The sequence below is a fragment of the Leptodactylus fuscus genome, chromosome 2 (assembly GCF_031893055.1).
Source record: "Leptodactylus fuscus isolate aLepFus1 chromosome 2, aLepFus1.hap2, whole genome shotgun sequence".
Taxonomy (NCBI): domain Eukaryota; kingdom Metazoa; phylum Chordata; class Amphibia; order Anura; family Leptodactylidae; genus Leptodactylus; species Leptodactylus fuscus.
In genome coordinates this window covers 111,425,731-111,552,797 of record NC_134266.1, presented here as the reverse complement: position 1 = coordinate 111,552,797, position 127,067 = coordinate 111,425,731, and the positions used below count along the sequence as shown (strand labels likewise).

Genomic DNA, 127,067 nt, shown 5'->3' with positions numbered 1-127,067 from the left:
GCCTTTTTTCCACGATGTCTTGAACAGAAGATGGAGTTCACTTTACAAAGTGTCCAATAATAGACCACCGAGTAAAAAAAAAAATCATAAATAAATTCAGCAAAAAGATGAAAAAGGGAACTGATTGTCGTCTGCTTTATTCTAATCCACTTACTGCATGACAACGTGAGGATGCAAACAAATATAGAATTATAGATTTATAAATGTATATGGAGTGAAACTTTCTATGTGTGAATGGAATAAGGATATATGTATGCGATAATTATATTAGCACGCATGGACACGTTTATTAGGGAAAAACTGTACAATTGAAAAATAATACAAAATGAGGTACAGTTGGGCATGAAGACATTCGGGTTCCTGTGGCACATTTAAACCAGAGATGTTTCAGATGGGCCTGTAGATCAGGGGAGCGTAAGGGTAAGTTCACACGGAGTAACATGACACGTGATGTGGCACGTATACGGCGTGTGAGACTTTGCGCGTCGTAAAAGCTCCCATTGATTTCAATGGGAGCCTGGATCGTATACACGGCGTCATTTTGCAAAATAACGCGGCGTATACGATCCAGGCTCCCATTAAAATCAATGGGAGCGTATACGGCGCGCAAAGTCTCACACGCTGTATACGTGCCACATTATGCGGCACGTTACTCCGTATGAACTTACCCTAATGAAGGTACCAACTGTAGCTGGATGGCGGACACGGATACTGTGTGAGCTGCTCGTGCTTTTCAGCGGATCACACAATCCTCTCCACTGTTGGTCTATCTGAGCCTTTTGCAGCCAATGTGTAGTTCTCTCACATAACCACTGATCTCCTAACAGTCTTGGCAAGAGTCTGCCAACTGAGCAAAACGTCTTCGAATGCATTGCTGTGGAATGTATGGCAGTCATTGATCTCTCACCAAGCTGTACACTACCCAAAAGTAGCCTCTAAGAGTCTGTTTATAGGGCAGGGGGAGAAGCACTTTTATGCCCTCTTGTGGCAAGACGCATTGTATAATCAGGACACACCTGTAATTTACATATATTCTTGAGACATAACTGCATGCAGAGTTGTGCAGTAATCTGATATTTCTATGTTGGTGCATTATTCTACTTTTCATATTGACAGCATATAGCCCATAAAGGAAATTATATGTCGGAACATAATTTTTTTTTTGGCGTTGTCATAGGTAAAAGGGGCATTAGTTTTATCAAAGTTATCAGGTATCATACTTTCAGACATGCAAAGTAATGATTATTGACTTTCAGTCCATGGATAGCGGTAATTCTGAAGCAGCGCGATTTGTGAACTGCTTGTGTGCTGCTGTGGTGAAAGTGTATCGTGAATATACAAATAGCACTGATGTGTAACCTATAGAATACCGTGTGCCACTGATGTGAGAGGTGAATGTCGGTCATGAAGGTGCGCCATAGTGTCACCCACTCAGTATCATGCCCCAAACAGAATAATACCTTATTATATTGTATGAAGGCACCAATAGTACATTATTCTTAAGGGTTAGCTAATAACCTCTTTAACTTCCCTTGTGTACCAGGTAGTACCATTAACTCCTCTACTTTGTTTGAACCCCAGGAAAGGTTACATTAACCCCTTCCAGTCGATGGCACTTTTTGACTTCCTGACCAAGCTCGATTTTGCAAAACTGACGTGTCACTTTATGTGGCAATAACTTTGGAACGCTTTAACTTACCAAAAGTGATTTTGAGATTGTTTTTTTCGTAACACATTATACTTCATGTTAGTGGTAAATTTTGGTTGAGATGTTTTGTGTTTAATTATGAAAAAATAGGAAATTTGGTGGAAATTATGAAAAATATGCATTTTATAAAGTTTGAAATGATGTGCATTACATACAGATAGTCAGACCGCCAAAATTATATCATAAATCTCATGTCCCAGATCTCTGCTTTATGTCGGCATCAAACTTTAGTCACCCTTTTATTTTTTACGGACATTATATAAACAACAATATTGAAAATTTTCAAGAAATTTCCAAAACCCATTTTTTAAGGGACTAATCCAGTTATGAAGGGGTTTTGAAAGACCCTTGTATTAAAGCCCCCCATAAATCACCCCATTTTCAAAACTGCACCCCTTAAGTAAGCCAAAACAACATATACCTAGTATTTTAACCCTATAAGTACTTAACACATTTGATTTTTATTTTACTAATATTTTCGTTTAGCCCTAGAATTTGCACATTCACAAGGGGTTAAAGGAGAAAATGCATGCCACAATTTGTTAAACAAGTTCTCCGGACTACCATAGTACCCCACTAGGGCAGACCTGGCTGTGATCAGTTTCAGGCACCATGTCGCATTTTTAAAGCCCTTGAAAACCAGTGGAAACCTCTAGAAAGTGACCCCATTTTGAAAACCGCACGCCATCAAGTGATGTAGTGAGCATTAGTAACCCCGACGTGAATATGTAAGCTGTGCGGAGTAAATTGCGTAACCAAATCACATTCTATTTTCCCACTAGCTCCTATGACACGGATGGGGAAGAGGGGCATTCTGGGGGATCAGCACTGGTGTATTCGCTCTCATAAGCTCTAAATATGGGGTGTCCCCTGAAAACGCTCGCACAGCTTACACATTTCCTTCTAGTCGCAGTCACTTATGTCCTAATGATTTGGCGACTTTTGGGGTTTTTGTCTTCACATTGTACAAGCTAGATTTTTATTTTTATTTTTTGGCAATGTGGCCATATGAGGGCTTGGTGTTTGCGGTATTAGATGTGCTTTTCAATGCCACCATTTTGGGGTGTACTTATGATACGGTCGGTATGGTTACAGTGATACCTCATTTATATTATTTTTTAATGCGTTGCTCTTTGTGCAGAATAAAATTCAATTTAGGGAAAAAAATCAATTATTTTTGCATCTTCTGAAAGGCATAACATTTTTATTTTTCGGTAGACAGAGCTGGTTGAGGGCTTATTTTTTGCGGGATGACCTCTGCTTTTTATTGGTACCATTTTGGTTTTCATCTGACCATTTGATTACTTTTTATTGAACATTTTGTAAGGGAAAGGTGGTGAAGAATAATTATTTTGTGCGTTTTTCTACGTTTTTTTTTTTTAATGATGTTCGTTAAATAATGTTTTAATTTTATTGTTCAGGTTAGTACGGACGCAGTGATACCAAATATGTAATTTTTTTTTCTATTTTTCTTTATTTTACATAATAAAACATTTTATATGGGGAAAAAGGGATTTTTGGGGCTTTATTTATTTCTAATTTATTTTAAACTTATTTAAACTTTTTTAATTTAACTTTTTTATAACTTTTTTTTTCTGTCCCCATGGGGGATTGAAGCAGTGATCGGCTGATCACTGCTTCATTAGATATACGATGTAATATTGCAGAGTAGAAGAAGCTGTCAGCCTGTGTAGACGCACGGGGCTGACAGCTTCCTTTTTGGCAGGATCAACCAGGTACGTGGAGGGGACGGCATGGGGCAGACTCGGGATCACTGATCAGACCCCGGGCTGCCCATTACCAACACTGGGACCCCCGAACCGCCGCAGGAGGTGCTGATCGGCACCATAATATACAGAAACCCCTGAGATGCCGGCGGTCATGTTTGAACGCCGGCATCTCAGGGGTTAACACTTGCGATCGGACCCGGTTACGACCGCGGATGTTACAGGGCAATGTCAGCCGTATGTCACCCGTAGGGCATGGTGCGCACACAGGTTCTGTGTGCGCACCATGCAGCCGCCGTAGTAGTACGGCGGTTTGCGGGAAGTCCTTCCTGGCAGCGCTGTACTATTACGGCAGATGTCGGGAAGGGTTAATATTTAAATATTTTTTTCTTGTCTATACCTGGGATGTGTCTAATAGTCAGATGTGTCATATTGTCCAAAAATATGATAATCAGAATCTTTGTTGGCATATTGAAGGCCTTTAGCCTACTGGCACCACGTTACTGGGGTAGCCGCGGTAGCAGCTGCCATAGTGTATGGGACATTAGAGGGTCCAGCAGGCCCCTGGTGTGTGTGTGTGGTTTTTTATTTATTTATTTATTTATTTATTTTTTGTTTGTTTGTTTTTGTAATTAGGTTGTTACCTGTTGGAGTAACCCCAGCAGATAATGGGCCCTATTTACTTACTGCTCCCCGCTCCTGCTTATGGGCGCCTGTGCTTCCCCTTCTGCGGAAGTGGAGGCGGCTGTGATCCGGAGTGGCGATCAGTAAGTGAGGCCACGGGCCCGTGAACGCCAACACACACTGCTATCATTATACTCTGGGGTCTTTTCAGATTTCTGAGTATAATGATCGGAGGGCTAGGGGAAGTGAGGGAATATAAGAAAGTGTTCCTTACCTCTCCTGCACTTCGGCAGTCTGTTGATCTGTTTGGTGACATTCCAGACGTCACATGAGCCAAGCAGACGCCATTATGCATCGCGAAGCAGTACTGGCTCTCGTGAGGTCTGGTCCAACATTGATGATGGCCAAAAGTAGTGTGGAATGCGCTGGAGCCAGGAAGAGGTAAATGACTTTGTTTTTTTATGTTTTTATCCTGCTCTGGGTCTCCATTCATTATATGCTGGGGTCTTTTTATATATATATATATATATATATATATATATATATATATATATTATAATTGTTCATGGGTGGTCCTCAATGGGCCATAATACTGTGTGAAGGGGTCACTATGGGGCATAATAGTGCGCACAGGAATGTGGTTTGTGCGGCGGACGAGAGGAGGAGGTTCAGGGTTGGGGGGGCCCCATGTCAAATGTTCGCCGTGAGGCCCACCCATTCCTAGTTACACCACTGTACAGATACTCTTATGGTCCTGTTTATATTAGATTTCTGGTGTTACAGGCATGGCAGCAAACGTGTAGGAGTCATAGTCTGCTCATTGGGGTGTGCTACAATACAATCATTACAAGCTTAGCTGAAGATTAGACGCATGGTTGTGAGATGAGTAAACGTTAATGAACCTGTTGCACATAATACAAGGTCTTAATTATCAGCAATGACTACAGAGTAGAGATGAGCGAACATTAAAATGTTCGGGGTTCGAAATCCGATTCGAACAGCCGCACACTGTTCTACTGTTCGAACGGGTTTCGAACCCCATTATAGTCTATGGGGGGAAATGCTCATTTCAGGGGTACGCAACATTCGATCAAATTCTACTTACCAAGTCCATGAGTGAGGGTCCGGCTGGATTCTTCTCCCTACGCAGCATCCCCGCGTGCTCTTCCGGCCATAAATTCACTCTGCTAGGCATCGGGCCTGGGCAGAGCCGACAGCACATGCCCGCACTACAAGCGGACATGCTCAGTCGGTTCTGCCTAGGCCCGATGCCTGGCAGAGTGAATTCAGAGCTGGAAGAGGACGCGGGGACGCTGCGCAGGGACTTCTAAAGGTAAACAAAGAACCAGAATTGATTGGCAATGTATAGCATTCTGCCAATCAATGCTGGTTCTGCATCGAATCTTAACTTCGAACAGCTAGTAGTACTCGATCGAGTACGAGTATTTCGAATACTGTAGTATTCGATCGAATACCTACTTGATCGAGTGCTACTCGCTCATCTCTACTACAGAGTTATTGGGAATTAGCTTTGAAATGAAAAATAGAATTACATATTGCACTGAGTTCCTCTCTGCAGGAAACTATGCTAAATATAATTCACAATCATTTAAAATCGCCTTTCAGACCAGTAGTTAGATGTAGCTGGATGTTATCCATGTAGTGTATATATATAAAAGCGGCACTCACAGATCTATTAGAAGTTAGTGTCCATTTTTGTTTTCCTCTTGCATGGTATAGAAACATTAGAGGGAACTGATACGAGACCTTATCCCATCCTGTCTGTGGGAGCAGTTTTGGTATCTTGTGCAGGTTAGTCTGAAACCAGCATTCAGGGCCGCCGATAGGCCAGTACTACTGCTACTGGCGTCAGGGGCCCGGCCAAATTGAAAAATGGGGGGGGCCCGGTTTTGGCCCGCCACCGTGTGCCGACCCCTGGCGCCCGCAGCAGTCGTATGTCCTATTTCAACTCAGATCTGCGTCCAGAGGACACAGATCTGAGTTGATCACATACGCGGCTGAAGCAAGGAGCTGACACAGGTCAGATCCTTGCTTCGCGCGCGAACGCCGCTTGCTGGCAGTGTAGACACGATGTGATGACGTCACATCGCGTCTACAACTGTGTGCCAGTAAGAGAGAGAGGCGCGCAGAGAGCAGCGGGGGAACGAAGGAGAAGGTAAGTGTAATGTGGAACGTGAAACTGGGGGCAGATGAAGGAGAGGATGGCATGACACTGGGGGCAGAGATGGAGAGGACGGCATGACACTGGAGGCAGAGATGGAGAGGACGGCATGACACTGGGGGCAGAGATGGAGAGGACGGCATGACACTGGGGGCAGAGATGGGGGGCATGAATCTTGGGGTAGAGATGGGGGACATGAAACTGTGGGCAGAAATGGGGGACATGAATCTGGGGACAGAGATGGAGGGGGGACATGAATTTGGGGGCAGAGATGGAGGGGGAGACATGAAACTGGGGGCAGATGAAGGGTGTATATGAAGCTGGGGGAGAGATAGAGGGGGGACATATAATTTACGGGTGACTGTAGGAGGATTATACAGTGTGCGGGCACATGAAAAATTAATGAGTGGGTGGAGTCAACATAACAGTGGGTGTGGCTAAATTTCCTGCAGCGCGCAAAGCACATTTTGTCCCTCTTTTGGTTCTTCAAAAGTTAGGAGGTATGGGTGCAAGGGGCAAGGGAAAGATGTTAGAGAGGGGGGATTGTTGGGACATCGGGTGTGCGGCACTGCGGAGAGGGAACTGGGGCAATAATATATAATATATAAGTTTTTAGCTGCAGAATAATAATGATGTAGGCAGCTATGCTACTAGTATAGCAGCCTGTTTGGGGGTGGGACTTTCACTTTAAAGGAGTGTTCACATTGTGTTTTTGGCCTCCCTTGCCGGGATACGTTGGTAACCAACTTGACAAAAAAGGCCGCATACAAAAATACAAGTAGTCAATATATATATAAAAAAAATATATCAAAACATTTTATTATTCAGAAATTACATATAAATATATATATATTTGTGATCAGCAGAATGGATGGAACAATAGTGAATACACAGATAAAGACCATGAGGGGATAGCTATTATTGCTTATATTCTTACTATATTGATATATATTATAGGGTACATATCATCTGGCCCTTTCAACCCCTCTTTTCATCATCTTTTTCATTATTTTTGATATGTTTGGTCTGTTTGCTACCTTGGTCTTTATCTGTGTATTCACTATTGTTCCATCCATTCTGCTGATCACAAATATATATATTTTTATATGTAATTTCTGAATAATAAAATGTATTGATATATTTTTTATATATATATTGACTACTAGTATTTTTGTATGCGGCCTTTTTTGTCGAGTTGGTTTCTGCCTATTGTTGGCTTGCTGTTTCGAATTGAGGAAATCTTTGTGTGTTGAGTTATACGTTGGTAACCAGTCACAATCAGCTACCCACTTATCCCTGCATGGAGAACTGCAGGCCCCCCCTTTTTTTTAATGGCCAGTTCTTTGTGCAGGGATAAGTTGACAGCTGATTCTGACTGGTTACCAACATATCCCGGCAAGTGAGGCCAAAACCACAATGTGAATAAGCCCTGAGGATTTATTAAGAGGGCTCTTATAGATGGTGTTCACACGTAGCAGATTTTACCTGCAAACAGAATCTGATTAAGCCTTGGAATGCTGCTAAATAAAGGGAAATGTAATACATATTTGGTATGTCGCAAAATAAGACACTTAGGCTGTATGGGGTCCCAAAATTCCTGATGGCGGCCCTGCCAGCATCCATTAGAGGACCAGAACAGAAACCATTAAACTGCCAGATTGACACAATTTCCATCTATGTCTGTCATCATAGACAGGAATATTAAAATAAAGGAATGCCCCTTCTCCTGGATTTCCTTTTTTTCTTTATTAAGAGAAACACGCTGTGTTCCCTTTATGTCTATCAGTCTGCCAGTTTGATGTTCGTTTGACCCTTTCATAGTATCAACCCATCCTTATGATGCCGGAACTCATCCTGTGGCAGACAGAAAACTGCTGCATGTAGTTCTTTTGTGTCATCTTTATACATAAAACAATCATCTGGTCACAGCTCATACCTGCAAAGCCTACTGAATGTTAACTGGAAGAGTGGGTTTCATAGCTTTAACCCTTTCCCTACATTTCACATGTATATACGGTATATCAGAAAAGAGTTCACACATAATGCTGTATGTGTACATGATAATTGTAAGACCCCCAGCTCGTACTGCTGTAATAACATATCGTTCTGATCTCAGTTATTTAACCCCTTAGATGCAGTGGTCTATACGAACTGTGGAATTAAAGTGGTTTACTGGAAGATTGAGCCCCCTCTGTGACTTTGAAAGTGGCCCTGGATAAAAAAAAATAATGTATAGTGGCCCCATTTTATAGGCGGGTTCTTCAGACCCCAGAATATAATGATCAGAGGTCCTAGGGAGATGATGAAACATAATAAGCAGTGTTACTGACTTCTCATGGCGATGCCTGCCATCTTTATGTCTTTGAGACGTTATGAATGACGCTGATGTAATGTGACGTGGGTCACAGCAGCTTCATTTTGTGTCATGATGGCCTGTCATAGGGCTTCAACAGTCTCTGACGTCATTCGTGACATGTCTAAAGCCAGAAGAGACTAAAAGACCTGAATCGCAGCCTAGAAAGGTGAGTAACACTGTTTATTGTGTTTGTCACCTCCCCTGGGCCTCAGCATATTATACTCTGGGGTCTGAACAGACCAAAGAGTATACTGGCCGTTTCAGGTCAGGAGCTGTCCGGCCCGAAGGAACTCTCAGTACCGCTCAGCAGCCTCTACTCTGAGCAGCATCAGTCATGGCAAGGCCTGGCCTAAGAACCAGTAGTTTGCCAGCCCACTGGCCCATATCCCAGAAAATTTATATACATATACATGTATTGATAAAATTGATATACATGGCCAATCCGCCCCTATTGCTATTGCAGCCAGAAGACAAAAAAGCAAAACCTAGAAAACCCCTTCAGCCTGAAACCCCACGTTGTGAAAACACAGTTTTACAGTACCTGCAAAGGGGATGGGATTCTAGCTAATTCCATGCACACATTGCAGAAAAAAAAATCTGCAGCAGAAAAGCTGTGTTTTCAAAAATGCTTATGTTTTTGAAAATTGCAATATGCCGATTATACCTGTGGAAATGCTGATGTTTTCTGGGAAAAAGTCCACAAAGGAAAAATGCTGTGTGTTTTTTCAACATTGTATTTTCACTGTGCTTTGTTATGTGAGGGCATTAGCCTTAGGCCCTATTCCCACGGAGTAACACGCCGCTCATTCTGACACATAAACACGTGTCAGAGTGAGCGCTGTAAAACAGAATCCCATTGACTTCAATGGGTGCCGTCTTACGCGCGCTACACATTGAAATCAATGGGAGGCTTTATGTGTCAGAATGAGTGGCACGTTACTCCATGGAAACGGGGCCTTAGAGTATAACAAGAAACCAATAATGGCAATTTTACAATTTTTTTTTTCTAAAGTAGTCCAAGACAGGCTGCTCTGAAAACAAAACTGAGTGGACCTGTACTGGGATGGCTTACACCTCCATGTATTAGCGCAGGCAGCGATGATAAGATGTCATCCCCAGCAGGTAGAGGCTTATTTCCCTACCTCTGCTCCTGCTCATGACTGCCTCTCTCCTGGATCCGATGTTACTCCTAGCAAGCTTCGGGCCTTTATGGTGATGTCCCAGACGTCACGTGGATGGTACACATGACATCTGGCCCAAAGCCTGTGCTAGGAGTAACACTGGATCCAGCTGAGGTGAGTTAGTAACAGTGTTTTTTATGTTTCTTCACCTCCCCCTAAGTCTTTGATTATTATTCTCTGGGGTCTGAAAAGATCCCAGAGTATAATAATAGTTCATGGGGGGCTACTATGGGGCATAATAGAGGTTGAGTGGGCAACTGTGGGGCGTAATAGAGGTTGCAGGGGCCACTGTGTGGCATAATAGAGGTTGGGGGGCCCCTGTCGGGCATTATAGAGGTTGCAGGGGCCACAGTAGCACAGTCTATACTGTGGGGCATAATAGAAATTGCAGGGGCTGCCGTGGGGCATAATTCCACGTGGAGTACAAAGAAACTATGGAAGCTGCTTGTTTCCACTTATAAACGGTTCCAGTTTATAAGTGGAAACAAGTCCTTCCTCCCTTCTGGTAAGCATCCTCTCCATTTTAAACATTTTAGGAGGATTCGCTGCAGTATATCCGTAGCTCCCTAGCTTAGCTCTCAAAGAAACAGTGCACGGAAAGACGCTCTCTTTCATTGCCCTCCATGGAAAGGTTCCATGTAGAGGATGACCCTATGGGTTCGGATGAAGTGGAATCCGTAGTTTCCAGCAGACCTATCTTCTATTGGGATAAAACACCTAGGCTGCTGAAGTCCATCCGGTCAAGAGGGGACCTGGATGTTGAAGGGATAGCCTCCGCGCCTGCCTCTGGGAGGCGTAAGGCCTTCCATGCAGACGCCGCTCTGACTGTGGTCATGGAGCAGGAATGTAAACAACCCGAAAGGGCTCATTTGGCCACTAGAGTTTTTAAAAACCTTTTTCCAATAATTCCATCACAGTTGGATCTGTGGGGACCTCCCCCGAAGGTGGACCTAGCGGTAGCAAAGATGTCTCGCAAGACTGTTGTTCCCATGGAGGATGGCTCTGATCTGGCAGATCCTCTGGACTGAAGAACTGATTCCACCTTGAAAAAGATGTATTCTTCCTCTTCGGCTCAAGCATCAGTCGCCATCACGTCTGCTGAAGTGGCTGACGACTTACGGGCCCGTATTTCCCAGCTGGAAAGAGACATCGATACCGGGGTTCCTCGGGCTGATATCTTAGCCTCCTTTGAGCCCATTAAGTTGGTGGTGGACTTCCTGGGAGAATCTTCCAGACAACAATTACGTCTTGCCTCTAAAGCCATGGCACAATCTACAGCAGCCAGAAGACCACTCTGGCTAAGACCATGGAGGGCCGATGTCGCCTCTAAATACGCCTTGTGCGCAGTTCCCTTTGAACCTGGGAAGATTTTCGGCCAAGGGCTGGACGTTCTAATGGAAGGACTGGCAGAAGGGAAAGGTAGGTCCCTGCCACAAGCTTCCCAGGGTAGACGTGCTCCCCCTTCCAGGGGTAGAGGTTCCTCCATGCAAACTAGACCCCAGCCTTAGAGGTGTTCTAGATATAACTCCAGAGAAGACCCTAAAAGAAGACCTAGTTTTTGAAGGCGCGCTGCTCTCTGTGGCCCAAGGCCCTGTGGGAGGATGTCTCTCCCACTTTTCCATCATGTGGAACCATCTAATAAAAGATCCCTAAGTGTTGTGGGTGATCGAATATGGGTATCCCATAGAATTCATCCAGCCTCCCTACAACCGTTTTGTACTTATGGTCCATACAGGAGATATCTCAGGATCGCTATCCAGATGTCTGGCCACAGAGAGCACTTTCATTTTGCCGCACTCCCATTCGGCATCTCTTCCGCCCCATACATCTTCACCAAGGTGGTCGCACCTGTCGCCGCCGCCCTCAGATTGCAAGACCTATTTATAGTTCCCTATATGGACGACTGGTTGATAAAGGCACAGTCTATCCCGGTACTCCAACGTCATCTCCAGATAGCCACTTCCTTCCTACAGAAGCTAGGTTGGCTCATCAATTGGGAGAAATCACAAGTAGTGCCATCCACCCAGAGAACGTTCCTGGGCTTTACCTTAGATTCAGTAAACATGCAGATCTCTCTCACCAGCCCAAGAAGACTACGGATAGACGCGGCCGCCCATTATCTCTTCAGAACCCGGTGAGTTACCATCCGCACCTCCATGAGAGTCCTCGGCCTTTATGGCATTTGCGTCCCCTCCAGACGGAAGTGTTGAGCGCTTGGAACAGGTCTCTGCACAAGAGAATTTGCCTTTCTCCCAGTACTCGTCTTTCCCTCAGATGGTGGATACACCTGAAAGACGGAAGGTCCTTGGTCCCACCAGCATGGACCTTGTTGATGACAGATGCATCCCATTGGGGATTGGGAGCCCACTTGGAAGACAGGACTGTTCAAGGGCGTTGGAGAAGACCGGAGGAGGGAACTTCCAATCTGAAGGAGCTCAGGGCAGTGTACCTTGCTTTGTGGCACTTCTCCCTTCTCCTCAGAGGGAAAGCAGTCAAAATCCGGTCAGACAACATGACCATGGTGATCTACATCAACAAGCAAGGAGGTACCAGGTCTCCAGCCCTACTAAGAGAGGCGAATCAGATTTTCTCCTGGGCAGAGAAGAACCTGTCCCACTTATCCGCTGTTCACATCAAGGACTCCCTGAACATAGTAGCGGATCAGTTGAGTCGGGGTATTGCTGTATCAGGAGAATGGTCTCTCCATCCAGACGTGTTTCAACGTGTTTCATCCAACAATGGGGGTTCCCGGAGGTCGATCTTATTGCAACCCGACTCAACGCCAAGGTGGGAACCTTCTGTTCATTTTACCAGGAGGACAATCCCTTGGTAGTACATTCATGGCCAAAAGTTTTGAGAATGACACAAATATTATATTTTCACATGATCTGCTGCCCTCTGGTTTTTATGTGTGTTTGTCACATGTTTTTATCACATACAGAAATATAATTGCAATCATATTATGAGTAACAAAAGCTTATATTGACAGTTAGAATGAGTTAATGCAGCAAGTCAATATTTGCAGTGTTGACCCTTCTTTTTCAGGACCTCTGTAATTCTCCCTGGCATGCTCTCAATCAACTTCTGGACCAAATCCTGACTGATAGCAGTCCATTCTTGCACAATCAATGCTTGCATTTTGTCAGAATTTGTAGGTTTTTGTTTGTCCACCTGTCTCTTCATGATTGACCACAAGTTCTCAATGGGATTAAGATCTGGGGAGTTTCCAGGCCATGGACCCAAAATCTCTATGTTTTGTTCCCTGAGGCATTTAGTTATCACCTTTGCTTTATGGCAAGGTGCTCCATCATGCTGGAAAAGGCATTGTTGATCGCCAAACTGCTCTTGGACGGTTGGGAGAAGTTGATCTTGGAGGACATTCTGGTACCATTCTTTATTCATGGCTGTGTTTTTAGGCAAGACTGTGAGAGAGCCGATTCCCTTGGCTGAGAAGCAACCCCACACATGAATGGTTTCAGGATGCTTTACAGTTGGCATGAGACAAGACTGGTGGTAGTGCTCACCTCGTCTTCTCCGAATAAGCTGTTTTCCAGATGTCCCAAATAATCAAAAAGGGGATTCATCAGAGAAAATGACTTTACCCCAGTCCTCAGCAGTCCACTCCCTGTACCTTTTGCAGAATATCAGTCTATTCCTGATGTTTTTTCTGTAGAGAAGTGGCTTCTTTGCTGCCCTCCTTGAGACCAGGCCTTGCTCCAAGAGTCTCCGCCTCACAGTGCGTGCAGATGCACTCACACATGCCTGCTGCCATTGCTGAGCAAGCTCTGCACTGCTGGTAGCCCGATCCCGCAGCTGAAACACTTTTAAGAGACGGTCCTGGCGCTTGCTGGTCTTTCTTGGGGGCCCTGGAGCCTTTTTGCCAACAATGGAACCTCTGTCCTTGAAGTTCTTGATGATGCGATAGATTGTTGACTGAGGTGCAATCTTTCTAGTTGCGATACTCTTCCCTGTTAGGCCATTTTTGTGCAGTGCAATGGTGACTGCACGTGTTTCTTTAGAGATAACCATTGTTAACAGAAGAGAAACAATGATGCCAAGCACCAGCCTCCTTTTAAAGTGTCCAGTGGTGTCATTCTTACTTAATCATGACAGATTGATCTCCAGCCCTGTCCTCATCAACACCCACACCTGTGTTAATGGAGCAATCACTGAAACAATGTTAGCTGCTCCTTTTAAGGCAGGGCTGCAATGATGTTGAAATGTGTTTTGGGGGATAAAGTTTATTTTCTGGGCAAATATTGACTTTGCAAGTAATTGCTGTTAAGCTGATCACTCTTTATAACATTCTGGAGCATATGCAAATTGCCATTAGAAAAACTGAAGCAGTAGACTTTGTAAAAATTAATATTTGTATCATTCTCAAAACTTTTGGCCATGACTGTAGATGCCCTGTACATCCCGTGGAGGTTCAGGCTGGTATACATCTTCCCTCCAGTTCCCATCATACACAGGGTATTGATGAAGATAAGACAGGACCAAGTATTGCCATAATCCCGTTCTGGCCAAAGAGGACTTGGTTTGCTGAACTCATAAGGATGAGTCGAGGCGTATACTGGAGGCTACCCAACCTCCCAGACCTGGTGACCCAAGGAGAGCTGAGCTGCCAGGATCTGAGGAGACTCAAACTGAAAGCCTGGAGGTTGACCAGTCAGAATAGACTGGAGGAATAGAGGACTGTCGAGCTGTCCTGAGAATTCTTGCTTGTTCCCGTGCAGAATCCACCAACAGGAATTACCTTAGAATCTGTAACATCTTCAACTCCTGGTGCCAGGAACATGATATGGACCATTCCGAACCCCCAGTGGTGTCGATCTTGGATTTTCTTCAGGACGGTCTCGACAAAGGGCTCTCTGTTTCCACCCTTAAGGTTCATGTAGCCGTTTTTTCCGCCTATCTGGGGAGGCATCTGTCTCAGGAGCCTTTAGTTAGCACCTTTTAAAAGGGGCAACTAGACTGAGACCAGCGGTTGCTGCTCCTGTCCACCAATGGGACCTCGGTACAGTCCTAACGGCACTCTGTTCTTCACCATTCGAGCCTCTAGAAGAAGCAGATCTAAAATTTCTCACCTAAAAAGTTGTATTCCTTTTGGCAATCACATCTGCCAAAAGGGTAGGGGAATTACAGGCTCTCTCCTCTGAAGACCCATACATTGTATTCTTCGAGGACAGAGTCCAGCTTCGTTTTCTACCGGGATTTCGGCCTAAAGTGCCGTCACTCTCCAACATTAGCCAGTTAATTTTGTTACCTGTATTTTATCCCTCTCCTTCCTCTCCGGAGGAATCCAGATTGCACACTTTAGATCTGGCCAGATGCCTCAAATTTTATTTGAGGCGTACGAGCGGGTTTAGTAGATCCAAAAACCTCCTGATCAATTTTATCGGTCAACACAAAGGCCTTAATGCCTCAAAACCATCCATATCCCGGTGGGTAAAGTAAGCTATTAAGGTGGCTTTCTCAATACAGGACTTACCTCCTCCTGCTTTTCTCACAGCGCACTCCACTAAATCGGTCTCTACCTCCTGGGCGGAGAAGAAGGCCTTACCGCTGGAGTCCACATTTGTCAGGCACTATCGTATTTGTGCTCGTGCCACAGAGGCCACAGTCTTTGGGCGTACCGTACTTGCCTCTGCGGAGTAAGTGTCCCTTCCTAGGGGATTGCTTGCTATCTCTTGATATTATGCTGCTGGTGGGATGACAGGGAATGGTTGATTATGTAGATAATCTGTTTTCCCTTAGTCCCAACAGCGGCACAAGGCTTCCCTCCCTATTTTTTTTCTACCATTGTTGTAAAATATGTTGTTTGTATTACTCTTGTATTTACACACAAGGGGGAGGTCCCTGTACCCTCTTATAGGGCTGAAGCCAGGTATGTTAATTTGGCTGATTAAAATTCCTCCTGTCCTACCAGCACACAGGGGCAGAAATACCCCCCATATTGTGCCGCTGTTGGGACTAAGGAAAAACAGATTATCTACATAATCAACCAATGCTCACCAAGACTTAGACTACCCAGAAGTAGCCCTTCAGAGCCTTTTTACAGGGCAGAGAAACAACTTTTTCACCCTCTTGTGGCAAGACCCAGTGTCTAATGAGAACACACCTGTAATAATTTACATATGTGTCTGAGACATATTTGTATACTGAATTTTGCTGCAATACACGCATTTCTATTTTTTATTATCCGTGATTGCAGAATTGTGGGATGTATCTTTCACATCACTCACGGAGGTTCAGACTTCATAATAGATGTGTCTGCTGAATTTCACAGATTATTATAACAAGCTTGTGGAAAGAATGAAGTAACAGAGTTGGCAACTATCAAGTACTATCAAGAAGCTGGATTAAGGCAATTTACTCCTATGAATATAATCCCAAAGCCAACCCAATGTAGGTCGGACTCCTTTCCTGGAATGTAACTGAATGCATAATTTGTATATAGCCAAACAAATAATTAGAATAGCAGCGAAGAACTGTATATTATATAGGTATTCCAGCGTCAATACCTCACACATCATCATAGGTGTGTCTGCACAAACATTACATATGTAACCTGTTTCACCACATTCTGAAGCTTCTTCGCAACAAACGTCATCCAGCCAGTAGAAATCTAAATCACATACTGTCAGGGTAAATACTTTACCATGACACGTCCACATATAAGTGTCACTATCAGGTTAGAAACCTTTTGTCATAGAAACATGTGAAAAGTCCTAAATCCTGAATCCCCAAAACAGATTGTACATCACTCCAGCATAGTTGCGATGACTGTCCGACACTCTTGGCACAACTTCTTAAGTGGCTTATTTAATTTAGATCATATGTGAGTTAAACTGGTTACGTTTCAATGTGCCATTATGAATATATTTCTATGTTGACTGATAGTTTTTGGAAGTGTTTTATGGGCAGTCAAAAGATGGTAAAATGTATATCATGGTGAGAGGGATGACATTCTTTTATATGTGTTGTATTTATGTATGTGTATGTATGCTATGCGTGTATTTTCAGACCTTTATAAGATATACAAAGTATCAGGTACTGGATAAGCATGACATGGCATCTCAGGACAACAAGGAAGCTGAACTTACATGACCTTCACATTTCTGGAAGTATATTGCACGTGTTGCACAAAATAAGGACTGCTCTACAACTATAGTATTGGAAATATAGTTGTATCTGCAATAGAAGTTGAGATAAAGTTAAGCCCTCTATTTTTGGGGGGATTGGGGAAATTCACTAAGTTGCCAATGAATAGCACAGGCTCAATAATGAATAAAGCATCCATCATTTTCAAGGATTTCTTTATATAAGACACAATGAATAACTTAAAGAGTTTTTTGGGCTAAAATATTGATAACCTATTCTAAGTATAGGTATTCAATATCAGACTGGTGGGAACTTGACACCCCACACCCCCATTTTTCTCAGCAACTTATACCCAAATAATGGGAAACCCACAAATGCTTTGTCAATAGTATCTTGATCGAGCATAATACTTCTGTTAAACTAGAATACATTCCTGAGTATACCCTATATCTTTCAGGCATGTGAACAACTATGTTCTGTAAGACTAAAGCAATTTAGATACAAACCAGGAAACTATTGTCTAAGTTGTCCTTTAGCATTCACAATTCAACTTGCTTATGAGAATCTGCATTTCATTGAAGAGGATAACTAGGTCACTATTGCAGGAATAGTACTGGTGCTAGTGCCAGCGGGCCTCGGCGTGTCAGGAGATATCTGTGTATCACACCAAAGGGACAGGCAAGGACATGGAGACGAAATGGTGTAGATAGCTCTACCTGGATAACATACTCTACTTGACCACTGGACTGAGGATGGTCCACAGTAGAAAACCTGCAGAGTAAAGATGGTTAGTTCATGAACATTAGATCAAAACAAATTGAACTTCAAAGTGAACTAAGTCATCTAGTCATATTCCTGGCAAAGATGGGTTCAAGAAGTAAAGCAAGTCTTGAGTGGAGTCAGACAGTGAGTGATACAGTAGAGCTGCTCTATCAGGCAGACTACCAATATAGCTCACTCGCTGGCACACTACCAATATAGCTCACTTGCTGGCACACTACCAATATAGCTCACTTGCTGGCACACTGCCAATATAGCTCACTCGCTGGCACACTACCAATATAGCTCACTCGCTGGCACACTACCAATATAGCTCACTCACTGGCACACTGCCAATAAAGCTCACTCACTGGCACACTACCAATATAGCTCACTCGCTGGCACACTGCCAATATAGCTCACTCGCTGGCACACTGCCAATATAGCTCACTCGCTGGCACACTACCAATATAGCTCACTCGCTGGCACACTGCCAATATAGCTCACTTGCTGGCACACTGCCAATATAGCTCACTCACTGGCACACTGCCAATAAAGCTCACTCACTGGCACACTACCAATATAGCTCACTCGCTGGCACACTGCCAATATAGCTCACTTGCTGGCACACTACCAATATAGCTCACCTTATATATGAAACTCCCCAATGTTATTAAATTGACACTGCTTAGTTTGTGGTATAAGTGATCGTCCTTTTAAAACTTCAAAGGGGTGCTCTGAGACATCTTTTATTATTTACAGTGCTGCTAGTGGGCTTATGATTATAACAAATTATTACTCACCTCTCCTTGGGCTCCTGTCTCCAGTGGCGGCCACCCATTTCATTTGTATACAGGTCCCTGCTGCAGTCAACCACAGGTCTCAGCGGTCACCTCTTCATAAAGCGCACATCACAGCAGTCACATGCTATTTGTTGTCACTAGTGATGTCTGAAGGGGACTTGTATACAGCAGAATGGAGATGCTGTCATTGGAAGAGGAGGTCTGGAGAGGAGTAAGTAAACATTTGTTAAGTTTATAGGCCTACTAGCAGCACTTTTAAGTAATAAATAGATGTGTTGGAACACCCCTTTAATGATGACCAGATGTCTTAAATATGTCTGATCATTTCATCCAAGGAACTAGTAGTGATGTTGTGTAACAGGCTAGATCCCTGTTCTCACAGCCATAGAAAAAAATCAACTAAATGTAAACTTTGTGAACTAATCTTATCCATTAACTATATCATTGGAACCGAGAACACTCTTAGGCTGAGTTCACACTGAGTTTTTGGTCAGGATTTTGAGGCCGAATTCGCCTCAAAATCCTGACCAAAAACATGGCTCCCATTGACTTTAATGGGAAGCGGTCGTTTTTTTTTTCCGGGAGCGGTTTGTTCCGGTTCCTGGAAAAAAGAATGGACATGCTGATTCCTCAGGCGGATTGCGCCTCGTGAATCCTCCTGAAGACACTCCTGATTAAGCCAATTCATTTGGGCCCAATCCGGATCACAGTTCCCCTCGAATGTGTTCCACGTTTTTTTCTTAACACTTTATACAGTTATGGGTTAACAGGATGTTGTTGTTTTTTTTACCTTTGTCGGACATTTGGTGCTTATTCATTATATTCTCTTATAACTCCCCCCCTTCCTTTTTTTGTCATCTTAGTCAGATGAATGGACTTAATCCCAAAATGTTGCAATTCTGGCACTTATGGATAATTCAAGTGTACACCGTTGTCTGATGTGACTATTTTTAATAAAAACATTTGACAGATATTGCTTTGGAGGGTCGTCACAAAAACCCTTTTCCGAGTATACATTTTTGGGAGTTTGAACCGATCCCTTGGTGAACGTACACCCATGCTGAGTTGTACTAGTCAGGTTGTGCCCTGTAGAACCCCTTTGCTAATTGGTGACTACCTAAGGGTCCTTTCTTTAGGCCGCTGTGATCACTGATTGGCCTTAACGGAAGGGACCTAAAAACGTCAAAGACGGCAATGAATTCCACTGCAAGAAGACAGCTGGGCAACAGGTCTGGACTGCACTGGGAGGACACTAGACCACTGTGGACAGGTGAATATGTTTTTAATATTTCAGCCTGGGCAACCTCTTTAAGGAAGTTAAATTCTGATACTCTGTCTGTGGAGAGGCCACAAGCTTGGTACTGCATTTGTAATGAAATTCTGCCCTGTTCTGTTAGATGAAGGAATAATGCAAATATGAGCACTTGGATAACGATGGGGAAAATCTTCTGTATTCTGATATATATATTGACAGATAACTATTTTATCCACAACTTTTAATGCAAAAACATTGCTGTATTTAGAATCTGAACATATCACAAGGTTTCAATGTAAACATATTCTTTATCAAGCAGATGTAAATAAGATTGGTAGAAGGAAATAAAAGTCACATGATCAAGAGTAGCAGATAATGTGACTTTTCAAAAAATCAAAATACACAATAAAGTGACCTAAGCATTTTCTTAAGGGGTCAACATATGTAAGATTCCACCCAGGTTCCATGTCCCATTGTCTTCAATCGCAACAGAGATCGCCGCAGAATGTTGAAAAAATAAACGTCCTGCTTGATCCTGCCGCCAATGCTGTGGCTGATTTAGCCATGTAGTCCTCAGCTCGAGACTCTCCATTGACTTAGCTCATTCATCTGGGCCTAACCAGCAGCAGAAAGCCATTACAGAATGCCGAAAAAAGGAAGAAGAATTCCTCTTCGTTTTCCGCTATGTGAACGGTGGCGCATGGACACCACCATGTTGATGATCCATTGCTAAGACACCCAAGAACCTATTGAAAGCTTCCAGGCTTGTCATTTGTATAGGTCTATTACAGGCTATTACAGACCCTTAAAGAGGTCTAAAATTTTATGTTAAAAAAATATGAAAATATATAAAAAACCTAAAAGTTCAACTCAACCCCCTTTTCCTTACATCAGGCATAAATAAAGATAATTGTATCACAATGTGCAAAAATGGCCAATCTACATATAAATGGCCAATCTACATATGAATAAAAATGTGGCGCAAATGTTTCTCTCAGATTCCAACCCGTTATTTTTTTTCCAGCTTTCAGTACATCGTATGGAATATTAAATGGTACAGTTACAAAGTACAATTTTTCATTATTAAGCCCTCATGTGGCTCTGTGAATAGAAAAAATAAAGAAGTTTTAAGGGGAGTAAAAAAATAAAAATGAAAAAATTTGTGTTGCAGAAAGGGTTGATGTCTGTTGTCCTGATTCTATTACAGGTCAGAATAACAGAAATTAAAGATAGTGATGTGAAAGTAGCCTTAGATTTGTGATAAAGGACAGGATAAGCAGATATATAATACACCAAGCATCTACTGATACATAATACTACAAGGAGTGCCCTCTAGTGGTCATAATAGGAAATACAGATACACAGCGGTCTTACGTTAGAGATACACACATAGAAATTCATGTGAATGAAGTATGTGTCTATGTGCTCGGACTGATTTCAACTGTATTTCTCCTCTTTAGCTAATAAAGTTACCATTATTGCAATGTTTTTGTTTTTTTCTGTTTTTCTATTTTGGCCCTCATGCTATACTGTTTAAGCCGAAACTAGAAAGTATTATTAAAAAGTCCAAAACTAAGTAAAATATCCTGCATATCCTGGTATATGGATATAATTTATCTGATTATGTACACAGGCTGATAGTTTTTATTGTTCTTGCATTAGGGTGCTTTTACGTAAGAGGTAATTTTTACATGATTCAGATTTCATCATCACTTCCCTGTGCTCCTTGTAATCCTATCAGTTAGGCAGCCCATTACAATGGAGTCATCAGAGAATTATATGAAGGACGCATGGGCCGCACAAGGTCAGATGGACATTACTCTAGTCTGACTAGTTGGGTCCTGTTTGTGGGTTAGTCAGAGATCCATGTCACTAATTGGACGAAAGTTACACAGGTCACTACACCCTGTATTCTTCGAAACTGGGATCAGCCATGAAGTTTTCCAGATATCAGGTACTCGTTGTGCCTGTGTCCTTCTCAATTTAGGTGCAATCCTGTCAGGTCTTAACTTAAAGGGGCTCTATCATTGGGAAAAGTCATTTTTAGCTAAGCACATACTTGCATAGCCTTTAGAAAGGATATTCCACACACACCTTTTGTATGTAAATCGCCTCAGTGGTTTTTGAATGAGCCCATTTTTATTCATATGCTAATTAGCCTTCTCCGTGCACCCTGGAAGTCTCAGTGAGTACTGTGTGCTATTCTCTATGTGTGTGTGTGTGAGAGCAGGGGGATGAGCCAGCAGCAGCCTCTCTACTCTCACACACATAGAGAATAGCAGATAGTGCTCACAGACACTTCCAGAGTGCACGGTGGAGGCTAATTAGCTAATAAGTTTCAGAGGCCAGTAAGGCATGTACCTCTTTTGCTGAATACCTTCTTTGGGACATTTGGGAGCTTTGGGGCATTTTATGTATAGAAAATTTAACGAATCTTGAAAGTGTAGGGTGTATGTTGAAAATTGTTAAATTTTAACTATAGATAGATCTATCTATCTATCTATCTATCTATCTATCTATCTATCTATCTATCTATCTATCTATCTATCTATCTAATCATCTATCTATCTATCTATCTATCTATCTATCTATCTATCTATCTATCTACCCACAGCAACTGAATTTCAAATACTAGAAAAGAAAAACCGCTTGTAATGATTTTAGCTAATATATATATATATATATATATATATATATATATATATATATATATATAGCTCAAGACTTCTATCTATATACAGCAACTGATTTGGTTGGCTTCTATGTATGGATTTTTATGGTTTGCGAATATAACGATGGCTCACTGCTGCGCTTGGACTAAATACTGCTATTGTTAAAGCCCTGGAAATAACTTGCTTATTTTTGGTAACTTTAACAAACATCACTTAATGCAGCATTAATAATGAGCATTCAATAGCTAGTCTGAACCAGCAAATCCAAATATGAATCAAACCTTGATACATTTGCTTAATGCTTTTTCAAACCAAAATTGATCTTCTACTACATATATGTATATATTCAAACATAATGTGTAGATGTAAAGCAAGCTTGTCTTGATTTATATTTTTCACATGGTTCATTTGTATAATGTACTTCACAATGTGGTGAACTTCTAGGTATATTCTGCACTGCGCCATCCCAGTTGTTATGATGGTGACACTGCACCTGAAAGAAAGACAAAAATACATATCTTATCAGGGGAAAACGTACAGAAATTGGTTAATTTACTAGACTGATTTTAGAACAAACAAATGTTCGTACAAGTTCTCTTTTTCCTATATCAGTATGTCTTTGGAGTGCGGGAGGAAGTTCATGCAAACATGGGCTGAACATACAAACTCCTTGCAGATGTTGCCTTAGGCAGGATTCAAATCCAGGACTCCAGCGCTGCAAGGCTACAGTGCTAACCAATGAGACACCGTGCTGCCACAAGTTCTACTTTTCTGTCTCTGAATTTCATCAAAACAAGAATCTAAGTTAATGTAGAGCACTGAAGAAGAGAACTTTGTAGGATTTTCCACCTAGCACAACAAACAACAGACAGAAGGATGACTGAAGTAGAAGACAGTCAATATGAACATGAATATCAACCTTATAATGCAGTGATAAAATAGGATAGACAGGCCTATACACAAAAAAAGATGATTCAGTTGTGGCTTCAGCAAATGTGGCCTTAGCCTTAATAAAGCCCAAATGACAGCTTAATTAAATTAATTGCCTCCTTATATTATGCCCCTGATTCATCCTGACATAAATACTGTGACCTAATGACCCTTTATATAAGTGACCACCCCGGTATGTTTATAATTCCCACCAAATGACACTTTATATAAATGATGGCCCCTTTAATAACTTTCCCCTTGTATTCATAATGCCCTCTAATAACTCTTATATAAATGACCCCCCCTATCATCCTAGTGCTCCTAATCAATCCTCCCTTATACTTATAACTCCCCCTCCTAATTACCCCTTATACTATTAAAATACTAACAACTGTGCTAAATAAAAACAAAAAATAAAAGTTATACTCACCTACCAACGATCCTGATGAACGAAGCCTCCTGTTCTTCACCTGCGCTCTCTGAGCAGTGTCCACGCACAGGAAGGATGGCTAAGCAGAGACCTGAGCAAACCCGACAACAACAACAGCCAACCACCAAACCAAAAACACCAACAGATGATAACCAAGGCCGAAATGAAGGCAACCACAGAGGCAAACAGAGAGCGGTACATCAAAGAAAGGAGAAACTAAATAAATAACTCCAAGAAACTCACCATGTACCAATCCCTACAAAGGGACTACACCATGGCCACCTACCTGGAGAGAATACGCCACCCCAAACACAGACAGACCCTGAGCCGGTACAGACTGAGCGCCCACAACCTGGAGATTGAAATGGGGCGGCACAGGCAGACGTACAAACCACAGGAGAACAGACTGTGCCAGCACTGCGACCTACTACACTGCACCAAATACTCAGCTGTGAGTACCATCTACTTCCAAAGACTCTCTGCCCACATCCCAGACTTCATATCTGCAGACGAGAAGAGGAAACTCTACATCCTACTGGGAGAAGAAGAGGCCACTGTGGAGATCGCTGCCCAATACGTGTCCAGCTGTCACCAAACAAGAGGAAGATGAGACACATGAACTATCAAAGCCCCCCACCCCCCATGGACTATTAAACCCTCCACCCACCACCCAAAAGACCCCACAGACTACACACTGTACAATTTTACTAGATATAGACTAAATCCTATATGCGATCAATCTGACTTCTGAGTGATGTCATTCAAGAAAGCCCATTAGTATTTCTTTAATTCACTTTATCCTCTACGTGTTTCGCCAAAAAGTGGCTCCTCAGGAGAATATCTAATACAGGCCCTATCATGGGGTCTATATCATACAGTGTTGGCCAAAAGTATTGGCACCCCTGCAATTCTGTCAGATAATACTCATTTTCTTCCAGAAAATGATTGCAATCACAAATTCTTGCTAAATTATCTTCATTTAGTTTATCTTCAATGGAAAACCACAAAAAGAACTGTCAAAAAGCCAAATTGGATATAATTCCACACCAAAATAAAAAAGGGGGTGGACAAAAGTATTGGCACTTTTTGAAAAATCACGTGATGCTTCTCTAATTTGTGTAATTAACAGCACCTGTTACTTACCTGAGGCACCTAACAGGTGGTGGCAATAACTAAATCACACTTACAGCCAGTTGAAATGGATTAAAGTTCACTCAACGTCTGTCCTGTGTCCTTGTGTGTACCACATTGAGCATGGAGAAAAGAAAGAAGACCAAAGAACTGTCTGAGGACTTGAGAAGCAAAATTGTGAGGAAGCATGAGCAATCTCAAGGCTACAAGTCCATCTCCAAAGACCTGAATGTTCCTGTGTCTACCGTGCGCAGTGTCATCAAGAAGTTTAAAGCCCATGGCACTGTGGCTAACCTCCCTAGATGTGGACGGAAAAGAAAAATTGACGAGAGATTTCAACGCAAGATTGTGCGGATGGTGGATAATGAACCTTGACTAACATCCAAACAAGTTCAAGCTGCCCTGCAGTCCGAAGGTATAACAGTGTCCACCCGTACTATCCGTCAGCATCTGAATGAAAAGGGACTGTATAGTAGGATACCCAGGAAGACCCCACTTTTTACCCAGAGACATAAAAAAGCCAGGCTGGCGTTTGCCAAAACTTACCTGAGAAAGCCAAAAATGTTTCGGAAGAATGTTCTCTGGTCAGATGAGACAAAAGTAGAGCTTTTTGGGAAAAGGCATCAACATAGAGTTTACAGGAAAAAAAAGAGGCCTTCAAAGAACAGAACACGGTCCCTACAGTCAAACATGGCGGAGGTTCCCTGATGTTTTGGGGTTGCTTTGCTGCCTCTGACACTGGACTGCTTGACCGTGTGCATGGCATTATGAAGTCTGAAGACTGCCAACAAATTTTGCAGCATAATGTAGGGCCCAGTGTGAGAAAGCTGGGTCTCCCTCAGAGGTCATGGGTCTTCCAGCAGGACAATGACCTAAAACACACTTCAAAATGCATTAGAAAATGGTTTGAGAGAAAGCACTGGAGACTTCTAAAGTGGCCAGCAATGAGTCCAGACCTGAATCCCATAGATCACCTGTGGAGAGATCTCTTGATGGCAGTTTGGAGGAGGCACCCTTCAAATCTCAGGGACCTGGAGCAGTTTGCCAAAGAAGAATGGTCTAAAATTCCAGCAGAGCATTGTAAGAAACTCATTGATGGTTACCGGAAGCGGTTGTTCGCAGTTATTTTGTCTAAAGGTTGTGCTACCAAGTATTAGGCTGAGGGTGCCAATACTTTTGTCCGGCCCATTTTGGAGTTTTGTGTAAAATGATCAATGATTTGACTTTTTTTTTCATTCTCTTTTGTGTTTTTTCTTTGCAAGCAAAATAAATGAAGATATTAATACCAAAGAGTTTGTGCTTGCAATCATTTTCTGGAAGAAACTGAGTATTATCTGACAGAATTGCAGGGGAGCCAATACTTTTGGCCATCACTGTATAGGACAGCTATAGGACACATATAAGATCTGCTCCATAATTTGCAGCTCTTCAATTTTGGCCCAGACACATGGCTGAAAAAACAAAGGCTTTGTTTACGGGAGCATTAAAATATAATAGTCCACAATATTATCCACAATTGTGGATAAAAAGTCTGGTCATGTGTATTACAGTTTAGTAATGCCATGTGCCTCATAGTAATAGCAGTTAACCCCCTCATGTCCCTCGTATTAACCCCTGTGTGACATGGGAAGAATATGCAAATCTGACTTACATGATGTAATTAAGAAGTCAGTGTCTCAGTCATGCACACCAATACAGAGCGCTCACTGAGGATGTGCAGAGTCTGTCTTCCATGATGTAATTAGAAAGACAGAGCCTCAGTCAAGCAGCCCAATAGAGGGCGCTCCGTTTAACATCATGCCAGACTTTCTCAGAGGCCTTTGTTTGCAGTGATGTTGGGATTTTACCAGGTAGTCTCCAAGGACAGCTGTTTTGATGTTATTGCATCTCGTCAGCTTGGCGCAGAGACGACTGACCTGACTTCATTTAGATCTTTATTTAGATTGGTTTATAATTGGGGGCAACAGCAAGATGAGGAATTTAGGTAAGTGATATGTGGGTTGGGTGCCTGGAAAAATGAAACTTTACAGAGACAAGTCATGGCTGGAAGAAGTGGTCTTGATGGTCCATATTTGATAGATGGGAAATATGAATGATTACAGTCAGAAATATCAATGCCAAGTCACTACAGTTTTCCTGTATTGTACTAGTATAGTAATGGTAATATTGCTATACCTGGGTAGGGGGCACACTAAGAAACTTCTCCCTAAAACGGAATAATTTTTGGAATGCTTGTTAAAAACCATGTGCCTATAAACATCAGCAGGCGTCTGACACTGAAAATGAATAATTTTTTTGCAGATTTTTTTTATGTTAAAAAATATAAAAAGCTGACAGATAAACACACGGCTGAGTCTCATGCTATACATGTTCTTGTTTATATTTCTATTTTTCACACCTCCTTGTTCTTAGATGTATTATGTTATTTGATTTGTTCTTCTAGAAAACTCCCACTAACCATTACTGCAAACCAAAAGGCCCACATGCCTGTAACCTGTGGGTCAATAAATGGACAAGCCATAGGCCATATTCTAGACTTCACCTTTCTAAGCTCAACCAATTTTATTCTAGTTGCTGGAACCATTTACATGTGGCCTTGACAATGAAAGAGTTAACGTTTTATAGACAAGTCACGCTGTTTAATGACACTGTTTTCAATGACACACATCAATGACAGATCATGTTGTTAGCATGGAAACATACTTTGCAACCTACCTCATAAAGATATCTTCTACCAACAACAGAAAGTGAAGGATCCTCAAATGCAGGACAAGGCTTTTGCAAAGGTGGCAATACTATGCTTTTAAAAAAATAAAATAAAAAATTAACATTAACAGCATTAACAGGTAGTCATATAACAATACTTACTGCAGCTTATTCTTCAAAGTACATTAGTGTAACATTATGGGCGCACCTCATGAGATTTGTAAGGTTTGGCTCCCTGGTTCATTTCAGGCCAAAGCTGGCTGAAATTAATCAGAAGTGTTATTATTATACTCTTCAGACCCCAAAGTATGATCAAAAACTTATACTCACCTCTCCTGGGAATCCTTGTGGTGGTCACCAATCGTCTTCCGGCCTCTGGCTGACATCACACTACAGGGGTAAATGCTGACCTGGTATCATAACATTGCTGCACCCCAGGTGACTGCTGAGGCCCAATCATATTCCCCAGCTGTGACCCCAGGGGTTATGATTAGAGATGAGCGAACACTAAAATGTTCGAGGTTCGAAATTCGATTCGAACAGCCGCTCACTGTTCGAGTGTTCGAATGGGTTTCGAACCCCATTATAGTCTATGGGGAACATAAACTCGTTAAGGGGGAAACCCAAATTCGTGTCTGGAGGGTCATCAAGTCCACTATGACACCCCAGGAAATGATACCAACACCCTGGAATGACACTGGGACAGCAGGGGAAGCATGTCTGGGGGCATAAAAGTCACTTTATTTCATGGAAATCCCTGTCAGTTTGCGATTTTCGCAAGCTAACTTTTCCCCATAGAAATGCATTGGCCAGTGCTGATTGGCCAGAGTACGGAACTCGACCAATCAGCGCTGGCTCTGCTGGAGGAGGCGGAGTCTAAGATCGCTCCACACCAGTCTCCATTCAGGTCCGACCTTAGACTCCGCCTCCTCCGGCAGAGCCAGCGCTGATTGGCCGAAGGCTGGCCAATGCATTCCTATGCGAATGCAGAGACTTAGCAGTGCTGAGTCAGTTTTGCTCAACTACACATCTGATGCACACTCGGCACTGCTACATCAGATGTAGCAATCTGATGTAGCAGAGCCGAGGGTGCACTAGAACCCCTGTGCAAACTCAGTTCACGCTAATAGAATGCATTGGCCAGCGCTGATTGGCCAATGCATTCTATTAGCCCGATGAAGTAGAGCTGAATGTGTGTGTTAAGCACACACATTCAGCACTGCTTCATCACGCCAATACAATGCATTAGCCAGTGCTGATTGGCCAGAGTACGGAATTCGGCCAATCAGCGCTGGCTCTGCTGGAGGAGGCGGAGTCTAAGGTCGGACCTGAATGGAGACTGGTGTGGAGCGATCTTAGACTCCGCCTCCTCCAGCAGAGCCAGCGCTGATTGGCCGAATTCCGTACTCTGGCCAATCAGCGCTGGCCAATGCATTCTATTAGCCCGATGAAGTAGAGCTGAATGTGTGTGCTAAGCACACACATTCAGCACTGCTTCATCACGCCAATACAATGCATTAGCCAGTGCTGATTGGCCAGAGTACGGAATTCGGCCAATCAGCGCTGGCTCTGCTGGAGGAGGCGGAGTCTAAGGTCGGACCTGAATGGAGACTGGTGTGGAGCGATCTTAGACTCCGCCTCCTCCAGCAGAGCCAGCGCTGATTGGCCGAATTCCGTACTCTGGCCAATCAGCGCTGGCCAATGCATTCTATTAGCCCGATGAAGTAGAGCTGAATGTGTGTGTTAAGCACACACATTCAGCACTGCTTCATCACGCCAATACAATGCATTAGCCAGTGCTGATTGGCCAGAGTACGGAATTCGGCCAATCAGCGCTGGCTCTGCTGGAGGAGGCGGAGTCTAAGGTCGGACCTGAATGGAGACTGGTGTGGAGCGATCTTAGACTCCGCCTCCTCCAGCAGAGCCAGCGCTGATTGGCCGAATTCCGTACTCTGGCCAATCAGCGCTGGCCAATGCATTCTATTAGCCCGATGAAGTAGAGCTGAATGTGTGTGCTAAGCACACACATTCAGCACTGCTTCATCACGCCAATACAATGCATTAGCCAGTGCTGATTGGCCAGAGTACGGAATTCGGCCAATCAGCGCTGGCTCTGCTGGAGGAGGCGGAGTCTAAGGTCGGACCTGAATGGAGACTGGTGTGGAGCGATCTTAGACTCCGCCTCCTCCAGCAGAGCCAGCGCTGATTGGCCGAATTCCGTACTCTGGCCAATCAGCGCTGGCCAATGCATTCTATTAGCCCGATGAAGTAGAGCTGAATGTGTGTGCTTAGCACACACATTCAGCTCTACTTCATCGGGCTAATAGAATGCATTGGCCAATCAGCGCTGGCCAATGCATTCTATTAGCTTGATGAAGCAGAGTGTGCACAAGGGTTCAAGCGCACCCTCGGCTCTGATGTAGCAGAGCCGAGGGTGCACAAGGGTTCAAGTGCACCCTCGGCTCTCCTACATCAGAGCCGAGGGTGCGCTTGAACCCTTGTGCAGCCTCAGCTCTGCTACATCAGAGCCGAGGGTGCGCTTGAACCCTTGTGCACACTCTGCTTCATCAAGCTAATAGAATGCATTGGCCAGCACTGATTGGCCAGAGTACGGAATTCGGCCAATCAGCGCTGGCCAATGCATCCCTATGGGAAAAAGTTTATCTCACAAAAATCACAATTACACACCCGATAGAGCCCCAAAAAGTTATTTTTAATAACATTCCCCCCTAAATAAAGGTTATCCCTAGCTATCCCTGCCTGTACAGCTATCCCTGTCTCATAGTCACAAAGTTCACATTCTCATATGACCCGGATTTGAAATCCACTATTCGTCTAAAATGGAGGTCACCTGATTTCGGCAGCCAATGACTTTTTCCAATTTTCTTCAATGCCCCCAGTGTCGTAGTTCCTGTCCCACCTCCCCTGCGCTGTTATTGGTGCAAAAAAGGCGCCAGGGAAGGTGGGAGGGGAATCGAATTTTGGCGCACTTTACCACGCGGTGTTCGATTCGATTCGAACATGGCGAACACCCTGATATCCGATCGAACATGTGTTCGATAGAACACTGTTCGCTCATCTTTAGTTATGATATCACCATACTGCTGCAAGGATTCCCATGGACACAGAAATGGCTGCCAGATGACAACCCAGTGTTTTTCTATGACTGGGAACTAAAACAATCAGTTCCCTGTTATGAATAATCCCCTATATACAGCACTTGGTAGCTAGGTAATACCAGGACTTCTTTAATGATATCATCTGGACTGTGAAGAGAGGCAAGGGAATCAAAGGCCTCACTACAGCATAAAAATAATAAAATAATAATAATAATAATAATAATAATAATCTATTATTTTACATAGCAAATGGTAAGTGGGGGATGTGTTACAGATTTTGCATGAGGGCTCAGCACCTCCTAGTTTCCTCTCTGTGCTCTTGTTTGTGGCATCAGCAGCATTTGACTGGCACTTTGGAGGACCTAAGGATCCTCTAGAGGGCCCAGGCAGGGCTGGGGTCTGAGCACATCGCTAATGTGAGGCACAAGAAGCCGTGCCCAATTGCAATAGAAGCCTGCACAGGAGAGGTGAGTAAAAATAACAAACATTTATATGCACCTCTCCTGTTTGGTTATCTTCTGGCCATTGCGGGCCTGTGTCTGACATCACGCGTTCTGGACGTCACAAGCTAAGGCCTGTGATTGGGCCTCAGCGGTCATGTGGGGCATGCTGGCATTATTCCAAAAGCATGACCCATATGACCTTTGAAGCCGAATCACAGGCCTCAGCAGTGATGTCCGGGATGCATGACGTCACTGGCAGACCTGAAAAGGAAGCTGGCGGAGACAGCGGAGCAAAATAAAGATGCCCAGGAGAGGTGATACAAGGTGAATATGTTATGAATAGACACCAGAGCATAATAATAGCACTGAAACGATCTGGGGGGCCAAACCTTATGAGTTTATTCATCAACACATATTTTGAGGAGTTCACCTGTCTCTTGAAAGTATATTATACTGTGAGGGGGCACTGTGGATTATTATTCTCGTGGTTGCCCTCTTGAGAGCTTATTATACTAAGTGGGGCCACTGTAGAGCATTATACGGGGGGGGGGGGGGCCCTGGAGAGCATATTATATGGTGTGGATCCATTGTGAGTCATTATACTGGGGTATTCATAGGGATACAGACGTTGCCCTTGATGGGTGAAGTTAGGGTCCCACCCCTTTTAATAGTAGATATGGATGAACTTCACCACTGGGTATGCGTTAACCAATCACCATTTTATTTAGTAAAGCATGAGTGAATGTTTTCGGTCCGATGGACCTTCCTCAGACTGTACATAAATGCAAAATAACAAGTGTAAATATAAGGCAATAGTGACAATGTAAAACAAAACTAAACAAAACTTAGCAAAACAAAAAGAATAATCACGTGATTATTCTTTTTGTTTAGTTTTTGTTTAGAAACTGTGGAGCATTATACTATGGTAGGGGTCTCTGGGGAGCATATTATACTGTGTGGGGCCACTAGGAAACATTATACTGGTCAGGCACTGTGGGGAGCCTATAACACAGTGTGTGACTGATGGGGAGTATATTATACTGTGTGAGGCTTCTGGGGAGTATTTTATACTCTGTGGAGTCACTATGGAGCATTATACTGTGTGGGGCCACTGTGGGGTATTATACGGGGAAGGGGGGACACTGGGAAGCCTATTATATTGTGTGGGGCCACTGTGGAGTATTATATGGAGAGGAAAGCACTCTAGTGGGAGCTTATTATACTGTGTGGGGACTGTGGGGAGTACTTATTTATTTATTATGCTTACTTATATAGTGCCATCATATTCTGCAGTGCTTTACAGATATTGTCAGTCACTGTCCCACATAGGGCTCACAATCTACATTCCTATCAGTATGTCTTTGGTGTGTGGGAGGAAACCGGAGTACCCGGAGGAAACCCACGCAAACACGGGGAGAACATACAAACTCCTTGCAGATGTTGCCCTTGGCAGGAGTTTATTATACTGTGTGGAGCATTATATACCATGTGAGGCCACTGTGGGGGAGTCTTGTGAGTGACAAATCCCATAATTTTCGGGTTTCACTTAAGCCAAAATTTTTGTAAAGTTCATACTATGGATCATTATACTGTATGGAGGGGCCACTAAGGGACATTATTCTGTGTGGAGGGTCTACTATGGGGCATTATACCGTATAGAGGGGGCACAATGGGATACTATACTGTGTGGAGGGGCCATTATGAGACAATATACTATGTGAAGGGGCTACTGTGAATCATTGTACTTTGTGAAGAGGCCACTATGGGACATTATACTATGTGAATTGGCCACTGTGGATCATTTTACAGAGTGGAGGGGCCACTATGGGACACCATACTATATGGAGGCCACTATGGGACATTGTACTATGTGAAGGTGTCACTATGGGACATTATACTGTATGGAGGCCTCTATGGGACATTATACTACTGTATGTGGAGGCCACTATGGGACATTATCTGGGCCGATTCTGCCTTTTCAGCTGCCTGAGGTGGAAATTAAAATGGTGTCCCTGGAGACGGGGAGCTCTGGGTAGGTGAAAAATAAAAAAATAAACATACTCACCAGATTTGTTCAGACCCCAGAGTATAATAAGAAGAGACACAAGAGAAGTTATCAAACATAAAAAAACAACGTTACTCACCTTTCTTGGACTCCGCCATGGCTCCCTGTTCTCTTCAGCATTTCTGCCTGATGTCACAGAACAGTGATAGGACCTCAGGAGTTACACAGACATCATGGTGCATAATGACGCCGAGATAACCTATCACCGGTCTCTGACTAAAAACTCAAAATACATATCTGTTACTGGCACTCTGATGTCTGTCACTACATCATGTGGGGCGCAGGGCTTCCAGGGCCCGAGACATTGGTGTATAACCAAATGGGTTTTGGTAGCAGACACTGGAGTTCTTGGAACATGTTAGTATGTTGTTTTTTTTTCTTCTTACACCTGCCCAGGGGCTTCCCTTCCTGCGAAATTTCCCCAATTTATGGACTACCCCTTTAAACTGAGCACTGAAGCTGAGTGTAAGTGTTGTAGTCAAGACTAATTTTCTAATTTGGGGGGGGGGGATTTCAATTTCCACAAAAAAACATCCAAAAATAGGGACTATTTATTGATAGACAATATTCACTGTCAGTTTATGGATGAATACCCATAGGCCTTCACTGTTCTGAAAGCGGCTGTCACTTGGCCATTTTACTGCTGAAGCCTAAAGATCTATTCACATGAATGACTTTCACAGCCACGTGACAGCAGTTTTTTAATGGCCTGCATACAAATCAATTCACGTGAATGGGGCAATTCCGATGACCGATATTTTTTGATAGGTTTTTTTTTTTTTAACGAAAACAGGTGACACTTCTTTTTTCACAGGCATTTTGCTTTTCTCTCAAGTAAACAGTCTTGGATAATCTTTTACATTTTAATTTACATCAAATGATACTACTATAGTGATATATAGAGATAACTTACATGGAATCAAGGTATGATATTTTCTTTCTTGGATTTAGTAGAATCACCATGTAAATTGTTATGAAGAAAAGCAAAAGAACAGCTCCTATTATGGCCGCAGCTGCTGCGAGGGATGTTGTGTCCTTTAATGGATAATCTATAAAGTAACAAATTACAAGATGTAAATTATATCTAATCTTCTATGCCACTTAATGTTTTATGTCACAATACAATGCAATTGTAGACAGTTACCAAACCTACAGAAAATAGGTCTTACATTCAGTCTATGGGACTTGCAACCAAATGATTGCACATTAAAGCAATTAAGGGGTTAATAAAATAGTAAAACAATCAAAAAAGTTTTACAAATTATGAAAAAAAAAAAAAAAGAAAAATCAAAAGTTCAAATCACTCCCCCTTTGTCTAGAATACATGTAAAAGAGAAATACATACACATTAGATGTCCCTGTGACATGCCTGGTCTACATATAAAAATATTTTTCCTGTATGGTAAACATTGTTGCGGGGAAAAAAGTGTCAAACTGCATTTTTTTTTCACGGTTTTACTTCTGATAAAAATTTTAATAAAAAGTGATCAAAGCTATAGACATTCCCCAAAATGGTATAACTAAAAAGTACGTCTGATCCCACAAAAAATTATCCATCCCAATACACGAAAATATAAAATTAGTTACAGGTGTCAGAATATGACAATTTTTGGGAAATAAAATTGTTTGCAAAGTTTTAGATTTTTGTCAAGGGTTTAAAATATAAATAAAACCATAGGAACCGAACAATAATAGGCCTGGGAAGCTTCAAAAGGCCAAGGCTAAATGGAAGGACAGGTCTAAATGGAAAAAAAAAACACTTTTGGGTTAATAAACAAATGAAATAATAGTGGACTCATCAATGAACCTTGGGGTCCATCACTTATAACTGGGGACCATTGTGAGTCATAGTCATGACTACAGCTCCCAGTTTTCATTCCAGTTGCAATACTATATTTTCTATCTATCTATCTATCTATCTATCTATCTATCTATCTATCTATCTATCTATCTATCTAGTATATACTATATACAGTATACTATATACTGTATCAAAGAACCTCATTTTACCTGTTAAATGTCTATGAGGAACTTTATCAAATGCCTTTGGAAAGTCCAAAAACCCATCCATAGCTGTCCCTCCATCCAGGCTTCTACTCACCTCTTTATAAAAACAATTCAGGTTAGTCTGACAACTTCTGTCTTTAGGAAACTCATGCTGAGATAGTTGAAAACTATCCTAGAGATTTTTCCATTATTTTCAGAGGAAAGAAGAAAAAGAAGAAATGTAATAGAATAAAAGACAAAAAAGGGAAAAGGGTATGGTGTGGATTATAAGGTGGAAGATGAAAACATGCTACCATACTATTGTTAAATTTATCTTCAAAATCGATGTGAAAGTGCAAATGAGATTTGAATGAACCCCAGGGATATAGGCACATGCAACTATATATGACCTGCAGTGGTGTAATTAGGAATGGCCCCGTGGTGAACTTTTAACATGGACCCAACTCCTGCCCCTCCAAGACCCTTACCACCCCCCACCCCCACCTGCATTCCTGCTCACACGGTTATGTCCCATAGTGGCCCCTGCACACAGTATTATGCCCCACTGTAGATACCCATGAACAATTGTTATACTTGGGAGTCTTTTCAGAGCCCAGAGTATAATAATCGGAGAACCGGGGAGGATACAAACATAAATAAAACACTGTTTCTTACCTCTCCTGGGCTCCGGTACACTCCCCACTGATGGTGGCCATCTTCAATGATGGACTGGATGTCACTTGAATTGGGGCTTGAGTCGCAACGCTTAAGGACGCAAGCCCAGCCCATGTGACGTCTAGGACATCACCCAAGTAGGCCTGAAGCCTGCTGGAGACAGGAGAGTTAAATAACAGTGTTTTTTTTTTTTTTTTTTTTTAATGTTCCCTCACCTCCCCTGGGCCTCTGATCATTATACTCGGGGGCCCCTGTCCCAAGCCCTGTGGTAGCCGCGACCGCTGCTACCCTGATAGTTACGCCCTTGATGACCTGACTGAATGCTCCACTATGAGCGGTTCTATATACAGTAAGGCTGCGCTCACACAGAGTAACGCGCCGCTCATTCTGACATGTAAACACGTGTCAGAGTGAGTACAGTAAAACAGAATCCCATTGACTTCAATGGATTCGATCTTACGCGTGCTACCCATTGAACTCAATGAAAGCAATAGGTAAAAAAAAAAAAAAGCCTCCCATTGAGTTCAATGGGTAGCGCGCGTAAGACCAAATCCATTGAACTCAATGGGATACTGGTTTACTGTGCTCACTCTGACACGTGTTCACATGTCAGAAAGAGCGTCGCGTTACTGTGTGAACGCAGCCTAAAAGTAGTCCATTTCAGTCACATATTCCCTGATAGAGGGGTCTCACTGTGTGCACTGCAGACTGGAATGCCTGAAGAACTCTTTCTTTATTGTTGAAACCTTGCCAGATATAAGAGAAATTTGGAGGGGGGGGGGGGGGGATGATAACATCATTAACTTGATGGTATACATCAATGACTACTGTCCACACGTGACATGTGATCGTCCCACCAAATATAAAGCATTGTCCCAGTTACAATGGGGAAATTTGGATAGATTTTATTCAGCAAAGTCAGACCAGCTGCATATACAGTAAATCTGGCGCAGGCAATTTATGTGCCAGGACATAGATCTTCTGAAAGTTTTTCCAGGCAAGTTTAGTTCTTCCTACCAGGGCTTTAATAAGTTAGTGTGGCACTGTGGTCATGTGATCTAACCTGCCTACTAGTGGTGAATAATGAATAGCACTGGGTGCAGTGAAGGTAACAGAGACATGGCAGTGTTATTCAGTGGAGACTGGTCATGATGAGACTGCAGCTACACACAGCTTGTTAAGTAGATGTAATGAAATGGTCACTGGTATTAAGGGTGTCGTTACAGATACTGTGTATACATACATATATATGTACCGTGTATATATTTATTACACGATTTGTGTATATTTATTTATATTATTTATTTTGCTTACTTACAGTGGTTTATAAAAGTATTCATACACCTTACAAACCACAAACTTAAATGTATTTTATTTAGATGTGAAGTGACAGACCAACACAAAGTAGCAGATAATTGTGAACTGGAAGGAAAATGATACATGGTTTTAAAAATTTTTATCAAATAAAAGTCTGAAAAGTGTGATTTTTTTTTTTTTTTTTTTTTTTTTAGAGCAGTCTGCACTGTCTTTTACTGTCAATATCTCTGTGCAGCCTCTGGGGGGCACCACAGGCACTTTGCTTCTATAACAAAGTAAATATATAGAAAATAGATGTAGCAACACAATGAGGAAATCACTATTTAGGCGTTAGGATCTAGGCTTCATTTATTTAGCGTTAATCCTCATACATGAATGCTGGTATATCTCTTCTTATTGTAAAGCTACATTATAACTTCGCTCTATCCCTGTTGGACTGAAGTAGTGCTATGCATTTTATATACTAGGATATTAGGAGACAGAATAGACTGATCATTCTAAAATAACTCACCTATTTTACTTTTTTATTTGTGTATTTATTAAAAAAGTCAAGTCTTATTAGATCATTATTAGAGATGAGCGAACGCCGTTCAATCGAATAGGTATTCGATCGAATATCATGGTGTTCGATGTATTCGTTCACAATCAAATACAAGGCCACATACGCAGTAAAAATTTGTGTCCCCTCCCACCTTCCCTGGTGCTTTTTTTGCACCAATAACTGCGCAGGGGAGGTGGGACAGGAACTACGACAACGGAGGTAGTTAAAAAAATTGATGAAATCCATTGGCTGATAAAATCCATGTGACCTCCCAATTTATAAGAACGGCTGCCGCCCTATTCGCCATTTTAGCGGTCAGAGATAGGGAGAGAAGGACATCTGCTGAGGGCTAGATAGCGATTAGCTTCACATAGGCAGGCAAGAACTAAAGAAGAAAACCAACAGCTCTTATCAGAGCTATACACTACAGGGGCATCAGTCCAGCTTTCCCCAGACGGTGGAAAACAGGGATACACAACAGATACAAGTTCATACATAGCAGAGAAACAGCTTTCATTGTTGGCTGTCCGCAAACAGAATAGCTGGAATACTCAGCAGTGACTAGATCATATAGAGCTGAAAAAAGCCTTGAATTTGGGGCAGGGGGGCGGGGGGGGGGGCCTGAAAAATAGCATCAATCCACTGCATTTCCAAGTTCATATACCTGATAAAAACCTTGAATTTTTTTGTTTCTTGACAAATTGCAGCAATTCACTGCATTTCCAAGTTCATATAGCTGATAAAAATCTTGAATTGTGTTGTTGAAAAATAGCAGCAATCCACTGCATTAACAAGTTCATATACCTGATAAAAACCTTGAATTTTTGGGGGGCCTGAAAAAATGCAGCAATTCACTGCATTTCCAAGTTCATATAGCTGATAAAAATCTTGAATTTTGTTGTTTCTTGAAAAATAGCAGCAATCCACTGCATTAACAAGTTCATATAGAGCTGGAAAACAGCTTTTCTTTGTGGTGTATAGACCATCAAAAAGGGAATAGTACATCCAAAATGCGCAAACCTAGCGCAAGGGGACGGGGATGAGGACGGGGGGGGGGGGGGGGTCGTGGAAATGCAGATGTTTCAGCAAGGTTGCGCTCAACCAACAGCGTCTACTGCGCCTACAGCTCTGTGGCAGCAAGCATTACGCTTCTCCACAGTCCCTGGCTTGATGACCACATTGAGTAGGCTGCAGGGTACAAAACTAAGTAAGCCCGAGCACCAGGAAGAGGTGTTACAATGACTGGCAGACAATGCTTCCAGCACATTCTCCACCAGTCAGTCAGCCTCTACCTTAACTCCTCCTCCTACCCAGCAGACTGCTCCTCCTTCCTCACAACATGCCCAATCTTACCAGCAACCTAATCCCACCTTTCCCACCTCCCAGGAGCTGTTTTCGGCTCCATTCACTGTCCCTCTCTCTGTCCCACCACGTCCTGAATCACCAGAGGTAACAGATGACTTCCCTGATGCACAAACACTGGAGCATCCGTTATCTCCTGTTGTTTCTGTTGACCAGCAATCGTCCCTCAGTGACGACGATGACGAGACACAGTTGCCATCAGGGCAGCCTGTTGCCGTCGTCGTTGCGCAAGAGGAGGAGGAGGAGCCGTTGGAGGATTTGGAAGAGGAGGTGGTAGACGATGAGGCCACTGACCCGACCTGGACAGGGTGGATATCAAGCGGGGAGAACAGGGGAGATGTGGAGGGAAGTGCAAGCACCAAAGAGGGTAGCTAGAGGAAGAGGCAGAGGCATGTCGAGAGGCAGAGGACAGCTGCTTCACCGAAGCCAGGCCACAGCCAGCAGGGTCCAAAATGTTCCCTCTTGTAGCCAGCCTAGAAAAACTCCCCCATCGAGGCCACGGTCTTCGGTGGTGTGGAATTTTTTTTTATGTCTGTGCTACGGACAAATATAGTGCCGTTTGCACACTCTGCAACTCAAAACTGAGTAGGGGCTCTGAAAAGAGCAACCTCACAACCACTGCCATGCGCCGTCATTTGGAAGGCAAGCACTGGGCTCAGTGGCAGACAGAAAACGCTGTACTATCGTCGTCCGGCGTTGCCGCCACTGCCTCTCCCACTCTTGCCAGTGCTGGCGCTGCAGTCCAGACCAGCAGCCAGGAAACCTCCACATCTTCCTCTACCACTTTGGGGACTTCTCCCTCATCCTCCCCTTTTCCTGCCTCAGATCCTTCTCCTACCTTAGCTCCTTCTCCTGCCTTACGTCCTTCTCCTGTACCATCATGCGTTTCCTCAAAACAACCCACCATCTCCCTGACTTTTGAGCACAGGCAAAAATACAGCGCTACCCACCTCCATGCACAAGCCTTAAACGCACACATCTCCAAACTGCTGGCCCAGGAGATGTTGCCGTTCCGGCTTGTTGAAAGTCAGGCCTTCCGTGACCTGAAGGCAAGTGCGGCACCTCGCTATGCCGTCCCTACTTCTCCCGGCGTGCCGTCCCCGCCTCTCACCAGCACGTGTCACGCAACATCCGGCGGGCCCTAAGTTCCGCGATTTGCACAAAGGTCTACTTGACCACCGATGCGTGGACAAGTGCATGCGGACAGGGACGCTACATTTCACTGATGACACACTGGGTGAATGTAGTTGAAGCTGGGAGCGGGTCACAATCTGGGGCGGTCTACCTCATTTCCCTGCCCAACATTCCTGGCAGAGACTCTGAACCACCACCCTCCTCCTCCTCCACCATCACATTGACCCCAGCTACCAGCTGGAATCGCTGCAGCACTGGCGTGGGGAGACGTCAGCAGGCCGTGCTGAAGCTCATAAACTTGGGGGACAGACAGCACACTGCCTCAGAGGTGAGGGATGCCCTCCTTGATGAGATGGCAACATGGCTTTCGCCGCTGCACCTGAGCCCAGGCATGGTCGTGTGTGATAACGGCCGCAACCTGGTAGCGGCTCTGGAGCTTGCCAACCTCCGACATGTTCCATGCCTGGCCCATGTGTTCAATTTAGTGGTGCAACGGTTTTTGAAAACATATCCCAATGTAGCCGAGCTACTGGTGAAAGTGTGGCGCTTGTGCGCCCACTTTCGCAAGTCCACAGTAGCCGCTGCTAGCCTCCGAAGCGAAGCCACCAGCAACGCCTCCATCTGCCAGAACACCGGCTGATGTGCGACGTCCCCACACGCTGGAACTCGACGTACCACATGTTGAGTAGAGTGTGTGAGCAGCAGAGACCCTTGATGGAGTACCATCTCCAAAACCCAAGGGTTCCTCAGAGTCAGCTTCCGCAGTTTCTGCACCATGAGTGGCCATGGATGGCAGACTTATGCGAGATCTTGCGTGTCTTTGAGGAGTCAACCATGAGGGTCAGTTGTGATGACGCAATTATGAGTGTCACAATCCCCCTCCTGTGTGTGATGCGAGAATCCCTCATTGCCATCAGGGATAACGCATTGGACGCTGAGGAGTCGGGCATAGGTGCTGAAACATCCCAGCAGCATAGTCATGGCACACTCCTGTCCGCTTCACAGCGTACATTGAGGGAGGAGGAGGAGGACGAAGTGGCAGATCTCATTGTCACACAGGAGGCTAGCGGGGAAGTTCATTGCGTCCCATTGCTGCAGTGCGGTTGGGGCGAAATGGAGGAGGAGGAAATGGAGAGTGAGCATTCCGGTGGGGGTAGTCAAGTGACGCCAAGTAACACTCTGGTACACATGGCTGAATACATGTTGAAGTGCTTTGCAACTGACAAACGCATTGCCAAAATCCTGGAGAGCAACGACTACTGGATTTTTGTAATCCTCGACCCCCGGTATAAAAATTTTGTTTGTAATTTTATTCCAATAGAGGGGAGGGCCAGTCGCATGAGTGACTGCCACAAGCAACTGGTGCAGAATAGGATGGAAATGTTTCCATCCACTGTCGTTGGCGGCACACAGGAGAGTTCCTCCAACAGGCGACAAACTGTCATCCGGTCCACACCCGGCAGGGGCACACTCTCCAAGGTCTGGGACACGTTAATGGCACCCACTCGCCAAAGTACCGCCACTGAGGGGCCTAGTGTCACCAGGAGGGATAAGTATAGGCGCAAGTTGCGGGAGTACCTGCCCATCAGCCGTGTCCTCTCCGATCCCTCTGCGGCCTATACTTATTGGATTTGTGGCTGGAACTTGCAATGTATGCATTGGAGGTCCTTTCCTGCCCTGCCGCCAGTGTGCTTTCCGAAAGGGTCTTCAGCGCTGCCGGTGGCATAAATACGGATAAGCACAGCCGGCTGTCAGCTGACAGTGCTGACCGGCTGACGCTCATAAAAATGAATAGCCACTGGATAGACCCATCATTTTCATGTCCACTGGTGTCAAGCCCCCTGACATGAAGTTGCATGTGTGTGCTCACACTCTCCAATTCCTCCTCCTCCTCATACTCCTCCTCCATCAGCGCTGTACAATTCTGATCCTACTAGGATCAATCCACCCTGATACTCCCAACTCTGCTGATTAGAGTGTCTACTCACTCCAAGGGTCAAAAACACTGCTGGTGCAAGGCTCTACTCACTCCAAGGGCCAAAAGCACTGCTTTTTAAAGGCTCAACTCAACCAAAGGGCCAACAAATCTCTGCTGGTGCAAGGCTGAACTAAGTTAAAGGGCCTAAAACTCTGCAGGTAGAAAGCTGAACTCACCTGAAGGGCCTCAATTTCTGCTGGTAGCTTAGCTTAAGGACCTGTAACTTAATTTGGAAGGGCTCATGTTAAGGGCCTTAAAAGTGAATTTTGGAAGGTCTTACCACATCACACACACACATCCACAATGACAGTTCAGGGTGGGAACTGAAGGATTACCCATTGCTTATTACATCTGTGGTTGTCATGGGGAACGTGATTTAAAGGGGTGCTTGTTAATGTTTGATGCACTTAAATTGGGGTTTGTGTCCATCCATTTGGGGAGTAAAGAAGGTTTCCAGGTATTTTTCCACTTTGATAGAGGTTTTTTTGAATGTGGAAAGTGTGTGGTTGTTAAGCTGTGATAGTGGGGTAATAGAGAGACTTTGGACTGTTAGATGCCCCCAGACATGCTTCCCCTGCTGTCCCAGTTGTATTGCAGAGGTGTTGGCATAATCTGCTGAGGTGTGATACTGGACTTGGTGACCCTCCTGAGTCAAATGGTGGGATCCCCTGAAACAAAGCATTTTCTCCCATAGACTATAATGGGGTTCGATATTCGTTCTAATAGTCGAATATTGAGATGCTATTCGGAACGAATAAAGAACATCGAATATTTTACTGTTCGCTCAATAGAAATGTTTGGTTGTCTTGTTGCCAATAGGCAAATAGTACATTGTACTGTCAGGGAAAGTTACAAGCTCAAATACTTCGCTTCTCCAGACAGTATTTATGGACATGTCCACACTGTAGGTTATAGCAGCTATGTGTACAGGTTACAGGCTGGGGATCACTGACAGAGGTTTAGCCTTCAGCATTGGAGTCATTAGTTTGGCAATGAGTTCTTCCTAACTTTCTGTTTATTAAATCCCTGGGTGCTGCCGAGGATGAGGAGGAATAAAACTTACTTACCTGATATTTTCCTTGACTCCAAGACAGTACCAATAACCTGCATAATTTAATGTGTATTATTTTCAGTGTAAGATAGGGATTTTGCCTGTTATACTTCTTTCTTAACCTTTCACCGTGCTGATTTTGTGTCTCCTGTTGCTTTATTTATATCTGCCTACTTAAAGGGGCTAGATGGGACTTGTTTCAACGTTTTTCCTGATCAAGTGCTTTTCTCCCCCTATAGTTTCCATATTGGTTACATGACCCTTAAATTTGAAGCAACCCAAAGACACAAAACTGGGGGACAGAGCACCCACACAGAATTACCTCAGAGGCAGATAGCCCCTTTAATGTAGGTGGCCTTATTACATTTTGTCTAGTATCACCCCCATTTTTTAATTTAACCATCTCAGCTTTCATAATTGTGATCACTAGCTATTCCCTACCTTTGTACTGCTCACCGAGCTCTGACTGGCAGAGTCCACATTTTCCTAAGTCTAACAGTTAACAATCCTCTTGCTACTTTTAGAAGGGCAATGTCTCTCATTAGGGAGAAACTGGTATAGGGACTTATTAGATGTCCTGCTAAGAATTCAGGGTGAGGAATATGCAAATAAGACCTCAAAGAGGAATTTGCTGCTAGCGCCATCTATTGGAGGGAGTTCTACTGGCTTTGATTTTATTCCCAGATTATGCCCTATAGGGAGCTACCTTCCATTAGCTGGTGCTGGTAGCAAGTTCCTCTTTTTTCACCAACGAAGTCTTCTTTGTATACTACTTTTAAACAATTATATTTATTTATTTATTTATTTATATATAACAGCATATTGATAAACTTCACTTTTTATTTTATGAAATGAGTTTGATAACTTTGTGGTTTCCAGCTTTTATGCATCATAAGAACTTTGAGCTTTTAATGTCCTTTAATGAAGAGTATATATTGTGTAGTCATGTATGTACTGTAAAAGAAATTGTACCTACCAGCACTAGATTACGTTTACACCTTTTATCTAGTTATATAGGATTCTGCCCATAAAGCACCTCATTGATATCTTTTCTATATACGATTAATATTGCATTTTGTTTAAAATACAAGGACATTTTTCCAAATCTTTTACTTGTTTTTACTGCTAAAGTATTGCTCTATAAACTTGCTGATACGCATGGAATTTCAATCATTTATTAAAAATGTATTTTACAATAGAATAGTAATAACATTGCTTAACAGCAAACATCACAGCAAGCACCAACAGTTGCAAGAATAACAAATTATTCATCATAAAAACATAGTTTACTCTAGCAAATCATAAAAAATTGGTAAACTCAACTTTGGGCACATAAAAAAACTTCAGAATCTGAAAATTACATCCTAACACTTACCAGAAGCGCAAGTAAAATATTTTATTTATATTTATAAAAATTCACATTATAATATGCTTTCTAAACTCCAAATATGTTATTGCAGATAAAATTAAGATCTTAAGACCACTTTTCTCAAAGAGATTTTACAATCTTATACTTCTGTTCTGTTATTTTAACAGAAGTTTTAATTTGTTTTTTTTGTTGTTGTTTTTTTTGGTTGTTTTCAAAATCATTCATATCCCTGATAGCAGCAGACGGCATATAACAAAGAACTATGCTCATACATACATTCCAAAGTGGAAAAGCAGAAAAATAAGCCACTTTTTTCAAATCTCTAAGCACATTATATAGCCGGTTGCAATAAAAAACAAAATGCTCCAAAATAGTACCTAAATGGTCTGTGAACATAAAGCAATTCTAGATCAGCATTTCATAAAAAAATTGTATAAAGCCAAACAAAATACTTCAGTAAATTTCAGTCATTTATTTGCAGTAGAGGGCTGGTATTGGGCGAACCTCAGAAAAATATCAGGAGCTCCTTTAGATTTGTAAACAATTCACAGTTTCTTGAAAAAGATATTATGAACATGCCTATTCTGAAGAATTTCTCCAGGCGGCCATAGATATATCATGAATGTATCCTAATGGGTGGCATTTATCACTGAGCAAAACTGATCAGGAATGAAATGTATCGCTGCTCATTTAATATTTACAATATATACCGCATCACAAAATACTATAATGATACATGTAAATTGATTTACACTTAAGGTCACAATTAGTCATTTCGGCTTATCTGCTAAATCATTTAATCCAATAGTATATGCAGTCCAAAGGCTGAGGCCTGGTTCACATTTGCATTCAGTATTCCATTCAGGGAGTCTGTTTGGAGACCCCCGAACGGAATACAGAATGCATTGACAAGCAGTAAGCTTATGAAAGCACACGGACACAATAGACTATAATGGGGTTCATGTGTTTTTTTGCACGGTGTCCGCATGGAACATGCGGAGAGTAAAGTACTTCAAGAACTACTTTCCTCTCCGCATGACTCGTGCAGACACTGCACGGAAAATACATGGCCCTGATTATAGTCTATGAGACTATGGGAAGAATATGCAAATCTGCCTTCCAGGATGTAATTAGGAAGACAGTTGCTGCCTCATTGTTGCAAACCAATAGAGGGCGCTCACTGGAATGTGCAAGCCTGTCTTAAGACAGGATTCCAGTGAAATAACCCAATAATGGCTGCTCCCTTTAGCCTCATGCCCGACCTTCCAAGAGGCCTTTGTTTAGCAATGACGCTAGGATTAATACCAGGTATAGTCTCTCAATCGAGGACAGCTGTTTCGATCTGGTTGGATCTCATCAGCCCGATGTAGAGAGGACTATAACCTGGTAGAGGTGAGAGGCTTAGACAGGGTTCGGGGGATATTGTCACTCCTTAGGGAGAGACCACCATATAGGTGTGTGGAGACTTGTTAAGCCTTTAGCACTCCACTTTGCAAGGAACTATGGGAAGAATATGCAAATCTGCCTTCCATGATGTAATTAGGAAGACAGTTGCTGCCTCATTGTTGCAACAATGAGGCAGCAACTGTCTTCCTAATTACATCATGGAAGGCAGATTTGCATATTCTTCCCATAGTTCCTTGCAAAGTGGAGTGCTAAAGGCTTAACAAGTCTCCACACACCTATATGGTGGTCTCTCCCTAAGGAGTGACAATATAGTCTATGGTGTCAGTGTGCTTTCATAAGCTCACTGCTTGTCAATGCATTCGGTTTTCCGTTCGGGGGTCCCCAGACTCCCTGAATGGAATACCGAATGCAGATGTGAACTGGGCCTTACAAGTAACTTTCTATTTTGCCCAAATGTCAAAGGTTAACAAAGTTACCAAAACCTCACCAGTTCTGAGATTTAGTGGTACAACCAATAAGTCAACTTGTTTTACTCTCCGTAAAATTATTAGTAATGGGTTCATAGCGGCCAACTTTATAGCAACCAAAATATATTTACTAAAAGTGGATAATTTACAAGGTCTGGAAATATTCACTACATGTAAAAAAATAAGCAAAAATACAAATCAGGCCTCAACGTCAGTTTAAGGTTTTACTGAGAAATATTTCACTGGGTGTGGTAAATGTTTACCAAGCTAGGGGTATAATAGGCTTTACGCAGGCATAGAGACATCTCTACGTTCTACAATGTCATTTCTCCAGAGCTGCAATAGTATTAATAGACAGCAATTCTCAGATAACAGATTAAATACATCCACGCTCTAAATAATAGCTAATACTACCTCTCCTCTCCGTATAGCAGTTCTGATGTGAAAGCAAAGACCCATACTGTCAGAACGCATTACATAACAGCAAGAGGCAGACAATGCACAAAGACGAAATGAAGAGACCAACATGGATGCTTTTCAATACATTTGGCCAATATGGCCTATACCGTGTCTTTTAGAATAGATTTGAAATTGGATGAAAAGTGACAAATGGCCAATGACAGACAAACAAGAAGAGTCCTAAAGCAGTCAATTCATTTGTAGAATGACTAAATATAGGGCAGAAGACCTGGAGTATCCGGCACTGCTGCATAGTGATCACATGATGTGGTCCATATAGCCAATATAGAGTCACCTTAATATTAGTACTACCTACAGCACAAACAAATACACATCTCCTGAATCTAGGAGTGTGTCCTAGTAATGTACTCATAGTTTCAGAGACACAACAGTAACACATGAATGCTTCACTTGAATATCTCATATACTTCTATAGGCAAATGTCAATAGTTGCTGTGGCTAGGATATGCTATATTTCTGATGAAACATCTTATAACAATGACAATGAATCAATGACAATATAAGATAATGTGATGTGTTTTCCCCACTGTAGCTCTAACACCACAGGGTGGCTGCTCCTCTCTACCTACACAGTAGCATGTCAGGACGGCAGGCCTACCCAGACTACAAGCTGAATTCAAGAATGGAACTTTTTTTTTACAATGTTAAAAAAAAAAATTTCTAACAATTAATTAACAACAAGGATTACACTTACAAATTTCTTAAAGCTATTCATTACCATATTATTCCCACATGAGATTTAGAGGGATGAGATAAATGAGAATTAAGAATTTAGCAGTCTAGACGGTATTCTAATCCGGTTATTGTTTAATCGAGAAAAATTGTTAATTTTAATATTACATATAAATGACTTTGCATATGTCTAATGACGTGACACATGTGAAGGCTCGATTTAACTATGAGTGAAGACTAAACTGTAATTTATATTGCGATATTATCATTATTGGTTACGACCATGGGACATAACTAAGTGCTGCATTTCAGCCATCTTCAGAGGTACCTCAGAAATGAACGGAGTGGTTCGTGCTGCCCGAGCAGCTACTCTGTTGAAACTGGGGTGCAAAGCACCTCAGTTCTTGTATCCGATCAGGGTCCCAGCAGTCAGACCCTCACTGAGCTGCAAGTTACCTTCTATACTGGAATACCCCTTTAAGATGCAGGTCTAGGTACAGTATACCAATTGGTGGTAAACTAAGAGTGGTACCCATGGCTGCTACCTCACATGTAATAGCAGCCTTAGTGATGCAAGGTGCATTGCAGATCATGTTATTGACATATTAATTGCATATCTAAAGAGTCTCATATATGGAAAGTAGTGCAGACATATCATGCAGCACTAGGGTCCAGCATTCTGAGTGACTTTATTTCTTATTAAATCTTTCAGGAGTATTCATATCGTGGTATTCTTGGCCATTATCCATAGGATATACAATAAACACCTGATACACCTATCTCCGGAAAGGTGCTCCATTCGAGGCCTTAAGTGAATGGAGAGAGGCGGTTCATGTGTTTCCACTCGCTTGTACACAAGTTCCAAAAATAGCTGAACAGGCAACCTCAGATATATTTGGAACTCGTGCATGTGGAGGCTTGAGAATGTGCCGTCTCCTTTCCATTCACTGGCAGTTGTAAACAAACTCTAATCTCAAGATAAATGCTGGGCCCTAGAGTTAGAACCGGTATCTATCAGGTATCTGGGGCAGATCCTAGAGATATAGCTTTAAAGGCAGAGAAAGGAACACCCCTTTAAAGCATTCTGATTTTCTGACATGAAGCAACACATCGTGGGGTAAATGATAGAATTCTTTGCGGTGGAGGCATCAATAAAATTTGCGGAGAATAGTTGCAGACCGCCAGAATTTATCATGTAACTTTATGTGTATACAAGGGATCTCCAGGCCTGGTTTTTTATGGAACTAATTAAAACGTAAATGAGAACAGAATTTTGAAATGATTTGGATTAATATATGGGTTCAAGGGTGAACTTTTACTTTAAACATTTTGCATTCAATGTGAAACATGCATTGCATAAGGAACCAAACAGGAAATATACGGTAACTCCATTTTTACCTTGCTTTAGTTAGGTGCAATGCAGGCCAACATTAGAGGGAATAAATCAGCCATCATATTATAAAACTACACCTTAAAGACAATATAAATGCAGTAATGCAGGATGAACGCATATAGTGCCAGCACTATTATACAGGCTTTTGTGAATATGGAATATCCATGTGTTTTTGGATTGTACCACACAAATTGTCACTGTGAAAATGTAAATGGAATTTCATTCAGCCTTGAAACCCCCACAAGGTTCCAGTGATGGAGAACTGACTTTATGTCTTTTTTAATACAATATTTTCTGTTTGAAAAAGGCTTCAATCTCTGGTACAATAATGGATATAAAGTGTCATTGTCAGGAGTTGGTATTGGAATAATTTGCACTTCTGTGTTACTCTGGGGCAAAATACAGTAGTAAGGGCATTAATATGTAGTTTTATTATCAAAAGCACCACTTTCTTTTTATACCAATACTAAAGTATTCAAACCAAGTTATACATCCATAAGTATTTGTGAATGGGATCACAATATGAAGCACGAGAAGATCATCTCACCAATGACCTGTGAACAAGTTCAGAGTCACAGTAAACACGCACCACCAGGTAACCGGCACAGAGGATCACTTGCATTAAAAAATCCTCTTATTGATCCTGCATTAAACAAGCATGACAAATAGTCATGGCTTATGTATTTCAGACTTACAAGTCATAACTCTCTGTGCTAGCCAACTGGAACATAAAACGTTGGCATACTTACATATAACAGTATCTAAACACAGATCTGTCAGGTAGAGCACCAGGTTTCGCAGAAGTAGAAGCTAACAAGGAAAATACATATATGGACACCATACAAAGAATCTTAAATCAAAGATCTGTAACAGGGCTCAGATGCCATTCATAAGACTAGTATCTTCCTGACCACGCTCAAGCACCAGGACTTCAGTAAAACAACTGTTAATGCTGCATTACTGATATGCCCCTGCTAAATGCACAATTTGCTTAAAGGGGTTGTCCAGACAAGAATATTATGTTTTAAATAGGCTGAGGAAGGTAAAAAAAACCCAAAGCAAAACAAAACAAAACAAAAACAAGAATAAAAAGAAAACAAAACAAAAAAACCCCACACCTTTCCCCAGTGCCTCCTAGCACAGTTCAGTCCTGCCGGTCCATTGTTGATTTCTGGCATGTGACTGCTGAGGACGATCAGGGGAAGGGATCCAGGGCGTCACAGCCATCAAGAAGTTTCGCAGGGAGGACTCTGGAGCACCGGAGACAGGTGTTTATGATATTTTTGAGGATTTCTTCACCTTCCCGGCTATTTAAAAAATATTTTACTTGGACAATCGGATAGTATATTATATCTTACAACCTCTTTAAGTTAAGAGACACAGCCAAGAATAAAACCGTTACTCACTGTAAAAAAGGGGTTGTTCGAGAACTTGAAGCTGACTTTTCCGCATCAAGTTATACTGCCGGGTGGTATCTTCCGCCTCCTATTCACTTAAATGGAAGTTATCAGGTAGAATATGCCTGGAGATCGACCATTCTGCATCTGACTCCCATTGATATGAATGGAGGCTGGTTTCAGGCAGAATTTGCAGCGGATTTATAGGTGGAATACTCAAATTCAGTACGAATTTCCTCTGTTTGAACATAAAATGAGCATGACATATAATAAACAACAGATATGTTCAAGGAGGCAAGAGCACCATAATTTTAGGCACTTAGTCTATCTGAAGAAATTTAAGTGAGAGATGTGCCTACCTTATGCCCATTATTGTATCCAAATTTATTTAATGGTAAAAGGAGTCTACAAACCTCCATCCAAGATCAGTAATATTTTCCGTTTCCTATAATTCTTATCATATCTTCCTATACTGGTAAAAACTTGCAAAATCTACACAAATGTAAAATTTATAACTAAAACAAAACATGACTGGACTATGAAGGACTGAGAAAGTGAACCAAAGCATGATTCTGAGCCCAAGCTAGAAGCCGATCCAGCAGGAGGGTAAGGTTTAAAGGGATTTCACTGCTTAGAGGGGAATAACTAATTTTTCCTAAGTGCTGACCCCTAGGGTGGGATTTACAGGAACAGCCAAGCAGTGCTGCTCTACACTGTATCCGTGGCTGCCACAGAGATGGATAAGAGCTATGGAAACTGCAAAGCACAGCTGAGCTGCATTGTTTTAGCACAGGGGTCCTCAAACTTTTTAAACAGTAGGCCGGAGGCAGAGCAGGTCGCACAGACATCGGGAGCGGTGCCCTCCAATAGGTAAAGTGAAGTGCGCTCCATAGCCTGGCCCGAGCTCCCCAGGAGCTTCATTATAAATGCACGCCTGCCGGCGTTGTCGACGGGGCCAGACAGAAGTGCTTGGCGGGCCGCATGTGGCCTGCGGGCTGCAGTTAGAGGACCCCTGTTTTAGCAGATCCACAGTTAAAGAAACAGCATGGCTTTTCCCTTTAAAGTAGACCTATCACATCCTCATCGATATGCAGTATTATATGAATAATTCAGTGCACTGTTGGCTTTCCCGGTATATAACCTAGTGTTGGAGATATTGGTGTTGTTGGTTTCAGCACAGATATCTCCCCACTGTCAGAAAGGTGGGCCTTACAGCGTAGTGTCATCGCTGGGCTGTGAGGAATGCCCCCCAACAATACAAATCTATAGAAGAAAGGGGGCCTTCTTCACCCTGAAAGTGGAAAGATATATATTATATATATATATATATATATATTCCACACATCTATGTGATGATGTGGACGGTCCTCTAAGTCTGTCCCTTACCACTCCTCCTGAATCAATTTCTGGCTTTTGCTAAACAAAACTGCATGAAAAACTTAAAAAAGGAAAGACAAAATGTGGTGGGATTTTACTTCAGTGCTTATCTGTTACGTCTGTGGGTATACTGTACATTGTATGGTTTGAACTGTATTGTGAAATATCAATAGAGATAGTTTTGATGATTTATTTATGGTTGTACCCTGTGTTTTCTGTTGGAGATTTTTTTGTGACACATGGTATATTTAGTTTGGTGTTAAACAATCCCTTTGTTTAGGTAGTTTTGAATGAAAAATACTACAAAATAGCCTTGTTTTACAAAAAGAAACTGTAAAATCACCCTAAGGGACACTTACATTTAGGAAGCACCTTTTGGGAATTCTCTTGTGAATCCCTAAGATTAGATTTTACTAAACTGCTATTTACTATATACATTTATATCTCTACACTGTTAATTCCTTTCCACAGCACACATTTTTCATTTCTGTATATCAGGTACATTGCTTTGTGCGAAGAGGTTAAACTTGGAGTTCTTGAGTCCACTAGCGAAAAGTACTCTGAGGGCCTAACCTCCATTTACACATGGATCCCCTTTTTATGGACAGAACCCTTATCTGCAACCCGCTTGAAATCAAGGTTATCATCAATATGCAAATGAATGTGAATGTGATACTTTGGGCATAGCTTTTCTTGCATCCTGCCTCCTCAAATCTTTTTCACCACCCATTCGATTTTGATGGACAGTGGCACAGCCTCCAAGCCAAGTCTCAAATGCCCTACATAAATGCAAGATTTCCATGTCAGTGCATGCCTATAACAAGAAGCACCAATTTAATCAGTGTGAAGTGCCCTGCAATGCTATGAGGTTAGTTTACGTTGATCCTTCTAACAGACTCCCTTTAAGGATCAAAAATGAACCTCACTGGTTTAGATCAAGGTTACAAAATTTGTGATCTATTGTATTTTTAAAGATCAGTTTTAATCTTTCTGAATTTTTACAGATAGCGGTTAAAGAATCTATCTAGTCATTTACAGTGGAAAACAAGTTGCCCCCTACCCACATGATAAAGGGGTAATTTGCTGATTGGTGCGGGTTCCACCAACGTGCAGCACCTCAGTACTTTCAGTGGCCCTACTGTCCGACCTGCTGCTGCTCCATTTAAACGGACACGCAAAACGCCACAATTCTCATGATCTGTAGAGGTTCCACTTCTGTGGTAGGGGGTAACTTGTTTTGCATTTCTAGTGAACACACAACTCCTTTAAATGGGCTTTCAAATATTTTCACAACGTTTTTCGAAACAGGGGATGACTTAAGTTACAAAAAACAAACAAAAAAAATACCTTCTTATTTCTACTGCACCTATACTCCCCTCCAACTACTTCTACTCCAGTGCAGCCTCTCTGGTGGTCCTGGCTAGTGTTGCTGCAGTGATCATATGTTATATATCATTTATGTGACCACGGCAGCCAATCACTGACCAGAGAAACCACGTGCCATAAAGCGGACATGGCAAAGCTTATGATCGCACCTTGAACCACCAAATCAGTGGTCCTCGATCGGCAAGAGATGGAAGTGAGTACAGTCTTTTTTTAGCTCGCTTCCTACAATTTACAATTTTTTTTTTATTCTTTATAAATCTTGGGAAAACCTTTTAAATGCAATGGTTAAAAAAAAAAAATCTATGAGAACTACTAAACTATAGTAACAGACACTTTTGAGCTTTTAAGAATTGGTAGACGTGAAGGCAGTGAACGGCATGTAGAGGTTAGACAGCTCTGCATTATCTGGATGCTTAACTAGTATGTACAGACAAAGGATTTAAGGAAAGTTAACCTATAATTGACTGATTTAAAGGGTGCATGCACACGATGTAATGCGGCGCTGATTCTTGCACGATAACTCGTGTAAGGATCAGTACTGCAAAACAGAATCTCATTGACTTCAATGGGTTCCGTTTAGCGTGCGTAACACATTGAAGTCAATGGGTTAAAAAGCCTCCCATTGATTTCAAAGCGTTACGCACGCTAAACGGAACCCATTGAAGTCAATGAGATTCTGTTTTGCAGCGCTAATGCTTACACAAGTTATCGTGCGAGAATCAGTGTCACGTTACATCGTGTGATTGCTCCCTAAGAGATGGCATAAGGGAGCAAAAGTGACAAGTGATCAAGTTCAGTAAGGAAGGTTTTATGATTTACTTGATTGCAATGCTATATTAAGAGGAGGTCTAGCAATCAAACTCATATACATACATTTAGAATTGATAGGCAAGTAAAAAATGGGATGCAAAACACTGATACAAACGGATGGCCATCCGTTTACATAAAAGACAGCGTATAATATGTTTTTGTACCCTTGTTTTTTACATCTGTTTAACAGATGAAAGGATGTGAATGGAGCCAACCGATCTTAAACAATCTTTCTCCAGGATTCCTGGATAACAGTTTTGTCATAAATATTTAGAAAGCATTTGTTACCAGCAAACTGATAAAACTATATCTCTATGAAGTGTCTATGGACATTCGAGTAATCCAAGTAGCCCTCTCTAATGTAGCAGTGGGTCCCACTTATGCATGTAAAAAAAAAATGTAAAAATGCAAAGATGAACGCAGGCACACACTTAACACAATGCATAAGAAATTAAATTTTGACAAAGGTGAAGCATAAATCTTGTGGCTACATTAAACTAAAGATTCCTTTTTAATTTTCTGTATATTAAAAAAAAATCAATTGTAAATTAATGAAGAGAAAAATGAAATATTACAAATCTGATTGACACTATCCGGTTCAACGCTACAAGCCTTTAAACGTATTTTCTAGAGTGAAATACTAAACGTACAGCACTTAAACTGAGCTGTAGAAAAAGTACAAAATTGCTAAAAAATACCTTACAAAAATAAATTGCGTCCTTGAATGTGGTGAAGCATCTTACAAATAAATGTTCGCATTGTAGTCTTAAGTGCTCCTAAAGGTAACTGGTCTATGGTACATTTCATTGATAGCAGCATTGTTCCTATCCTTACTAGTTTCCCGTACATAGCAGAAAATGCAATGGATATGGATGAGTTCTTAGAGAATTATCTACACTGAGTGTTCCCGTATTGAGGAACCTGAAAGAGCGATTATTTAAAGACGTACCTACACAGCACAAGTAGCACAAACATATCAAAACAGCCCCACATGACAATTCAATGTACTGGTCAGCTGAGAGTCCTAACACATTTCTGCTGCTGGTGCTATGTTACAAATTGGCTTTTGTACCTTTGTCTTTCTTACTGAAAATTTGCTATTCTAATAAATCAATTCTTCAAAATTCTACATAATTACTATTTACATAGTTCAGATCTGTGTAGATGCAAAAATCGCCTGACTGATCCGTTTTTAAGATATGGAGAAACAGGCAAAAAAAAAAAAAGTTGCAACATAAAAAGTCATGATCAGAAATACAAATTTGACAATCATGTAGCTGAATGCACATTAGTCCACTTGCAGAAGTCTCTACACGTACCACTCCCTTCTGGATATGACAGAACCATCCACATGGGAAACCAAGTCATCTTCATTGTCGAAATTCTGATTGTACCGCGATACTACCGGCATGTTTTTGTCAGTGTAATTATTGACGGATCTATCAAAGTGTTCTTGGTATCTGTTATAGCTAACAATATGGTTCCAGTCTGAGTTGTCATCATCATGGAGATATTCATTATAAATATGATCATTACTTTTAATATCAACCTCCTTTTTCAGGTTATCAGGAAAAGGGTCAAGATCTTCCGGCTGCAGAACATCAATTTGGGACTCTTTCTGCATATCTGAAGGAGGAATGTAGCTCTTGGTAAAATAATCGCCCCGGAATGTCTGTTTTCTTCTGTGGTATAGAATGCCAATAAGCACAATTAAAAGAATCAAAAATAGACAACCTCCGACGACGCTTCCAATAATGGTGCCAAAATTCCCATCCTGTAACGTTGCCATGGTTGAAGCAGGAATGTGGAATTTTCTGGAGGCCGTTGTTAACTTTGCATCAAAGGGTATATGGGTTTGTGGAACGGTAGGAGGTACAGTAGTAACAGGAGGATCTAATGGAAGTAGACATGGACAAAAGGGAAAACAATGTCAATACATGCTAGTAGCTAAGATCAATAATGAATATGGCTTTTGTTATTAAATAAGTATTAAGCAGCACATTATCTATCTATCTATCGTTACACAAAGATGTACAGCATTCACTTCCCTAGACAATGAAAGCTGTGCTCTCCTGACATTTTGAACACGGAAGTTTATTATTAAAAACATCTGGTTAAATGGGTTTTTGGGGACTTTTAAATTGATGACATCCTTAGGATAGGTTATCAGTTAAAGACCCCCCATGGATCAGGTGATTGAAGTAATGCTCCCTGAGCACCACTTCTGCCTCTCAGCCATGTCATGTCAAGTTCATTGGTCACATGGTCTGGTCGCAGCTCAGGGCTCGTTCACATCTGCGCCCGGTCTCCGTTCTGCAGGTTTCCGTTTCCTGCACAAAACAGGGGCAGGAGACGGAAACCTGCCGGCATGTTTCAATCCCATTCATTTGAATGCGAATGAAAAGTCATCAAAACTGTGACAGGTTTGATGGGTTGTGGACAATCCACTGACCTTTGCAAAAAAAAAAAAAAAAAAAAAAAAAAAAAATCAAACCCATCAGGCTTTTTGCAGTTGTCACCATTAACATCTTTGTTTCAATAAGGAAAGCATTATAGGCAATGAGACATTTAGCCCCTGCCCTATTATAAGTAGTATGTTAGGTTGTACACACAATCTTGAAAAGACAACAGGTCGTCTTCCTTTAATTGTTGTGGCTGATTTGCTAACGTTAAAATTCTATTAGGCTGAGGTTCCACGTTACAGAAACGTAGCTTTTTTTTGTTGCAGATTTTGCTGCGCTTTTTTCAGCCAAAGCCAAGAATGACTACAAAAGGAATGGGAAATATATAGGAATTTCTTAGGGTCCATTGACATGGAAGAAAATGGTGAGGAATTTGGTGTGGAATTTCAGTGCTGAAAAAAAGCCTCCCATTTCTGCTTAAAAAAGGAACCTATTAAAGTCAGTGGGAGGCTTTTGTTTCAGTGCTGAAATTCCACACCAAATTCCTCAGCATTTTCCTCCGTGTGAATGGACCCTTAAACTTTTACCTTCTGCTCAATCCACTCCTGGCTTTGGCTTAAAAAAACCACTGTAAAAACTACAACAAAAAAAAAAGCTACGCTTCCGCAACGTGGGACCTCAGCCTAAAAGGCATTTATAATATTTACAAACGGTTTCTAAGGCATGAATGGTGAGAATGGGCTGCATTGGCCTACAGACACAGCAATTTCAGGGTACGTGAAACTGCAGTATACAGTATATTATGTATTTTTTCGTCAGAACTTGCTCATCTATCTGTATTTAGCAGGCTTCTGTGCATGTGCTGAAGATATGCTGACCCCTTTCTACTTCCTTTTGCAAACAATGTCTAGAGTCAGCACATTATTTACATAATCTATTTCTTTGAGAAGACTTAATTTAATATAATAGAAGCGGAATAGTGTGAATCATACAAGTCAAATAGTTCCTTTTCCTAGGAGAGAATAAAGGTATGCTGAAATAAAGTCTGATAAAAGAATTATCTATAAAAGGTTTTCTTTAACCTCCTAACAGTTACATTAAAATTGCAAAAACCCTCCCGAAAACTTTACTTTTCTAATGGCAAACTTTGACATGAGAAGAAAATTATCCTCTTTAAAGAGCTAGGCTGTTCACTTTCATTAGATCAAAAAATGTTCCTCTATTCACTTCAAAAATAAAACTCCAATATGTGACAATGAGTAAGTATTCTTTCTGATTGATGGGGGCATATAAAAAAACAAGTTCATGATATCCCCTTCTCCGGGGGCATCTGAGGTCACAGGGACATAAGAGTGAGAAATCATTCTTCTCTCTCTCCAAGTCATCAGCAGCACCAGTTTCCCTGCAAACAGGCTGTAGTGAAAACGGTGAGTATATGCCATTCCCACGTCAACCAGTACTAGCTTTGGTTCTAATGGTGTTAACATGGCTGATTTTAGTGTTATCTTCAAAACAAAATTATGGCAAAACTGTTTGGTGTTTAAATACTATGTATAGCTTTGATATTATGTATAGATATTTCAGTTATTAATATCCAAGTATTTTGGGGAATAATATACTTCTGTAATAGGATTATATTACAGCTTTACTTTGTTTTGCCTCGGCAGCTGCTACATCTTACATTACATAGCATGCTGAAGACCGACTCATGGTTCATTCTGCAGCACCTCCTTTTAAGCAGATTTATGACCAAGCCATGCAAAACAACATTTTATAATTATAAAAGCAAGATATTAAAAATGTATGACTAGTCAAAGCTTTAAGAAGATCTGTCAGCATTCCTGACATGTTTGTTGTAGTAAGTACTTGTATTCCCAGTGAGATACCAATGCTGACCAAGGCGCAGAAACACTGAGTCGACAGTTTCTTCATATGTTCCCAGTAGGAATAATGGGATTGCCACCGTGCTCCAATAGAAGGTGCTTGTTATTTCATGGAGAATAAAAGCATTTACTAAAACACATGTCAGGAAAATGGACACATTCTCTTTTTCTATGATTACAGTTCAATAACCTGTATTAATCCTTAACAGGTTGTACTGTCTCAGGGCAATAATTGTGTAAATGCCACATTTGTTTTTCTTTTTATGAAGAGTAAGAAAATGATACCTTTTAAGAAGTGATTGTGCTCAAGTAGGTCAAATCACTGACATTTTTCAACCCCGATAAAAGCAGCTCACCAGCAGGGAAAAGCATTTGATGAAAAGTTCAGAATGGGTAAAATAAAATAAACCCTGCTGGTCTCTGCTTGCTGGTGCCTCTTGTCACCCAGGACATGCATTTCAGCCAATAACTGGTCAAGACATATCACAGCTCCAGCTAGAGATGAGCTAAATAGTCAATTCAATTGTGTGGAGGGAAACCAAGATCAGAGATGGGGACCCTTACAACATCGGAATGAGAGCGGCAGGGGATCAGGGAGGAGCATTGCTTGTTTTATTTTTCTTTTTTAACCCACTATCAGCTTCTTATAGTATTTCCCCTCATCAGACAACTACTGTAATCCATTAAATGAAAAATTACCTTTTCCATCTTTCTAACAGTGCTGTTGGTTGTTCTGTGCATTATAACCAAATAGAAGGCAGGAGTTTGGGTAATAATTTGTAGCCATCATCATTATCAAATGTGAAAGTCAGAAGCCAATTAGTAGGTTAAAACAATTAAAACAATGTATAGAAGATGATGGAAAGTAAGTAAGATTAGTAACACATATGAGTGTTGATCCAAATCATTAAAATAAACAACTTCATGAGATTTTATCGATTTTATTTGAACTTTATAAAATAGGCAAGAAACAAAGCTAAGGTCATTTATCATTTTCATTTATCATTTTCAAATCATTGCTCTAAATTTACTATATCTATATAGTATACTGTAATACCTATACAATTTTGTGTAAAGAATTTCTATGTACGTATGAATATACAAAAAAAAAATCGCTCTCTAAGTATCCACATATAATAAAACAGCTACTACACACTTATAATAAAACTCCAGTTTCAGGTCATTTAAGCCTGAATAGGTAATACTAGGTATTACTGCCACAAAAGGTACTGAAACCTTGGTCAGAAATTTTTGTTGCCCTATGTTTAAGCTGCATGGCAGATAGTGTGCCAGTCTGCATAGCTGCCAAAATCATCTTCATGCAAGACAATAGACCAACTCATGCAGCAAAGAATACCTCTGAGTCATTGGCTGCTATGGGCATAAGAGAAGAACTCTATAATGGATGGAATGTCCACCCGAAAAATGCAGAGAGAAAAGTGCTCCTTGCATTGCTTTTTTTAAGGAGCTTTGGGAACAGATATCCCAAATAGAGTTTAAGCGTTGGTGTGAACCCAGTCTTAGACAGGCAAACTAAAATTGTGCTAAATTTTCACACTGTCTTCTGATGCAAGACAAATCTGGTGCATACACTACCTGTGTAAAAGTTTACAACACCTACTGGTTGGCCTTTTTTGTCACAGAATAATAATAATAATAATAATAATAATAATAATAATAATAATAATAGTACATTTTATTTATGAATGCTATATTTCAAATGTGTATTATATAGAATGAGATATGTGTGGATTATATAGAACGAGATATGTGTGGATTAAAAGAATGAGAATTTTTTCACACATCTCCCTAAGTCCTCTTGATTTCACATATGTACATGATCTTACTAAGTAACTAATATATTTGAAAATATAAAAATAGAGTGAAAGAAAACAAGGAAAACTGTGTGCCATGATTTACAGCATGAAAATGACTGCTAGATTCGTATTACACTAGTTCATGGCTAATGCTATTAACAGTAATTTAAGAACATGAGAGATTGGATTACAAGACGGTCATGAATATCTTGCTAAATAATGTAGACTTTTAGGAGACACTGACATATTCACTAATAATCATATGCCAGCGTACGGCTAATGTAATTTAAAAATGAAACTCTCTTCATAACTAGATTGAACAGCATATTGAAATTATCTATTATATACAGTATATATGCATATATTGCAGCCTTCAGAAATTGTCCTTAGTTATATCTGAAGAAGAAGCCAAAGATCTTCGAAACGTTATAATCTGTCATCATTTTGATTTAGCCATCAAAAAAGGTATCATCTACTGAAGACACACACACACGTTATGTTCAACTAGTACTACTTTTCTAGCAAGAACAGAAAAAAGAATCATGAAAGAAAAAGACCCTATTTATGTACTAGAATATCTACCCTTTATGCTGAGAAGCCATGGGGGAGAAAGTTATATTTGCTCTACCACCATTTAACAAACTGTAGAATATATACAGTTTGTTATTATATATATATACAGTCCTATGAAAAAGTTTGGGCACCCCTATGAATCTTAATCATTTTTAGTTCTAAATATTTTGGTGTTTGCAACAGCCATTTCAGTTTGATATATCTAATAACTGATGGACACAGTAATATTTCAGGATTGAAATGAGGTTTATTGTACTAACAGAAAATGCGCAATATGCATTAAACCAAAATTTGACCGGTGCAAAAATATGGGCACCTCAACAGAAAAGTGACATTAATATTTAGTACATCCTCCTTTTGCAAAGATAACAGCCTCTAGTCGCTTCCTGTAGCTTTTAATCAGTTCCTGGATCCTGGATGAAGGTATTTTGGACCATTTCTTTCTACAAAACAATTCAAGTTCAGTTAAGTTTGATGGTCGCCGAACATGGACAGCCCGCTCTCAAATGATCTGAAAACAAAGATTGTTCAACATAGTTGTTCAGGGGAAGGATACAAAACGTTATCTCAGAGATTTAACCTGTCAGTTTCCACTGTGAGGAACATAGTAAGGAAATGGAAGACCACAGGGACAGTTCTTGTTAAGCCCAGAAGTGGCAGGCCAAGAAAAATATCAGAAAGGCAGAGAAGAAGAATGGTGAGAACAGTCAAGGACAATCCACAGACCACCTCCAAAGAGCTGCAGCATCATCTTGCTGCAGATGGTGTCACTGTGCATCGGTCAACTATACAGCGCACTTTGCACAAATAGAAGCTGTATGGGAGAGTGATGAGAAAGAAGCCGTTTCTGCACGTACGCCACAAATAGAGTTGCCTGAGGTATGAAAAAGCACATTTGGACAAGGCAGCTTCATTTTGGAAACAAAAATTGAGTTGTTTGGTTATAAAAAAAGGCGTTATGCATGGCGTCCAAAAAGAAACAGCATTCCAAGAAAAACACATGCTACCCACTGTAAAATTTGGTGGAGGTTCCATCATGCTTTGGGGCTGTGTGGACAATGCCGGCATCGGGAATCTTGTTAAAGTTGAGGGTCGCATGGATTCCACTCAGTATCAGCAGATTCTTGAGAATAATGTTCAAGAATCAGTGACGAAGTTGAAGTTACGCCGGGGATGGATATTTCAGCAAGACAATGATCCAAAACACCGCTCCAAATCCTCAGGCATTCATGCAGAGGAACAATTACAATGTTCTGGAATGGCCATCCCAGTCCCTAGACCTGAATATCATTGAACATCTGTGGGATGATTTGAAGCAGGCTGTCCATGCTCGGCGACCATCTAACTTAACTGAACTTGAATTGTTTGTCCAAAATACCTTTATCCAGGATCCAGGAACTGATTAAAAGCTACAGGAAGCGACTAGAGGCTGTTATCTTTGCAAAAGGAGGATCTACTAAATATTAATGTCACTTTTCTGTTGAGGTGCCCATACTTTTGCACCGGTCAAATTTTGGTTTAATGCATATTGCACATTTTCTGTTAGTACAATAAACCTCATTTCAATCCTGAAATATTACTGTGTCCATCAGTTATTAGATATATCAAACTGAAATGGCTGTTGCAAATACCAAAATATTTAGAACTAAAAATGATTAAGATTAATAGGGGTGCCCAAACTTTTTCATAGGACTGTATAATATACATATTAAACTGTATATTATTATTTCTGGAACATATGCAATATACAGTATATTATTTTATGATTTGATGCAAATTGAACCATAAAACATAGGTATATGTACATAGTGCTTAAAGGGATTCAATAAGTAAAATGCTATTTTTTCTCCCTAACACATTGGAATAGCCTTAAGAATGGCTATTCATCTCCTAAGTTTAGAGGACTTCTCCGCACCGCCATTCGGTAAAAATTAGTTTTTCTTCTGTGTGTAGTGCTACGAGTACAGAGCATACTGAGCATGCTCAGTAGCTCTGTACTAGCATCCAACACACAAGAGATGCAAGTGATGCCGGTACAGGGCTACTGAGCATGCTCAGTATGCTCTGTACTATGTAGAACTACATGAGTGCACTGCACATGCGCAGTATGCTCGTGTAAGCAGCCACAAAAAATGGCAGAGCCGACTGCGCATGCCTAGAAGGTTGAAGCCCAGCGCCGAAAGAAGAAGCGGAGAGAGGCGTTACAGACGAAGACAGAGGCGTCGCTGGAGAGTTCTCTCGCAGCATTGGGGATGCCCCCAGTGCTGTTTGAGCGCTGGGGAACGCCCCCAGTGCTGCGAGAGAACTTATTTGCATACAGAAGAAAACCGGGATTTCTACCGAACGGCGGCATGGAGAAGACATCTAAAGGTAGGAGAAGAATAGCCTTTCTTAAGGCTATTCCTACGTGTTAGGGAGAAAAACATTGGATTCCAATGATTGATCCCTTTAATTCCTCCCAAACTGCGCGTGAAATCTGTTTCTGCTTGTACCTGGTGAAGATTTCAGGTATTATTTATGTCAGAAAAGCTGTGCAAATTATTTTTAATTTGCTGTAATAGTTGGCCCGCCCTCACCACATCCTTTTAGGAAAGTGGTGTACTGTACATGCAGTAAAGAGTTTGTACAGTCTACAAGTATGTCCTTTGTAACACTGGAGAACAATAATGCCATGAGATAAAATGGCAGAGTGAGGTGTACTGTGATCAGGGTCCAACTCTAGGTTTCCATAGAAAGAATTCATATCTGTCGTTCGACATGAACAACCTTTTACCTACAACATCCCACAATGACAGAAAAATCCAAACACAGCAGATTAACTCGGCAGAAACCGATCAAACATCTGTCAACATTGGTTTGTGTCAAAATTGTGAAATGTTGCTAAAAGATTCTAGTTATTATTGTTATGCATCAATGCAACCAATTACACAGTAAACACAATCTGCAGTGCAGACTGACTTGTGAAAGGCTATGTTTAACATACCTAGATTAAAAAACTGCTTTTACCCCCCAGAAAATTGTAAGGTCACATGTGGCAAACAGAAATGGAGTAAACAGTGCATTTAGTATATTGGAATCCTTCACAATGACAAATACACCAGACATATTAACAATGCAAAACAACTCACCTAAAATAGTGATGATCTTTTGGTCACTTTTATAACCAAGAGCATTGGCCACTCTGCACATATATATCCCAGACACATTGTGCGTTAGAGGGTAGTTGAAAAGTAGTGTATTATTGACAGATAATAAACCGTCAGGCCAAATTCCATCCAACCTGTATTAATAGAAGATACAAACATATTGCATTAGGTGCTGGACAGTAAAGGGCCACATTTAGTACACGTTAAAAAGGTTATTATTCTCTGTCTATTACATGGTTAAGGATTTCCTGGAAATGCATGGACTACAAATGTTTACATATAGATGTTCATTTTAAACTAACACAACAAGGAGTAAGTCTTTATTAGCACACATTTCTAAATACAGATCCCCACATATTAGTATCCAGTGAAGAGAAAGAGTATAAAGTGGACCTTATTTTTGTGGAAACAAAATGGAGTAAAGCTGAACATAAACATGGAATAACTACCATCTGGAGGCTGCTTCAGCCGGTGGTTATGACCCAGTCCCTCTGAAATGATCATCCATAGTTGGATCCTATGGAGGGTAACGTGACAGGTAATTCTTGTGTCACTCATCTTAGGGGAAACAATAAGACTGGCTTTTAAAAATCAAACAAGATTGTCCCTTGTGGACATCAGATGGTCTCCTGTGACCCCCCATACATAGGCTAACCTGAGACTAACTGGAGATGGGTGACTTCTGTGACTTCTCACATTGTCTGAAAGACAATCCCTTCAATAGTAATAGGCTCTACATTGTTCAGTAAGTTACAAGATCAAAGCAGGACTGTTTTTTCTAGCCTAGGTTAACACAGGTGGTCTCTTTCTGCTGTCTGTAATACTACTAAGAACTATCGTGATAAATCACAAGTTCTGTCCCTCTTTGAATCTATTTATCTATATAGCTGAAAATAACATAAAGCTGGGTTTTCACATGAGGGGAAGTTGGAATTTAAAAAAAAGTGTTACAAAAACAGCAATTGGAAAAAATGTGTTTTTGCGGTTTTTTTTTTTTTAACAGCAGTTTTACAAAGTGATACCGTAATTGGTGAGGAGGATTATTCAGGTGAAAAAATTGTTTCGTATTTTTCACCCGTAAAAACATTGGAAAACATAGCCTTTGTTATTTTTTTTTTCTCTCGGTCTTCCAAACACCATAACTTTTTTTATTTTTCTGTTCACTGAGCAGTATGAGGGCTAAAAGGGGTTTTCTGAGCAAAATTATTATTCTGTCTGTTAGCGCTATCAATGGGTTAATAAGTGCACCCAGATACCTTTAGCAGTGTTTTGAGTGATATCTGGCTTTTTCTGAGAGCTCCTGGTATTTTCTGCATTTGTTTACAAGGGCAGCTTCCTGCTGTCTTAGCCTACAACTACCATGATACATTGCAGTTCACTCAGATTCCCCTCTCACTTCCTCCCTTACAACCATCCCCCGTTTCCCTAGTTAGCCCATGGACTACTATACCCTACCTACCTAGCTAACTAACTCAGTCCCCCAACCTCCTCCGCACCCATCATACCTGTTTTCTCATCCTGGAGATGACTTTCGTCGGTGCCACTGTCCCCTCTTCTGCCCACACCTGGGAGCTGGAGCCTGTGCAATAGAGCGCTGGCAGAAGTGAAAAGAAGCAGAGGGCCTACCACGCATGTGCAATAGAACACTGCTTCCCTTCACTTCTGCTAGCGTTCAATTGCGCAGGCGCTGGCTCTCATGTGAAGGAAGCGAAGCCCAGCAGAAGAAGAGGACGTGAGCATTGGAGAGTATGGTGAGGACCGAAAACAGAGGAGTACTGGTTGACCTCCTATCTCTGGAAATAGCGAAACGGAACATCACCAGGAAATCAGAAAATGTTCCTGCGGTGGTCACATGACTGCCCCAGTCATATGGGTAAATATACATTTTTTTCATTTTTTTTAAAGGGAGTAAATTAGAAGTTGGGCGGTGGAAGGGGTTTAGCTTAGTGTTTAAGTTTTCATTTATGCTGGACAACCCCTTTAATGTTTGCAGAACAAATTGTAAAATTAGACAAAAACTGTTTGCGCGCCTTTCTTAAAATCTTTATTTTTACAGCGTTATTGTTTAGCCAAATGTGACATATCACCTGTATTCTGTGTGTCAGTGCGATAACAACAATACCAAAATTTAGATTTTTTTTTTTTTTGTTATAACCACTTAAAAAAATCCAAAACTTTGGAAAAAAACAAAACAAAAACAAAAGAAACCAAAACACATTATTGCAAGGCTACATGTAATATTACGGTAATAATAATATTAATAGTAATAATATTTGTATCATTTTGTAGAATGTCTTGTTTAGCTCACTTTTTAGCTGCTTTTTTTTTTCCATATGCAAAAAGTATTTTTATAAATTTGTATAATTGTGCATTTTCAGACACAGGGATACTTAATGGTTATGCGTTTTACTTTATTTAGTTAGCTTTTATATGTGTTCTAGGGAAAAGGGGGAGATTTGAATTTTTATTTTTTACTTTTTTTATTTTGAGACCCTCTAGGGGTCTTGAACCTCAGAGGCCTGATCAGTAGGGTTGAGCCGATACTGACTTTTCAGGATCGATTTTAAAATCAGATTTCCGATCATTTTTAATTCGAACCCGATCTTGATCCCAATTCCGATCCCAATGCAAGTCAATGGGATTTTTTTATTAATCGGAGATCTGATTTTAAAAGCAATCCTATTCACTATACAGCATGAAATCTAAGAATTGTTAGAATCCACGCTGTGTAGTGAATCACTAAGTAGCCAGAGGATTTTTTTTTTAATCCTCTGGCTACTTAGTCCCCCCCTGGTGTCCACTTACCTCCAGAGACTGCAGCTGGATCGGCAGCGAGGCGAAGATCAGCGGAGCAGCCATCTCTGGAGGTAAGTAGCTACTATAGATGCTACTTTAGTCTCCCATTAGAATGAATGGAGGCAGCCGGCGCACAGGGGGTTAAGGCTGTGTGCCGGCTGCTTCCATTCATTCCTATGGAACCGCAGCGGAGCCTTCACACTGAGTATACGCTATATACTCAGTGTGAAGGCATTGTGGGAAATACTACCGATCTCGATCCCACCTTAAAATATCATGTTCTGAATTCTGATCGCGATCGTGAAATTTTCTCGATCGCCGATCGGAATCCGATTTTTTCCGAACACGATCGCTCAACCCTACTGATCAGTAATACAATGCCTAGTGCAGTCTGTGATAGAAGTCTTTAGAAGACAAGCCTCGAAGCCTTCAATAGGTTCCCAGCTGTCATGACAATGGTTGTGGCATCCAAATGAGATTCGGGGTCCGGTGATCCACCCTAAAATGGTGATATGTTTGACTGAGAGATTAGGGCAGTTAAAAGCCTTCTATTATAAAGTGACCACTCAGCTCCTGAGCGTCCGACATATTTAAATACCCAACACACGTCGTAATAGGAAAGTGATTGTCTTAGCACCATTTTCTGTTTGTTGAAAGTTACCAGACAGCAGAAAACTGTAGTATTGCAAGCACCATGCTATAAAGGCAGGAGAAGCTGGGCTGATTGTTATATAGTTTTGTGGGAAAAGATTCAATATACCCTATTTCTCTGTTCTTACCATGCTTAGAAGGAGGAACGGAATCAAGTGGGCAGTCCTAACAGTGACTGCGCATACTGCCATTGCTGACAGCGACTGATAAGACCATCCACTGGACTCAGTTACTTCTAGACATTGAAAGAACAGAGAAATAAATGGATAAATGACAAGTTATACTGAATCTTTTCCCACAAAATTATATTTCAGTACTACATAGCTCCCCTGGCTCTATAACATGCTGTCTGCAGGTTTGACTGTATTTTTATGGTGAGAGTTTCCCTTTAAGTGGTGTGCTGCTTCTTTTAGCTTTTTAAACTCTCCCTGAACCACAAAAGCCACAAAAAAAAACTCCCGCTCCCCCCCCCCCCCAAAAAAAAAAGATATATTTTACCTGCTGCTGCAAAAAAAAATCATCATTTATTGATGGGGTTAATAGTAATATATACAACTACTATACTAGTCTATAAACTCAAAAGTTTTTCAAAAGTTTAGGAAAGTTTACCGTATTTTTCGGACTATAAGACGCAGGTTTTAGAGGAGGAAAATAGGGAAAAAAATTTTTGAAGCAAAAACTGGTAAAATATTTAATATATGGGAGTTGTAGTTTTGCAACAGCTGCAAGGCCACATTGACAGGTGACCCTGCAGCTGTACGGGGACGCATAGAGCGTTTTTTTGCGGCGCCAGCTGTACTTTTTAGTTATACCATTTTGGGGGATATCTATTGCTTAGATCACCTTGTATTGAAAAAAAAAAGAGGAGGTGATTTAGAACTTTTATTTATTTCATATTTTTAAAGCTTTTTTTTTTTTTTTTTACTATTTTATTCCCCCCCGGGGGCTTGAACCTGCGGTCACTTGATCGCAAGTCCCATAGACGGCAATACAACTGTATTGCCGTCTATGGGACATTCTGTGTATTAGTATTACGGCTGGTCATAGACCCAGCCGCAATACTAATATATAGCAGTGACAGGCCCGGGAGCTTCATTAGGCTCCCGGCTGTCACCCGAACAGGTCGGCTCCTGCGATATTGCCGCGCAGGAGCCGGCCTGCAACTTTACAGGTATGGGGCCGGTGGGGACCGGCCCCGGGGGAGAAGGGGCCGCTGATACTGACCCGGCATCCGCTGTACTAGAGAGGCGGATGCCGGGGAGGGATAGACGCTGGGGCCTGAGACATCGCTACGATCCTCTCCCCTGCATGAAGCCAGCGGCGGGGGCACGGAGGAGCCCCTGCCGCTGCTGGCTTCATGCGGGGCAGAGGAGCGCAGCGATGTCGCAGGCCCCGGCACCTGTAATGGCGTCTATCACTTGCCGGCTTCCGCCTCTCTATTACAGCGGATGCCAGGCGCCACCTTCAGACTATAAGACGCACCCTTCTTTTCCCCAAAAATTTTGGGGAAAAAAAGTGCGTCTTATAGTCCGAAAAATACGGTATATTGTGTCTATGAATTGCTGTGTCTACCGTTAGTGCCTGCAAATAGCAATGTATTATAACACAGACTGGCAAGCACATGATATAACAAACCATTGTAACTGAAGTAAAATCAGTGTACCTGGTCCATTTTATGTCCATGGGAGGTGGATTAGCGTCAGCGTTACACTTTAGTTGGACGTTTTTTCTGCCAACAAACCAATTTCCATCATAGCCAGTAACTGAAACTTCTGGAGCATCTAAAATAGAGATAAGTTTTACATCAGGTTTAGGCTCAAAAATTCTGCTTATTACTTTGATGAGTATAAGGGAGTAAGCTTCTGCCAGCTGCCACCCCCAATATTGGATGGGGCAGTTGGCAGAGCCCTAATAAGGGAGATCATTGACTGTTACCATTAATACTGGCACATTTGGCTGATCTTTCTCTCACATGTATGAACCACTTTAGAATAGGCGTATTTTTGGTATAGAGAAACTGTAGTTTATTCACATTGTAGTGATGGACAATCGGACTCTAACTGTACAAAGATTTCCTTTTGTAAGACTAGGTTTACATCTCTTATCTTTCCTCTGGGGCTTTCTGTCAGGAGTATACATCCAAGTACCCCAAAACAGAAATTAAACATGTATTGAAACGGACTCATTCACTTCAATAGGGTACATGGAGTACATTGGATTCTGGTTGACCTGTTTGTTTTTTTGGGGTTTTTTTATGTAGATTTTGAGCCCCCTATAGGGATCACAATGTACAATCAGTATGTCTTTGTAGAATGGGAGGAAATCCATGCAAACACAGGGAGAACATAAAAACTCCTTGCAAATGTTGTTCCTGGGGGGATTCGAACCCAGGACTCCAGCACTGCAAGGTTGCAGTGCTAGCCACTGAGCCACCATGTTGCCCCTTGGTTGACCTGTTTTCTGTTGCCCATTTTTTTTTCATTGCACAAACCCTTGTTGTCTACTATGTTTTTCTGTCTGACTGACAAAAAGTATACAAAAAAATGCAGGTCAAAATGTCTCAATAGTTGAATCCTTATGACTCGATGCAACCTATTAAAGTAACTAATTCCATTGGGGTATAGGCCTGAATGCTGTTCCTGGGCATTCAAAAGTAGGATTCTATGGCTTGTTGCAGTGATGTGAACAAAGCCTTACAGATAAGGCAAGTGGAGTTTTTTAAAATAAAAATTAACAAAACATCTCTCACTTCTTAACGTGTATAAAATATTATCTTCAAAACACAGAAGTTTATTTCCAACCACAGGCTGCTTCCAACATCTGCTGCTATAAGAGCACAGCTAGAATTAGGGCAATACACATGGAAAGATGAGCAGTGAAGCAACGCACGGAGGAATGTGTAAATATAGCATCTGTGTACAAGCTTTTTCCATTTATACATTTTGTCTGACTCCAGAAAAGCCTGAAGGAATGCTCACTTACCCTAATAAGGCAGTCATGGTTAGTCACTTGTTAGACAACACCTGATTTTAGGCAAATGTTCACATTTCACTATCCAGATATTTCCGTATCAAAGCCTTAGTCTGATATGAACATCATGCAGCACCAAAGAATAAACAGTGATACAAGGGACACTTCCTTGCCACTTATCTTTCTTAAGTTCCAGCAGCTTAGCAAAGTCTAATAATAACAGAAATGGTGCATTTATACAAAAGGCTTTTGTAGTGCTCGGATGTGTTACACAGTTTCCAGAATACACGGGTACAATACAAAGTGAAATTTCTGGTACTGTAATTTATTCAGCTGTTGAAACCCAACAATAATATTAATTCAGGAGTTTTCCTCTTGTTTTAATAACTTAGACTGCAAAAAAGTGAAATGTGACATCTGACAAGACAAGTTCAGATGTGTTTACTTGGCTGCTTAAATTCTAATACTCTAATATTTCTAATATCCTTACCATAGGCCATAAATACGAGATGTGTGAGGGTCTGATACCTGGGACGCCTGCATGTCATCTGTACTGGGACAGCACCGCTCCTGATAATATTTACACACCAGCAGTAGCTATAGGTACTGCAGCACTGTCCCATGGACATAGCTTTGTATGGAGAGTTGCCAATGTGGCTCCCAGCATCTAAATGTTACCATGAGCTGTGCTGTCCTGGAGCAGCTGATCTGCAGGGGTCTTGGGCGTCCAGCTAGCTTAAGAATAGGCCATCAACATTAGAGAGTGTGTAACCTCCCATTTGAGTAGCTATTTAGATATAAATTAGCCCATTTTAAGAATGCCCCATTGTTGACCATCTCTAGAGTAGGGGAGGTAGATTTTAAAACTAATTCTGGACAATGTTGCTATATGAAAATATAACTATGTTCACAAAGTGTGATCAAAGCAAGCAGCGGTGTTTTAGATGTTGTGACCCTCACCTATAGAAGTATTTTCCTCGGATGGCATACAGATAGTTGCAGAAATATTCAAACAGTGACACCAGTTTACTAAAACACATTCTAAATATAGTTATACAATTCATATGGGCTTATAGTGCAGACTCTCAGCTTTAATTTGAGGGAATTCACATACTAAATGGAGGAAGGATTTAGGAATTACAGCTCTGTAAAATGTAGCTGCCTCTTTTTAAGGGACGAAGGTAATTGGACAATTATCTCAAAAGCTATTTAATAGACTGCATTGGCTATTCCCTCAGTAACCCATCATCAATTAAGCAGGTAAAAAAGTCTGGAGTTGATTCTAGGTGTGGCATCTGCATTTAGAAGCTGTTGCTTTGAATCTACAACATGTGGTCAAATAATCTCTCAATAGAAGTTAAACAGACCATCACTAGGCTGAAAGAAAAAAGAAAAAAGAAAAAATGCAAATGCATCATAGAGATGGCAGATATGTTAGGAGTGGTCAAAACAACAGTCGGTACATTGTGGTTAAAAAAAACAAAAACAAAACAAAAAAAACAAAAAAAAAAACACTGTTGAGCTCGGGAACTCGAAAAGACTTTGGACATCCATGGAAGAAAGACAACAGTGGTGGATGATCACAGAATCCCTTCCATGGTGAAGACAAAAGAAAAACACCTTCAGAACATCTACCCAAGTGAATCCAGGAAGTAAATGTGTCAGTATCTAAGTCTATCATAAAGAGAAGACTATATGGGAACTACAAAGTGCAAATCTTTAATTAGCCTAAAAATTAGAAAGGCCAGATTAGACTTTCCCAAAACACATCTAAAGAAGCCAGCCCAGCTCTGGAACACCATTCTTCAGACAGATGAAACTAAGATCAACCTGTAACCAGAATTATGGGAAGAAGAAAGTATGGAGAAGGCTTGTAATAGCTCATGAACAAAACCAAACCACATCCTCTGTAAAACATGGTGAAGGAAGTGTGATTGCATGGGCATGCATGGCTTCCAATGACATTGGGTCACTAGTGTTTATGGATGATATGAAGAAAACACGAGCAGAAGGATGAACTCTAAAGTACAGGGATATACTTTCAGCTCAGATTCAACCAAATACAGCAAGGTTGTTTAAACCACACTGCACAGTACAGGAGTGAGCTTAAGACAAAGAAGTGGAATATTCAGCAAGATCTGGCCAAGGTTACAAAAGAAGTTCTGCAGCACTCAACATTCCTAAGAGCACAGTGGACTCCATAATCCTTAAATGGAAGAAGTTTAGGATGACTAGAACTCTTCCTAGACCTGGCCGTCCAGCCAAACTGAACAATCTTGGGAAAAAAGCATTGGTGAGTGAGGTAAAGAAGAACCCAAAGCTCACTGTGGCTGAGCTCCAGAGCTACAATAGGGAGATGGGAGAAAGTTCCACAAAGTCAACTATCACTGCAGCCCTCCACTAGTCGGGGCTTTATGGCAGAGTGGCCCAAAGGAAGCCTCTCCTCAGTGCAAGACATATAAAAGCCTGCATAGAGTTTGCCAAAAAACACATGATGGACTCCCAGACTATGAGAAATAAGATTCTCTGGTCTGATCAGAACAAGATTTAACTTTTTGGCGTTAATTCTAAGCAGTATGTGTGACTGCTCATCACCTGCCCAATGCAATCCCAACAGTGAAACATGGTGGTGGCAGCATCATGCTATGGGGGTGTTTTTCAGCTGCAGGGACAGGACGATTGGATGCAATTGAAGGAAAGATGAATGCGGTCAAGTGCAGAGATATCCTGGAAGAAAACCCTCTTCCAGAATGCTTTGGACCTCAGAGAGGGCCGAAGGTTCACCTTCCAACAAGACAATGACCCTAAGCACACAGCTAAAATAACAAAGGAGTGACTTCGGAAAAACTCTGACCATTCTTGACTGGCCCAGCCAGAACCCTGACCTAAGTCCAATTGAGCATCTCTGGAGAGACCTGAAAATGGCTGTCCACCAATGTTCACCATCTAACCCAGGGATAGGGAACCTTTGGCTCTCCGGGTGCAACTCCCAACATGCTCCATTCACTTCCATGGGAGTTCCAAGAACAGCAGAGTAAGTATGCATGCTGGGTGTTGTAGTTTTGCAACAGCTGGAGAGCCGTACGTTCCCTACCCCTGATCTAACCTGACAGAACTGGAGAGAATCTGCAAGGAAGAATGGCAGAGGATCCCCAAATCCAGATGTGAAAAACTTGTTGCATCATTCCCAAGAAGACTCATGGCTGTACTCGCTCAAAAGGGGGCAAATACTGAATACTGAGCAAAGGGTCTGAATACTTATGACCATGTGATATATCAGTTTTTCTTTTTTAAAGAATTAGTAAAAATACCCACATTTCTGTTTTTTTTTTTTCTGTCTAGATTGGCTGCTGAGCGTACATTAAAGAGAAATAAAATGATTTTTTTTGATTTTAGCAAATGAAACAAACAATAAAAAAGAAGAATTTCCGGCACTCAAATGAGGAAGTGTGGACTCCATATTCCAATTCTTTTAGCTTCCAACCTACTCCTTACCGACACACTGAAGAAGGTCTGCATCTGACCGAAACGTCTGTATTTTTGTCGGAATAAACTTTTCACACTGGAAGCATATCATTTGAGTGCAGGAAATTCTTCTTTTTTATTGTTTGTAATGGCTGTGAGAAGCCTTTTCTGGGCACCAGTTATAAACACCGAGTGATGGTTCATTATCTATAACAGGGGTCTCAAACTCAACTCAGCATGTGGGCCGCAGAGCAAGATCCCAGCCAGTCGGCGGGCCGCACCGCGGCAAATTTAGCCCCACCCACTTTTATGTTGACTCCGCCCATTCGTGCCCCCACACTGTATAATCCTCCTACAGTCACCCGTAAACTATATGTCCCCCCTCCATCTTTCCCCCAGTTACATATACACCCTTTATCTGCCCCCAGATTCATGTCCCTCCATCTCTGCCCCCAGATTCATGTCCCCCCATCTCTGCCCCCAGATTCATGTCCCCCCATCTCTGCCCCCAGATTCATGTCCTCCCATCTCTGCCCCCAGATTCATGTCCTCCCATCTCTGCCCCCAGATTCATGTCCCCCCATCTCTGCCCCCAGATTCATGTCCCCCCATCTCTGCCCCCAGATTCATGTCCTCCCATCTCTGCCCCCAGATTCATGTCCCCCCATCTCTGCCCCCAGATTCATGTCCCCCCATCTCTGCCTCCAGATTCATGTCCCCCCATCTCTTTCCCCAGATTCATGTCCACCCATCTCTGCCTCCAGATTCATGTCCCCCCATCTCTATGTCCCTCCATTTCTGCCCCAGTGTCATGCCGTTCTCCCCCCTCCCTTCGTCTGCCCCCAGTGTCATGAGCCCCTTCATTCCACCTCAATGTTTAAAGAGGACCTTTCACCATTTTGCCCACAGGCAGTTCTATATACTGCCGGAAAGCTGACAGTGCGCTGAATTCAGCGCACTGTCTGCTTTCCCGATGTGGGCCCAGTGTGAAGAGCTTACGGTCTGGTACCGTAGCTCTTCTATGGTCAGAAGGGCGTCCATCTTCACAGCACAGCCAATCGCGCTGTACTGTGAGAGCCGGGAGGAACGCCCCCTCCATCTGCTCGCAGTACTCGTCCATAGACGAGCATTATCAGGGAGGGGGCGTTCCTCCTGGCTCTCACAGCACAGCCAATCGCCCTGACCGTAGCTCTTCTGACCATAGAAGAGCTACGGTACCGGACTGTAAGCTCTTCACACTGGGCCCACATCGAGAAAGCCGACAGTGCGCTGAATTCAGCGCACTGTCAGCTTTCCGGCAGTATATAGAACTGCTTGTGGGCAAAATGGTGAAAGGTCCTCTTTAACACACAAAAAAACACTTATACTCACCATCCAACGCTCCCCCGCCGCGCTCTGCAGTTTCACTAATAGACCTGTAGGCGCGATGTGATGATGTGACGTCATCACATCGCGCCTATATGTCCACTAGCCGGAACGTAGCGGCTAGTGGATATAATCATCTCGCAATGTATTCAACTCGGATCCGGCGTCCCTAGGCTTGTGCGGGCCGCACAAAATTGTTCGGGGGGCCGCAAGTGGCCCACGAGCTTGAGACTCCTGATCTATAAGCAAACGAAACAAAGATTGAAAAAATTTAAATGGGTCTGAATACTTTCCGTACCCACTGTACCTCGATCTCATATATCTCCAAGTTTTTTGCTCCTAATTACTAGACTGCACTTAATGGCTAACACGGCCTTGCTCATGAATTGCAATACTTAAGACAACATAGTAGATGCTTTTTTGTTTTAACCGTTACTGTGTTATTGTTCACATGTTCTATTGAAAATTTCAATTAAACTTAAATTGAAAAAAAAAAAAAAAAGTGGAGAGAAGGAAAACATCTTATAAGTGAAGAAGGAATAATTCACCTAACTATTCATTTATGAAAAAATGTTTTGTAATTGTAGATCTACTTTAAATTCACCATTCATTATGACTCCCCGCTACTGCCTCCATTTGCTCTTATAAGGTATATAGACAGTGGCTGACCTGATGGGAGACAACCTCTATAACCCTTTCAGTACCAAGAGTCATTGATGCCCCAATGCTCAGGCCAAATTTAGGACTTTGGTATGCATTGCTTTACACAGCAATACCTTTTTAATGACTTTGCATAACTATTTTTATCATGTTTTTTTCAGGACACGTAAGGCTTGAAATAAGCACACTTATTTTTTTTAAACAAGTGGATTTTTTTTTTTTGCTATAAGGAGAAGAATGGTATAAAATGGGAAAAAATAAGTAAACTTTGCTTGTTTTTTCCAATGTGTGAATGGGATTCGCAAGAGTCCATCTTGAACAGAGTGTAAAATGCCACGGTGGGCCCCGGCCTTATATGGTTTTATATCCAGCATGGCTTAGGCTGGGTTCACACCAGCATTCGCTCTCTGTACAGGGATTCCGTTCCCCTCTCCACATGAAAAATTCAGAGAGAAAAGCGCTGCAAGCAGTACTTTTCACTCTGCATTTTTTGCCCTTTTTGGTGGAAATCACAAGGACCCCATTATCGTCTATGGGGTCCGCTGGTTTCTACGAGTAACCACTTTTTTAAGTGGATTAGGAAACCTGAACGCAGATGTGAACCTAGCATTAAATTAACCAATAATTTAGAATAGTAAAGGACTGTAAACTGCTTCTGTTATCTCTAGCTAGGCTCCCTGCTGACAGTGCAGACCTGGGGAAGAAGGTGAATGGAGGGATTGGAAGGGGAACAAGTTCTGTTACCACAATGTGAATGGGAAGGCTATTTCACTTTAATGTGGTCACCATAAAGAGTTGATAAAAGTGATGATAAAAGTCATAAAAGCTTTCCGTATCACAGGGTAACTCAGGGACAATAACTTCATCATGGAGATGCCGGCACTTATCACTTCTACAGGAGCAGTTGTAAACCACCGACTTTGACTTTAATCTGTGCATTATCATGTATTAGAGCAAAGTAAATGGCCAGATTAGCGACATCTAGGGGTTAACGTGTTCCCTGACAACAGATCCATAGGATTTATATTTATTTATATATAAAACATACACAAGTGTATTGTATGTGGAAAAGAAAACAAACAAAACATGATTTCTGCCATTTCTGTTTTACAATTCCATTAGGTAGTCATCACATGCATAAAAAAGAAATTAGGTTTTATCAACAGAAATAAAGCAGAGGATTGTACTCACATTGTATATCCAATGTAAATGGATACCTAATATTGCTTTCCAAAGCAGGGTGCTTTACGATGCAGGTTATGTTTCTCCTCCTTGCGAATCTGGTTGGGACTAACTTGTACTGGCTTGTCACCGTCACAGTTTTATTTGCAAATGTTGTAGAAGTGGCCTCTGCTCTCCCAAGAGATTCTTCCCAATATATCTCTGCTGCAGGTTTTCCTGTGGCAGCCGTACAGGTGGCTGCTACAGTTTCATTTGCACCATCCATTAACACATGGGGTCCTTTTGTTATACTCACAGTAGGTTCAACTAAAAAATAAAAGTGCACAATTCAATCACAAAAGCAGAAGATTAATTATATCAAATAGATACATAATGTATCAAGTCAACTTATGTATTTTACAGCAAATTATTTATATAGCCTGGAGAATAGCATTCAAGAAGAAAATGGAAAAGCAGTAAATTTACTCATTAGCAAAGGAATTGACAGATTATAGTACTCTACTGCAGTGATTTTCAACCTTTTTTGAGCCGCGGCACACTTTTTACACTTAAAAAATCCCGGGGCACACCACCAACCAAAATGGCACAAAATGACACTAAAACAGTACATATTATACATATAGTTAATAATATAGATTCTAAATGTATTTATACTCACTCAGTGTGAAACCTGGGCCTGTTTCGATGAACACAAAATTTCATTATCATTCATTATCTGTCCCCAGATTCATGTCCTCTCCATGTCTGCCCCCAGATTCATGTCCCCTCCATCTATGTCCCCAGATTCATGTCCCCTCCATCTCTGCCCCCAGATTCATGTCCCCTCCATCTCTGCCCCCAGATTCATGTCCTCTCCATGTCTGCCCCCAGATTCATGTCCCCTCCATCTCTGTCCCCAGATTCATGTCCCCTCCATCTCTGCCCCCAGATTCATGTCCCCTCCATCTCTGCCCCCAGATTCATGTCCTCTCCATGTCTGCCCCCAGATTCATGTCCCCTCCATCTCTGTCCCCAGATTCATGTCCCCTCCATCTCTGCCCCCAGATTCATGTCCTCTCCATGTCTGTCCCCAGATTCATGTCCTCTCCATGTCTGTGCCTAGATTCATGTCCCCTCCATCTCTGCCCCCAGATTCATGTCCTCTCCATGTCTGTCCCCAGAATCATGTCCTCTCCATTTCTGCCCCCAGATTCATGTCCCCTCCATCTCTGTCCCCAGATTCATGTCCCCTCCATCTTTTCCCCCAGATTCATGTCCTCTCCATGTCTGCCCCCAGATTCATGTCCCCTCCATCTCTGTCCCCAGATTCATGTCCTCTCCATGTCTGTCCCCAGATTCATGTCCTCTCCATGTCTGTCCCCAGATTCATGTCCTCTCCATGTCTGTCCCCAGATTCATGTCCTCTTCATGTCTGTCCCCAGTCCTCTCCATGTCTGTCCCCAGATTCATGTCCTCTCCATGTCTGTCCCCAGATTCATGTCCCCTCCATCTGTGCAGACAGTGTACACATTAGACTTACTTTCTCCTCGTTCCCTCGCTGCTCTCTCTCTCCGCGGTCTTGCTAACAGAGATGCGATGTGATGACGTAGCCAGACTACGGAGAGAGAGAAAGAGCGGCGAGAAGAACGAAGGGAACGAGGAGAAAGGTAAGTGTAATTGGGGAACTTTCCCCGCGGCACACCCGACCATGTGTCGCGGCACACTGGTTGAAAATCACTGCTCAACTGTACCGAAGGAGGATTACATAACGTAGACTAGTAACACTGTTTACACAGCGTCAAGGCATGTCCCATTTTTAGATGTTTTGATGGCCACACGATCCCAGTAGAAGTCAATGGATCTGTTTTACATAACACATTTGCATCAGAGTGACTGCCACTAAAAACAGATACGTTATGGGGAAAAAAATAGAATTCACCTTTTTTTTTAAAAAAATTGATGACAGACGCTATAAACTGTCAGATGGCTGTGAAATGGATACAATACAAAATGTGGGCCATTTCATCAATTTTTCACAGCATTTTTTTTTTTTTTTTTTTACAACATTCGTTAGAATGTAGCATTCAATGCAACATCCATCGCAATGCTGCATTAAATTCAATGTTTGTGAATGGGGCCATTCATAAGACAGCTTTCATGATGGTCCATTTAACTGACACTGAAAAAATAGGTCATGCGCTATTTTTCATGGATCCCTCAATAGACTCACTTGAGCTCACGTAATCCATCAGAGTTGGAATTAGCCTCTGGTCCCGGCTGTATTATACAGGCTGAAACCATAAGCAATATAGTAGGTGCAATTAAAATGATCACTAAAGCCCTTGATAAATTCATCCTGCACTTTCTTTGGTTTTTTACTGCACTGGAATTTTAGGGGTCTGTAAATGAGACATGGCATCTGCAAACTATTCCAGCAAAATTTACCATCCAAAAGAGAAATAACATTCTTTCTATTCCAAGCTTTGTCATATACCCATACAGCAGTTTACTACCACAAATGGGGTGTTGTCATATTTAGAAGAAATAGTGTAACAAACCGTGGGGTGCATGTTCTCGTTTAAAAGAGGTGTCCAGGATTTTTTTTGCAAGGGGGCCGGGGAAGGTGGAAAAGAAAAAAAGCAATACAAATCAACCAAAAAAAACCCAAAAAAGAAAAAAAAACCAACCACCCATACTCACCTGTCCCTGGTGTTCTGTAGTCTCCCACCGTGATCTGCTCTTGCTTTGGCAGATGTCTCCTCTAGATGTGACTGCTGCGGCTGCTGATTTTTTTTTCACCTTCCCCAGCCCCCTTGCAAAAAAATAAAATAAAATGCTTATATTGGACTTGTGAAAATTAAAAATTAAAAGTCATATTTCATTGGGAAAAAAAAGTTTTCATTTTCAAGTCCCCAATGGGAAAACAATTCTGTGAAACAGCTATTGGGTCAAAATACTCACTTTACCCCTTGGCAAATTCCTAGGGAGTGTAGTTTCCAAAATGGGTTCAATTGTTGGGGAGTTTCTACGGTACTGGTACATCAGGGACACTACAAATTCAACATGGTGCCCGAAACAGATTCCAGCAAAAACTCAGTGGTGCTCCTTTCCATTTGTGCTTGGTTGTGTGCCCATATGGCATTAATACAACATTTTGTAGGAAATATTGTCATCTTCACTGACCAATTCTATAAAAGATCTGTAAGATCAAAATACTCACTATACTCCCTGATAAATCTATAAAATGGGGTCACTTTTTGAGGTCAATTGAATGGTCATTGGCTTACAGTTGAAATGCAAAGTAAAATGTGCTATGGGGTTCTTGGCAAATGGCCAGTAATAAAGGAAAGCCCACAATCAATTAGTGCAGTTACTACCCTGTTCTAGAGTGTGGCAGCACCCATCATAGGTTTGCCAACGACAGAAACTGAGATAGAGTCTATGAAAGGACATTCGAATGCAGATGGGAATCTAGCCTTAAAGGGGTATTCCCATTTTAAGGATCCCATCTATACTGCTAGCTTATTTAAACATTTTTTTAAAAGCATTGCTTTAGCAATGCTGCTTTGTTTGCCTGCAATGTGAATTTATTCCCTCCATTGTTTACACATCGTTTCCATGGAGCATCACCTATGCGATAATTAGGACGGATAAACATTAGTCACTGCTTCACAGGGGTATTGCTGTTATCTACAGTTCTGCCAGTAGGACAATCAGGTCAGCTAATTGCAGATTGCCGATAAAGGCTGTGGAAGCTGTGCCTGTTATCTCTATGTGTAAACACAAAGATAATACTGAGTGTGTTCTCTGGAAGCAAGTAAGGCTGGTCTTACACTACCATAAATGTAAGTCCGCAAATGGTCTGCAATTGAGGGTTTTCAATTGCGGACCATTTGCAGACACATTATATTCAATGTGGCCTCTTACACCACCGGATATTTTATCCGTGGTGTGGCCGGGCCACAACCGTGGTCCGCAATTTATAGGACATGTCCATAATGGCCGTGAATTGCGGCACTGCACGGACTCGCCCATAGAACTCTATGGGCGAGTGCGGCAGGACACGGACATCTGCGGAGTCTATGTTGCCGATCAGCAACTAGTGTTGCTGATCAGTAACTTGCGGACCGTACTTTCAATGCAGTCGTGTAAGACCAGCCTAAGTGCTCTATACAAACCTGTGTAATGTGATATACAATTTCTGTGTATATTATTTTATCTACATTTATAATGGATTTCTAGTAACCACAATATTAATGGTAAAGGCAAAGTCTACATCATTAAACAGTAAATGCTGACTCCCCCAGCCTGTTGAAAAATACAGAAAGTGGGAAGAAGAGACAGCAGCAAAGACGTTGCAAGAACCCTGTCAAAACCACATCAGACACGTCGTCACTTTTTTTTGCCTCCTAACTAATTTCAATGTGTTTTTCGAAGCGTAATATTGGAATAGGACGTGCCTTTTTTTTTTCTCTTTTGGTTGATTTTTTTCAACTGGAGGAAAAAATCTGCAACTGACTCCCACTGAAAAGAATGAGAGGCATTTTTTGAGGTGGATTCTGCCTCAAAGTCCTACTGCAAAAAACTCTGGGTGAAATCAACCTAAATGTTACATTTACACATTTATGGCAAGTAATCGTGCACACTTACCAAGTACTGTCACAGTAGTTGATGACTGCACATTTCCAAGTGGAAATGTAACTGCTTTGCATATGTATTCCCCAGCATCAGGGAAGTCTACATTATTTATAACAATTGTTGCATCATGGAGTGATGTATTTTTGAAAGATGTTCGATTCTGATATGATTCTTGAAAAGATGTTCCATAGATAGGATGCTGAACAGCTATGGTCTGGACATTTTTGCCAATGACTTTCTCCCACGAGATTTGGGTTATTGTTTCATTGACCTCAATTAAACACTTCAAAGTAATGTTCTTTCCCCAGACTGCAGTACCATGTGGATCCACGTGAACAGGGCCAGAAAATGTACCTGTAAAAAGAACAAAAAGCATACGGTTAACGTTTGTGCTTTTTGTATTTTATTTTAGAGTTATTTCACATGTAGCATCTTACTTTAGGTTACAATTAGGCTACAATGCCCTGTCATAGTCATTATATACTAGTCCAAATGTCCCTATTTGAATTTGAAGAGGTGGTCTGTGAAATACAGAAAACTCTGGGGCAGCAGGGTTGGGTGTAAAATAAAAAAGGTATACTCACCTGTCCCCTATGCTTCACTGTACGGTCCCAGTCCCCCTTCCCTGACTGGAGATCATTGGGCTAGAAGCACGGAAGCACACATAATCACTGAATTAGTGATCTTAGCGGTTCCTGGAAAGGGACAGGCGAAGTCACTCATGTACGTCATTGATTTTTTTTTTTTTATCAGAGAACGCTGATTGAGTCAGAAGTGTGGAAGGCTCACATGATTGCCGAGACCAGTAATTAGTAAATTTACCCCAATGCTTTTAAACAGAGATAAAAAAAAATCAGTTTTACTTATGGTTCGTTCAATCTGTGATAGCATTTCCATTGTTCTGCTTTGTTTTAAGACTTAAATAATGTAAACAAATCAACTGTCAGGTTTGTTTCATGATCTACAAGCCCATATCTTAAGAGTTAAGACGTTGTGTAAAATGTAAAGAAAAAAAATGCTATAAAATCTGATATCTGATATAACCATACTTTATTAACAACAGAAAATAGAGCATATATTAGAGGGTGAAAGTTAGCTTTTTCAAATGAAATGGAAAAAAAAAGGCTAACTCATTTAGAAATTGATGTCAGCAATTTATCTGTAAAAAAAAAATGCACCGCTGGTTTACTAGAATATTAAAAAAACAAATCTAAAATTTGTGGAACAACCTCAGGAGACTTCAACTCCAAAATGTTCCTCAACATAGAATTGAAAAGACTTTGAATATTCAACTATCTGCAGTGCATCATTACAAGATTCAGAGAATATGAAGAAATCCATGTGAACAAGGCCATCATCAGTATTGGATGCTCATAATTTAGGTGGCATTGTATTAAAAATAGACATGAATTAGTAATAGAAATCACTGCATAGGTTAATGAATACTTCCAGAAATCACTGCAAACAAAAGTTAGCTCTGTAATCCATAAATGCAAATTAAAGCTGCACCATTCAAATAAGCCATATATCAACACAATCAAAAAACTGGAGTCACATTTAAAATGAAGCTCATTTAAAATAGACCAAATCAGATGAATCAAAATTTGTAATTCGTTATGTAAACCACAAATTTTGTTTCTAGCAGACTCGAAAGTAAAGGGACCAACTGGCTTGCCATCAGCATACGGTTCAAAAGCCTGCATCTTTGACTTTATGGGGTTGCATTAGTACCTGACACTAACAGCTTATAACAGCTTATCTTGAAAGGCACTATCAACGCTGAGCAATATATCCGGTTTTTGAAACATATGTTCCCATCCAGACAATTCTTTCAGGGAAGGCCTTACATATTGGAAGCATCCTTCACAATAGAACATCTTTGAAGCAGAAGAATCTGGGTAGTAAACTGATCTAGATGCTGTCCAGAACTTTTACCAATAGAAAACATTTAGTGCATTATGAAGCAAAAAGAGGACCCAGTATTGTTGAGCAACTAAGACGATGGCTGGTCAGGTAATGCTGAGGGTTACTTCAAAGTTGCAGTTACTGGGCTGGATTTTTAGGAATGGCAGGTGGGTTGGTAGAGAGACCTGTCATTCCACCTCCCCCCCAGTCCACACTTTGCGGATGTTCCGGCAGCGACTCAGCTGCAGAGAGTCTCCTCGTCAAGGAGGCTTAAGAAGTCAGCTCCAGCAGCAGTCTTTGGCAGAACTTGGCTGGAGAGCGAAAGATAGAGTTCATATTTTTGGAGCTGTGTCCTGAATGACTCAACTGGCTTTTGATTTCCGTTATCCTAGGTGAGGTAACCTATTCTATGTTTAGGTATTTATTTTTGTGTTATTTCCCTTTGTTGCTGCACTACCGTTTTGAGTGAAAATAAAACTCTACCTTTGTTTTGGACTAAAGAAACTGGACTTGTGTGTCTATGCCACCCCACCTAGCAACCCCAGACCCTGACACTAATATATATTATTCTTTACATTTTACACAGTTCCCAAAGTTTTATGTACAAAGGGCACATGACTGACTTGACTATAATTGTTACCATCACCAATGTGGGTCATTTTGTCTGGTAATGGAATCTCCTATGGAGGCTCCTACAGAGCACCTCTGGATCTGGTTCTTCATTGGGCCACTCAAGGTGGGTACTTTCTACTGCATACCAGGAACACACTACCATTACTGTACTTTCAGAGATGCTGTGACTGTTTTTCCTACTTCAATTTCATCAACTCACTGTTCATCTGTTGCCTAATATATCACCCTTTGACAAGTGCCATCCTAACAATTAGTGAGGCTATTCCAGGCAAACCTTTTATTCATTGATCGGCACTGGCGTTTTTGAATTAGACTGCTTTTATTGATATGCTAAATTATCCAGCACACAGCACTGGAAGCCTTGGCGATGTTCCCTAGCTAACGATAGACTTCCTTTGATAACACATCAGCGGAATCTGACATATTACCTTGTAAACCACCCACATCTCCGCTAAGCCAGTGAAACAGCCACATTGTTTGGAAGAGCACTGCTTCCACATCTCAGGCCAGTGATGTTTGTTCTAGATGAAGATATTGATTGCTGTTATCTCTGTACTAATGACCAAGTACAGCTTTGTACATTTTATAGTGGCTGTCCAAGAAAAAACACTGTGAGGTCCACAGCCAGCCTATATTGCATGTAAATAGCAGGAGTCCGCAGAATGCATGGACAATAGTCTCCCGGACTGAGACGATGTATGAAGAAACAAAACTAGATGTTGTCCAGCAAAACAAGGAATCCAATATTTAAAACGTAGCTTTTAATAGGAAAAAAAATCTATAAAAACATTCACAAGATCACTGAGTGAAAAATTTGTCATAAAAAATAATTTGACATACTTGTTCGGTATGTCAAATTATTTTTTATGACAAATTTTTCACTCTGATCTTGTGAATGCTTTTATAGATTTTTTCCTATTAAAAGCTACATTTTAAATATTGGATTCCTTGTTTTGCTGGACAACATCTAGTTTTGTTTCTTTATAGTGGCTGAGCTTGGTATGGTGGCTCAGCCTCATTCATTTTAATGGAACTGAATTGCAGTATGGCCATGTGACCGATAGACATGATGTCACTATCTGATAAGAGGATATATCCTAATATTATAATCCTGGAATATCCCTTTTATGTTATGACTGATCAGTATATATAAATGTATGGTGCACTTCAATAAATATAATTAAAAGTCCAACAATTCTCATGTTCTATTAAGACCAATTAACTGTATCGTATATCAAACGCAGGTGCGCTCTATAAGCTTTTACTCGGCTATTTTTATACCTCATATTTCTTCTTTTTATTTTGTAAAAATGTTTTACACAATTATCAGTGTTCTTGGCTAGCCAGGGGATTATTACTAGTTTTTTGTTTCATTTTTGTTACAAAAAAGTAAGGATATGGCAGATTATAATTTATATAATTAAATTGTCTGAAAGAAATGGCAAAAAGCCTTGGTATTTCACACTGTGACAGACCAATTTAAGTAAATTGAAGTACCTCAATTTTGAGGCAATAATAGGAAAGAAATCTGCCAAGGAACAACTTGCAAAAATGTTCCAGAGCTATTAACAGGCTTCGTCAGGACACCCAACAGGGAGCAGCTATAAGTCTGATTCCATCAATGTGCCAAGAACCTTCTGGCATCCTTGAATACATGGTCCAACACCTCAGGTAGAAGGTTTCAAACAAAAGCAAATGTAAAAAATGTACCACAAGACTTGCTGAAGAGAATCAAATCTCCTGTGATCTTTCTCAAAAAACACACAAAACAGCATGTAAGTATATGATGCTTTCGTTACAACCATAGTTTTATAAAAGAAAAAAAGTTTTAGCTAAAACATTCCTAGAAATGCTTCCATGAAAACCTGTTTCCATTTGTTACAGTTGAAGTTAATGGATCTCAAATTCGCAACCAATAGGCCATAAAAATGATGCATCAAACTGACTGTATGCTTAATTTTTATTTTTTTTTAAACAATAAAACAATATGTTGCATCAGTATTTGTAAACGAAAACCAGGAGTAGGTTCACTACACATTGGAGGACCTATCCTAAGAATAGGTCAACCATATAACCTAGAAAAACCTGGCGGATGTCAGGTGTTTAAATATTCCATAAACAGCAGAGACCTAGTGCCAATGTCTGTGATCAGCGCCCACACTGATTATTGTGCCCAGTACTACGTACGGAATAATAAATAGCACCATTAAGAAGAACAATTTGTCCCACAAACATTAAGCCCTCATATGGCTCTGTGAACCGAAAAATAAACAAGTTATGGGGTTTGGAAAGCGGAGAGTCAAAAATGAAAATTGAAACAAGTCACCAGTGGGAAGGGGTTAATGTCCCTTTAGTACTTTGAGGTTTAACCCCTTCCCGACATGCGCCGTAATAGTACGGCGCGTGTCGGGTCTGTAACTATGGCGACCGCCCGGGAGCCGGGTGGCCGTCGTAGCCGCCGGGTGTCTACTGCTTTAAGCAGTAGACAACTGGCTCTCATGCCTCCGATCGGTCCCCGGACCGATCGGAGGCATTAACCCCTCCGGCGCTGCTGTCAAAGGCGCCGGAGGCGCCATTTTCCCGGCGGCGCATGGGCGCCGCCATTTTGGCAAGGATCGCCGGCTCCTGGAGCATGCTCCAGGGCCGACGTCATGTTGCAGTGACAGCCGGGAGCCTTGTTAAAGGCTCCCAGCCGGTCTGCAAATTCTCTCTTTTGCAGGCTGGTGTATACAGCCTGCAAAAGAGATGATGCTTTTTTGCAATGCATTGCAATGCATTAGCATTGTAATGCATTGCATTAGTGATCAGACCCCCTGGGGTTCAACACCTCTAGGGGGTCTAATAAATGCAAAAAAAAAAATAAAAAAAAAAGTAAAAAAAAATATAAAAAAATATAAAAAGTATCAAAAGTTCAAATCACCCCCCTTTCCCTAGAACAAATATAAAAGTAGTTAAAAACTGCGAAACATATACATGTTAGGTATCCCCGCGTCCGAAATCGCCCGCTCTACAAATCTATAAAAATATTTTTCCTGTTCGGTAAACGCTGTAGCAGGAAAAATAGTCAAAAGTGCCAAACCGCCGTTTTTTCACTGTTTTAATTCTGATAAAAATTTGAATAAAAAGTGATCAAAGCAATAACATTTCCCGAAAATGGTACAACTAAAAAGTACACCCGGTCACGCAAAAAAAGACGCCCTATGCATCCCCGTACACCTATGTATAAAAAAGTTACGGCCGTCGGAATATGGCGACTTTTAGAAAAAAAATTTTTTAACACCGTTTTGGAATTTTTTTTAGGGGGCAAAATGTAAATAAAACCATATAAATTTGGTATCCCTGGAACCGTACCGAAACACAGAATACAGGGGACATGTCATTTTGGCTGCATAGTGAACGCCGTAAAACCAAAGCCCGTAAGAAAGTCGCAGAAATGCATTTTTTCTTCAAATCCACCCCATTCTGAATTTTTTTCCTGCTTCCCAGTACATTATATAGAATAATTAATGGTGGCATCATGAAGAAAAAATTGTCCCGCAAAAATTAAGACCTCATATGACTCTGGGAGCGGAGAAATAAAAAAGTTATGGGGTTTAGAAGGAGGGGAGTCAAAAACGAAAAACGAAAATCAAAAAATGCCATCGGCGGGAAGGGGTTAAAGAAGGATCTTATGGAGATTTTCATCATTATGACTCTCTGATGGCAGGGATGAGTTTCCTCAAAGTTGCTGGCCTACCAATTATGACTGCATCCTAGAGGCTACTGAAAAAATTGGAATACTTCAAGACTTATTTTCTATATGGATAGTTACATAAAAAGTCCACATTTTCATAATGCTTATAAGAAAAACCTGATTATATGTTACTTTCTGGGGGTGATTAGTTAACCCAACTAGGCCAGTTTTCTGACACATCTTTAGTGCATGGCCCTTTTTTGTGCTAACGATATGCCAGAAACCTCATTTTGTGCTATGCACGCCATTTTTTTACGAAAGGGAGTGCAGTGGGCTAGTCATACCTTGTTCCGACAAATGCATTATAATTCACGCCAGAAAATTAGCATAAAATTACATAGGAAGGAGGCCTGAGCCTCTTAATAATCCATATGACCCATGCCCCAATTGAGAACTTTATTAAGACTACCATAAGCAATGCCCCCTCTATTCATAAATTAATTTCCAAACCACTAAATCCAGCCCACTTGGAATTTTTTCTCTAACCTCTACTTGAGCATTCAATATTGCAATTTTAAACAGCAAATAGGCTCAAGTGGATGCTCCCAGACTGGAGCATAGAGCCTGAGAACGTCCATCTGACCATAGAGATTCTAACTAACATCAACTCCTGAAACTAACAGCACCGATTTCTCAGAAAAAGAATTTTTAAGTAAAAAAAATGTATTAAAAATATAAAAATGTAAATCAACCCCCTTTCCCTAGCACAATATAAAAGTACTTAAATACTGTGAAATACCTACACATTAGGCATTCCTGTGTGCGAAAACACCCCGGTCTACAAATCAATGAAAATATTTTTCCTGTACGGTAAGTGCCGTAGCAGGGGAAAAAAAAAAGTCAAAAGTGCTAAACCGCCATTTTTTCACTGTTTTGCCTCTGATAAACATGGCTGTAAGGTGAAGACAGTACCTGACTCATATTACTGTCTTGACCTTACAACCATTTGGTGTGTGAACTGGAGTGTTCATTCGGTGGCTGACCCGTAGCTCAACGTTTTCTAAGACTCATATGCCATTACCATACATCCTTGTATTTCATATGCTAGTCTACTAGGATAACCGTGATCTGTATCTCTCCTTCTATATGTACATCAGTTATAATGTGACCCTGTATAAAGTGTAATATACCTATTGGTCACCAGTTTTTCTAGAACTTCCTTGTTAGCACGTGTGAAACTTTTTAATGTACATGATGCATAATGTTGTATCTCTTATTGTTCATTCTTTATTCACTTACAGAGCTCGATAAAGGCCTATGTGGCCGAAACGTTGCGCAACACTCTGTATACCCACGTGTAGCACAATGTCTTTAGCAATTAAATAGAAACAACGTATTTATTCCATCTATTGGGATCCTTTTATTTACTATATGTACTGGGGTGGGACCCTATCCTATAATTCCTTGTAGGTGCCGGTCACACCTTTATACTATAAGCATTACCCATTTGGGACCAGGCACCCACTATGTCACTGGCACAGGTCATGTTACCTAGAGAATTCTTAGCTAAAGCACAGTCTGAACTAAGAAATAGAGACCTCGAGAAAGACTCCAAAAAATTAATTAACTTGGAACTGCATTGTGCTACACTGGTGGAATACGTGAGGGTGCAGAGAATCCTGAGGGGACTTTGTATGTCCACTACCCCAACCATCTTCAGAGAGGATGAATCCTACACCCGGCAGTTCCAGTTAATCCTGAACAAGTGTTCATATGACTTGATGCTCCTGACCATCACATACCTGCAGAAAGCAATTGCTAACCTTAAACAGCAGGTAGAAGCCACAGAGGCACAACTACAGACAACATGTGCAACAGTGGAGTTCAACAACTTCAAACAGCAATTGAACATCACTATAATGAACTACAGGAAGGAGGTGGAGGCCCAAAAAAGAAAAAAATTCCAAAGGGACTTAGACGATTATTCGTCAAATCGAGTCTACAAGTGGCAGGAGGGTTTCCTGAGAGGACAAGCACGCAACCCACAAAGATCCGTCTCACCAGCATCCTCCACATCAGGGTCCACGAGCAGTCGATCCGCCTCTAGAGACCGCGCTAACTCGACCGCCCAGAGTGAGGGACGCAATAAACCGGTCCGCAGTGGGGGTGCCAACATACCTCGTGCCGGATCCTCAGCAGCAACGAGATCACAGGTATGTGACACTACTGACACCTCCCTAGTGGTCAACATTAGTTCGAAGGCTATCAGCCCGACACTCTTACGGTTGCTAGAGAGGGGGTTATCATTCTGCCCGTCGTATAAGTTTGATCTCTTTCAACTGGACCTGGACCTCCACAGATTTTACAGGTCCATCAGATTGAGGGCATTTTTTGCAGACGGCACCAACTCGGACACCACTAACATAGCCTCTGCTGACACCATTAGCTCCAAGTCCCTAGGACTACACAAGAGCCTTTTCACACCTCCCAAAAACTCCCCTTTTGTAGAAACAATTAACCTCATACAGAGGGATGCAGACAAACTCCGTAGAGAGATTGAGGACAATAGATACTCATGCAGTTCTAACCTAACTGTAGAAGAGAGACAGGCCGTTAAAACAATCAGGGAAGACAAATCCCTCATAATCAAGCCAGCAGACAAGGGGGAGCACTTGTGATTATGAATAAACAGGACTACTTGGAGGAGATACATAGCCAACTCAGCAACACAGAGGTATATCAGGTTCTTAGCCAGAACCCGGTGCAACGCATCACGTTGAGGATACATGAAACCCTTACACACCACAAAACTGTAGGCCAGCGGTTCTCAACCTGTGGGTCGCGACCAAGGCGGGGGTCAAACGACCAAAATACAGGGGTCGCCTAAAGCATACCTCCCAACCGTCCCGGTCGGTGGGAGGTATGTCCCGGTTTCAACTTATCGGCGACCAGAGGATGCCGATGAGTTGAACACACAGGCGATTAAAGCAGGAGCTGTCACAGCCAGCTCCTGCTTTAACCCCTTAAGGACAAAGGGTAGTTTGGGCCTTAAGGCGCAGACCCTGTTTTTCAAATATGACGTCTTTTACTTTATGTGAGGATAGCTTCATATACAGGCGATTCCAAGATTGTTTTTTCGTGACACCTTCTACTTTATGTTGGTGGTAACTTTTGGTCATTATACTTTGCGTTTGTTTGTTAAAAAAAGCACAATGTACTGAAAATTACATAAAATTATCAATTTTGAAAGTTTCTGTTATTCTCGTGAAAACACAGACAGTCCTATCACACAAAATTCTTCCTAATTAACATTTCTCATATGTCTACTTTATATTGGCATTGTTTCTTCAATGTCCTTTTACTTTTCTAGGAAGTTAGAAGGCTTATAACTTTAGTAGCAAATTGTCAGATTTTCAAGAAAATTTAAAGATTTTGTATTCTAGGGACCTATTTAGTTGTGAAGTGACTTTGAGGGGCCTATATAATAGAAAAGACCCATAAATGACCCCATTTTTGAAACGGTAGTCTTCAAACTATTCAAAATTGTATATAGGAACTTTATTAACCCTTTAGGTGTTCCACAGGAATTAATGCAAAATGAAGGTGAAATTTCCAAAAGTCACTTTTTTATGCACATTTTCCATTTCAAACCACATTTTTCCGTAACAAAGAAGGGGTTAACAGCAAAACATACCATAATATTTATTTCTCTGATTCTGCAGTTTGTAGAAATATCCCATATGTGGCCCTACTGTGCAACGTGACTCATTACGTGTCCTCAGAAATCAAAGAGCACCTTTAGGGATTTCGGGCAGCAATTTCATTAGGATGGTTTTTAGATACCATGTTGCATTTACAGAGCCCTAGAAATACCACAATAGTGAGAAACCTCCAAAAGTGACCCTATTTTGTAGACTGCACCCCTCAAAGAATTTATCAGGGGGTGTAGTGAGTATTAGTATCCCAGACGTGAACGCACAGCGAATGGTGAAGAGGTAATATATAAGCTGTGCGGAGGACATTGGGAGCACCAAATACCCTACTATGTCCCAGTAGCTCCTATGATTGGGGGGGTCACTTTGGGAGTCTCTTCTATTGGTTTTTTTTCTTGTAAGCTGCAAAACTGGTCTGTACCCTGATATATGGTCGCAGCGCTTATATATTCCCCTCCTGACGCATTTGGCGATTTTGGATATTTTTTGTCTTCACATTATTCAAGCTGTAGTTTTTTTATTTTTGTGTTGATGTGGCCATATGAGTGCTTGTATTTTTCCAGGATATGATGCATTTTGTAATGACACCATTTTTGGGTGCCTATAGCTTATTGGCTATTTTTTATTAACTCTTTTTTTAGGATTAAAAAAAAAAAAAAAAAAAATCAATTCTGGCATTGCATTTTACTTTTTAAATGTTTTTCCACATGGTGTGCAGCGTAAGTATTATGTGAACTTTATTCTGCGGGTCGGTACGGTTACGGCGATACCTCATTTATAGGTTTTTTTATGCGTTAGTAATTTTGCCGAACAAAAACCCATTTGGGGACATAAATCAATGTTTTTAGCTTCGCCATTTTCTGAGATACGTAACATTTTTATTTTTCGATTGACAGAGTTGGTTGTGGGCTTATTTTTTGTGAGACAACCTGTGCTTTTCATTGGTACTATTTTGGTGTACATACGACTTTTTGATCACTTTTTATAGCATATTTTTTAAGGTGAGATGGCAAAAAAAATCATTATTTCCAGGTTTTTTTTTTCCGTTTTTTCTCTCGACATTTACCATATAGGTGAAATAATGTTTTAGTTTTATGGTACAGATTGTTACGGACGCGGCGATACCAAATATGCATTGTTTTTATTAATTTTTAGATTAATTTTTTTAAATAACTCATTTGCTATAGAAAAAGGGAATTTTGGGGCTTTATGAATTAATTTTTTTATTTCACACACTTTTTTTACATTTTTTATTTGGTTTATAACTATACTTGGACCAGTAATACTCTGATTGCTGGTCCAGTACTATAGCCTGCAATACACATGTATTGCAGGCTATATAGGAAGTGTGTCTCTGAAGACGCAGAGACACACTTCCGGGCATCAAGGCAGGATCACCAGGTAAGCGGGGGTCCTAGCAGCCCGGGGTCACTAACCAGATCCCGGGCTGCATAAAATTCATCAGGGCACCCCCCGATCTCACCGCGGGGGGTGCCCGGGGGGGGGGGGGTGATCAGAGAGAAAACTCTCTCAATGTCGCGGACATGTGTCCGCAGCATCGGGAGGGTTAATACCACCGATCGGAGCAATTAACCAGAGCGTTAAGGGGTTAATGCTGCGCTGCGGCTTCTGCATGTGTAGCCGCGATGTGATGACGTTAAACAATAAGGTGGAACATAATGAAGGGGGGGACGGCATGACACTGGGGCAGATGAAGGGGGGGGGGGGAACGGCATGACAATGGGGACAGAGATGGAGGGACATGAAACTGGGGGAAGAGATGGGGGACATGAAACTGTGGGCAGATGAAAGGGGGGTACGGTATGACACTGGGGGCAGAGATGGGGGGACATGAAACTGGGGGCAGAGATGGAGGGGGGACATGAATCTGGGGGCAGTTGAAGGGGTTATATGAAACTGGGGGAGAGATGGCGAGGGGACATATAATGTACGGGTGACTGTAGGAGGATTATACTGTGTGGGAGCACATGAAAAATGAATGAGAATGGGTGGAGTCAACATAAAAGTGGGTGGAGCTAAACTCGCCGCGGCGCGCGCCGCATATTTTGTCCCTCTTTCTAATCTTCAAAAGTTGGGAGGTATGCCTAAAGCCATCAGAAAATACATATTTCCGATGGCTTTAGCCACTCAGAAGCCACGTTACTGTCTGCAGCAACGCTATTCAGCTGGAACACACACAGTTATGGACACACATTCCAAACTAAATTGGGTCACCGCAACATGAGGAACTGTATTGCGGGGTCACGGCATTAGAAAGGTTGAGAACCACTGCTCTAGACACAATTGATGACGACAGTGTCGACTATCTGACAAAAAGACACCCCATCACACCCGTGTTTTACACTTTGCCTAAAATCCACAAACGCTTACACAAACCACCAGAGAGACTGATACAGTTACATCCACGGACTCGATTCTGTCTCCATTTTCTATTTTCCTTGAAAAAATCATTACTCCCTTGACTAAATCTACACCATCCTTCTTACTTGACACCAACATGTTCTTACAAAAAATCCACCGGGCAAGCCCAACACGCCCTGATGCCATACTGGTCACTTGGGACGTGGTCAGCCTATACACCTTCATCAAACACGATAAGGGTATACACGCAACTAAGAAACTGTTGGAAAACTCGAACCTGAACCCAAGGGTAGTGGCATTATGCACTGACCTATTACACATTGTCCTGGAGGAGAATTATTTCCTGTTCGAGGACACGTTCTATTTGCAGCGCCAAGGCACCACGATGGGCTCGAATGTCGCACCTCCATACGCAAATAGCTACATGTCCTACTTCGAACAGGAGTGGGTCTACTCTAATCCTGACTTCCAATGATACTGCGTTTTGTGGAAGCGTTTCATAGATGACATTTTCTGTATCTGGATAGGTAACCTTGACACCCTTCTCCATTTCACTGAATACATCAACAACATCTGGCCGAAACTCAAGTTCACCCTTCCTTAACACCATGATTAGAAAAAATACCTAGGGGGAACTGAGCTCTGATCTTTATGTCAAGAACACGGACAGAAATAGTCTCTTGCACTATAGCAGTTTCCATCCACCCGCCACCAAACACAGCCTGCCCAAATCTCAATTCATGAGGGTGGAGAGAATAGTTGATAATCCCAGTGTAAAATCAACCAGACACGATGAGATGGGGCTTAAATTCAGAAACAGAGGTTACCCACCAAGCCTGATCGAACAGGCCAGACTTGACACAACCAGCAACAGCCAGAGAAACAGTAGGGACAACACTAAATGATACCTTTTGTTCATACTTTCCACCCCTTTGGGTACAAAATTCACCACATCATTCGCAGACATTGGGGCGTCCTATCATGCTCATTCCCCAGTATACCAGAATTTCAGCAGAATTTCCTTCCATGCTACCATAGACCTAGGAACCTACGGGATTCCCTGGTGAAAGCGAACACTGGGTCAACAACTAGGGCACCACGACAAACTTTCCTCGACACCCAGAGAAAGGTCACCTTCCCATGCCTTAACTTCCAACAGTGCTCCAATGTACAGAAAGGAGAATACATTTACTATCCACACTCTGGGCGCAGATTTAAGGCCTCGGGCTACTTTACCTGTGAATCCACCTTTGTTGTATACCTTATAAAATGCCCGTGCGGTTTCGCATACGTGGGTGAAACTACCCAGTGTGTGTGAGACCGCATGCGAAAGCATAAATCGAACATTAGGTGCCAGAACACTACCATTACCTGCCCACTTCATGGAAAGAAATCATACCATTTCACAACTGAGATTCCAGGTTCTTGAAAAGTTGATATCCCTAGGAGGGGAGGGGATAGAGAGGGCATGCTCAAAAAGAGAGAGGCGTATTGGATACATAAGTTACAAAGCATGCAACCAAAGGGTCTGAATAGGGAGTATGAAATCACTGCCTTTGTGCAAATTATCCAATTGTGTGGAATCAAGAGTTAATAATGTTAAGTGCATAACTTTCCTCAATGTAATTATAACATATATTTTCATTCGTCTCCAGATTCACCATTGATGGCCACCACCGGTCAGCACCATGAGGAACATGACGACACCTTTTATTTGAGTAACGGGTCAAGTATGCGGACTATCCCATACGGGTCTTTTTCCCTTTTCTTTTTCCTCCTCCTCTTTCCTTTCCCTTCTTCTTCCCCCATTTGCCTTCTTATCTGTCCCTTCTTTCCTCTCCCTCATAACCATTTACTGCTTCCCACCACATAACAGCCCCACAAACAGGGGTCTTATATACTCCACCATTAGAGGTCCCCATATACCCCACACGCTGCAGTACACATACATCACACAGCCATCCACAACGTTAACTCCTCCCAGCCTCCCATCTCCTTCCACTTGAATCCTTACATGCAGTACACACGCACACACAGCTACACGCAGAGCTGCCACCGCCCCCATGTGCGCCCGCCCACCCTGCAGGTTTGAGACACCTCCCACACTCACGTGATTGGAACTCTGATTACATGACCAGCTCACTCGGCCACCATAGCTAGCCTGGGTGGGATACATCTGATGGAGCTCGCTGCTCTGATCATGTGGTCGCCCCCTGTGACGTCACCAGCGCGGGAACTAGCCCGCCTTCATAAGGACCTGGGCTGTTTACAGCCGGGTTTTCAAGCCACTACCGCCACCAACGGTACCTGCGACGGACCACACTTATTCTTCTTCTCTCCAGGTCAGTACCCACCACATACTAGGGCACTCACACAAGAAGTTTTAGCATATCCTCACTGGATTTACCCCTCCATTTCAACAGGGGCAGCCTACCTACTTTACTGGATATTCCACCATAGGAGAGGATCTGCCTATCTAGAGGTATCTACATTTTTGTACTCCTGCCCTGTCACCCATGCTTGACCAGGTACTCACTTACACCCCTGCCCTTTCCACAGGTTGCTATATAGCAATAAACCATTTACTGTGGGGCCTTGGCCAACTCCTTCTCCCTGAACAGGTATGAGACTTATTGTACCTTGCATTACTCCAGCTACTTCTACCGTACATAGGTTTAATTATGTTACCCATTTTAGCCTCACAGGCCACATGCCGCTCTCGGGAAGACTGACACCTTCCACCTTACATTGGCAAACCAAGGTATCATCCACCTCACCATGTCCTTATTTCCTCTATCCCATAGTTACACCACTCCACTATACAGGCTCATTTCTCCTTTCCCCACACAGGTCTAATCCTACAACCTACCTAACTCTGTACCCTTGACTACGTCTACCTTACCGCAACTCACTGGTTAGTAACTCTATACCTTTCAACTTTTACCTGACACATATTACTGTCTTGACCTTACAACCATTTGGTGTGTGAACTGGAGTGTCCATTCGGTGGCTGACCCGTAGCTCAACGTTTTCTAAGAATCATATACCATTACCGTACATCCTTGTATTTCATATGCTAGTCTACTAAGATAACTGTGATCTGTATCTCTCCTTCTATATGTACATCAGTTATAATGTGACTCTGTATAAAGTGTAATATACCCATCTGTCACCGTTTCTAGCACTTCCTTGTTATCACGTGTGAAACTTTTTAATGTACATGATGCATAATGTTGTATCTCTTATTGTTCATTTATTCACTTACAGAGCTCGATAAACATTGCTCAACAGTCTGTATACCCGCGTGTAGTACAATGTCTTTAGAAATTAAATAAAAACAACGTATTTATTCCATCTATTGGGATCCTTTTATTTTCTGAAAAGTACACCCAGCCAAGCAAAAAAAAAAGACGCCCTATGCGTACATGGAACAGTACATGGAAATATAAAAAAGTTATGGGTACATGGAAATATAAAAAAGTTATGGGTATCAGAATATGGCGACTTTTAGAAAAAGTTTTGGATTTTTATTAATGGGTTAAAATGTAAATAAAACCATATAAATTTGGTATCCCCAGAATCATACTGAAACATAGAATCCAGGTGACGTCATTTTGGTTGCACAGTGAACGCCGTAAAAACGAAGCACATAAGAAAGTTGCACAAATGCACTTTTTCTTCAAATCCACCCCATTCAGAATTTTTTCCCAGCTTCCCAGTACATTGTATAGAATTAATGGTAGCATCATGAAGAAAAAATTGTCCTGGAAACATTAAGACCTCATATGGCTCTGAGAGCAGAAAAATAAAAAAAAAAGTTATGAGGTTTTGAAGGGTGCGGGTGGGGGGTGAGTCAAAAAATGAAAATCAAAAAATGACGTCGGCGGGAAGGGGTTAAGGCCACTTTCACAAAATATTAAATAGCTTGAGTATTTGTAGGCCAAAACCAAGACAGGGTCCAAAATACAGAATATGTACAATTCTCCCCATATAGCTTTCACTCCTGGTTTTGGCATAGCTATACAGACAGATGCAAAATGCTCACTAGAGACACTCGTATAGGTAGCCTTAGACTGCCTGGAAATAGGGAATGCAAATACGGTACTTCCTCTTAGGGTTTCCATTTATTTTGCTTAATTGAGAAGTCAGATAGAAAACATCTATAAAATGACATTATTGCACAAATGATGGAAATCTCTGCAAGAAACTATACCTGGATTAATGTTGCAACATAGTAAACACAGACTTTATTTTACTATTATTTGGAGTCAAGCTGACAAACTACTCGTACTCCCCACCAGATGGCAACATTCCCCTTTATTTAACATATAATTCCTCGCAAAGACATATGCTTCCTTTTCTGAGCACAGCAGTAAGCAAGCACATAATAGACAAGCAGCGCGTAATGTGCACATAAATAGAAGGAAACAGTGACATTTTACTGTGTAAGTATAGGAGAAATAGCCAGGCAAAATGCTTTGAAAATAAGGATAAGTGATGTGATTTCAGCTAGACAATGAGACGTGCTAAGGGTGGACCAGGCGATCATGACCTAAAATCAAGAGGCCAATTAATCTGGTATTTTACCTCAATTACGATTAATGCTGATTATTTAGGCATGTCCCTTTTAGAGTGAGAGTATGTGTGTGGGTGAACAGTCTGCCCTTCGGCTTTGTTCGAACCAAACTGAAATGGCTATTATACTCTGGGGTTTCTTCAGACCTCAAAGTATAATATGCCGAGACCCAGAGGAGGTTAGCAATCATAAATAACAGTGTTACTCACTTCTCATGGGCTCCAATGTGACTATCTGCTGTCTTTGGGTCTTTTGACTTACATCAGGGACCGCTGAGGTCTGCCATTTGGACTTAGCTATCACATGGGTCACGCAGCATTGTAATGCTTACGTCTATGTGTCATGAAGCCACAAGAGGCCCATTCACAGGCTTCAGCAGCATCTGACAGAAAACCTGAGGACAGCAGGGAGTCACACTGTTTTTGGTTTGCTAACCACCTCTGTGCTACCACTTGTTATATACTGGGGTCTAAAGAGACTGTCTGATCCGGTCCAAACGAAACTGCAGTTTATTGTAATAACCAAACCAACATAACCGACGTGATCAAAATCACATTGTTTAACTGGGTTGATGTTCGTTTTCAGCTATTTTACAATTAATCGCCCAGTCATAGTTGATACTACCATTATTATTGTCCATCTATCACAGGATGAGAGCAGCGGACTTAAACGTCATTACAGGGACTGAAACAGATGAAGCCCCATTTTACCTGCGTCCAATCCCAGTTTCTTTAAAGTAAATAATGTTATGGAATCTTTCTTCCATCAGGTTTACTTTACTAATAGTAGACAAAGTTGTATCTATCACCATTTAAATCTGTTCAAATCCTAAAACGGACTACAGTATATTAATGGTAGAATGAACATACCCTTACTTACGCAACTTATTACATGCCAGTGTTTTTCCTCTAAATTAATATCTAATTTATTCACAAATTTCACATGACTTCCTTAAAAGGAGTCTCTCAGCACCAAAAATGTTATAAGCCCAGTAGTTTATACTGCTCAGTCATGAGCATAGTGATATAACTAGTTTGTGGAATGACTGATTGACTTGTCCTGTGCATATGAGCTAAGAATGGAAGAGGGGCATGATGTGGGGCAGCGGAGCATCGTAGCAAGATCTTCTTCTCACCTAATACCCCTCCCAGAAACATGGACGTGATCTCCTGAACATAGCAGAAGGCTCGTACTGCATTTTTGGTGCTGATAATTCTCTATCTTTAAAGGGAGACTATTGCTATGAACACACTTCTGTCTGTATGTTACTGAATAATTGATCCTAAAAGGTAAGTCAACTACAGTTTAGCCCTATCTACACTTACACTTATAAGAAATAGTTTCCCAGAGGATCCAAATGGACATTGGTGGACTATTCATGGGTCTGACATATTTGACAGAATAAATAGTGCTGGAGACTGCACTGTTCTTTGTATCACATATCAGAAAGCTTGAGAGAGACTCCAAACAGCTACAAATTGAGCCTTTCTACATTGGAGTAGCAGGAGTATATACTTACAGTTTCCAGGAGGAATTGCTTTGAAAAAAATAAAAATTGAGTTTAGCCCAAGCATCAATTATGAAACCATTCTCAGCTTTTCCCAAAACACAAGTTGACTTATTTATGTTGGGGAAAAAAAAGGTATGATGATTCATCCTTAAGACAGATCGTCTATAAAACAAGTTGGAGTTTGACAGGCAAGAACCGCTACGATAGCGAGCAATTTGCTTCATGAGGTGTCGTGTAATATAATAATATTCTTCCATTCATTTCTGTGTGATATGAAACAAACGGCATGCCATGCAAACAGTGAAAAGGTCATTGTGCTTGTATGAGCATGGTGGCCCCTTCAAAGAGCTGGTCAGTATAGGTCCCCAGTTGTTGGACCCCCACTGATTTTTTTTTTATTTTTATTGTTGACCTAGTATATCCAAAAAATAGGTCATCAATAAAGAAGTGAAGAACCTAAGTTGTTATGCATGAAAAAGCATACTATGCAGTGAACGCGTGTTTCTGAACAAAACCACTAATTCCCTGTGTGAACCTTGTCTAAATATTAGATATAAGTCACTGCCCATCCTTTTAGTCCTGCAGCCACCAATAGGATGATAATAACTGAGCTGCCATGTGAACATGTCATAATATATCCCACCATGACGGGTGCCACTGTCATGAGATTGCCAATGGCGATACTGTTATGACTGATAGGGGCTATAATTATATATATATATATATATATATATATATATATATATATATATATATATATATATATATGTGCTCTGAGGTAGAAATACGCCAGAAAACCCTTTTTATGACTGTTTGCAGAAGCACAGAAAACACTGCCTAAAGTGGGTGGGTTGCTAGGAGATGTGGGTGACCATGAACTGGCACTTTTAAGTAATGAAATGAACTATAGACTTGTTTTATGAAAGCCACCACTTTTTCATTCTAAATCAAGGTCAAATAAATCACTGTAAAAAACATTCTGATAAGCTTACAAGTTACATTCATTGTTTCCTTTATTACAAAGTCCTTTCAAAGCTCCTATTCAAAGTGCTATCAGAACAGCGAGCTGAAGCTTAGTCACTGTGGCAAAATCTAAGCAAATAGTACTTATGCCCTTGGATTCTGGAAACAAATAAGGCATTGGCAGGGACTGAGGATACTAAAGAAGAAAGTAAAGTGGAAGTTTGTCCGACTAAACTGACCTCACAGTCATCATGTTGTCTGATAAGTCACAATACCTGTTAATGGAGCTGACTAGAAGGAATTCTCATGTATAAGCAATTGCGACAGCAGGGCTGAGATGAAGATACCACTGCAGTCTTTAGTGCTGAGACAGCTGCTTACACATGACCTTCATTATTTCAGACGCCATATGGAAATAGTTAAAGGATACAGGTATCACCCTCCAGTTATTGGATATTAGTTAGCATTTCCTCTGATTTGAATAGCTGCAATGTTCATTATACTATAATAGTATGCTATGTATCAAACAAAGTGCATATTTTGGATTACAGAGAAAATACTAAACAAATACTGGAAATGGAAACCAAAATCTCACTGTGCTTCTATATTAAAGCTGGACTGCCATGTCCAATATGGAGGCAGTGTCCTGTCATGTATGTGAAATGACCACTCCGCTGGCTGAGCAGACATTTCTTACCATTTCTATAGTGTCTGGATGGACTAGGAAGTTAAACGCAGTGGGTTATCCGGGAAGCTCTGAACACACTCTACCCCTTTACTAAAACAACCTATACTGATGGACACACCAATTCAAGAGATTGTCCAGTTTCAGCAAATACATATTATATGTATAAATGATACTTTCTGTATCAATTCCTTGTGGTTTTCTCTGCTTTTAGTCATTTATTCTGCTTACATCAAGTGGATAAAACTCAGTCCATGGTCACGTGATATACGGTCCATAGTCATGTGATATTACACACGGGTGCATGGCTTGCTACCAGTAGTCCGACTATTAGAAAACTGTAGAACTTTTCATTGTAAAAAATAACATTTATTTACTGATATTGGACAACCCATTACACATAAGCCACTGAATCTGGGATCGTATTGAGGGAGCTAGCCTGGCAACATTTATCAGTGTCAAAAAAAAACATGGTCATCTATAAATGCATATTTCATTATCATAATCTCAGGCTAGATCCAAGGCATTTCTAAAAAGAAAATCTAAAGTGAGATTAAACGAACAGCCTTGCATGTCCTGCCATACAAGCTCTAATGTGAATACAGTTGTGTTTGTAATACTTAAAAGAAGACCTTTCACCTCCTGCACAAATTCAAGTTCTTAGCATGTCTTAATAGGCACCGCTCCACTGATTCCAGCACAGTTGGAGTTTTTTCTCTAACCCCCACCCTTTCTAAAAAAGAAGCAGGTTAGTTTTGGTGCCCGATATAATATTTAAGCTGTGTAATGTCAGAAGATCAGTGTCAGGCAGGAGATGTGATTCAGGGCTCCATCAGAGGCAGCCAGTGTCAGAGCTCAGAATCACACCCATTGTCTGCTTCTGCCTGGTGGGGCTAGTGAAAAAATTAATACTGAATTAGTACAGGAAACTCAACTTGTTGGAGGTGGTGAAGAGGTCCAATTTAACCAGTTCCAGACTGCCATAGACTATACATGTCTGGACAGTCCCTTTCTTTTTCTGCAAGAATGTATCCCTACAATCTTGCAGTTTTAAGCAGCTGCACAAAATTACTACAGCTAAGCCTCTCTAGAGAAGGTAGGTAAGGTTTATTATCGTCCCTGTCTTCTTGATCGCTGTATACACAGCTATGGGAACCACCATGATGTGGCTACCCTCTGACTGGGTGGTCACATGATTCGCTGGAGATCAGAGACTGCTACAGCTCAGCAGGACCCAGAAACTCAGCAGTTATGGGTTGAAAGCTGCATTCCTCCTGCAGTTATCCATATCAGCCCCAGTTTCAAGGAAAATCAGGCCCCCCACAACAAAAAATTGTGTTTAGATACCCCCAAAGGTCTATTACGACCTTATGGGGACACAATTTAAAAAATAAATAGAAAAGTAAAAAAAAAATTTAAAGTAAAATAATAAAATAAAAATATAATATGCCAATACTATGCCCCGATGACATAAGACAAATTAAAAATTACCGTAATGGGGAAGAAAAACTATTTTAGGCTAAGGGCCCACGTAGCAGGCCACAGCAAAAAAAGCACTACAGGAAAAACCACGACGGCAGCACATGGTTTTTCCCACAGTGCTTTTCACATTAAGTCTGCACAGAAACTTCTGCTTCCATTACATCTACAGGTAAACCGACAGAGTTTCTGTAGGTAAAATTGGCATGTTACGATTTCCACTACAATGGTTTTGGAAATCGCAGCATGTCCGCCGCGCATATTTTTACTCAATGTGTGGATGGGATTTGGCCTAAGGCTAAGGTCCCACGTGGTGTTCTGCAGCAAAAAAAGTAATGTGGGAGAAAAAAAACAAAACAGCAGCAACACATTGCAACACAGTTCCCACAGCGCTTTGATCAGAAAGTTCATAGAGGCTTCCTCTGTGGACTTTCTGCTTCAATTATCCCTGTAGGAAAACTGTCGGCGTTCCCGTAGGTAAAATTGATATGCTGTGACTTCCAAAACTGCAAAGGTTTTGGAGGTCGTCGCGTGGCCACAGTGCGTGGGTATTGTGAAAATATGAAAGACAGACAAGTTTTCCCTCTTTTATTTATTTTTTTCCCACATATAAAAAATAAATATGTAAAAATAAAAACAACAAAATAAAGCCATGTAAGTCACTGAAAAAAGACAATTAGTTAATAGTTCAATAACCCAAACGATAAAAATACTATAGCCCTCAAAACTGCATTTGCAAAAAAAACAACAAATGTGGCTGGTGCTGAGCCAGGGAAATTGGCCCCATACTGAAATGGTTAATGTTCATCTATCTGCATAGACACAGGATTAACCACATAAGACCCTAAATGAGAGGAACCTCCTCGCTTCCGTCCAAATGTATGAGTTGGGGACGCGGCAATGCCAGCTGTACATCACAGCCACTCTAATTAAATTACAGTAATGATTTGCTGTGTGCATCAAAATGTCACTGCGAGAGCAACGCACCAACTGATACGGTCATCTAAAGCGCTGTGCTTAACCTTGAAAATTGGTGCGTACAAGTAAATCCTCTGCAGCCTACTCTCATTTAGACTTTCTTCACAGATTTCTAAGAAGTGCCAAAGTCTACAATTTCTAACATAGTTTCTTTAATTAGCTAAACTAAAAGAATCTGCACTTACAAGATGTTAACTGATAAAGGAATTGGTAAGCCTTTACTACTTTTACCACGTTAGAGCAGTAAAAAGCTCTGACGCCAGTGAATCCTTCAGTTTCCCATCAGCATATGAGAACATAAATGATGTATGAGTCTTTAGAAGCCACTCAATATCCAGAACTGGGGAGCTGCATTCACTTCCCAGCACACTAGAAGACTAAATGATCTTCGCCATAATTGGGGGAATTAAATCTTCATTTAGTACATCATTAGTGCTCAGAACTTCTGCTGTAGCTACACAAGAATAGGGGGGTCTTCATTTTTGCTTTAACTAGAAAACCGTCTCTTTAATTAAAAGAACAAGCGTCTTCGCTAAAACCTTAGCATCTAAACTTGAGTCCATTATTCCAAAATTAGTTCATGCTGATCAAGCAGCATTCATTAAAAGGAGTTCATATAACACTTGCAAATTCTGCTATGTAATGCACGGCTCTAAAAATATTTCAGCCCCAAACTTATGAATAGCTCTTCAAGCAGAGAAAAAAGGTCATTAAGGGAAATACGCTTTTTATTTTTAATCTGAATGTGTCAAACAGAAAAATTCCACTTCAAGTCAGACGTCAAACTAATAAGAACTATTTTAAGAGCAGTAAATATATCATTTATACATGGCTGACAATATTAGGAACTACTCAAGATATGGACCCAATTGTCTTTCTTTTCTTAATGATTCATACCAAGGAGCAAGAACTATTGGATTTTCCTCAATTAAATCTGTATTTATAAAGCTAGGATTTAGGGCAAGTCCAAAACCCCACTCATCCACGGCTGCTTTCTTCGTCACATTTGTCGGCCCATACTGTAGCTCAGTCCTAATGGTCTGAAGTTGTAGGTTCAGAACAGCTGGAGCGCCAAAGGTCACTGATCCCTGATGTAACATATCAGAAACAGACTGGCTGTTGGGGACTTTCAAGACGCTGACCTTACATATTAGATTTTTAGCACCAAAATAGCCATTTTAGTCTGCCAAAAACAGATTTGCCATGCTGGGTATTTTTTTGGCTAGCTGTTGGCCAAAAATACCAGAGTTTGACTACTTTTTATTATTAGGCCTCTTTAAGTATAAGAATGGCGGAAACCGGACAGACACGAGTCCCTCTGTTTTAGTGGTCTTCTTATCCGTCAGTGGACTGTAATGTGAACCTAGCCTGACAGGTTTCCACAATATTATTAATATGTAATGTACACATATGTAAGGGCTATTCATTACAAGAACTGTACAAAATGTTACTTGTGTGCAGTGAAGGAATTTAACAATCTATATTAGGACGGGTATCTTTATAGTAAGAGTGGTTAAACTATGGAATAGCCTTCTTTAAGGGGCAGTAAAGGCAAAAATGTATTTAAAAAAATGAAAAAGGAATATCAAATTCAGACCCAATGTCCATTTCTAAGTCTAAACTTAAAATTTAAAATGAGATATATAATACTCATACATTCAGAGAGAATACTGAGGCTAAAAATTAAATTAACAAGGATTTATTTAAAAAAAAAAACAACAAAAAAAAAAAACCACATGGCAGATAGTGGTCCTAAGGGTGCATTCACACGGAGTAAAATGGAGTGTAATTTGGAGCGTTTACGGAGCGTTTACGGAGCGTATACGGAGCGTTTACGTAAACGCTCCGTAAACGCTCCGTAAACGCTCCAAATTACACTCCATTTTACTCCGTGTGAATGCACCCTAATAAGTATTATGGATTTTTTTTCTCCAGAAGGAAACAGATGTAGCCCATACTTAAGTATTATTCAGCATAGCCTTAGTTTCCGGTAACTAATTAATTTCTTCCTGATCCTTCAGCTTTCACATTTTGTGTCTTACAAGGACGCTGCTGATCCATCTGTCTAATAGGCAATGTCTCCAATTCTGCTGAAACCTATGAGGTTTATTATTTGTGAGATTAAATATCCCATTTGAAAAGGGTTCTAAAGATTATAAAGAAGGGTATATATTTTAGTGTATCCTACTTAAGGTTGCACACCAAAACAAATGTTTCATTGCATTTTGATACTTCTAAGGGGCAAATGGTTCAATATCATGATCTGCTCAGTTTCGATACTGCAGGCCCCAATCCCACTCATCTACCAGGACTCCATAGAGCATGGCAGGACTCCTACGGAGCAGAAGTCAGCCCCAGTTCCTCATCCGGCTGCTCAGCCTGGACTTTCAACCTCTCCTTGGCCCCTCCCCCAGCTGCCACAACTCCTTACAGATGATGTTTTTTTTAGTTTGTTTTTAAATGAGCCTATATAATTTTTACTAAAGTTTCAAACACGCTAAAGTACTTAATAAAGTGTATTAGTAAAATCGGTATATTGTAGCTGAGTGTCACAGCACAATACTAGATTTTATATTACTGTAACAATTCACACAATTCTATTGATTGCGATTACTGTCCTGGCTGTCTCCAGACCAAAGTATTTGGTATTGAAAGTGGCTGTAATTTACTTGGCCTCAAACTCAAAATTCTGTTATTGTGACATCATCTTCTCCTATTCCGTATATAAAATATTTCATTATATTAGCAGAAGCTTCTATTTTCTCCACACGTATATATGATGGTCAATGGATAGAAAACCAGTCTCCAAAATTGAGATTTGTTAAGCACAATGGAAGAATACTAGTGTGAAATTAGCATCCGCTAAAAAAAAAGCATTTGCCAAATTTTGCACCCCATTGAGGACAAGGAACGATATGTGTATTGTGACCTCTATACAGAGCTGAGGGATTTGTTAGCACTATATTACAAACTGGAAATAAAATTCCATTTATAAAATGTGTGTTTTGGAAAATAAAAATAGATGCAATGAGCAAGAGAATGGTAAAGTATCTACTCTATAAATACAATCTGTATTGTTGCAGTCAGTCCAAGTACTTGTTGGTACAGATGGAGGTGCAAGCTGCTGTATCATAAGAAATATTTGCTTCTGCTTATCATGTGAAAAACAATGACATCATGAAAATAGAAACTGAAGACAGCAATAAAGAGCAGAGCCGTGATGTGCCCCATACTGAACTTTGTACCAGCTTTAAATCACCGTCTACATGGAATAGTCACACGAGACACATAACTTGTGTTAGCCATAGAAGTAACATAAATCTCTCCTGTCTTGATAGTTTGCTACAGAGAAATATATTATTTCACAAAACATTAAGGTTAGCTCACTGAAGAATACCACAGGGGATAGTCACACTGATTTTGGCACGTATTTCTCACTGAAATTTGTTAGAAATCCATATTCCAACTATTTAATGGTATCCATGTTGCTGTTCATATGGAAGGTACCATACATGGATTAGACCAATTATATGGGACTAAATTCGTAGCACATCACCAAGGGTCAGGTGAGGATCTCAAGACATTTCTTTTTTTCTATATCAAAATCAGTTACACAAGCATAGCCAAAGGCTTTATTCATACTAAGGTGTTTTGGTCAGTGTTTGTAAACCAAAACTGGAAGTGCGGAAAACACTGGGAAATATGGCAAAGCACTGTGGTGCATGTTGGCGCTATATTAAGTAAAAAATAAATACAATGGAAAAATCTGCATTTGTTCTGTGTTTTCAATGCCATCCTGGTTTTTGCTGCAATATGATGGCACTATAATAATAATAATAATAACAACAACAAATTTTATTTATATAGCGCCAACATATTCCGCAGCGCTGTACAATTTGTAGGGTTCAAATACAGACAGAAAGATACATTACAAAGAAAATCATTTCACACAATGGGACTGAGGGCCCTGCTCGCAAGGGCTTACAATCTATGAGGTAGAGGGGGTGACACAAGAGGTAGCAGGGGCGATATTGCTTATGCAGAGGTCAGACACTTTTGTAATAGAGGTGACTGTCATTACATAAACATAAGACTTTATGAGCCGTCGACTGTCATGTCCTTTAACATGTGGATGGAGCTTGGACCTATAAAGTTAGCATGAGATGACATATCATGTGGGGAAATGTGGGAGCGGGGACAGAGGAGGGTTAAGGGTTTACGTTAGACATTGTGATAGGCCTGTCTGAAAAGATGCGTCTTTAGTTTGCGCTTGAAACTGTAGAAATTGGGAGTTAATCTGATTGTCCGGGGTAGAGCATTCCAGAGGAGTGGTGCAGCTCGGGAGAAGTCTTGTATATGAGCGTGGGAGGTTCTGATAGTAGAGGATAGGTGTTAGGTCATTGAGTGAACAGAGAACACGGGTTGGGTGATAGACAGAGCGCTATATACTGACATGAAGCGTGCTGTGAGGTCCTGCTGTGGTAATGACATGGAAAGTAGCACGATAAAGGAAAACCGTGGTAAGTAGCGTTACAGCGACTATTGCAGCCGAACCTTAGGGCAGATTCAAGTTTCCCAGACTGAACACCAGGGACCCCACAGCATCCTAGGAACTGGTGATGGTGGATTCATTCAGCAAATACAAAGAGGGCCTGGATGCCTTTCTCCAACAGAAAAATACTACAGGTCATGGGTTATAGATTTTGTTAAGGACTCATTGATCCAGGGTTTTATACGGATAGCTAGATTGCAGTCAGGATGGAATTTTTCCCCCTGACATGGGGCAATCAGCATTAGCCTCACAGGGTTTTTTGCCTTCCCCTTGATCAACACAGTAGGGTTATAGGTTGGACTTTTTGGACCTTTGTCTTCATCCAACCTCACCTACTATGTATTTATCTAGTCAGTCATGATAATAAGAGTCCTTGCCTCCCCCATGGGGCTACTAACAACATTATTTCAGTAAGAGCTAACTATGATGCTAGAAGTCCAAGTCAAAGTAAGAAGAGTCTGTATGACAGACCAAATCCACTGGTGTGAAGCTGACCTAAGGCTGGTTTCACACATGGCGTTTTTACTTAAAACACAATTTTTTTTTGGCGCTTTTAATGCCATTTTGAACTGAATTTCTGCTATGCATTTTTGTGACCATATGCTACTTTGAAATCAGTAGTACAATGTAAAACACAATTCACACAATGTCTTGTTGTCTAAAGTTTTTTTCAAAATGTGGCATACACTGGAGCATTTTTCTGGTGTTTTCCCTTTTGGCATCTCTCCAGGATTTAAGAAACATGATGAAAAACAGATATACCATAAAAAGAATGTCTGACTAGAATTGGTTTTTACATGCACTTTAAAATGGTAGCAAAAGACTGAACCCTTAAAGCCACAATTTTATTTCATGCCCATGCGGAACTGAGCGGAGACAGAGGACCCCTGTACTAGTGGTAAGTGGGGGTCCCAGCATTTAGACAGTGGATAAGTGATAAATGTTTGTGGCTGGAATATTCCTTTTAGTGATTATCTATATTTCCAGACTTTTTGTGTAGGAGTCACTATTACAAAAAACAACAACAGCTGACACAACAAATTTATTTTTTATGAAAAGCTCAGACACTTGAGCTGTTTTCCAAACAATGTTTGCAGTGATACCATGACCTCCAACAGATGCTGCCTGTATAGGTGCCCATTGGCCTTTGTCACCACTAGGCTCTTAAGTTGTATACGTTTACTGCATAAGTATATTCATATAAACCGGCTTTAGGAATCTGTCAGGAGTTTTGACATATATACTAGATAACAGTCTGAAAACAATCTTCTACTTAGATCTTAATTTGCATTCTTACACTGGAAATACAGAGTAGACTATAATATCCCTCTGAGTACAGGCCACATAGTACCATCTTAGAAGACAGAGGTCTCAAATACTTAACCTTTCCTCTTTGTTCATGAGCAAGAGGGCAGTGATTTTATGACATCCTAGTGATCTCTTCACACCCACTCTATATTTTACATTTACCTGTACATGGCTGTCTACTCTATCCCTTTCCACTCTGCGCCATACTACGCCATACTACATACACTGTGTTGCAGCATATTGCACTGGGAACCAGAAATCCCAGGTTCAAATAAAACAAGTTTGAAATAAAGTATACAAAATAAAGTTTAAAAAAACAAAAAACAAAAACAAAAAAAACGCATTTCATTAAAAACCAATCAGGTATCCCTATATGCAAATAAGCCCACAAAATCCAAAAATAGCATTATTTATCCCGTATGGTGAATTCCATAAAAAATTATACTGCAGTATGCAAATTATTTTGGTCATCCACTTTCCCCAAAAAAATAACAATAAAAAGTGATCAAAGTCACACATATCAAATATGGGTACCAATAACTACAATTTGTCCCGCAAATAAAGAGCTCTTACATATCTCAGTCAACATAACAGTAAAAAAGTAATAAGTGTCAGAATACGATGACCCCAGGAAAATTGTTCATTTTCAAAAAGTGCCAATTTGTTTAAAAGTGGTATAACACAACATAACCAATATAAATATAGTATTGCCATAATCATAAAGATTCGCCAGACAAGACAACAATGTCAGGTTTAATGCAGAGTGAGCACTGTAATCAGAATGAGAAAAATAATGATAAAATTGGGGGGGGGGGGGGGGTGCGTCACACAGACCCCCTAAAAACACTGTACTCAAAAAATATTGCAAATTGAAAGTACAACTTGTCACACCTAATATAAGCTCTCACGTACCACGTTAACTTTTTTCAAAACAGTTATGAATTTTGTAAGGCTGGGAAGGAAAATATGAAAACGTCGCCAAGGATTAATATATTGCGCCCTTAAAGAGTTAAATTTTAGAACTATTTGGAAAATGCACAGCCACACGTCAGGTCAGGGTTTATAGTCAAATGAAGAGTGTGTTATTACTGTGCAAGCTTCAGGCAGCATCCATGAGCAACTGTTATAACAAAGACCAAAAGCTAGAGTTCCAACTAAAACAGGTGGATTGGTCCTTGCATAGCAGTTGGGATTGTGAAAGATAACCCAATCCACACACGTAGCAAATTCTCCCCCAGGATTTTCCTCACAGTCATCTCTTGTCATTTCATTTGAATTCCTTCAGGTTCTGAAACACACAAAAATTATTGCTCTCCACCTTGAAGCCACTTTCAATAGCTAGATAGATGCAAAATTACAGCATACAAGTATACAGCTATTTACAGCAACAACCAAATAATGTGCTGCCATGTGTGCCAACAAGTAGGAATAAGTGTATGGGTATGATGGAAATCCCATGGAATTGTGGCTGAAAGTGTAAGAGCGCTTCTTACAGTAGTAACAAAGTGATGAGATTTTACCAAATCTCACCTATAGAACTGTAAAAAATCTGCACAGAATCCAGGTAGAAGCTGCAGGAAATCTGCAATAAAATCTTTCTTCAACAAATATTTTGCAGTAAGTCTGCAACAATTGTTTTCCATTACAAATCAGACAAGGGTCTACCCTTACTCTGGATCCATGTGGTTAGAATATGTCTGAAGTATATGAACCATATTACAGCCACAGATCCCCTCCTGACAGCGGATCTAATGACAAACTTATATCATCACAGAACCCTATAGTGCTGCAGCACTGGCCACGTAAACTCACCAGCGCTTTATTCACATGGAGCATACAGGGGAATCTTTAGCCCCATGTTCTAATGATCATGTAAATGAAGAAAAATAAAGGTTATGTCATCACCTTACTGAGTTGTGCTCAAGACAGGAATAAGAAGCGATCATGACATCTGTATAATATAAACTACCCATCACAGTATTGAGCTATAGGCTTCATAAACAAAGTAGGAACTACAGATATCTGCAGAGCTCAATATCACAGATACAAAGTTGTTTCGACAAGTTCTGTATATTTTTGCATACGCTGGCTGCATGTTGAATTTCACACATACCTGAGTGTACGCCTGACGTACAAGTGATGCCACTTATCAAACAGCAAAACACAGCGCTATTCAACCTACAAACATATACTAAAACAATACCCTTTGCTCATTTTGTATGTACGTCCCTTTTACATTGTGAGTACGTGTTGGGTGAACTGCTTGCCCAGTGGTTTTGTTTGGAGCAAACATGGAAACCAGAACTGCTCTTATATTGTAGGGTCTTTTGAGACCCCTGAGTATAATTACCAAAGGACCCAGAGAGTTGATCAAACATAAAAAACAGTGTTAAGGCTGCGTTCACACGGAGTAACGCCGGCTGCCATTCACAGCCGTACACGCGAGCACTGCGGAAGGCTCACGAACACTTCCCATTCACTTCAATGGGAGCGCTCATAACGCCGGCTTTACGAGTGCTCCCATTGAAGTGAATGGGAAGTGTTCGGGAGCCTTCCGCAGCGCTCGTGTGTACAGCTGTGAATGAGGATTTTTACAAGCCCGGCGTTACTCCGTGTGAAGGCAGCCTAACTCGCCTCCCCAGGGCTCCAGCATGGCTCCCTGTTTTGTTCTGACCTACTGCTTGATGTCAGTAACATCGTTCACGTATAGTCATGCTGCTTTCATCTATGCGTCACAACGCCAAGTGACTGCAGGCCTCAGGGGTCACAGAAGGCCCAAAGAAAACAGGAATGCACACCGGAGTTCAGGGGAGGTGAGTAACACTGCTTTTTTTTATAAAACAATTTCAATCTGGACATGTTCCGCCCGACCGAAACTGCCGGGCAAATCTTCCAAAGTTCACCCAATATATACTAAAACCAGTCCCTTTAAAGTATGAGTAACAAGCACAGTTAGTTTTGGTTCCTGATGTTCTATACAAGCTCTGTAATGTCAGAAGGGCTTATTTTATACAGGAGAAGTTGTATTTTTATGTCTAGTAATATATATTTGCCATTGTGGTCTCTGTTTACTTTCATAGTGTTCCCGTAACCCTGTTCCACATCTGATAAATTCTTTGATTATGGGGCTGAATTATGAATTCAGCGCACTGTCAGCTTTCCAGCAGTATATAAAACTGTATGTGCCCGATCTGATGAAAGGTCCTCTTTAAGGTGACTCTAAGGCCCTATTCACATCTGTGTTTTGGTTTCCGTTCCAGGAGTCCGCTTGGGGACCCCTCGATTGGAAACCTATCCCCATAAAAAAGCAGTAACTTAAGGAAATCCACGGACCCCATAAATATAAAGGGGTCAGTGGTTTCCGCACAAAACATGCCGAGAGAAAAATCCTGCAAGCATCACTTTTCTCTTCGCAAGCGGACTTCCTGAATGGAAACCCGAACACAGATGTGACTAGCGCCTTACCTATCTATCTGCTGGGTACGCTTTGACATGCTGGATTCTGGGGACTGACTTCATTTAAAGATCCATTCTTACTGTAGCAGCACTAAGGCTAGGTTCACATCTGAGCACGGGTCTCTATCATCTAGTTTAGTAAATTATCAAGTATGTGCATATCCAGTCCTTTATTGTTTTGGTCTTGTTTACACATTCTTTGCACACCTCTCAATGTAGTGGCACAATGACCTAACATAAGACAGCTTGACAAAGCAAGTATATATACAGAATATACACCTGACAATAATAATAGCAAAAATGTTTATAGTTGCAAAAAAACAAAAAACAAAACACACCTCTCTTCATGTACAAGCGAATGTGCTGAAAGAAAACAACCATTTACTCCAGCAAGTAATGACAGTTCATTTATGATTAACCAAACCTGCAAGGAGTGTGACCGCTGAGCACGCCAACAATAGGCCGGAAACAGGGCTGGAAACTTACCACTCCAACACCTAATAGCAACGTACAATCAGGACGCCAAACATAAGACAGGTATTATTTCTACTAAAGAACTAAGTGTATTGGGTTATTTCAATAAGCCAGTGCATATGGAAATACAAGCATGATGTGCGCTTATACAGCCAGGCTAACTGTTCTATACAAAATGTACGAGCTCACCAAAGCAGAAAAAGTCAAGCGAGCAAAATGGCCAGATGAGAACTCACTTTGCTCTCTTATGGACCATAGGGAACATGTGTGGCAGGTACTGCATGAGGGACATTTGACTGATTTGTTGTCAAAACTATTTCAATTTTTAATATAACCTTCAGGGCGTGCAAAGTCTCACAGTACCCGTAGTAAACCAAGTAAACACGGGGCAAATGCCACACAGGTGTTGCCATGTACAGAGCCAGGGCTTGTGAGCTGCCCATCAATGGTAAGGCTAAAGATCCCGGCAGACCGTTCTGTCAGCATTGGTTGTAGTTAAACAGCAGGAAATTGGCAGGTAAACCACTAAGTCTTTTGTTACTATATATATATATATATATATATATATTACACTATTCTACCATACTAGATCTCAGAGGTGAAAGCCAGGTTGCTCTGCTGAGGTAATTTTGCTCTTGAGATACAAGACATAAGGGAGAGCAGGTCTGCCAGGGCGCAGCATCATGTCATGTCCATGAGGGAATATGTGACACGACCATATAAAGTCTCTCTCCATACAAACAGACTAGTTCTCTCCATGCTTCTCTTCCCACCGAGACTACAATACTACAGAAAGCCTTGACAATGTCTATGCACGCACAGGTGGTAACCAAAGCGAAGGCGAAGGTTAATCCCCATTGTCACACAACATGACACAAGTTCGAGCCGCCTCCTTCCCAGTGACATCAGCCATGGTCTCCCAGGTCACACAGTGAGGTGGCCAGTCCACACAATACCGAGCCCAGGCCCGGATCACATCCACTAGGAGGGAGGCTCAGCCCATGTCTGACTATTGCCTGCATCGGGGGAGGGGAGCTCTCCAACTCCAAAGTTTAAAAGGCAGAATGGAATGAAACATGGAGCCATGGACGGGGCGGGCAGGGATGCTGCTCCGGACTTTGTGAAGGAATGTAGGGGCTTCCATGAGACTAGGACTTCCTGCCCGTACACAAGTAGGCAGCACATAACGGTTCTCAGGCAGAGACAAGTGACAATAGCTGCAGGGCACAAGTACCAGCCCCACATCCGAGGGTCCCCGGGGAGCTGCCACAGGGTGGGGTGAACAGCATGACGGTGCAATAAAAAGTTGTGGGAGCCAGTGACACAAGCCGGGCGCCACACTAAAGAGCAGGGAGCCCCCCGAGCCAGCAACCCCGCCCCCTCCCCGAAACTCTCTACTCACCGTGAAGCCTGCAGAGGAGCAGCCAGGCGAGGGCACAGGCAGCGCCACAGCTTCTTCTTCTCCACGCCATGATTGTGCGCGGAACACCGCCTGCCCTCCTCTCCCCAAATCGCAGCTGCTGTAATGTAACACAACGCGGTTCCCAGTCCCAGCCTCACAATGCTTGGAGCATGGAGGGGGGTGGCGGCTGGGATGCGCCGCAGAACCCGAGCCGACTGGGAGGGGCCAGGCCAGACAGATCTCAGAGGTCACCCGAGAGCTGCTGGGGACCCCTGGAAGCAGCATGTATGACCCAGGCACCCCCTGCGGCAGCTGAACAGGTCCGCCCTGCATTCAGGGGAGAAGCTGCCCCTCCAGCGCTCGTGTTGCTGAGCAGTGAGGAGGAGGCGGCGGCGGCATGTACAAAGTATGAGGGATTGTGGTTACGTATGCTCCACACGTCCCCCATCTGCGACCACCACAGCCCGAGCCTGTCCTCCAGCCGTGGTGGTGGGCTCAGGGCATCCTGCCCCCTTCCCGGTAATCCCTGGCATCATGGTCACACTTGTCGGAAAGACTTCTGGATCATCTGGAGGCTCTCAAGTCCACTTCTAGTCTTTTCAGTCAGAACAAATAGGTGACCTCACATAGATATATTTATATACACACATCTACATATATATATATATATATATATATATACACATATATATATATATATATATATATACACACACACACATATATATATATATATATATATATATATATATATATATATATATATATACACACTCATTGACAAAAAAAAAAAAAGCAACAAGAAGCTAATGGAATGAAACTTAAAGGGGTTGTCCAGGGTAAAATTTTATTTATGCATTAGTATGGGGGATGTTGGAAAAAACCAAACCATACTCACCTGTCCCCTGTGCTCCGGCGCCTCTCCATGCACTTCAGTCCTACAGGTAGTACCCGCCACACATGACAGCTGAGGTCAGTCAGGTGAGTATGTTTTTTTTCCCACCTTTCCCAGCCTAATTAGAAAATATTGTATAGCCTGGACACTTTTTAATATGTGTGAATGTAATGATGGTATGTGTAAGGCCAAGTTCACATCTGAGCCGGTGACTCCATCACAGAAACTGCCTAACATCAGCAGAGAGAAAAATACTACTATTCTTAGGCTGAGTTCACACGGGGTATTTTGGTCAGGATTTTGAGGCAGATTCCGCCTCAAAATCCTGACTCAAAAAACTGCTCTCATTGAAATCAATGGGAGCCGGTCAGTTCTTTTTTCCGGGATCGATTTGTTCCAGCTCCCGCAAAAAAGAAGCAACATGCTCATTCTTTCAGGTGGATTCGCCTCGCACTGCATCGGCATCCAGTCGCGGCTACCCATATTTTGGACTGGAACCTGAGGCGGCCTCAGGCGTCAAATTCCGGTCCAAAATACCCTGTGTGAATCCAGCATTACAAGGTTTCAGTTTTGAAATGACAGGCTCCTGGCGAACACAATTATAATCGAAGAGGTCTGCCAGTGTTCATATGTAACCACTAGAGATGAGCGAACAGTGTTCTATCGAACTCATGTTCGATCGGATATTAGGCTGTTCGGCATGTTCGAATCGAATCGAACACCGCGTGGTAAAGTGCGCCATTACTCGATTCCCCTCCCACCTTCCCTGGCGCCTTTTTTGCTCCAATAACAGCACAGGGTAGGTGGGACAGGAACTACGACACCGGTGACGTTGAAAAAAGTGGGCAAAACCCATTGGCTGCCGAAAACATGTGACCTCTAATTTAAAAGAACAGCGCCGCCCAGCTTCGCGTCATTCTGAGCTTGCAATTCACCGAGGACGGAGGTTTCCGTCCAGTTAGCTAGGGGTTAGATTCTGGGTAGGCAGGGACAGGCTAGGATAGGAAGGAGAAGACAACCAACAGCTCTTATAAGAGCTAAATTCCAGGGAGAAGCTTGTCAGTGTAACGTGGCACTGACGGGCTCAATCGCCGCAACCCAGCTTTCCCAGGATCCTGAATGGAATACACTGTCAGTGTATTCCCGTATACCCCCGATACCCGTTCCAACGGTGTGCCCCCCCCACCTTCACCCCAGAAATACCCTGCAAGTCCCCTAGCAATAGGATTGGGGCTATATACACCCACTATTTTTGCTACTGCCATATAGTGCCATTGTCTCACTGGGAATTCAAAGAATATATTGGGCTTACATATAACTTCAATTCCAGGGAGAAGCTTGTCAGTGTAACGTGGCACTGACGGGCTCAATCGCCGCAACCCAGCTTTCCCAGGATCCTGAATGGAACACACTGACAGTGTATTCCCGTATACCCCATATATACACCCCAAATCCCCGTTCCAATGGTGTGCCCCCCCACCTTCACCTCAGAAATACCCTGCAAGTCCCCTAGCAATAGAATTGGGGCTATATACACCCACAATTTTTGCTACTGGTATATAGTGCCATTGTCTGACTGGGAATTCAAAGAATATATTGGGGTGACGTGCACCCACAATTTTTGCTACTGCTATACAGTGCCATTGTCTCACTGGGAATTCAAAGAATATATGGGGGTTATGTGCACCCACAATTTTTAATACTGGTATACAGTGCCATTGTCTGACTGGGAATTCAAAGAATATATGGGGGTTACGTGCACCCACAATTTTTAATACTGCTATACAGTGCCATTGTCTGACTGGGAATTCAAAGAATATATGGGGGTTACGTGCACCCACAATTTTTAATACTGCTATACAGTTCCTTTGTCTCACTGGGAATTCAAAGAATATATGGGGGTTATGTGCACCCACAATTTTTAATACTGGTATACAGTGCCATTGTCTGACTGGGAATTCAAAGAATATATGGGGGTTACGTGCACCCACAATTTTTAATACTGCTATACAGTTCCTTTGTCTCACTGGGAATTCAAAGAATATATGGGGGTTATGTGCACCCACAATTTTTAATACTGGTATACAGTGCCATTGTCTGACTGGGAATTCAAAGAATATATGGGGGTTATGTGCACCCACAATTTTTAATACTGGTATACAGTGCCATTGTCTGACTGGGAATTCAAAGAATATATTGGGGTTATGTGCACCCACAATTTTTACTACTGGTATATAGTGCCATTGTCTGACTGGGAATTCAAAGAATATATGGGGGTTATGTGCACCCACAATTTTTAATACTGGTATACAGTGCCATTGTCTGACTGGGAATTCAAAGAATATATGGGGGTTATGTGCACCCACAATTTTTACTACTGGTATACAGTGCCATTGTCTGACTGGGAATTCAAAGAATATATTGGGGTGACGTGCACCCACAATTTTTGCTACTGCTATACAGTTCCATTGTCTCACTGGGAATTCAAAGAATATATGGGGGTTATGTGCACCCACAATTTTTAATACTGGTATACAGTGCCATTGTCTGACTGGGAATTCAAAGAATATATGGGGGTTATGTGCACCCACAATTTTTAATACTGGTATACAGTGCCATTGTCTGACTGGGAATTCAAAGAATATATTGGGGTTATGTGCACCCACAATTTTTACTACTGGTATATAGTGCCATTGTCTGACTGGGAATTCAAAGAATATATGGGGGTTATGTGCACCCACAATTTTTAATACTGCTATACAGTTCCTTTGTCTCACTGGGAATTCAAAGAATATATGGGGGTTATGTGCACCCACAATTTTTAATACTGGTATACAGTGCCATTGTCTGACTGGGAATTCAAAGAATATATGGGGGTTATGTGCACCCACAATTTTTAATACTGGTATACAGTGCCATTGTCTGACTGGGAATTCAAAGAATATATTGGGGTTATGTGCACCCACAATTTTTACTACTGGTATATAGTGCCATTGTCTGACTGGGAATTCAAAGAATATATGGGGGTTATGTGCACCCACAATTTTTAATACTGGTATACAGTGCCATTGTCTGACTGGGAATTCAAAGAATATATGGGGGTTATGTGCACCCACAATTTTTACTACTGGTATACAGTGCCATTGTCTGACTGGGAATTCAAAGAATATATTGGGGTGACGTGCACCCACAATTTTTGCTACTGCTATACAGTGCCATTGTCTCACTGGGAATTCAAAGAATATATGGGGGTTATGTGCACCCACAATTTTTAATACTGGTATACAGTGCCATTGTCTGACTGGGAATTCAAAGAATATATGGGGGTTATGTGCACCCACAATTTTTAATACTGGTATATAGTGCCATTGTCTGACTGGGAATTCAAAGAATATATGGGGGTTACGTGCACCCACAATTTTTAATACTGGTATACAGTGCCATTGTCTGACTGGGAATTCAAAGAATATATGGGGGTTATGTGCACCCACAATTTTTAATACTGCTATACAGTTCCTTTGTCTGACTGGGAATTCAAAGAATATATGGGGGTTATGTGCACCCACAATTTTTAATACTGGTATACAGTGCCATTGTCTGACTGGGAATTCAAAGAATATATGGGGGTTACGTGCACCCACAATTTTTAATACTGCTATACAGTGCCATTGTCTGACTGGGAATTCAAAGAATATATGGGGGTTACGTGCACCCACAATTTTTAATACTGCTATACAGTTCCTTTGTCTCACTGGGAATTCAAAGAATATATGGGGGTTATGTGCACCCACAATTTTTAATACTGGTATACAGTGCCATTGTCTGACTGGGAATTCAAAGAATATATGGGGGTTACGTGCACCCACAATTTTTAATACTGCTATACAGTTCCTTTGTCTCACTGGGAATTCAAAGAATATATGGGGGTTATGTGCACCCACAATTTTTAATACTGGTATACAGTGCCATTGTCTGACTGGGAATTCAAAGAATATATGGGGGTTATGTGCACCCACAATTTTTAATACTGCTATACAGTTCCTTTGTCTGACTGGGAATTCAAAGAATATATGGGGGTTATGTGCACCCACAATTTTTAATACTGGTATACAGTGCCATTGTCTGACTGGGAATTCAAAGAATATATGGGGGTTACGTGCACCCACAATTTTTAATACTGCTATACAGTGCCATTGTCTGACTGGGAATTCAAAGAATATATGGGGGTTACGTGCACCCACAATTTTTAATACTGCTATACAGTTCCTTTGTCTCACTGGGAATTCAAAGAATATATGGGGGTTATGTGCACCCACAATTTTTAATACTGGTATACAGTGCCATTGTCTGACTGGGAATTCAAAGAATATATGGGGGTTACGTGCACCCACAATTTTTAATACTGCTATACAGTTCCTTTGTCTCACTGGGAATTCAAAGAATATATGGGGGTTATGTGCACCCACAATTTTTAATACTGGTATACAGTGCCATTGTCTGACTGGGAATTCAAAGAATATATGGGGGTTATGTGCACCCACAATTTTTAATACTGGTATACAGTGCCATTGTCTGACTGGGAATTCAAAGAATATATTGGGGTTATGTGCACCCACAATTTTTAATACTGGTATACAGTGCCATTGTCTGACTGGGAATTCAAAGAATATATGGGGGTTATGTGCACCCACAATTTTTAATACTGGTATACAGTGCCATTGTCTGACTGGGAATTCAAAGAATATATTGGGGTTATGTGCACCCACAATTTTTACTACTGGTATATAGTGCCATTGTCTGACTGGGAATTCAAAGAATATATGGGGGTTATGTGCACCCACAATTTTTAATACTGGTATACAGTGCCATTGTCTGACTGGGAATTCAAAGAATATATGGGGGTTATGTGCACCCACAATTTTTACTACTGGTATACAGTGCCATTGTCTGACTGGGAATTCAAAGAATATATTGGGGTGACGTGCACCCACAATTTTTGCTACTGCTATACAGTTCCATTGTCTCACTGGGAATTCAAAGAATATATGGGGGTTATGTGCACCCACAATTTTTAATACTGGTATACAGTGCCATTGTCTGACTGGGAATTCAAAGAATATATGGGGGTTATGTGCACCCACAATTTTTAATACTGGTATACAGTGCCATTGTCTGACTGGGAATTCAAAGAATATATTGGGGTTATGTGCACCCACAATTTTTACTACTGGTATATAGTGCCATTGTCTGACTGGGAATTCAAAGAATATATGGGGGTTATGTGCACCCACAATTTTTAATACTGCTATACAGTGCCATTGTCTGACTGGGAATTCAAAGAATATATGGGGGTTATGTGCACCCACAATTTTTAATACTGGTATACAGTGCCATTGTCTGACTGGGAATTCAAAGAATATATGGGGGTTATGTGCACCCACAATTTTTACTACTGGTATACAGTGCCATTGTCTGACTGGGAATTCAAAGAATATATTGGGGTGACGTGCACCCACAATTTTTGCTACTGCTATACAGTTCCATTGTCTCACTGGGAATTCAAAGAATATATGGGGGTTATGTGCACCCACAATTTTTAATACTGGTATACAGTGCCATTGTCTGACTGGGAATTCAAAGAATATATGGGGGTTATGTGCACCCACAATTTTTAATACTGGTATACAGTGCCATTGTCTGACTGGGAATTCAAAGAATATATTGGGGTTATGTGCACCCACAATTTTTACTACTGGTATATAGTGCCATTGTCTGACTGGGAATTCAAAGAATATATGGGGGTTATGTGCACCCACAATTTTTAATACTGCTATACAGTGCCATTGTCTGACTGGGAATTCAAAGAATATATGGGGGTTATGTGCACCCACAATTTTTAATACTGGTATACAGTGCCATTGTCTGACTGGGAATTCAAAGAATATATGGGGGTTATGTGCACCCACAATTTTTACTACTGGTATACAGTGCCATTGTCTGACTGGGAATTCAAAGAATATATTGGGGTGACGTGCACCCACAATTTTTGCTACTGCTATACAGTTCCATTGTCTCACTGGGAATTCAAAGAATATATGGGGGTTATGTGCACCCACAATTTTTAATACTGGTATACAGTGCCATTGTCTGACTGGGAATTCAAAGAATATATTGGGGTTATGTGCACCCACAATTTTTACTACTGGTATATAGTGCCATTGTCTGACTGGGAATTCAAAAAATATATGGGGGTTATGTGCACCCACAATTTTTAATACTGCTATACAGTTCCTTTGTCTCACTGGGAATTCAAAGAATATATGGGGGTTACGTGCACCCACAATTTTTGCTACTGCTATACAGTTCCATTGTCTCACTGGGAATTCAAAGAATATATGGGGGTTATGTGCACCCACAATTTTTAATACTGGTATACAGTGCCATTGTCTGACTGGGAATTCAAAGAATATATGGGGGTTACGTGCACCCACAATTTTTAATACTGCTATACAGTGCCATTGTCTGACTGGGAATTCAAAGAATATATGGGGGTTATGTGCACCCACAATTTTTAATACTGGTATACAGTGCCATTGTCTCACTGGGAATTCCACAAATAATTTGGGGATTCATTCACCCTACATCTCAGGCTCTTGCCATATTCACCCAGGTTGTCAGTGCTGCACCAGCTCGTTCCCAGACAGCTCGGCCCGAAAAACGCGTTACCTATATAGAGGATTTGGACAATGAAGACAACATGTTCTAAATCTAATGTCTGCACCTTCTCCAGAATTAAAATAAAGGCAGTGTTTAACTTTCAAATAGCACTGCACAAAGGAAGAGCTTATCAGCTTGTCTCATGACATGCTACTGAAAAGTTTCATTTGTGTATCTTAATGTAAATATAGTTGTATAAGCTTTTTGGGTTTTAGGCACTGCCAAGTTATTTATTACCACCCGCTCCCTTATAATGATGATGACGCCAAAGTCACTGTGGGTGTTCAGAGCTCACAGCTTTGGGTGACATTTGTCTTGCTCTCTGTCGGTACCAGCTGTCTTTTTGGATACCGTAAAGTTATGTTGACTTTATTAACAGCTATAGAAGCTTTAGCCAGGTTGTGACGGTGTGTAACCCTAACAACACTAAGTGGGATACACATTAATAGTCAGTCTATGTACGCTAAACGTATCACTGAAGTAATTTTTTTTCCCTCTCCCCTAATATAAGAAAGGAACAGACATTAGACCTAGACCGGGGTTCGAGGCTTGAAAAAATCCAGTATTATTTGTTCTTCATGATGTGAAATATGTGTTGAAAAGCAACCCAAGATGAAGTCAGCCATGTGTGCCAGTGTGTTACTTGGCATGCCTTTGCTGGCCCCAACTGTAAGGGTCACTCTCCATTTCCTCCATTTTCCACTCCCCTTCACACCATTTGTGGTGAAGCAATGGGATGCACTGAAGTGCACCCTCTAGCCTCGTGTGGGATAGGGACATCAGATGCCACTCCAACCCCCTCGTCTTCCTCCGCCAGCCAACGGTGCGAAGATGAGAGGAGTGTGCTCTGAATGTTTTCTGCCTAGCAGAGGCTAGTTCTCACTTACGAAAATGGCCCCACTTTGACCTGTATATCAGGCACAATGGTGTAGGTTTCAAAGAAACATGGCACCAACAAGTTGGAAAACGTGGGCCATGCGTGGACCGTGTTTGAGTCTGGCAAGCTCCAGATCTGCTACCAGGTTCCAGCCATTATCACAGGCGCAAAAATGCCAGGCCCCAGGTGTAGCAGGGAAAAAAAAATGCCATCTCAGCCAGGATGGCATCCCTGACCTCGGAGGCACTGTGCTGTCTGTCCCCCAAGCTGATCAGTTTCAGCACGGCCTACTGACATCTCCCCATGCCAGTGTTACAGTGTTTTCCGCTAGTAGCTGGGGTGGAGGTTGCAGCTTCGTAGGGTTTCAGTCTACTCCTGCCATGAATTTTGGCCTGGGAGAGGAGATAGGCCACCCCAGTTTGCACCCGGGGAACAGACTCCACCACATTCACCCTGCCTGTCATTAAAGATAAGCACTGCAGCATCCCTGACCACAGGCGCTTGTCCATGTGTCGGTGGTCAAGTGGACCTTGCAGCAAAGCGCAGAGCTCTGGGCCCGACTGATGTTATGGGACACATGCAGGCGCAAGGCAGAGACAGCACACCAAGAGAAGTAGTAACGGCTAGGCCCAGCATAGGGAGGTGCCCCAGCTGCCATCTGCTGACGGAAGGCCTGGGTCTCCAGAAGCATAAACAAACACCAACATCTCCAGGGCCAGCAGTTTATCGATGAGGCTGTTACAGGCTTGGGCATGGGGGTGGGTTGTATTGTACTTCTGCCTGCAATGAAAAGCTTGGGAAATGTGGAGTGGCTGGGAAGAGGCGCATGATGGTGCAGGCCAAAAGGGCGCATGAGGGTGAACTCCCCAATGTGTCAGAGATAGGTGTGTAGGTGTCCTTGCATCATATACTTGCACCATATTTGGCTTTGGAAGTTAATTTTGTGCCAAAAAGTGGTTAAGACAGCGATCCCTCAGCTACTCCCGTTACACTGTCTATTGAAGTTACCATCTGTGGAAGTGGACCACCATTTCTAAGATCCCAAAGGAAGCAGGCAAGAGATGTGCAGTTCAGAAAAAAAGATGAGAAAATAAGTTTAGGCTGTAGAGCACAGAGGGATCGGAGAGGACAGAGCTGGTGTCGGCCAGGTATTCCCACAACATGCGCCTATACTTGTCCCTCCTGGTGACACTAGGCCCCTGAGTGGCAGTAATTTGTCCAGGGGGGCCATTAACGTGTTCCAGACCTAGGAATAAGTCTTCCAACAGGGTAGAGTTTTGCATGCCTTTGCTTCTACCCACTGTTTTTGCTGCTTAGCTTCCCTCCACATCTACTCTGCTTTCACCCCTAAACATCACCCCAGTTTATGCCTTTGCTTCTACCCAGGTTTTTTGTTGATTTAGCTTCCCTCTACATCTACACTGCTTTAGCCCCTAGACATCACCCCTGTCCATGTGGGGTCGGTGGCCTCGTCATCCACCAACTCCTCTTCCAATTGCGCACTGCCCCCTTACTGCAAACCGCACATGACCACAGCTTGCCTTGATGGCAACTGTGTCTCATGATCCCCACTTAGGTCCAGACAAGTCGGTGGCGGGTCCAAAACCCCAAAATTGGAAGGAAATGGCAGATGCTGCAGTATTTCTAACACCTGTTCCTGGTGCTCGGGCCTGGTCTGTGTTGTACCCTGCACCCTGCTTAACGCATCTGCCATATCCGAAGTTGTGCTGAGCGCATGCTAATGTTTCGTGTCCAGTGCAATGGATGGGATGGGATTTCACATAAGTCTGCCACCCATGGCCACTCATGGTTGAGCAACTGAGGGAGTTGACTTTGACGAACCCGAGGGTTTTGGAGTTGGAACTACATCAAAGGTCTGTGCTGCTCACACACTCTGCTCAACACATGATATGTTTAGTGCCAGCAGTGTGGAGACGTCGCACAACAGCCGTTGTTCCAGCAGGTACAGGCGTTGTAGGAGTGCATAGAGGCTAGCAGCGGCAACTATACACTTTAAAAACTATCCGCACAAGCGCCACACTTTCACCAGTAGCTCAGGAACATTGGGGTACCTTTTTCAAAAGATTAGCAGCAATGAGTTAAAAACGTGGCCCAGGCATGGAATATGTTGCAGGCTGCCAAGCTACAGAGCCAATCCCAGGTTATGGCCATTATCACACATGACAACATGCCTGGGCCCAGGTGCAGTGGCAAAAACCACATTGCCGTCTCATCGAGGATGGCATGACTCACTTTGTAGGCAGTGTGCTGTCTGGCCCCCAAGCTGATGAGCTTCAGCACGGCCCGCTGACGTCTCCCCACACCAGTGTTGCAGCGTTTCCAGCTCGTAGCTGGGGTCAATTTAACAGCGGAGGAGGGTGGTGTTTCAGCCCTCCTCCCAGGAATGTTGTGTGGGGAGACAAGTCAGGCCACCACATTTTGCGACCCGGTCCACGCCTCAACTACATTCAACCACTGTGCCCAAATTGAAAGGTAGCGTCCCTGTCCGCATGCACTTGTCCATTCGTAACTGGTCACATGGAACTTTAGGGCTAAGCGCTGAATTTAGGGACCGCCTCATGTTTGGGGGAAAGTGCTGGTGTGGACGGCACAGTGCGGTGGCGCAGTAGACACTCTGCCCAAAAAGGGCAGAGTGTCCCCCAGCCGGGATTCCAACATCTCCTGGGCCAGATTTCTTGAGATGAGGCCGTTGAAGCCTTGGGCATGTGGGTGGGTTGCGCTGTACTTTAGCATGAAATGAAAGGCTTGGGAGATGGGGAGTTGCTGGGAAGAGGCGCATGATGGCGCGGGCAAAAGGAGAAATGGCAGGAAAAGGTGAGGATAAGGGTGAACTCCCCAAAGTGTCAGAGGCAGATGTGGAGGTGTCCTGGCTCCTGGTCTGGACTGCAGCGCCAGCCCTGTCAACAGTGGAAGAGGCAGTGGCCGCCAGGCCAAACGACGATTATCCTGCGCTTGCTCTCACCCACTGAGCCCAGGGCTTGCCTTCCAAATGATGGCACCCGCAAGAGGTGGTGAGATTCCTCTCCGCAGATCTCCAAACCATCTTGGACTTGCAAATTGCACTAAATTTGTCATGTAACTGACATGTATATGATGAGTCTATCCATTGTCTGTTCATTTTGGTGAAAGTCAGCCTGTCAGCTGACAGACAGCTGTGCTTGTCAGTGATGATGTCACCGGCTGCTTGTACCCCCAGTTTTTGCTGCTTAGCTTGCCTCCACATCCACACTGCTTTTGCCCCTACACATCACCCCTATCCATGCCTGTGCCTCTAGCCATAAGTCTGCCACCCATGGAAACTCATGGTGCAGAAAGTGAGGGAGCTGACTCTGAGGAACCCTTGG

General features: G+C 41.7%; 1 protein-coding gene across 1 annotated transcript; it reads right to left on the bottom strand.

Annotated features, from left to right (window-relative positions):
- Positions 1 to 55,229: 55,229 nt before the first annotated feature.
- Positions 55,230 to 115,398, bottom strand: NECTIN3 (nectin cell adhesion molecule 3). The gene is made up of 6 exons (XM_075264385.1): positions 115,214 to 115,398; positions 81,537 to 81,878; positions 76,917 to 77,213; positions 68,929 to 69,046; positions 63,801 to 63,952; positions 55,230 to 55,890 (listed from the first exon to the last, which is right to left on the bottom strand). Exons 1-6 carry the CDS (start codon positions 115,281 to 115,283, stop codon positions 55,307 to 55,309), a joined length of 1,563 nt encoding a protein of 520 aa, XP_075120486.1. The 5' UTR covers positions 115,284 to 115,398; the 3' UTR covers positions 55,230 to 55,306.
- Positions 115,399 to 127,067: the final 11,669 nt, after the last annotated feature.

What these genes read in the sequence shown, in the direction of transcription:
- NECTIN3 (XM_075264385.1), bottom strand. Translation starts at nt 115,283, where the DNA reads ATGGCGTGGAGAAGAAGAAGCTGTGGCGCTGCCTGTGCCCTCGCCTGG. An exon ending in GCTCCTCTGCAGGCTTCACG is followed by an intron (nt 81,879 to 115,213) that starts GTGAGTAGAGAG and finishes TTCTTTTTACAG; the next exon opens with GTACATTTTCTGGCCCTGTT. An exon ending in AAAGATCATCACTATTTTAG is followed by an intron (nt 55,891 to 63,800) that starts GTGAGTTGTTTT and finishes TACTTCCATTAG; the next exon opens with ATCCTCCTGTTACTACTGTA.